Raw genomic sequence first — 143,147 nt, 5'->3', positions numbered from 1 at the left:
CTCCGCGCCCCCTGCTCCCTTCTCGCAGCCGCCTTTTCCGCCATCGCTGCAATCTCGGAGCCGCCACCCCGCGCGGCCACTCTTCGACGAATATGAAACGACGCGCGCGATTCCCTGCCAGGGAATACTTAAATCAATTCTCTTGTGCAAAAAGGGCCGAAGGGGGTTTCGGGCGCGGGAGAGAAAGTCGCAACCGGGGTTTTGCTTCGGGAAAAATGCCGTTGGTATGGGGGAGCGGTAACGGCCGGAATGTAACGCGAGTAACTCGACGAATTTTTCATGAATGAATCGCGCGAACTGTTGCTCCTCCCCCGCGTCTCCAACCTCTGCCGAGTCCCCCGCCCCCCCCCCCCCCCCCGTCCATTCCCCGCCACCCTCCGCCCCCCCCCCCCCCCCCCTCCCCCACCCCCGCCTTCACGGCCGTGCACGAAAATTCGGTTCCCGGCAGCCAATGTTCTGCGGCCCGTTCCCGATTCGACACTGAATTCTTTATGGATATTTGCGGTATCGCGAAATGTTCGATGCATTTTTCGGGGTTCTTGTAATATTAACTTTCGACCCCACGATTGCTCGGCGACCGGCTGAAACGGGGCGCGCGCGCGCGCGTTGTTTCGAGTGTTTTACGGAGGGCCGCGCGGGCGTCGTGTCCCCGGCGTGTGTCATTTGCGGCGACATTCGGCACTTTCGGAATTTCATTCCTTTTTCGAAAGGGTTTTCGATTCGACTAATCGTTTTTTAAGCAGACGTGGATTTTTTAATCTGGACAAGCTCCCCTTATCAGCTTGGCAATAGTTTCCGGCGACTCGACGTTTAAGGGGAATATGTCGTTCGAAGTATCCGAACTGTCTTCGAAATCTGCCATCTTTCTAAAAGAATTTCGAGAACGCAGAATCTACCCCCATTTGTTTCACAATTTTATCTCTAATCTTCAAATACTTTTTACATTATTTGAATTGGTCGATGCTTTCAACTGTGTCAGGTATAGTTTTTCATCTTAAACGTTATAATTTCCAAAGAGCGAGAAGCAATTAAATAATTTATAACCCGATGGAAATTCTCCTCTGGGAAAAAAACACACACGGTGCAACAACTTTTGAATGAACGTTGCTCGAAAGGCATCGAGACAGTTTCGGAAGGGATTTTGAATTTTTTCAAGATTTAGGGCCACTCGAAACCTTGAAGCGACAGCTATGTATCTCCGAGATCTAATTTTTTGCACCCGACGAAAATTTATTTCGGGGACCGTGTCTCCGGTCAAGCAGAAACATTTTCGCGACATGCTTCGGGGTTGGCTTTGTAAGGAGGGAACAAGAAAAACAGAGAAAAGGGAATCAGTCGCACGTAGCAGCGACAATAGCTCTTCTCGCGAGCTGTCTTTGTAGCGAGCGTGAAAAAGGTGCAAGCCGCGTCAGGGTGCTCCCGTTTTTGCCGTCTCTGGATCTAGATCGCCATTCTGATTCAGTTTTGTTCGCTCGGTCGGAGAAGAGATGCGCGTCGCGTACGCAGTAACCTAGTTAATAATTTATTAATTTTTTTTCAGTCGAAATATTCGACGGTTTTCGAGTTGGAAACTGGATCAATATTCCGACAGGATTTCGACCCTTCCCTATGCTCCACGCTTGACAATTGTTCGGAGTTCTAGATCAATTTTCTCTGTTTTACAATTCTCTAGAGCTGGGCGCGCTCTCCTATGTATCTAGTTTCAATCGACGTTCACGCTACTTCGGGCACAAATCAGAATTAAAAGACCGAATGCTCTCCGATATCCCAGGCGCTTCGAGCTTCGAAGACCTCTATATCTGTCGCCACTCTTTTCCCACGACATTCGTACCTAAACATAATTTCTCGTTCGAATGTTCCCGAAGGGAGTGCCGAGGGTGTCGGGCGAACCTGAGAGCGGAATCGGAGCACTCGTGGGCGCTCTATCACCGGTGAACGATAGAGTCTTGCCGCGACTTCGTGCTCGGCCAGAGAAGGTCGCGCAACACAATCAATAACTGTCGTCTGTCGGGCAGAGGCGTAAGTCGTACGTGCTCGTGGACGTTTCCGCGTGCGGCCTGGGTTCGAGAACGCGTGCCAGTTTCCATCGGGAGTGACGGTAACAGCTGTTGCACGTCCATTTCGAAAGCTTTCTCCGTGGAAGCTCCGCGCGCGATGGCACGCCGGCGAAATTGGCGGCGCTGATCGCCGCGTAAACAGAACCTGAAAGCAGTAGATCACTCGATTCCTCTTCGCACCTTTCTAAACACGAAGCCATCGCGGACGCGCTTCGCTCTGGTTCCGCTCCGATTCCGCTCCTATTCCGCCCCGGTTCCGCTTCGCACCGCTCCGCAACACTTCGCAAAGCTACCCCCGGTGGTACGCAGAAATTCGCGGCGACTAGCGGCTGCGCTATCTACACGCGCTACAGGCCCGACTGAAATAGAGCCGTCGATCGATTAGAACTTTTCCGGCACATACGTGACACCCATAAAAACCGTATCTCTTTATCCAAGGGAATTGGATTCGTCCGAGCCGACTTCGTTCCAAAAGCCATTTGCATGTCTCGGCCCTGGGAAAATCGTCGCTGACTTCCCTTCACCGACACCTTAACACCCCGTGTGCAAGATCGGGCTCTGCCACCTCCTCGAATCGATGGATGCAACTACGCGCAAGTGTGCGGTGCATTAATTTTTTAAAACAAAACTATGGGGTAAAAGTTGTTAGACTCGTTGCTTTTCGACTTCCTCCTCAGCTTCGTTCTTCGACTCGTAAAAAAAGAAAGCCAGGGAACATCGAAGCTACCTGAGGCTGTGCGCGGACCTGTGCACTCACATCCCAACTGCGTATAAAAAGCTATAGATAGTCTGTTGAACGTAATCTTGAAACGACTAAATGGGGCTTGTCAGCAGTCCCGAACGAGCATCTCCGGAGGATCCTCAAAGAGCGGTCCCGACGGTCTCCCCCGGTGATTCTTTCTGCGGGCGGGACGATTAATTAAGACTTCCGTTCGAGCGACACGAGCCGTCGGTGTCGTAAAGGCTCGCCTCCGACCTTAAAAGAGACCAGAACTTGTTAGATACGGCGGTTTCCCCACTGGACTGCCTCGTCGCGACGGGTCGGCGACGAAGCGACGAAGCGACGAAGCGACGAATCGACGAACCGGATGCTGTCGTCGCGGCGAGACCGTTTGCTGACGATTCGCAGACACTCTCGGGGAACGGAGGGCCAACTGTTCACGACAGTTGCGACAACAAGGGCACGCGCTGCTACCCGGAAAAGGGCCCCCTGCGAGCTCCGCCGCCTGGGGTCGGATAGTAGTGATAAATCTAGGGGCCAAGTGGTCCTCCACACACTGGGATGTCTTCCTTGAGACGGTAGCCGGCTCGTTAAAAGCCTCGGCTGCTACTCCGTCGGGATCGATAACTGGGGCAAGGGGGTGGACATTTTGTTTGCACAGATGCGCGATCATTTTGGGCAGTCCGATAGTTGGACCGGTCGGTGATAGATTGTCGAGGGTCGGTTGCTGTTTGGAAATTAGGATTTTAATTGGGGCCACGGTCTGGCGGACGGCATGGGTCTTGGAATGTAGCTTCGTCCATGGGGGCGTACATGTTTAATTTTCTAACCCCTGGAAAAACGATGGGTTTGCAATCTCGTACAGAATGGTGTCAGCATCGAAAAACTCCTCGAAAATCACGCATCGTCGTCGGCCATCCTCTCGGAGTAATTTATATACTTCCAACGAAGAAAAGACTCGTCCTCGGAGGCGTGTCCCCAATCATCGCGGGATTACAAGGCGTGCCACCCTCGGGCGACCCGAGGTGTCTAAAAAACCGACGACACGACCGAGAAAAAGAGGAGAGGAAAAAGAAGCGGGGAAAATAATCGCGAGTGAAAGGAAGAATCTTGGAAACCGCGTCGGCGAGAGCTTTCTTTGCGATTCGATTCGATGGTTTTACGATGACTGGCTTTCGTAAACTGGTAACGAAAGGATCGGCCATTGTCCGCGGTGCAGAGTGGTGGCATGAGTAGCGTGATCGGGGGACGCGTCTGGCAAACGGCAGTGTTTGCAGACAAGGCCCCGGTCGGGCCCCCCGTTAGGCCCCCTTCGCATCCTCCGGCCCCCTTTTCTATTTTTTTTTCTTCTTCGACGTTCCCTTCCCTCCTTTCACGTCTCACTCTCACGAGGTCCGGTAGCCGCGCCGTTGACACGCAGGGTGACAACATAAATATAATGTCACGCTCCTGTGCCCGCCAATGCCGGTCCTGCGGCCCTCTCTATCCCGCTTGCTCCCTCTCTCTCTCTTTCTCTCTATCCACCTCCTGGGACCGCTGAAAGGCTCCGAGGGGCCCCATTCAACGGGAGATACATGGACGACGATTTTTATGGGGCACATGAAAAATGAGGTTAGCCAGCCATTTATCGGGAACCCCCTCTCTCTCCTGCGACTTCCTCGGTGACTGTGCCGTGGACGTTCGACGAGAGCCTCTCAATATTTTGGCACTCCATGGGTCAGGCTCTCGTTTCATTGATTCTTGCGCCTTTATTGCCGCATTTCTCGATTTCTTGGATTCTCGGCCCTCCCTCGTCTCGCCTTTCAAGACCTAGATCTTAATATTAGTAGGCTGCATTCTTGGAAGCTGGATCTGATCTAAAGTCATTATTGATGCGAGCCGATATATATATATAGTAACAATTGTTATATTTTGTCTCGTGATTGAAAGTGGTTCTTGGAGAGGGAAAATTTTGTTCCCTAGTACCTCGACCTGAGCGAACAATTCAGTTCCGAAAGTATTCATGTAACAGACGAGACTGTCGTTTAACCGAACGTCTATAACTTTGATAAAAGTATTCGCTGGATTAAAAGTTTCTGCAGCAAAATGTGCAGGAGGACTGAACGCTAAACATTAATTGTTCGTCGCGACAAAGACTGTAATTGAATTAGTCGCGCGTAATGTCGCTCGCTTCAAAGGAGGAACAGTTTCTATTATTCGCGTACCTTCTCGATGGTTCTGCGGGCCCCATGGCCGCAGAGTAATGAAGATGTCTCGTCACGGGTGTCCTCGGTTGCTGCATGGGGCCCCATTGGTCCCGTGGCAGACCACGGGGGGCGAGCGTAAACGATGTCACGGATGTCATTGTGCTCGCGGCAGAACTGATCCCCCGTGGAATCGTCGGTGAAACTTCGATCTCTCGCCGGGTCCTGGTGAAAATAGGCCGGATACATAATTGGGCCTCGGCCATTCAAGCCATTCCCGCGGTACCCCCCACAATGCCCATCGAGTGCTCGATCAAAGGTCCCCCGTGCACAATCACGCGTGTGCGACTGCTGCGCGATGCAAGCAGATCGCACGTGTAAAAATAAGTGGGCAGAACTTGAAACAACAGGAAACTCGAGAAAATTTTCGAGCGCAGTTTCCATTTGGCTTCTTTTGCCGCAAATGCACGAGATTTCCATCTCGCTGAAAGATCCACGGTCGTGCAACAATCCCCCGCGTCTTCGATCGAAAAATCTAGAAGCGTCATCTGCGGGGTTTCCGGTAAATCCGCCGAAAGATCTCGGATTTTTCCGGTAGATCGTATCGAGATCGGTCGGGGGATCGGCAGCAGGTTTACCGTGGCCGTATCGGCGCCACCTGGAATCGCGAAGGCCGGAGATAGGCTACCGTAGCGAAGGGTTAGGGGTTGGGAACGGGTTGAAGGCGACAAGGAGGGTCCGTGGTGCGGTGCCTTGGTGGCCACGGGTGCGGTACAGCTTCCTCCGTAACGAGGGCCAACCTTTATGACCCGTAAAGATACGTGCCGTCCAGTTTGCCACCCCTCGGCTCCCCCGTCCCCCCCATCCCCCCATCCCCCCCGTCCCCGCCGCAGAAGCCATTGCGCCCCGACGGGTCTCGCGCGCGATAGCCATAGCCATACAAGGCTGCCCGTAACGTTCAACTCACGTAGGGACATTTTGGACCCCTTCGAGATGGCAAAATCTCCAACAGAGTCTCTCCATATCCTGCTCGAATCCGGCCAACCCTCTCGATTCAACCCCTCCCGCCCCTATTTCGGACACCCCGGGCCTCGCCGCGGTGCCTCGGGCATCGAGAACTCTCCCGGGGGTAGTTTTATAATGCTGGGCCGTGATTGTGCGTGATTGTTCGAACGCCGGCACCGAGAAAGGATTTTATTCTACTTTCGGGGTCTCATTTAATCCGGCGCGAGGACCTAACCGTATTATCCTGCTCGTTGTTTCCGAGTCGGAAATATTTGTTGCTTAAAAGCTACAAATTTTTGCTACCTTCGAACTTCCATCGCGTTCTATAGATATAGCGCTTGCGAATTGTGAAAGGATGCTTATCAGGATCTCAATCACCGAACTGTCACACTGAACGTGTCCAGTTATTTGGGAATTTTTAATTGGCAGAGATCCTGGCTGGGCGGAACCATGGACGAATTTTCGGGCAAGAGATCCGCGCCTGAATCGCTAATTAGGGAGTCGCGAGCAGCAATCGCGCGTTCTCCAAGTATAGACATTTCCCGACGACTGACAAACAGGCTCCGATAATTTGCTCGACGCTACCAGGCGGAGTAGGGTCCCGTAAAAACGAAGGATCGGCTGCAATCAAGCCCGATGCACCGTTTCCCAGACGGGCATCCATTTCCTCCCGATGCAACCGGGATTTACAGCCGCCTTGCAGCCTGTAATTTCGGTGCCGTGCCCGCGCGGCGCGGCGTTCGAAAGACGGGAACGCGACGACATGTGGAAACAGGGTCAAATGGGGTGAGTTCGGATTGAGAGTGGAAGCACCAGAGCCGCGGCACCCTTTGCGACCAGACCAGTGAACCCTGTCTCCACAAGAGCGGCTAATTTTGATTCGCGACTGCACCCCCTTCGGTCATCTCGATGTTGCTGCTCCTCGTACCAACGCCACCCTTATTTTCCCTTCGCGACGAGGAAAAAATTGATTATGCTTCGCAGTCGGCATTGTCTGCACGCTTCAGCCCCCGCGATCCGATGTTTCCAGCATGCTGATGTTATGGAATTTTTCGCACTAGTGGCAACTGGTTCAAAGTTGTTCTAATTTTCTAGGAATTTGATTTGGAGATCTGGTGGAACTTTAAAAAATTGTTGGATTCATTAATTTGTCAAAGAGATACTCGAATCGAGAAAGTCAAGAAAATTATGGATTGTCGAAGAGAAGAAAAACTCTTCGAAGGAAAAATCGTTGCTCGTCTTTTCCGGAACAAGAGAAAAATACAACACGATTGTACACGATTGCTAGCACGCCAGTCGTTTCCCCTCGTTTTCGTAGCTGTTAGTATTTACGTCGAATATGTATCACGTAATTGATGCGCCGCGGTCCATCGCGCGTTTGTTGCGTACAACAGTTTATTAAATTCCAACATTCATTGCTTTATCTTCCCTTCCGCCCGAGTTGGGTAATCGCTGATTTTTCCCGGCCCCTCTGGATATAGTCGTGCTCCAGCGACATTCCGCAAAATGTTTCTGCCACCGTCGAAACTATGCGATTGTCAATTGGCAAGTTAATCAACGCCTTTGTAAGAAATCGACTGGTTTTAGAAGACAATTTTCGTCGTCCAGCTTCCGAAATATCTATTCCACGAGAGAACACCCACCGAGTCGCAATTATTTGTTATCTTCGCTCGTGCGTTATTTCCAGAGACGCGGGAATAAGTTATTAATTGACTCTCTCGCAATTCCTCGAAATCAGCGTCGCAAGAAATCAGAAATATCCAAGAGAAATATCTCCCTTGGGCATACGTAATCAGACATCGAGAGCGGGAGCAAAAAGTCGCGATCCTCGCGCGGAGTCGATCGACTAATTAGCAAAATAAAACGCATCGTAGCTGGCCGGGGGGGGAGCGGGGGAGAAGGGTGAGGAGGGCGAGGAAGCTCCAGGGCGGCGGAAGTGTCGGAGCGTTAAGTCGAGACGCATTAATTGGAGGATAGGATCGCTCGTCGTCACTTGAAAACCCCGTTTATCTGCGCAACACCGTGCTTCCTGTTGTGCAGAGGCTCGCTCCTTTTTTTCCGGCGTCGCAACAGCCACCCCCGAACCTCCTCCCCTCCCCCCCCCCCCCCCCCCCCGACCGCCCCTCTTAGCGGGTGACGGGAATATTCCAGCATCAAATACATCCGCGCTGTTGTAGGCGCGCACACGCGCGTTCACCGAAACAATCCACCCCCGCAACACGCAACGCGCCGAGCCGCGTCCACCCGCCTCCCCTCCCCCCTCCCCCGGCCCCGCGCGCGCTCTGCCTCTCCACCCTTCCCTCCGCCTCTCCTCGCCGCTCTTCGCCCCCGCAACCCCACCGCCCCCGCCCCCCTCGCCGGACCAACGACACCCTTCGGCGGTGGTGGGTACACGTCGGGGGCGTAGAGGGGCGCGGGAGCGGAGCTATTGAAATTAGCCGGTCGCCGGTTCCCCGGCTAGTGATGGCCGTTCAATTCTCTGTGTCGCGAGTTCAAGTAATTTGCCCGAGGTCTCTGCGTTCAAGTAATTCGAGCGTGGCGAGCGCGCACGCGGGGGATGACTCGAGGAGGGTTGTGGGGGAGGGGGGCAGTGGGGGCTGAACGTCCGGCTCGTTCGCAAATTTTTTTCGGGAATATCGGGCGACCGGTCGGTCGGTCTGTCGGTCGGCCTGTCGGTCGACCGGGCTGATTCTACTCGGTGATTCTCGATGAAGACTCCCCCTCTTTCCCTCCCCTTTCTCTCTCCTCTCGCTCTCTCTCTCTCTCTCTCTCTCTTTCTTCCTCTGTCTCGTTTTTTGCGTTTTTCGGCCCCAGTTTGATAATTGGGCACCGGGGTTCAAACACACTTTCGTTGTATTTTGCGGAGGAGATCGGGTTCGAGCCGACTTTTTTCATCGTCGTTTCGAGGAGCCCGGAATATTCGGTTTTGCCGGGATGATTGCGATCGTTGTCCGGAAAACCGGCGATATTTATTAACGGAGATGTCGCGGATCAGCAAGTTTTTATTTGCTGGCTCGACGAACCGTTTGCGCTGCCGATTTCGATCGGCGTCGGCCGGCCGTGGCTCTTCGGATGCGTTAATCATGCATCGAGAGGAGAACTATTCGCGGCACTTCGATCCGATTCTATAAATTTTCGAAAGTGTTCGAGAGGGAGGGTAGAGACCTTTTCGTATGAGAGGTCATTGCTAAACTTTTTTAGATTAGAGCATCTGGCTACGTTCGCTGGAACAAGCAAATTGACACGGAAACAGTACAAGTCTCATCGAGTCTTCGTTAACTCTTTACACATTATGATTATATAAAATGTTAAGAATCCTTTCGTCGTCTTCGCGGTGTCGACTTTCCGACTTTTCGAAAGGATCGAGGCATTAATCGAGGCGTTGAAACGATCAAGAAAAATCAAAATCAGAAAAATGAATCGAAATCGAATCGACGGGAACAAATCCGGGACGTCAAAAATTGATGTCAAAAGAAGGGTAACAAATTCCGCGATCCGACAAATATTCGTTGATCCAGCCAAACAAATTTCTGGCGGCAGGGAAAAAATCGTTGGATCCGCAGGTAATTGCAGGGATCGAGGCGTGTCGATCCCATCGCTAGGCGATCGGTGGTGTGCGCCGGCGAACGTGCTCGTCGATGGTGGCAGGGATCGGGATCCGGGAGGCTTGCATATATTCACACCGAATTAAGTCACCAATACAGGTCCGGGCCGGCTGGCCACACTCTTTGTGCATCCACGAGCCCTTTCACGCACGCAGTGTCAGCCGGAACGCTGACCAGCTTGCGTCCGCGTGTGCGACCGAGCATCCTGTATATACTACGTGTGTATAAGAACGCCGAGAGGCCGTGCGCCGTGCGCCGTGCAACGTGCACCGTGCTCCGTGCTTCGTGCACCGTGCACCGTGAGGCGCGGAATCGGTGGCCAGGGGATGAGGGAAGGGGCCTGAAAACGGGGTTGGCATGTTTGAATTTGGATGGCGGTGGTCTAGCTTTGGGAGAGGGTTGCGTGTGCGTCGCCACGGTTTACTTTAAACCGTCCATTGTGGTATATTTCCTTTTTGCCCGATGATGTAGCTCGCCCGGCGAAGGGGCGCGCCTCGTTTCGGTCTCGATGATTTTTACCCCGGGATTCCTGCCTATCTGACATCTATCTTACACCCTGTCCCTTTCATATTCTAACGACAGTTTTTTCAAGCTTCCAACACCCCTTCCACGGTATTATATTTCACCTTGTATCATTTATTAACATTATACAGTTACAATCTTGATTACGTGAACATTAAATCGCTAGGTGGCTGGTATCGTACAAGCACTGTACATATATTACGTGTCTTACGTTTTATTTCGTCGACGTAAACTTAGTAGTTATCGACGTAAAATGTTAACCAATAATTAATAATATAAAAGAGCGAAATTAAGGGAACGCATTTCCTACTTCGTCTCGGCGCATGAAAAGCTTGGACGATTCGAGCGTCGAATAATTGTGCAGAGGGCAACGATGCAGTTGTCGGAGCGCGTCGTATACGAGTCAGTTTGGAGAATTCTAGTGAAAAATTCAGCGGAACCTATTGCTCCAATAAAAGTTACACTCTCTGGCGGGCGAACGTTCATTTTCTATGAAATCAGACGAAACAACCGATTTAGTTAATTTCAAGAAGGTTTCCGCATAAATCACTTTTGAAACAATGAACTTTCACCTAGAGCGACCCTCAATATTCTCGATATACTATCTCAGGTTTACGACGCCTCACATTTATTTTCTCCACCTTTTAATTCTCGAGCGAATTACAAGAACGTAGGTATTATTGTAAATCGAGAAAATTTCTCTGCTTTCCCAGAGAAACCTCTTTCTAATGTTACAATAAAATCATTATCGACGATAGAACGGCAAAAGTGCGGGAATCCAAATAGTGTACGAATCACCGAATGCGCCGTGGTCAGGGGTCTCCCGACACCGTACGAAGCACCGCCATTTAAAGAAGAAGCTTTGTCGAGCCCGGAGAAGGGATTGCCGTTTCTATGGAGGGGCTGTTACCTTTAGAGACCATCGGAACGGGGTAACGCCGCACGGTAGTCCAGTTTCTGACCAGTCCGGAGCTACGAATATCGGTCGCCTCGTAAAATCGCTAGTCGAATAGAAAAGTCTGCGGCAGTCTGCTGCAACGCACCCTTCTCCCTTCTCCCAAACTGTAACGGCCCGACGAATTTTCCACCCCGAATCCTTTCCGATTTTTACTAGAGCGTTCTCGGCCAATACTCGCAACGTACCCGACACGATTTTTACAATATCTTGCCGTGCCCGGCTTCGACGTTCTCTTCGTCAGAGCGTCGACCGGCTTCTGGACTCGTTCGATTTTTTATACACCTCGTGTCTTGCGTGTGAGAACAATATTTCCAATTTTTGGAAGCTCTAGAAGCTTGTCAAGATCTGTCAAGGCGTATTAGATGTCAATAGCCGAGCCTTTGGCTCGTGTTCTGATAATTAACTTTATATCGCAAGTGTTTAATCTGCAGTTGCCAGCTGTCATCAGAAATCGAATTAGTATTAGAATAATCCAATAATAAAAGGTCTAAAAGAAGTTTGTCGGAAAATTGAGCAATTTGTCACACTGAAAGATTTATTAGATCGGTCGGGTTTGTTTGTACCGTTGCGGAGCAGAGCTGTATAGGAACTGCGAGGGTGGGGGAGTCGAGGTAATAATAGGCCTATAAAGAGTTGTTTCGTTAATTGGAGGACGGGCCGACCGTCCGAGCAACCCTTCCCTACTCTCTTTCGAACGGTACAGGATCCCAGAAAGCAATTGATCCCTGTAAATTATCCAGATTTCGCGCTCCGAACCAGTTAGACACGCTCGCCATTGTCCATTGTGTAAAACGAGCGCTCATAACGGGTCACGGAAATTTACGATGTCGGCCACACTTCGGGAACTTGTGACGCGCAACTCGTTCAGGCTCAGGTCATCTTCCGCCTCGCTTCTCGACCCTTCGCTCGCAACCGGCTCGCAATATTCTGCCGTTGCAACGCCAAAAACTAGCGCGTCGAACCGAACAATTTTTCCTGAAAATATTTTTGGCAGCTAAAAACAAGGCTGGCGTAAACAAAAAAATTCTCGTTTTTTCGTCTTACAGTGCTCCGGGGGAAAAACATTCGTCCACGGTTTCGTCAAAAATGTTCGGGTTCGAGATTTACGGGTTCCGGTCCCGTAGAATGTTTTCAAACCGAGTAAAAAACAACGGTTTTTCTACGCAACCGGCCATCCAGTGCCGTTTTTCCCGCCCCCGTGAACTGTTTCCTCGCTTCCGGCGAGTCTTCCGCAAAAGCAATTTTTACCGTTTCTTTTTGTCGGTCGTCCTAAGACGAGAGGGGCCGAAGAAAAGTGTTGGTATTTTTAAGGTGAACGTAGCGGTGCTTTATGAATTTATGCGTTTTTTTACCCGGCAACCCCTTCCCGAGAAAACGGTCTCTTGACTTTTAAGGGTTATACGGCCCTTGCGGAGTTATCGGCGGCCATTCTCACACCTTTTTTATTGCCAGACGACGGGCCAGTCTTTCTCGCCCCTTTTGGCCAAATTAACTTTACTGCGACGAAAGGCTTAGCGGTGGAAAAGTCAACCCGTCTGAAATTTTTCTATGGGATTCTCGCCGTTATTTTTTGGCTCTCTATCGTCCCCGTGTACCCTCCTCTCTCTCTCTCTCTATCGGGCCCCGGCGTTTTATGATTTCTCTTTTTCCCGGGGCGAAAGGGTCGAGGCAGTACCGTTTTTTCTCTCCGCCCCCGCCTCGAACGACGGCGCTGCATGTGGGTCACTACGCGCGCGGCCCGTTACACCGACTCCCAAGATTTTTACCGTTTTTTAGCCCCCCTCAGGTACCGGCTGTTTTACCCTATCGTTTTAGGGTTATGGACGATCGATCTGACCCTTGCAAATCACTCGGCACTCTATCCCCGACACACCGTTTCGCCGGACGCGAGCTGTTCGACTCTGCAGCCCTTTTTCCGAAAATTCGGCAAAAGTGTGGCCAGGGTCCGAAATTACATTATGGCTACGTTGTAAATAATTTTTCTTTTCGTACGAACATTATTTTTCTCGGCGACCCTGCAAGCATGGGGTAAATTGTCTTCAAGGGTTGTAATTAAGCGGAGATTTTAATGGTTTTATAGGAATTCATTAAAATTGTCCAAACAAGAGACATTTCCATTCGCTTTTCTCCTATATCCTGTGTCAGTCGCTCCAGGACCTTTTTTTCTTTACAAAAATTTGCAATTTATCGGCAATTATTCCGTTCGGTGGAAGGGGTAGAAAAGAAAGAGGCTTTTGAAAAGAACGTACGACGATTGTTCTTTATTCGAAGTTTCTGCGACAATTGTGAATTTTTCATTTTCTCAGCCAACCGCAATTCCAAACAATTTACGACCGTTTATCGGTTCCTCGTACCTCGCCGCGTCTATTTTCACCTCGAAATAAAATTTCCAGCAATGCGGCGAAACATCGCCAATAAACGGGTCTCCAATTTCCGCTTCCATTACCATAAACTATCAATGATTACGTTACGGGAAAACGGAACGGTGACGGTCACAAAAGAGTCTCCCCGGAGTTTTCTGGAACGTAACGGGAATGTTCTCTTTACGTTTTTCTCAGGTACGCGGGCGGAAAAAAAAAAGGTCGGAATCGCGAGTGTTTTCTCGGGGAGCCATCTGTAACCCAGTTTCGGTTAACAGTGTCTGGCCATTATGGCCGATTTTTATGCTTTTACTGGGACGCCCGGTGTCCGGCGCGGATCGGTGAATGGCGTCTCTCGAAATGGGATCCCAAAAAGCGGGCACCCAAAAAGGCGAGAACCCCAAAAAGCGGGATCCCGTTTCGTGTATTTTTGGATCGGGAACCCGGCGTAACGGTGGTTTGTTTTTAATAACGGTGTCGTATATTTTAATAGGCGCGGTCCACCATTTTTGTAAGGCCAGTCCGACTCTGGCACGACGACCGTCCGTGTTTTACGCGTTTATGCCGGGTCTCAGGGACGTCTTGCACTAATTCGAAACCAAAACAGGGCAGTTTTTTGGCCTAGAGTGGCGAAAAATCTGTAACGATTTTTTCAAGACCCGTAGTAAAGAAATAAACCTAAAAGAGGATCTTGGGCTTTGATTTACTGTTGGAAGAGACCGTTTCCGTTTTGCTCGGAAACCGCCCGTCGCGATGAAACGTAATATTCCAGTGGTAAAACGTGAAGTATTCTACGTAAAAAAAAACGCGTAAAAAACGTAAAAAAAGCTGATATCTATTTTCCATTCGGATCCACAGTTTGACGATTACAAACTTTTTTAGGGATCGATCAGATATTTTCACGTCAGAATATATTACTTTACAACAATGGCAAGATTGAATCTAATCGAATAAAAGTATGATTCGATGCCATTTTTGATACTTCTAGTGTCAAGAGAATTTTTCGAATCGCGATTCGATAAATTCATCGTAGATACCGAAAAAACGTGATTAAAACAATCGAGGAATACAGATACGTGGGAGGAGTTCGGTTTCCAGTTTTCCAACGGTAAACCATCGGAGACAAACGGACGGACGAACTGGTACCGGTTTAATCAATCAATACGGTTTATTAATTACAGACCGGGTGAGTCGAAGTTATTACCTGAGGAGCCTTTGCACCGGGAACTGTGTCGCCAATTTTCCAATATCGCGTTCGACGTCCCGAGTAGGGTGGGGGGATGAAAAAGGCACACGCGATCTCTCGCGCAGCTGCCGTTACGGTACGGGCGCGGCGTCGCGCATTCTAAAGCGCGTATTAGAAGAGATTACTCCTTGATTAGCATCACTGTGACCGGCACGTACCGGTCACCGCCCCCCCGTCGATCTCCATAGATAAAAGCAATATATCCTGGCGGCCTGGGTCCGCCGGTCGTCCAACCGGGAGAGGAGACACTCGGCCCCCATACCGCCGCGACGTCCTATTTCAAAGCGGTAGAATGCTAGAAATGATTCAGGCCGACAGTAAATCAAAACCCACGATCCTCTTTTGGCTTTATTTCTTTACGGCTGCCCTAGAAAAAAATATCGTTCCAGATTCTCCGGCCGCTTGGCCCAAAAAACGCACCGCTTGGCATCTGAAATCGGTCCTCGGAAAAATCCGGAGCTGTTTTTCATTCTCCTAATTCCTCGTTTGTATCATACCTGTGGCAAGAGTTACATCATCTAATTTGTGATATTTATAAAATAAAAGCATCGAATCAAAAAATCATCAAAAGATCTCTAGGTCTAATAGTTTTCGACGAAAAACATCTCCGAATGACCAGACGCGCCTCTGTCCTTCCGTATCCAGCAGAGTCTGTTCCCACGCCCTAGGTCGTCCTCGTCCGCGGATCCATCGCCAGGAAGGAGTAGGTATCGCGAAAGGGTTCCAGGTTAATTTGCCGTCGTCGAAAAAATTCCTGGGCGCCGATTTCCGCGCGGGAGCATTCCTTCGTCGTCGATCGGTGTCCGTGCGACAAAAGCGGGGACGCGCGAGGGTTTCCGGTGAGGGGTGGGTGGCTGATCGTCGAGGAGGGTTTTCAGTCCGCGGGAGCGGTGCGCGAGAAGTGAGAAAACGAGAAAGAGAGGCACTTGTAGGGGTCGGAGGTCGCTCGAATTTCACACGTGGATTAACTCTCCGTCGAGTGGAGTGTACTATAGCTCCTCGTCGAACTTGCTCTCGTTCCTTGCTCGTTTCCACCCCCCTGGACAGCGCGCGCGAGAGGCCTTGCTACACGAATTCCGAGATCCATCCTGTGCAGCCGCTAATGAACGTCCGCGCGGCCTGCGACATAACCACCCCCGGCCACCCCCACGCCGCGCCACGCCGCGCCACGCCGAGCCACGCCGCGCCGCGGCGGCCCTCGATACGGCCCTCGATACGGGTACACGAGCATGCATGACAACGAGCACCTGGACGATGAAGTCCAGGACGCTGTAACGGGGGGATGAAGGGGCGCGATATTCGCGCCAGTGATCGTATTAAATCTCCTTCGACCTGAGTTGCTCGGCCACCCACCCCTCCGGGCCTCTCTGTCCCTGCCACCATGAACCCTCTTCCGGTAACTGCGTCCATCGATCTCGTAACTCGAGCTGACTTCGAATAAAACCGTCGGTCAAGCATTACCGCCGTCACCCCCGCCGTCCCCGCCGTCCCCGACGCGCCCTTCCGGGCCCAAGATCCGCCTGGAATTGTCTACTTCCCCGGCAAACGATGGTCCACCGTGTTAAATCGACACTGTGTACCTCGACGCTTGACGGATCTCTCGTTCGGCTCGGAGCTTCTCTCCTCGGGGCTTGATTTTGCCCAGCCTCGGAATTTCGCGTCGTTCTGACGGAATTCGATAGAGAGAATTAGCAAACGAAAGTGTTGGCCGTTATGCGAGGGCGAGCCGAGGAAATTTTAGAGCGTCCATACCTGCTCCGTCCATACCGGAGTACGAGGAAGCTGATCGTGAATTTGTATTTTTGCCATTTGCGAACTCGAATGATGGATGGAGCATCGTCGAAGTGGATTTATTAGGGTAACGGGACACGCGGCCATTCGTTGGACATTTTTCGGCAAGAAAGCACTAATTTCCCGCTCTCCTCGGAAGCTGTAACGCGTTCCAAGGACTTGCAGCTACTTATGGCTGACAATAGAGCCGACAATGAACACCGTTTCACACCGAGATCCGGCCACCTCCAGCGTTTGGCTCCGGGGGGCTTCCGGCGTTGCCCTAAAACGCGTTATGGACGCCGCATGAATGGCCCTCGCGCGTCGGCCGATCTCGAGTACGCGGTACCATAATCGTGTAGATCCTGTCCGCCCGGAATCCTTTCGGTCGTCGCCGTGGTTTCTCGTCTCGTGACAAATTGCAGGGTACACGCAAGGTAGAAGATTTGTCATACAGATTTACAGCAGTTGAAAGATCCATCGCTTTTCGGTCCCGTTTCATTTATTCTAATTTTTCGTCTATTGGGGTGAATTTGGTTGGCAGAGTAATGGAATTTGCGGACACTGTCGAGTCAAAATTTAAAGTAGACTCTACTATCTATCGTTCGTTGAAGGAGCCAAGAGAAAGGCGAATGCAATCGGAACATGCAAGATCGTTTCACAATAAAACTATAGTCGATAGTTCGTCGTCAGCTTTTCGGTTTTAATATATTCGCTGGAAAGTTGGGGCCGTTTGGCCGGCAACTTTATCGAATAACCATCAGCGAAGTTGATATTTTGCATATTTCGGGATCTGTTAATCTACGTCGGAGAAGAAAGCACTTGGTCGCAGCCTGGCCGGAAACCAGGACACGGATACAGGTTGTAACCGACTGCTCCGCGCCGGTTAGCTTATTGGGAAGCCGATATCTGGCCGCAGGGGGTGGCAGGGTCACGGGTTAGTCTCGTTCGTATCCAAGGGGTTGGAGTATTGGCTTCGGGAGCCGGCGGAATACCGAGGAAAACGAGTTGCGTCGTATAAACGTGTCCCTCTCCCTCCTCGATCCCTCTTTCCCTCTTTCCCCCCTGTTCTCCTTTCGGCTTTCGCGCGCGCGATAAAAGTGTGGGCCGGTTTTTCGCGTGGGATATGGGGTATTGTATCCTTCCAGCCCCGGCTGCTCGTCCTGCGCCCACCCTCCCGGCTATCTCGTTCCACCGTGGCGGGCTCGCGCCCACACCCTTCGATCCATATATTTAAAACAAATGCTATCTGATGCGGCGCCGCTTTGTGGAGGCAAGATGAGACCAAGCTCCATCCCTTCGCCCTCTTTGCTCTTTCCCCGTCCCTCTTTCCGCGTCGCGATGCTCCTTTCCTCCTTTTTCCCCCTGCCGGCTCGTTCGCTCGTTCCTCCTCGTCCACGTCCTCCTCCTCCTCCTCCTCCTCCTCCGCTTTCCCGTCCCTCGCACTCTCGCACCCTCTCGCACCATCCGCCGGCACCCACCCTCGTCCCGCTCTATTCTCTTTCGCCGCGTCGGTGTCGCTGAAGCAGGGGTGCTTCCTGCGCGACCCAAGTGCTTCCTGTACGCTGCATCCGACGGTATCCTGGACACGCTCGAGATACGGTTTCCAGTGCCGCCTCCGGAGAGAAATAGAGGAAGGGGGAAAGAGAGCAAGAGACGAAGAGAGACGAGGAGAGGGAAAGAGAGAGGCCATCGAGAGAGCAACGAGTCACACCACGGATCCGCTCGCTCGCTTCCACTGGACACCGGCTGGCTGTAATTTAATTGATGCCTGGAGAGACGCGATGCTCGGCCACCGGCCTCCACGCCGCTTTTCCTTTTGCTTCTTGGGACTCGACGCTTTTCCGCACCGTCGCCGACAATTTACCGGTGTCGATCGACCGGATCTGCAAGATGCTACGAAATATCCCCTTTTTCTGTTTCGGTCGGTCCCCTTGGATGGCTACATTTCTCCGCTACTTTCGGCATCGCGATTCCCATTGCCGACAACGACGGGAAATGCTCGGTCAATTTTTATTTCATCTGGAAACATTTTTCTCTTTCTTCTCCGCGATTGAGAAATGTTTGACTGCGCCAAAAATCTCATTCGAGAAGTTGCACGAATACGCTTTGATTTCGTATACACGAAAACGACAAGCTATATTGTTCATCCTTTCCTATTTGTTAATACTCGAGTCTGCGTACAATCGAATTTGATATGTAAAAGAGTTCGTTCTCAACAATCGTATCTCGGTGCATCGCTATTCTGATTCCTCGCTGCATAGCAACTGGTGAGAGTAAATTACTCGACTCACGGTATAATACTTTAGTCTTCGCAGGAGCAACTTTCTCTCCGAAACAATTTTCCATTTTGAAACTATCCTGCGTCGAAAGTGTAGGCTATCGAGCCGATTATCTGAGAGGATCCGCAGTCCACCGGAAACAGATCGGCCAGGCTCAATCAAGAAGCGCGACGCTATTGGGAGATCGAAGCTTCGCTCGTCGACGCGATGAGAAGAGACGAGGCGAGGCGAGGCGAGGCGAGGCGAGGCGAGGCGAGGGAGGGCGCGACGTGGCGAGGAGGAAAAAAAATTTTGGTCGTCCCCGAAAAAGTTCGGGGAAGTTTGAGGACCGCTGAGGATTCGTGGGAGCGTAGGTGTCGCGGGTCTATCAGCCAATACACGGGGGTTCTCCTATCTCCGCCAGTAAATCCGGCCGTAAGTTAAACTATTGGGGAATCGAGGCGGTTCTCCCGCCGCTTCCAGCCGCGTACTCGCTTTCCAGTAGGGTCGCCGAAGATCCTCCAGAATCAGGTTTACGTATATCTGCTTGCCTATCATCTCCATCACCATAGATTGCCCATAAAGAACCCCGGCAATCCGTGGTTATACGCGGGGTACGGCGACGTCGACTTTATCCTCCTTTCGATCCTCCGATCGAAACTTCCCTCCGCTTTCTTCCCTTGTATCGACCTACGCCGATGATTCCATTGGTCCATCAACTTCCTTGCTCTCCGTCATTTGCTGCTTCCGCGGGGTCATTTTCCCGCGATTCGTCGCGCCGAATCCTTACGTTCACATTTTTCTATTCCGCCGTTCTGCTGCCGGATATTCAATCTTGATATAATTAAACGGTGAATTTTATTCCACTATGATAAAACCGAGGGACGCGCGGAAGGGCGTACGGTGTGACAGTGCAGCAGAGAGCGCGAGATAATTTTAGCAAACTTTTATTTCGCTCTGAACATAGGAAAATGTTTAATCAAAGGACCACGTTTTCGCTCGACCTTTTTCTTTGAAATGTTTGAATTTATATTAACATGCGCTGCATTCGACGATGTCTAGCTCCGACGTCCGTTTCAGCGAGTTGCGAAACGAGGTCCGGGGTTTGCATAGAAAAATCTATCGACGAAATATTTTCGCCAACTTCCACGTAAAGTAAGATTCGTTCGCGGCATGGATTCAATTTTGGTCATTCAATTTCCAATTTCCAACAAAGCTGGATGGACGGTCCTGCTTTGCTGGTAAAATAGTCGGTCCCGGATCGCGTTAAAGAACATCGCGGGACAACGTTCCATTTGTCAGAGGCATCATTAGGTCAGGCTTCAGTTTTCCAACAACGTTGCGCAGGTACGGGAAGCCAAATGGATCCTGCCACCCCTTTTATCTCCGTAGAATTTGAAATTCGCCCGGAAGCAGCCGACACAGACGGGATTAAAAATTTCCATAAAATAGAAATCGACGCGTCGAAAGGGTCCGATTTTTACGAAATCCCGAGCCATCCGTCATTCGTAATAGAGACGTTCCTCGAGGCGGCTGGGGAGGTTGGCCTTTGCGGGTGTTTATGGAACCAACACTACGCCCCGTCTGTTCCCCTTCTTTACCCATCCTCGGAAAACCTCAATTGTATTCTCTTAGAATCCCAGACCCCGGCGACCGTGCGCCTTTCATCGCGCCGTGGCAGATGGTACCACTTTCGAAAACGTACCTCCGCGAAATCGCCATTTTTCGCAGTCGTGACGTAACAATTGGGCAGTCGCAATTAGGGCGCCTTCATCTTCTTATCAATTAAGCCTCCGCAGAGTTCTTGCTGCGAAAATATTTCCATCATCGATAGTGTATTAGTCGGAGAGTAATTTTTTCAATCTAGCTCTAATAATTCTTTCAATATCTAGCTTTTATTTAAATTAACTACGCAGACTGGGGGAAATCTTATCGAATAAAATTTAAACGCTCTAAATGGACTCTACGTTCCGCGATATTTTTAATTAACACGAAGTGTACGATATAAAACTCTGTCTCAGAAAAATTCACGCGATAAATCCTTCAATGCTATTGTTTTATACAAAGCTCTCCTACCAAAAAGTTTCGCCGAAACAATCGGCTCTCGCCCTTAGGCTTTCGAGCGTAGTATACCGACAAACTAGGACCGTTTACGCGAAACATCGATAGACAATCACCTGTCACAAGGTCGAAACAAGGGAGCAGGAGGAATGGGAGGGCCCGCAGGGTCCTGTGGACCCGGTTAAAGGGCCCCCGTCCATATATTTACTCGTTGAGACCGCGCGCGCGCGCGCGCGCGCGCCCCCATTATCTCGTTTTGCGTTCCTCCACGGTCATCGTCGCAAATTTCAACCATTTATCCGGCAGTTGCCCGACAATGCCGACCGAGGCGAAGAAGCAGAACGAGAGGGAGGGTGGTTGTTGGTAGAAGTCGCGCGACCCGTGGACGGAAGAGAGAGTTTCCCCAAAATTCTCGAGGCTGACAGAGCCCATTCGTTCCGGCTGTAATGCGTTTATGGCAGCGTGTCCGGCAGTCCCGCGCCCGTCACGCTGCCTTCCCCGCGTTACAAGACCCGCTGAACGTGCTAAGGAGACCTAAAGACTTTGTTTTGTGCAACAGGGACCCCCGCAGGAGGGACAGACTCCGGCCGGAGCCCTGCGTCCACGTTCCGTCGATCATCGTCGTTCACTTCGCTTTCCTTCTCTCGACGAGATTCGACGACTCTCGTCCTCCGCTTCCTCTCTTGGAAATTTCGGCGCTGCGAGCCGATTCTCGTTTCAAAAACTTCCGAAAGAAGGAATCGATAGAGATTTCGTGGATAATATTTGAGCGATTTGTTTCAGACAAATCCACGGTTTAATAAGTTTCAACTTTATTAGAACAATCGCTATGCTCCACCAGCATGTCGAAACCCAAAAATAAATCTATCGACGCAAACGCAGCAATGTTTAGTTAGCATAGCCATGCGTGTAAAAGCAAGCTCGATATTTTTGCCGCTCTGCGGCAGCGATTATAGAGATCAGGATACAGTAAATCACAGTTCATTACCCGCAGGGCACCGGAGAGCGAGCCAATAAGGGTAATTCGTCAATAACGTGACGAACCACCCCCCGGATGGCGACGATCAGTTAAAACTCGTCCTCCGGGGTTGCCGTCATTTTTCCCCCGGCCGATCCGAGGAGACAAATTCCAGAGCGACCCCCCGTGAGTTTCGAGGTCGAACTGCGGGGGGTTGGCACCCATAATGAGCCCGATGCTTCTCGAAAGCGTCTCGTCTTCGAACGCCGAGCCGAGCCGAGCCGCCGAGCCGACCCACATCCCCACGCTCCTCGTCTCTGTCTCGCCGTCCCCGTCGTACACGCTGCATCTTCGAAGTCCTCGGGTTCCTCTCGACGCTGCCAGGAACCGATACCCCACGGCGAACGATAACGCTTCCCCCTTTGTTCGACGAATTTGTATTTTTAAGTGTCGACCCACCGTTTGGCAAGCACGAGGTTTCCTCGCGCAGACTCTGAGGTTTCGGACCGGGCACAGCTTCCGACACACGGGAATCCTTCCGGCTGTCGAGCCTGCGGCGATCTCCCCTCTCTCTCTCTCTCCCTTTCTCTCCGTCTCTCCCCCTTGTTCACCCTCTGGTCCTTTCAACTCCGAAACGAGTCGTTCCCCGCAGAGGAGATTCGGTAGCCGAGGATCTTCGGTTACCGAGTCTTGGACGTGTTCGCATGCAACCGAGTTTCGCAAGTATCGCTCTAGGGAATCTGAGACCGCTGCCGGAAGTAATTGAAAATTAGATTAGCGGAATTTGTTAATTGGAAGCGAGCAGGGGTCCCCGTTTTGTTGGGAGCCTGCATCCGTGATATACTTTATCGATTCCCCGAGTCTCGTGTTTGCGATGGAATTAGACGAGCTCCTGGGCGTTGGAATTTTCGAAAGCTGGATTTAAAGAGTTCCGACACCTGTCTATAGGCAAAATCGTTGCAATGTCGTAGCTTTTTTTAAAAAATTCAGAAACTTCGATTAGAAATCAAATTAACGGAATTCCAGACATTGAAGATCTAGAGAAATTAGGAGACAGAATTTTTAGAGAATCCTCGGAATCCATTGGACCTCAAAATTTGTAGTTCCATAGAACTCGAGTGCAACGCGAATCACCTTCCAACGTTATAGTCGGCAGAATTTGACATTCGAACAATTTTTGAAGCTCTAGAATTTCCCGGTTGCACAGAAATCGAGTGCAAAATATTACGAATTGTTTGGATTGTACAACCAGGTGAATCTGGAACGCGAGTGAAATAAAATAATTCTGCACAATTGAATTCTCCGCTGTTGAAAATTCCAATTTCGGAGCTGCAAATAAAGAGGTTCCCGCAGTATCGAGAAATAAAGAGATCGCAGTGGGAATGAGAAATGTCCAGGCCGTAAGGAAGCCACGAAATTCCACGGAGCCGTTTGGAATCCAGGAAGTATCAATTCTTGAGCCGCCGCGGCAGGCGGATTGAATTTACATTTATCTCGACCGAGCCAGGCGAGGACACCAACCGGCGTGTGCGCCACGGTGTACTCGTCTAAAAATATGGAAACCAGAATAGACCCGGCTGCGGCACCGGTGTGGTATCCCAGCGGTGGACGATGTTTAACACGAAAATAACTTGTTGCGATGAAGTGTTACTCCTTCGGCTAACGGAAGCCGCTCCGCGCCGGCTCTATGTTTATCACGAAACAACGAGGCGAAATGCTGGAAACGAGGCGATTTCACGGGAACGAGAACTTGGCCGCGATCTGTTCGACTGGAAAACAATTAAAACTTTCGTCGAGCTGTCGAGAGTATTCTTTGGAATTCGGAGACACGGCAGGAATTTGCAGACTCCGAATTACTTACCAATTGCTGTGGTTGTACGATAGAAACAGCGACTTGCAATTTCCTTCTAAAAGTAACGGAGCTAATCAGGTTGGGCATTAATGCGCGATCTGTCTCATCGAGGCTGGTCGTGTAAAACGCGCCGCGCTTGGTTCGGGGAGAATGAAAAATTTTTAGCCGAAAACAAAGAACTCCTCGGAATCAATTAAGAGCGGAGATTCCGAGGCTCACAATTAATTAACTAACACGGCTGTTAATTACACGGGAGCGTCAATAAGAGCAGGGCGCGACGGTGCGACGGTGCGACGGTGCGATGGTGCAGCGCGGGCGGCGAGTGGAAACAGCTCGGAGCCGGGAATTCTCACCGAAATCCGGCGTCTAAAAAGCGACTTCCCGTTTTGTATGCCGCACAAAACCCGGGTTCCATTCCGGCGTGCACTTCTCGGTGCTCGAAAGCTCCGGGAGTCTCTCTCCCTCGCTCCCTCTCTACCTCTTTCTCTCACCCTGTCTCTCTCCCTCTCTCTCTTTCCCTCTCTCTCTCGCTCGCTCGAACGGTCTCTCTCGGGTCCCGAGTCCGACGCGGGCGTTTCAATATTCCGCCCAGAATGAGCTTCTCTTACGCAACAATTTAGCCAACAATGGTCAGCAGGTCAGCCCCCGGTTGGACCAGGCCACATTCAGTCGAATCTTTCAGTAATTTGTTCGGGTTTTTAGACTCGGCCCGTCCTCGCGTCTCTCTCGGCGCGAGCGTTTCCCGGCTCTGGTCTTCTCTCTCTCGCTTCTGGGGCGGCGTGGCGGAGGCGGCGGCGCACACCACCCGGCCGAAAAATATATATATTTTCGCGCTTGGCTACCGCGCGGACAAAGCTTCGAGACCCGGTTCCGCTTCCTTTCCCATGAAAGCCGTCGACTTCTGTGTAATCAAACGCGACACGCCCCCTTACGTTTCCACCGACGCCACTTTTCCACGGTGCACAGATTAACTCGCCAATGGGAGAATCGGCGAGGCTGCACACGTGCACCGGCCACCGATGCACCTCGCTCGCTCGCTCGCTCGCTCGCTCGCGTATTCGAAACGCGTTAGGGCCACGGCCTGTTGACACATCGTCGTGGCCGCTTTTCTGCGATTCCAGAAACCCGGCCGCCGATTTTTCCTACCGAAAAGGTGGGAACTTTTCGAGATCTTTACGAGCTGATCCGTGATCGATGGACTTGTTTTGGTTTCGAGGTGAGCGACAGTGATGTAGTACGGGGTTGCCGGGCTACCTGCGAATATTAATTGGGTCGGGCTGAGGGTCGAGCAGGCCGATCCGCAGGGGGGTGTACCTCTGCGAAACATTTTTGTTACGGTGCTTGCACATTTTTCCGTCATCGAATGAAAATTTTAATGTTACACCTGTTCGGTTCAGACCGATTAACGGTGCGGCTACCGAACACCGAAGGCGACCACCTTCTGCATTATCCTTGGAAGTAGGCCTCGTTTACCGAAAATATTACACGATTTTGATTACAAAAGGTGTTTATACAATTTCGATCATCGTAAAGTGGAGAGCTAGGAAACCGTAATTCTCACCGGATCGTTAAATTCACAGGAGGCATGGATTTGCGCTTTATTGGTATGCGAAGGGCCCAACGGACACCCTTTCATTCCAATCATTGCCAAGTCAGATTGTTCCAGGCAAGAAAATCCTTCATAATCACCTCGAGTATGCTCGTGCCCCTCGTCCTACTATACGAACCCTCATCTTGCCCATCAACAATTTCCCCCATTTCTGGCCTCGATTACCTATTACCTCGAGCACCGACTAAAATTCATGTCATACTACAGCGATAAAGAGCTAGTCTAAGAAGAGGTATTCTAAGAAGAGGTGCTCCTGGGAAAATAATTTGTGGTTTCTCATCTGTTAATTTTCAAACTGCTATACAAGATACCCGCGAGGGTGAAAAGAAAACATCTAATTTTACAGCCACATCTCTTCTCTAAATTCTATCAAATAAATTCTGATCGAAGATAATATCGTCGATAATTTATTCGCACGATTATATTGCAAAGTCTGGTCGCGATTCTTCGTCGTCCAGCGTTATCAGCCTCGACGTTAGAAATTAAGTGCTCGACCATGGAAACCACCCTCCGTTAAAACAGATTCCACAGCCTCGCCGAGCCTCTCCAAGATCTCGAAAAAATAATGCTCCCCTTTCAGCTACCTATTAAGCCGAGCTCTCTCTCACTCTCACTCCCTCCCTCCCTCTCTCTTTCTGCTACCAACAAACCATGCACCCAGGGCCGATTACCCGTCGCGCAACAAACTAAAATTCCGTGCTCGCGAGGAGCGTGTGATAGAGTACGTCCGTATTCCCGGAAGAGACAGGTGGAACAGGGTGATTCGCGGCTCTCGGGCTCTTTTTTGTCGAGGAGTGGCGTCCAGCGCCGCGAGCAACCGAGAGAGAAAGAAGAGGTGAAAGGGAGAGGGACAGAAAGAGAGAAAGAGAAAGAGAGAGAGAGAATCGAGCAGCGCGTGCACCACACGGCCGGCCGTCCATTTATCTCGCGTTTTGTCGAGCTGCCCGGCACCCAGAATACGGCTTTATTTACCGGGGAGTTTGCGTTTTTCCAGGACGTTGCATCTATCTGGTCGCGGGGCCCGCTCTCTCTGGCCCGCTCCGGTCCGCTTCGGTCCGCTTCGGCCCCGGCCCGCTCGCGCGCCCGCGCGCGCGTTTATTATGCGATCCGGCTCTCTCCAAGCCTCGGACGGTTACACGTCGGTCCAAGGTGTATTGTCGATGAGTTAGGCGCGCGGAGGAGGGGAGGGGAGGGGAGGGGAGGGCGGCGGGAAAACGCGGTGTTTGCCCTCGCGCGCATAAAGCAGATTTCCCGTGATTTATGTCGAGTCACCGTGCGAGAGCCAGCGAACGCCAGAGAACGCCAGCGAACGCCGTCGATCCGAGGTGAAAACGCCTTCGCCCCCGCATTCGTCCATTCATCCCGCGCGGTTTCCACCGAATCCTCTCTCCCTCTCTCTCTCTCTCTCTCTCTCTCTCTCTCTTTCGCTCGCTCCCTTTTCTCGGTCCTCTCTCGGCGCTCATTCATGCCCGGCTGGGAAAAACGCGTCTGCCCTCGGTGAATCGGCCTCTGATACTCCACCGACGCTCTGATACGCCACCTTTCTCCGAGGCACCATGCTGCTGCCGCCACGAGAAAAGTATTCGGACACTTCTCGGCTCTGGTTATTGTTTCGCGCAAGCAACACCAATGGGTACGTTCCTCTCTCGTTACCGGGCATTGTAATTGCAAAACAATTGGCTGTGCAGCTGCGAACTGTCACTCCGGGCGCGTCCTGAAAATTCTGTGTTCTCTGGGAAAATGTTCGAACCGAGTTAGAGACATTTACAATAATTGCGGAGTTGCTGTCAATGAATCCGGAATGATTTAGCACCAAGCTGGGATCGATTTTATATTGGATTATCATAAAAGATGCGAGCTCGGAGCTTTATCGAGTCTTATATTGCCAGAGGATGTTTATTCGATGTTTTCTCCTTCGGACGCTAACTTATTAAACGGTAGATTCGATAGAGCTTCGCCTCGAGTGCCTCATCCTTCTCTGTCGAATCTTTAGTCTGTTACCTCAATTCAGGTATCATGTAACTAACGAAAACGTTTACAGAAACTCGACAGAGTCGCGTGGACAATTCACCGCCATCTGCGCCAAGTTTTACTGCACGGTAAGTGCAATAACGGGTAAATAAACCTCCGTGCCGATCCATTCTGATTTAGTAGGTTCGTAATAAATGTGCAGGGCGTGCCGTCGTTCCGACTGCGGAGAGAATCGCACAGAGGGTGTAAATTGGGAGTAGAAAGTCGGAGACCAAGCAAACGAGTCGGTTCGGTTGTTGTGCCAAGCGAAAAATGGGTAATAACTTTTATCTGGCCCGGAACGAGGATTTGAAAGCTGGAAGGGAGAGGCACGAGCGCCCTACGATGATCTCCTGTGAAAGTTTGTTACCTTTCCGCTTTCCACGCGACTCCAAGGTTGAGGCGGCGTGCTCGACCTTGGCCGGCGTGCCTCCACGCTGGTTACGCATTTATTACACTTACAACTCAATTATGCCGGCGACTGTCGATGGACCGTTAGCGGACCCGGACTCGCAGCGTCCTCCGCTTAGGGTTTACGTCATGAGAAACCTTTTCAGGCTGCACAACAATGTCAACCTTTCTCTATACTTTCATGATCATATATTTTGGAAAATAGTAGTCGCCTCTGGTAATTGCGAAACTTTACCGCCTTGGTCAGCTCCACGGCATTTACCTAAATTCAATTTTTCAGCCGACCAAATCTGTTCCTTCCTTTCGTCGATCTCTCGAAGCCCCTTGGCATTTATTCTTAACGTTAATTTTCTACTCGCACCACGGTAGAACATCTTGTATTTAAGACGAGTTTCTTCGATACTTTATATCAAGCCAAGTTATTTTATTCGTGATAGATCCATCAGTCTTTGGTGAAACAACGATTGGAACATATCTTCCTATTTGTAAATGTTTCAACAAAATTTGGTTTTAGTGGCTTGCGATATTATTTTAAGTTTCGTCAAGAGTAACGATCTAGAGGACAGCCGGGAGAAAGGGTAAGCGATTCGCACAAAGCGTATGAAATTCTTCGGGGTTCCATGGTGTCGGTGGGAGACCGACTGAACGCAAAAGTCTCCTAATTCTCGGTCGGCCGAGTAAAATAGCGCACGGCCACCCTTCGCAGGAGCATTCTCCCACGTAGAGTGGGTGGATCGACAGGTCAGCGCAGGTAGGATCAGGTAATTGAGACGTCTTCGATCCTCGTGGAGGACGCGTTGTCGGGAATCCGGACGACAATCATTCGTAACCTTATACTGTGTCCCCGAGGACAATGCCGTAGCCGCGTATAATGGACAGCATCCTGGTGCGAGAGCAATACCGAGCGGCGTCTCTTCCGGGACATTCATCGAACGATGCGCAAAGTGCGGAGTCCCACGGGATCCGCGTCTATCTGGCCGAATGCTCATCGTTTTGGTCTTTGGTCGGGGGAGGCAAAACCGACGGGAATCTTCGAAAGTTCAGAGGACAGGCTGCGAGAAAGAAAATACGTCCTTTGGAAAATTAGTATCTTTTTGGGGCAGGACCAATTTTCTAAGAATACCTTGCCTATACCATAACAATCAATTCAACTACGTTAGCGTGATTTGAATTGGATAGGGAGAATAATTCGGACAAATATTTCTAGGAAAAATTAATAAAAGGTAGAAACGAATAAATGGAGAATGAATTTTCGAAAGAAGACTCTCCAAAGAATTAAGGCCCACAGGGCAAGAAATGTTTCGGCAACTTCCACGACCCTAATCCCGGAGCATCGCCAAAGTATGTAGTTCGCGAACGAGCAATCGAGATAACCCCAAATTCCTTGGCGAAGTCTTCCCCCGAGGAACTACCCGCAGAACAATGGCTCTCCCCTAGAATAAATAAAAGCTCCGAAAAAGTAGAAAGAGAGGGGGAGAGAGAGAGAGAGCAGTTTAATGACGGCCGGGTACAGCTGTCTAACAAGCATCCCGATGATCCTTCGCGAAATCGTATTCCCTCCTCGCTCACCCATAAAGCCACCCCGTAACACTTCCTCGGGAAAACAGACGGAGAACAATGGCGTCTGGAGTAGTCGGAAAGAATGGAGACGCGATCGCGTCGCTCCCGTTCGCGTTTACGATGTCCGGGAACGGAAAAACTGGCGGAGGAGTTGTGTCGGAAGGAAGGAACGAAAGGCGGAAGGAAGGAAGGATGGAAGGAAAGGAGGGAGGATGCCAGAGCTTGGTTGGGTCTGCCTATGGGAAGCTACGAGGGTTTTAGGTCACTGGGTCTGTCTTTCACGCCATTGTCACCGAGATTGGCGCGAATATTTATGCTTGGTCTGGTATTCGTGCGCTGGATCTTACGTTTCGCACGACACCGCCGTGGAAGAAGGACGGAGAGCGGGAATGGTCAGTCCCCGTCCAGGGGACGAGAGAGAGAGAGAGAGGGAGAGAGAGAGAGAGAGGGAGAGAGAGAGAGAGACGGAGGCAGGAGCGTTCCCGTGTTATAAACCTGCTCACTGTACGGTTCGCAGGAGAGAGAGCTTTCCCTCAGGAAAGATCGTAAAGGAGAAAACAGAGGCCGAGGAAGAGAGTCCAGCAAAGTCGAGTGTCGGCGTGCCTCGTGAAATTTTCGGGGAAACTTTACGACAAAGCGAGCCTCTCTCTCTCCCCCCGTCTGTCTCTGTCCCACCCCTCCGTTTTTCGATCGCTCTTTTGCTCTCCGGTGCTGCTCCCCACTTTTTCTTCGTTCGGGGGGAGGGAGGGAGGGAGGGAGGGAGGGAGGGTGGAGTGACTGCCAGCAAATTTATGGGGAGTCGTACGCTCGGGTTTGTCCGCCGCGTTAGAAAGCTCCCGTAAACTTTTACGGCGCGAGCGCACCTCTTTATTTGCCTCCTTGGAAAATTATATGGCGCGTGGCCTGCTGTCGCGGCCACCGACGACCGCCATTGGGGACCGCCTTGCTGCACGACGCTCGCTCTGTGTTTCTTACGCCGAGACCAAACGAGAAGGATAATTTACACGGACGGAGTTGCAGCAAGGGATAGGAGAACGGGCCCTCGATATTACCGGGCGCGCGACGCAACCGAGCTGTAACAGTTCCTTGGCCAAGGACTTTGACGCAAGATTACCGGGGGAGCACGTTTATTGGCATCATTGTGTCCTTCCGCTGCACCGACGGCTAGGGGTTTCCTAAGCGTGGCTTCGCGATCGTCAGGTAGGGCGGCAAAATCATCGAGCTCCAAAATTATTCATCGGAAGCCTCGGCTGTAATTTTCACCCCCCCCCCCCTTATCTTCGATTACATTATTTTTATTCTAAAATTGGCAGAATTAGCTGAATATGCGGGGGTGGTTTCGAGCTTTACCATGACTAAAAACATGATTGTATTATTGGTTCACACTTTGAGCCATCAGTATATCTCGAGTACATATACGAAAAAATAAACTGAGACGATAAAGAGATAAAACAAGATAAATAAAAAGTGTGGTCTTATAAACGAAAACGAAAGTATAAATAGAAGATCATGCAAGCAGAGTCAGATCTTCTCCTAATAGTTTCTAAATATTGGTAGTATAGGCTCGCTTCGGCAGATGACCATTGCACAAAAGGAGATCGAGAAGAAATCCACTGGCGGAAAGGAAAAAAGGCGTTTCTATGGGCGATTCGAAAAGAGGAAATCCCTTAATCCGATTCCCCGACATCTTCTTCGTCCGCAGAACGCGGCCGCCGGTGGGTTCAGGTATTCGAAACCGAAATCCTAGCCAGCATCCGGCCGGTGGAATTAGACACGCGTGGCCAAACGTTGCCGAACATTGCGATTTACTACGGTGCCGCAATTCTTTCGAGCACTTCGTTTGCCCGACATAACCTGGCAAGGCGTGACAAAAGCGGTCTCGAGTCGCCTAGAAACAGAGTCTTTTTCCCACCTCTCCGCTTCGCCCCGGTTTGCTGGCGAAGCGTGCAGCGGTGTGGAAATCGAGGGAAATCGGAAAGTTTCGTGAACGGGCCGAGCGTCCCTCGAACCGAAGGATTCTGGGCTTTTGGTTAGCCTCCGTGGCCACCGAAGTCGATTCTGCGATCGTCCGAAACGGAAATCCTTTCGGGAACAAAAATCGGGAATTTACCGATGCGATTCAGCTAGTTGAACGTAGCTAATTTTTCTTTTCTTCCAAGACAATTTAATAATTGCGATGAAAGAGAATAAAAGAATGAAAGCGTCCTGCATAAAGGGTTGGGATCAAGCTGCTAACGTCGAATCAAAATTGCGAGCCGAAACGAGTTGTATCTGTTACACGGTCGAGTAAAGCTGCACGCGAAGGGCCTCTCTGTTTTCCGAGGGCCGATGGGCGAAGGGCGCGACTCCGGCACGAAATGGGACGATGAACAATGTGAAAACGGTAATCCCGTTTACCGGGACCGCGAGGCCGCTAACGAGCGACGCAGTTAACGGGCTGTTTATAATTTCCAATTTCTCCGGGGCAGGCTGCGAGCGTAATTGCCGGCACAGACAGAGAGAGAGAGAGAGAGAGAGAGAGAGAGAGAGCGGCGGAATCCGCCGAAAAGCTCGCCTTCCATTTTTCCCGTTCCGGATATCCGCGGCCTGCCAATTACCACCCCCCTCGCGCCACCGATAAATCGTATTATCCACCGCCGAAAATCCGGGCATCTTTGTTTCCAGCACGCGTTGCGCGCTCCGCTCTCGGGTTCGTGGCGGCAAAACGATCGAAACGGCTAAATTAATTCAATTAGAACGGCCTCGCGGATATCGTCCGCCGAGGTGGATGTTCCCGGTTGGCCCTAGGAAGGCCAATTCTCCTTCGCCGATAGGTCGCGAAGGGCCGCTCGTGGGTCGCGAACGCAGGTGCGAGCTCTCCTCGAGGCGAGATACCCTCGTGACCATTTTTTCCCGACCGAGGCGCGTGCATGAGAGAAAACGAGAAAAATTAATCCGGGCTACAACGGACGGTAAATATTTAGGCGCTCTCTCGTGCCAGGCTGGCGGTTCCCTTCATTAGGGGCCCAGCCATTGTCCGGGGTCGGCCGTGTCCGATCCACGGCGCGAATGATAGGATTGCCGCGGCCGCTGCGATTCAATCAATTGGATTCTCGCGCTAATTTAATTTCTCCGCGCGCAATAAAACAATTAGCCGAGGCCGCGCGGGGGGAACGGGGCGGCCGCGCAAAGAAACCGGCCACCCTCCTTTTTCCAACCTTTATTGCGGCCAACAGCCCGGAAATTTGTTTAAGGCTGACCGGAACCTTCCGCGCGCACTCGACTCGGATTTATGGACGGTCTTGCTTGCCACCGGATCCCCTTTTCCTTTGTTTCTCTAAAGCAATTTTTTTGCGAGCGGCCGCTCGGCCAGTTTCGTCGTCGACCCGAGTTCGGGAACTTGCGCGGCGTATAAATATTCTGGGGACATCCGCGGTCATCGATTAATTGGAAAGAACGCGGTTTCGTTCGAAAGGACGATAAATTCGCGAAGTTTCACCCGCGGTTTGAATCTGCAACACCTCCGATTCGTTGAAAAATATTGTTTTCCGCTCGCCCGCGCGGCGATCGACGAACAGCGAAACAAGCACGCGCGAACTTCAAAGTACAAATGCCTGCTTGCAAAAGTTGATGCCGTACAATTTCGGGGGTATTCGCTCCGCGTGTTCCGGTAAGAGAGGGGAAATCGCGTTTTCGAGGGCTGCAATTTTATGGGAAAACTACAATCGGGTCCGGCTTTTGGCTCGGGCCGCGACCGACGGGGGTAAATCACAAATGAAAGCGGGAGCAAAAGCGTAATATCCGAAAATGTTCTAGCACGCGTTACCTTTTCACCGCGATTTAATTTGTCAGCCGGCAATGGCGATCGCAGCAGGAAAGGATCGGATCAAAGTACTCGCGTCGGCGCCCATCCGGTATTATTTAATGGTCGCAGCGGCAAAACTGCTCGGCGAACAAAGACGAGGCTCGCGGGTCGGCTCGGCACGGCTAAACACAAAAGCAGTTCATCTCTCATTCATCCAGCCATCAATCGCATCTCCGATCGGTTCGTGGATGCGGCGCGGGGCCGCGCAGCGCGGCCGATCGGCATCCCTACGAATTTTTCCGCCTTCCACCGCGCGTAAATTTTCAATAAAACACTACCCCCGGCGCGGCGGACTGGCCCCTTCCAACAGGATCAACAAAAGTATCCGACATTAAAGTGCTTCCTCTCAATCTGTTCGGGCGCGTCCGGTCCGTCAACGTCCGTCGGAAACGCGTCGCGCAACCTTTTTTCTTCGGGCATCGAATCGTATCGAATCGGTATCGACGAACGTCTGGCGAGCGTCGATTCCGTCCGATTGAATTGTAGGTCGCCGACGACAACAAAGCGTCCGCTTTGCCGCTTGTTATCCGTAATTAGGGTGGTACCGAGGTAAATAGCCGGCGGGGGTAGGTGGCGAGGAGGGAGGAGCTGTGGAGGAGGTGGGGTGGCAGGAAAGACGGTGGCCGGGGCGGAAGAATAATAAAAAGAAATCGAGGGGAGGTCGGATTCGAGATTCGGAATTGGGGTGGCGATCCCCGGGATGACCGTGGCTCGGAGGTTTTCGAGAATGGCACGGTGGCTCGTAGCTGGAGCACCACATATGGGCACCCAGGAGTATTAGATAATGGTGTTAGCTCTCCCCACGTATATCCAACCGCCCTAGCCTCTGGCTCCGTAGCCCTTAGCACAAAGAACCCCATCTACACAGAGGGTAGAATGCACGCCGCATGCATTATTGCTGGCCCCGTTGCTTGCTGCCCTTTATAGGGCCCCCTCTCCTCCCCTTATCCTCTCTTCATCCACCTCTCTCTCTCCCCCTCTCTCTCTCTCTCTCTCTCGCTCTCTCGCTCTTGATTGTGTTTCAAACTTCAGTCTTAACTTGCCGGTGCATCCTGAATGCAAAGGGCGCCCTCTGTCACCGCCACCGTATTTGCAATCCCTTTTGCCGATAGCCCGACCTGTCGCCGGATTACACTCTTCTTACGGAAGGGACCCCAGAGAGGATATTGGAACACCTATATTGCCTCCTTTCCGAATTTTATCGGCCATTTCGACGCCACCGTACCCTTCAACCCTTTGTACCCTTACTTGGGGACTTCATTTCGCGGACACCGCTCCGCACAGGGCTGTTTGAACTTGCTGCTTCTCCAAAGTGGAGTTTCGGCGTGCTTCTCGGAGAGCTGGTCGATTTTTGACTTTCCGCCGTGCGCTGCCGACATTCTATGTACCTTTTTTGAACTTGCTAGCGAATTTTCCTTTGACATCGATGTTCATGGATCTTTTCGAGACTGAATTATGCATGCGCTTTGTCGCATTACATCAGTCTTCTCTAGGTATAATATTGCTTATAATTTTGTCATCGGAGCCTGAGAAAAAAATTGATCTTCAACTTTGACGAGCCCGCCCCCTCCTTTGCAGCAAACACTTGGAGTCTCGAAGATAATTCCCGCGGAACGCGAAACCGCTTCTCTTTTCTCGAAAAAGGCAGCCGTTCGAGAACGGAAAAACTGCTGGCAGGAGTAGCCGGCGAAACCGCCGGGGGTTACAAAGCTCCATTACCTATCTCAACGCGCATCCTCCCCCGCGAGAAAACCCGCGGCCGGGTATACCGAAGGATCCGTGGAGGCTGGGATCCATATTGATCGGTTTCTGGGATCGCGGGGGCTCGTATTAGCCCCGCAAGAGCCTCGGCGAGGGGTGGCGGCGCGGTTGGAGTAGGTTTCGGCGCGAGAATAGGCCACGGACGGATACCTCTCGCGGTATTAACGTCTACAGAACGGATCAGGAGTTTCGGAAAGGGCTGCTTCGAAGAGGCGAGGCGGCGAGCAGGGGCTCGACGAGGCTCGAAGGGGGTCGGAGAGAGACGGCGGAGGAAAAGAGAGAGAGAGAGAGAGAGAGAGAGAGAGAGCCGAAAGGAGCACGCGGGGAGTTCGGTTGATTTTGAGGGGTTGCTACGGGGGTTGTCGTGGCGTACCCCTGCGGGCTCCCGCTCTCGGCTCCTAGAGGCCAGGGTGGTTTACCCCCGACGACCGTAATACGGCTGCACGAAGGGTGAGAGTGCAGGCGCGGCTGTGTTCGTCCGCCGCGCGCGCACACGGATACCCGAGCCTGTATACGGACACACGCAGCCCGGCTGCGTTGCACGCGCGGCTAGCCGCGTGCTTCGCGCACGGCAAATGATGTTAATGGAAAAAGATTTGTTTTTTCTCTCTTTCTCCAACTCCCGTTGCGGCTCCCACCGCCGGTTTCCACGTCGTTCTCGTTCCGCGTTCGCGTGCTCTCTGCTCGCCGGCCGGTTAATGTATTCGCGGAATTTGTTGCTAAACGGAACCTATGGCCGGCGCTGTTCTCGGGCTTTTCGAAATTCTTCTTTATGACCGGCGAACTCTAATTTTACAAATATGTTCCCGGACGCCGTAAATGCATTAAGATCTGCCTGGTTGTTTCTTTTCCAGCGCTTCGTCCGCGCCCTGGGAATTTATTCGACCCTGCGCGCTCGTCTTCTTATTTTGCGGTACAGACATTTTTCGACGTTCACAGCGCCGACTGTAATTCGTGGATTCTTGACAGAGGGCTCGGCGGCGAAAATGGGTCCCAAAAGTGGCCGGTCATTGGTCGTTAATGATTCCTCCTGATTTGTTGGTGGCCCGCGAGAACGTTAATCTCGCAGGTGCTGCAGGGCTTTTGTTGATTTACGAAACACGAATTATACCGGCACCGGCCACTTTTACCGCGCGGCACGAGCGATTTATAAAGCGCAAATGTTATTTGATTTTAGTATTCCGTCGTAAATAATATCGTGTACCTTTGGCTTTCATAAATAATGTTGTTATTTACGATCCCACGGTGCAATGATCGATCGGTCGAACCCCACCGGAGAAGGGTTAACGCGTAATAATTTACCGCGCATTGTAGAATAATCGATACCTGGGTTGTAAATTGTAATCCGGTGCCGCGGGATCTTTTTCTTGTCGAATAGAAGGGATATTACGAATGTTTGCCGTCGTAAATTTCGCGTGCAGTGTACATACTAGACACAAATGTCGAGCGTCAAGGCGTGCCACTCCGAAAGGGGACCACTGGACCGGGAATAATCGATAAATCTGCCCTCGAAAAGAGAGGCCACCCCCTCCGACCCTTGCTCTAGCTTCGAACGATCTTTCGAATCTGCTCGTGCGTGATTTCGCGGAGGCACGCTTCCGTCCGAGAAATGGGCCAAATCGGATCTCCTCTCGCCGCACACGATCTCGAATACCCCTCCAAAATAATCATAACTTCGTCGGCATTCTACAAATTCGTTTACTCGCAGCCGATCAAAAATAATAAATAAATTTCCCTTCCACCCTGTACAAATTATAATTAATGTTTCCGAGAAACTAGCCCCGTCATTCGTCGCGACAACGGTCTCCAATTGGCATAGGCTGAAACACAGCTGATTAACGACAAGCCCCAGCATCTCTAAGGAGTGCAGCGGCATTCTAATTCCCAGCATGCTACGATATAGGTCAAAATTACCCCTTTGCCGGGAGAGCCAAGGGATGCTTCGCTCGAAGGACGAGCGAATATTCGCGTTCGTTCGTGCTTTCTCGACGCGCTCGCGTTCCCCGGGGGCGGAGGGCGAGGAGGTTGTAATCTACGTGAGAACCTCTGCGGGGTAAGTCTCACCCCATCCAGCCATGTGTGATGGACCTAAATGGATGAGACGCACCCCTGCAGCGGCTGCCGGCCTATCGGCTGTCCATAATTTTTGCTCTGCTATTCCAAAGGGTAATATCTAGAGGGTGGCCAGACAGGGCAGGCGGAGAAGGGGGGAGGGGGAGGAGGAGGAGGGGGAGAGGTGCCTCCGAGAGGGCTAGGTACTAAGTACCCTCCTGCTTCGTGTCGCATTAAAAATGTCGGCGGCTTTTGTTGCGTCTAGACGAAAGTCTCTCTTTGGCCCCCCGGTGGCGCGAAGCCTATTAACTTTTGCCGGCTTTCTTTTGCTTGGGATTCCTTCGCGCCGCGCTTTCAACATCGATTGATCCATTGGTCTCTGTCATTAACGCCTGAACCATGGACCGGGGCTGCATATTAGCTAGCCCTCGGTGCACTCCTATTTTCGAGCCACTCTGTGGTCCTCGCTCGTCTTGGACCGACGCGCTTCGCTCTAGCGTCGCCCCTGCTCGATGCCAATTAAAACATTATTCACGCCATCGTCTATAGTCTTCGGATTCTCTGAGCGATATTCCAGGAAATCCTTTCAATTCCGAGCAAAAAATTAATGCTTCGCGCAAGTTGGTCGCATCAGTAGTTTCTCTAAAATCGATGGAGATGCGGGCAACAATTAAAGAAGTCGTCACGCTTGGAATCCGAGTGCGGCACGAGCCGTGGGGAATGGAAACGGCCGTCCAGAGTGGCCAGGTTGTGCGAAGGAACGCGAGGGAGGAGCGCCGAGCCGCGCCGGTTCTAGAGATATTACGTAGGTTCATTTCGACGTGAATCGATTTGGCAAATTGGTCAATCGCTGAGGGGCCAAAATTTCAGTAGCGGCCGGGAGGATAGGGTAGTAACGGAAAGGTCGAGCGAACTGGTTTCGGGGCTGTAGAGGGAGGCCGGGAGGACGCGAGGGGGGTGGACACGGTGGCGGCAGAGACGGTGTAAGGAAATTGTTCCGACGTGTCCACTTCCTCTCGTCCTGATGAGTTCCGTTCTACCGTTGGGATGGCAGTTGCCGGGATTCCGAAAGAATCGAGCCTTCGACAGCGAACCGGTACGAACTTACCTGCTGCCTCGGTCCATCGGTACCGTCGGCCCATCGGGCTTGGCTTCTCTTTTTACGCGTAATTCCCTTGATTGACAATCTTTTCGAGGCCGCGGGGCTGCCGGGTTTTCGGACGTCGTCGATTTCGTCGCAAAATTGGGGTAACCGTCCGACCAACTTCGGACGATAACGCCTTTTCGGGATAACGGGATAACCTTTTTTACAATTGGTTTATAATTGGTAAACCGTTTGACAATTTTTCGGACGTTGGGCGAACTAGTTTTTTTTTTTTATAGAATAGGCGTATAAAAAGTTGTTCGCATCGCAATCGATTGAGATGATAAAAAGATTAAAAAATTATACTTTTTCGTCTTTTCTATCGCGAGTCGACTGGTATGTTTGTTCAGTCAAAAAGGTTGTTGACCAATCAAGGAGTAAATTAAGTAAATTTCAATACGAGACAATCGTTAAATGCATAACTTTAGAATTATATAATTCGGTAGGACGATGTAATAGGGAAATTATTGGGGTTCGTAGCCCCCGTTGACACAATCGAACTGCAGTTGGTTCAGATGGGCGTCGTAAAAGCCACCCTTTCTGTGAAAGGAAAGACTTAAGCATTCAATAGACCTTGAATGTCGTATGATTAGTCCACTTAAACCCAGTAGGAGGAAAGGTCCTCCAACAAACAATAGAATCGATGATCTATCATAAAGTAATTACGAAGTTAAACTGTAAATGATCAGCATCTTTCCTACACAAAAGTTGGATTCATGAATAAAGCCGTGCAGATGGTAACGCGGTGGAAAGGGTTCGATCCTGAGACCCCTGAAAGGTCGATCGACAGGTCGAGGTACCGGATATAAAAGAATCCTGGATACCGGTGGACTGCAGATTCCGGAGACATCGGTCAAAAGTCGTACATCATCCGCTGGATTCCTCGTCGCGGACTCGGCGGGTGCCGGCGTGCGAGCTAAAAAGCGAAACGAGGCGTCGGCGACAGCATCGCATAGGAGTTCAGACGCCAGCACCGCGACAAATCAACTTCATCGAGCTCACCGACAAGCGACGCCGGCCCTCTCTCGCTTCTTCTCTCACCTCTCTGCTCCTCTCGGCTCGGCTCGGCTCGGCTCGGCTCGAAATGCGGCTGCCGAGGTGCCGAGTAACAAGCGTCTAGGCACGAGCGAGACCCGCTCGACTGGCAGTCAGGCAGGCAGCCTGGCGAGGCAGCTAGCGAGGCAGGCAGGCAGCTGGCTGTGGGTGGGCAGGCGCGACTGCATTAACGGGGCCAGTGTCAGAAGATCAAACAAGATAATTAATCTCGTTAGTCCCGAATCAACCTGCGCTCTCTATTATCGGATTACCATACCGGTTGCCCGGCAATTTGTCAACGCGACGCCCGCGTTCCTCTGCGATTCCTTTGCCCGTTTCGCCGAACGGAATCGCAAAACCTCCGTTTGCCGCGGATTAGCGCGGCCGTTCCAGCGAAACGATATTGCGAATCCAGGCGTCTCTGAACACCGCGGACGTCGGACATCGACCTAAATTCGTACATGTATAATTGCCTGTACTTTAATGTTTTATTAATTGTAGTTGCATGCATCTTCCATCATCGGTTGCCCAAAAAAATTGGAACATAATTTTTTACGAGCTGTCAAGGTTATTTATTTGCGAAAATATTTTCGGGTAACGTGTCATGCGTCTCCATGCGGCCCTATGCGGGGTAGTCGAATTTGTCGCAACGAAGGCAATCGGTTAGCTCGCAATCCTGTTCAGCAATCTTGTCCGCGGCGTTCGTGGAACAGCTCGGTTCGCGGAACGAAGGAAATTGCGGATCGGTCTAAGTCACGAGCTCGCTGGGGAACCCTCGAAAGGGGGTGTGGTCGGGCGCATGCGGGAAAACGATCGGCCGCAATCCCCGCGGAAGCGAGAAACGCGGGAACTGCGGTCGGAAAAGAAATGAACGAACGGCGCAAACAAAACAGACGAAGGAAAAGAACGACGGGGAAACGAAGGACTCGAAGGAGGGGGTTGCATTTTAGCGGATCGAATATTTCGACGTTGCTTAACCGATTTAATTAAATTATTTCAATTTTCGAGGAGAAACGAATTTTTAGTAGAATTCGTCGCGTCTATTTCGTCGGAAATATTTTTGCCTGAGAAAGAAGGAAGAGGCCCAACAGCCCGGCTAAACAATGAATTAACGCACGGTAAAGGCGGGCCTGCTATAAAATGAGGTCATAACAATTTATACAGGCACGGGACCGCAACTTTTACCACCTCATGCAATCGTCACCAACATAGTTTAAATGGTTATGGGGTCAAAATTGCTCTCTTTGACTAGCCTCCGACGGGGTTACCACAAAACCGGGGAAAGGTACGGCTGAGAACCCTATCGTAAAGTCGATGATCAAATTGTCCCCGTAAATGACCAGGAGACAAGACCTTGCGGACCTTTTGCGTCTCTTTGAAGTCATTGCGACGGAGAGTCCCGTGCGCGGGCCGGATGGTCAGGCGGCTGCTTCGCTGCGGAATCGTACGGAGCAAGTCCCAGTGCGGTTTCAAGAGGTACACGAAAAATTGTTGCGGTTTATTGCTTTTTACAACAGCGGTTCCTCCAGGCGGTTCTTTCTTCTTCATCCTTCGTTTTATATTCGACCTTATATCCTAGAATTTTATTCTAATTCTCTGGACGATTAGTTTGCAGTTCGCGTGAAAGAATGTAGCGTGATTAATACTTTTCAAGTGTTGGTACACTTTTCACAATCTCACACCTTGATATAAACGTGTCGAGGGACATTGCCCATTATTCTATTATTGCTAAAGTATTCTCTTTATACAATGACAGGAATATTTCCCAAGGAAAATGGAACAATGGAAAAATTCTTTGAATTGTTAGGAAAGGATGGAGGTAACCTGAGTCCGAGCTTTTAAGATGATTATAAATGAAATGCACGACACGGCGGACGTTTTCCGGAAGTGGCAGGGACAGTCGCGACGCGTTCGCACCGATACGCAAGGAAGAGTAGGGCCAGAGGGTTAGGGGCACGAGCCGCGCGGCTCGCGGCGCGGCGCAGCGCAGCGTCTCTTTAATCCGTGGGCCAGCCGCGGCTGTGTTTCGCGAGCGGATCGATAGCCGATAACGAGGTCGAAGCATTGCGATGCAAAACAGCTCGTTAGGCGTCTCGTGAGCTCCATCTGCTATCGCCCCAAGAAGACACCCCCCTCCTCGGCTCCCACTGGAAACATCTTGAAAGACGCCGGGGCGGAGAATCTTGCTCGGCGGAGATCTTGTCGGCTTATTAAACGAAAATTCCCGCGGTCTCGCTCGAGGAGAGACCCGGCGGCTACTCCAGGACCTCGTGTAATCCTCGACACGTCCCCTGGAAAGGGACGATGAGGGCAATTAGTCGCGCGCGATTCTTCTTACTTCGTCCACTCCTCCACCACTCCCTCCTCCACTTGTTCGTCATTGGCAAGTAGTTCGACGAGCCCCGATTAAAATCGGAGTTCTCCTCCTCTGAATGGGACAGGATTGGTCTCTCCTTGGTACCGTGGCGCATGGTTCCGCGGGTCCGTCCGGCTTTTGATCAGCCGGACCATTGACTCCTTTGGTGGCCATCTTTTCTTGATCTAACGAGCGCCGCCCGGTGTAATTAGGATCATCGTCTCCGTTTGACTGCGGTGACGCCGGCCTCGGGAGATGTATCGAGGTTATCGGTTCTCTCTGAGAGACTCTTCCTTCTTCTACGGTTTGTCGATCCTCGGTTTTGCGGCGATTCTTCGGCCCGCGAGGATAGGAACGGTGCCTTTTTCGCCTGGCAAATCGTTTCCCCTCAATTATACGAGCAATCTATTCTGGAAATTCAGCGACATTTTTACCTCCCTTTCATTTCGCTTCGAGTGGAGTCGTTTTTGCTTATCGGAACGTATTTTTCGACCAGATTCGATCTCCGCGAAACGGAGAACAGAAGTGGAATGTCTATAAATCTGTGATCTCCTAGAAGCTGAAGCGTTAGCTTCGACGCGCAAACGACACGCAGCCTCGGCTCGTTCTTCGACAACGTTTGCACAGCGCAGGTTATTTATTAAACGTTCGAGCGCAGGGATGCAGTAGATCCGGTGCACTCGATCCGTGGAAATCCTGTTCTTATCCAGGCGAGCTTTCCGATCGTGCTGACATTGTCCAGCAGCGAAGAGAGCCCTTTACAGCGGCGTAATCCACGCAACGCGGCCAACGGACGTAAACCCTAGGCTGCCTCACCATCCCCCTCTCTCTCTTCTCCTCTCTCTCTCCCTCTCTCTCTCTATCCCTATCTCTGATTCTCTCTCTGTCTCTCGCGCTCGATCTTTCTCCTCTCGCAGTCTCTCCATCGCGCGTCGAGCAGCCTCTTTCGCATGCGTGGCCGATTGCGGTCGCAGCGTTGTTGGCCAGGTTCACCGGTTGAATCGGAGGCCGAAGGTGCGGGAAGACACACGGGGCCGCGGGGCCGCGGGGCCGGCGGGGTGGTTACTAATTGTCCGAGTCCTTCACCCCGCGAGTGCCCCCTCATCAACGCTGATTGCCTAACTCTAGGACCCTCGAGCTCTGTCCTCACGATCCTGCCACCGGCAGGAGAATCCTCTGGCCGACGCGTCGGACGCCGAACGCCGAACGCCCAGCACGCCCAGCACGCCCAGCACGCCCAGCACGCCGGGTTGCGAAGCGTCGATGCGCACCGGTCCCTCCCGCACGCTCGTTTTCCACTGCGCTACGTTTCTTCCGGTGACTCTGGAATAATCAGAGTCCTTTTTCAAACGGTTTTAGGTACACTTTCTCCTGCTCCCTTCGGTTAGACTCAGTTAATGCGATGGCTGCGCTCAGTCACGCGGAATTATGAACTATTAATACCGAAACGAATGGAAGAATAAACTATGGCGTCAACAGACGAGTCTCAATATTATACAAATAAAAATTAATTGCAAGGATTCCAACGAATAAACTCTAATAATTAATTAATATCTGGATAATCTTTGACAAACGAGTCTTTCAAAATTCCTTTCGCGCGTCTTATTCTACTTCGAAGGCTCAGCGACGATGACTCTAATATTGCTGCCCTGTCTCTGACAGTGATTATGTTCAAAATCATCGTCGCGAATCGAACAGGACATCGCTCGGCGACGCAGCAAATTCGAAGCTTCGTTTCAAGCGTTCCCTATTCTGCCAACTTGACTTTTCGTAGCCGAGCATCGACGGGAAATAAACGACTAACTGCGGAGGAATCGTGAGACCTCCGCGATCGTTATCGCAAGATGTTAAAATAGTATCGCCGCGCGGAAATCCAAAGAATTCTTAACGAGAGCACGACGGAAGTCGGATATACCGTGCCCGAAGCACCGGGGGCCAACAATTCAGCTTCGGTGTCTTCTATTTCGGAGTGCCGATATGTACACGGACGATCCCGGATTTCCTCGGGAATATTCGTTCATACGTCCGATCCATTAGGCGAGCGGCTCGCGGAGGGGTTCGTCAAACATCGGGTCTCTCGCCATCGCGCGCGCCGAGCGCCGAGCGTCGAGCGTCGAGCGCCGAGCGCCGAGCGCATCGCGCGCGCTCGCGGGCGGGGGGTGTTGAAAAATCGCGAGGCGAGGAAGTCCGTCCGACGAAAGTCGATTATTCCGCCGGTGATTCGGGGGCGCTGATTTTTTCCTCTCTTCCGCCGGCTGACTCAATTATTCGTCGCGATTCTTTGGGCAAACATTAGTTAGCGCCGGCTGGCTCGCCCGGCGAGGCAAGCACGGATTGCCTCCGATCGGTTTGGCTCTCGGTTCGTGCGGCGACCCTTCATGGTTGCTTGGTTCCGTTGTCTACTCGTCAACGAACAGGCCCCCGCCGCGACGGGCGGCCGGGGTGTCAACGCGGTTCTCATTTTCGTCCAACGTTCGACGGAAAAACCGGCCCTGTCTCTTGTCTATTTACTCTCTCGGCCTTTTTCTTTTTCTTTTTCTTTTTTTCTGCGCGCGGGTGTACTGTTCTACTCCCTTGCCTCGACGGCGATTTTTGATGTCGCGGTAGTGACAAAGTGCTGGGTTTTTGTCGCTGGCTGATAGCGTTGCACGCGTTTATGGAGTTCCGTGTACAAGACTCGTTTTACGCTACTCCCGCAAGTTCAAAAATTCTCGCGAATCACAGAATTCATTTAACCCGTGGAATAAACCTTGGAGAGTCTAAACTTTTACGGATCGATCCAGTTTACAGGAGGATTGAGCACTGCGCAAAGGGTAGGCAAAGGAAGCAAGATTCGTTCGATACTACCAGTTCGTTTCGTTACACGATTATTTCTAGAAAGAAGTCGATTTTCATCAACGCAACTGTCGGAGCAGACGCTAACAAAGCCGAACCAGGAGGCTTCGCGCTACGTTGGAAAATTCTCAAACTGTTTAACCCTAAAATCACGGTGAAATCGCGAAGCCGGAGTCTCGCTTCATAATTCACGCGACCAATCATGGCTCGACATTGTACAATTTAAGACCGGTCAATAGTCGATCAGTTGACCGAAAGTTCCTCCTATCGGACTTAATAAAAAATCGAATAGCTATGGATTCCGCCGATCTGTTCGGCGGCCCACGTGGAAAAAAAACACAGAGAAAGAGAAAGAGAGAACAGGACGAGCGCAGCATTCACCGAAACCCCGTTCCTTTTAATATTCATCCCGTTCCCCGATGCATTCGTTATCAGGCCCGATAAGCCCGTCCCCCGGAATGTGTCTGGTTTTCTTCGACGGCCTCGCGTCAAGAATTGTATTTGGTCGGCGGCCGGGTGGCGCGGGGGTTGGTCCGGGGGTGTTCCGAGGGCGGCGAGAATTGAGTTATAGGACGTCACGGGGATTAACTGTCCTCGACTTCGACGAGCGCGCGCGGCTTGACAAACACGTCCGGGCCGATTGCAGCCGAAAGGCGAGGCGAGACGAGGCGAAACGCCACAGAGAGACAAGCGAGAGAGCGAGAGAGGGTGAGAGGGTGAGAGGGAGAGGGGGATAGAGGCTCGGGCTGGAGCGCAACACAGCAGGAAAAAACAAAGAAGAAACGCGCGCAACAAAAATCGAATAAAACAAAATAACAAAAAAAAAAAAAAAAAGTAGAAGAGGACTCGAGAGCGACGCGAATGGAATCCCTTGTCCTAGGTTATGTTTCACAGTGACATAGTGGCGGGCCGGTGTGCAGGCTTCGACTATCGTAACACGATATCCGCTGGAAGCGTCGAATTTGAGGCATTCCTCGTCGCGTTCGCCTGCCGGAAATCACCGGTAGTCGAAATTTCGTGTCGCGAATGATTACCCGTCGAAACGCAGCACAGTAAAAAAAAAAAGAGAACGGAGAAACAGCGGCGAGCCATTACGGAGGGGAAAAAAAAGGAGATCTCGGAGCGACGCGACGGCCGGTTCTTCTTGCCGAAGACGCGAAACGATCGCGGAGGGAGATGAAAGAAACGGGATCGTTCCGAGGGGAATCGAGCGTCGGATGAGGATGAGAGACACTGTCGTTCCGCTGGCCTATCGGTACTAATACAGATCTCACGCACTCCCCTCAATATAAACCATTCTCCACCCTTGCGCCCGCCGTATGGGAACCCGGTACGCACACGCGGCAACCTCGAACGACCGCGGCGGAACGACCATTCAGATTTAAATCGCGGCCGGAGGAGAGACAGAGATCGGGACACGGCCGTAGAACAAAATATGGATCCCCCTTGCACCGGCACGAAGCGTTTCAATCTCTTTCACGGCCGATGCCAGCGCGTGCAAGACTCCGCGTCGGATCCGGGGCCGTCGTTCACCGGGCACGTTGATATGCCCACACCCGGCTCGAGCCCAAGGTGAATCCCGTGACCGAGATTGCGGCCGGAAGAATCGTTAATAACTACCGGTGCCTTGGGAACGTGCTAGATTCTCGATGGAAGTCTCGCTTCGTCGAAGAAACTTCAAACGCCGTCGTTCTCCGATTTCATTTAAATGGTACTTGCTGAAGAATTTCAATAGAATTGTAAACTGCACCTACAAAATAAATTATTTTCTGGCGAATAGAGAAAGACTGACTCGATTTCGTCTGCTTTAAAAAATGATTTATTTTTTGAAGAGTACAAGAGTAACGATGAGAAATTAGGCGAGGAAGTAGTACCATCGTCGACGCAGAAACGTCGAGATAGGTTTGAATAGTTTGTTGATGTTGGGTTGGAAAGAAGAAGATCGTGATTTAAATGTCGCATAGTTTCCGAATTTATTCTCCTGACTCCGCCCGTCTATAATACCATCTTTTACATTAAATTAGATCTCTGGCTTATAAATAATATCAATATCTCTGTCTTTTGGTCTCTCTCACATGCGCTCCGTTCCATACAGCCGTCGACACAGTCGCACTTCGACACACGCACACGCACACACACACAGACACGCGCGTGCGATATTTATACATATAATATAATAATCTCTGTCTACATTATTGTCCACGAACTATCTACACGTATATACAAACTGCCTTATATACAATAATAATACTATAGTATTCTCAACTTATTCACACGTCTCACGCGTCGTAAGTGACATTACCTCGAAACCGTTCCACGGTCACCGTTTTAAATAGAAGTCAACGATACAATCTCTGTAATGCAGCTTCAATCGTAAGAAGAATACAGTCTTCGTAAAACCGAAGAACCGACCCGTCGTCGCCGGCGAACTCCTCCGTTAACCGAACCCGTGAACCACAGAGAGAACTTTTTTTCCCCGTCGATCGAAACCGAACTCGATCGAGATCGAATCTCTGCCCGCGAAAAGATCGCCGTGGATCGAGGTCCGCTCGATGAAACAGGACTTTGTTTCCGCCGCCGACGACGTCTTCTAAGTAATCACTAGCCTTCCAGCGGGAATCCTCCGAGAGTTCTACTACAGAGAGAGAGAGCCTCTCTACAGCTTGGTCCGAGCCTAGTAGGGCCTCCAGACAGGTTTGACAGGTGGCGGCGAGGCGATCTTCGTCGGCGATGGACTCCTCTTTGGCGACAGTTTCTGGGAGATCAGGGTCCTGGGCGCCTTCAGCTCGTTCCTGATGCCGTCCGTCGGCTTCTTGGAAGCGGCGGTCTCCGGGAAGGTCGCCGAGGTGGTGATCGCCGACGGCGGGGCCGGCAGCGTGTTCAACCTGATCGGAACGAACGCGCTGCGGACTTCCTCGGCGGCCGACTCGCTTCCCGAATCGCTCGGACTCCTCGGCGGCGTCCTGGACGGGCTGTTGGGGATCGGAGGTTGCGAGATGGCCGTGGTGGTCGTCTTCGACAGCATCGACACGTACTCTGTCGTGTACTTCGAGTGGTCGAACGGGTACGCCGGTAACACCGTTGGCGAGAAATACGGCAGGTACAGATCGGACGACGACATTGGGATGGATCCTGCGGAGAACGAGCAAAACAGTCGATCAGATTCTGAGAGCAGAAGTTGGCGAGGGTGTGCAAGGGAGAGAGATAGAGAGAGAGAGAGAGAAGAGAGAGAGAGAGAGAGGAAGATCCCGGCCGAGAAGGGAGCTAAGTCGTATTGTTGCGTAAGGGGAGGATGGGGGCCGAAGGGGTCCGTTGTGGGAAAAGGGAGCCCCGGCTCACCCCTCGGTCCAGCCACGGGGGTATGAATCATCGGCAAGCGTCGCGGACGAACGGCGAAATCGATAACAAGCGGACTACTCTCGTGAACGCGTGTCCTCTCTTCCGTGGCCCTTTTTTCTTCGCTGGGAAGAGAAAGAGCGCCGACTATACGCGCGTATTGTTCGAGTTTGATTGATTGCAGCTGCGAGGCAGCCGGGGCAAAGGGACGCGCCGATTAGGAGCACTTTCGGCTATGATCGCGCGAACATCTAGCCGTTTCGACTACACTCTGTCGCAACCGAATAAAAAGTTCTACTTACATTTTCCGGATAATAAAAATGAACTATTCTCGGTCATTTCGATTCGAAAGAATGCGCAAACGCTACTTTGAAATCAGATACAAATTTCAGACATAATCAGAATAATCAAAGCAAACAAAGTTGAGTCGTTTTGTTACCAAACTCGCCGTTCTTTCGGTTTAATCAATTTAACGCGGCACCGAACTATGACTCGAAGGCTAACAATGGAGGGAAGGAGGAGGAGGAGGAGGAGGATCGTAATGCTCGAATGCTCGAACTTACCTTCGACGAATGCAGGATGAGGCATGTTACACGCGTGTCCGAGAAACGTGAAGCCCATCAGCGGGTTCAGTCTTGGCTCGATACCCCAACCAGGGAATCCGTGTCCGTAATCTGTAAGCAGAAAGAACATCCTCGGTTAGATCGAAGCTACGGGCTCAAAATAAGTTCGAGGGGCGCGCGATTCCTTCGACTCTATAAATAAAGATTCCGCGGTTCTATCGTCCGACTCCGACAGCCTTGGCGAACTTTTCTAGCCGCCCCCGAAACGCTAGCCGGGTCGATGTCGGAATTTTCAGCGGAGTTTTCCTGCCGAGAGATCCGGAATTTCCTGCGGGGAAATCCGACGTATCGAGGCAGGGTGCCGGCGGGATTCGCGGGTCCTCCGGCAGCCAGTAAAAAGAAAAAGGAATCGCGGCAGCGGCATCGCAGACTAAACGGCCGTTTCGGTCTCGATGGCCTAACGAAGCCGAAGTATAGAGCGGCGAATGGCGCGGGCAAAAAGGCAAGAGAAGGGAAGGCATGGCAAGGCAAGGCAAGGCGACCGGTGCCCCCGTAAAACGCGGATTAACGACGCTCTCCGCGATCTCTGTTTACACGACCGCCTCGGCTACGGTCCACATGCTACCGCCATATGCGCCGCGATAAACAAACGCATAAACGCGGCTCCTTTGCAGACGAGCTTGATGGCCGGGCACCACGGCGTGCCACCCGCGACTTCGACTCTTTCTTCCGAGAGAAAACGCCGCCCCCGCGTTAAAAACGTGCACACGCGTTCGCCTCCGCGGCGACCAATCCGGGACACGCGCGCGACTTCCTCGTGAAAATAAACCCGGCCGCGACCAGAGAAAGGAGAGACGGGCCGCCGACACCTTGAAACCATGCCAAACCTTTGCCGGATACGCGCGCGTGCGAAACCCTGGCCTCTTGCACCGTGTAAGTGCGAAATGTACGCGGCCGCGGCCAGGCGAACGCGCGCGCGCGCTCCAACTACCCCTCTTGCGTACCCCTCCGCGTGCACGTGTAAACGACTCGGAGCCGCGGCGGTCGCGGTTTGAGGTCCACCGGATTATTAAACGAGGATGCGAACGCTTGCGGACACCGTCTGCGACTTGCCGGCCACCCCCGCGAACCCCCCGCCCCTCCGCTACGCCCAGATTTTCTCTGTCGCGAATTTCGCCGACAGGATTCCGCGATTACGCGACGTCGACCCTGTTGCTGCGTTTTCGCGAAAAGCTTTCGTTGCGGTTCGATTTGAAACTTTGCAGGGGCCGTGATTCTCGAGACAAATGTTTTCAAAAATTATTCAGACTCTAGACGTCGGTTGATTTTGTCGCATTTCTCGAGGGACGACTGCTATTGTACGAGAGATTTTTCCAAGCTCGAAAAATCGAGACTCTATAATTCTGGCTTGGGTGCTCTTCGGATACTCGACTCTGTAATAATGAAATCACGCGCTAGGCAAATTTTTACCCATGAATCTGCATCAATGCTTCTGGACATTCTGTCAAAACTATAACTCAACGGAGCTTCAAAAGCTCGAGATCCGCTAATAGATCTCGGATAGTCGAGTCTCCGCATCGGAGTTCCCAAGCTGGCGGTATCCGGGAAAGTTTCTCGGAAGATCGAAACTTACTCGACTTGGATCGTGGTTCCCTGGGCCCGTCTACGGTGACCTTGATGGCCTTGGTGTAGGTGGCGACTTGAAATGGTACCGTGCTGATTTGGATGGTCAGGGAGAACGATTTTCCTGTAACACATAAAAAGATCCTACGATTAATTCCATGGACCTTTTGGTACGATCGATGAAGATCATTCGATATCGATCCCATGGATCGGACACTGACCTCTCCCACTTCGACCGACGAATCGGAGATCGTTGAACTTGGCGACCTGGTTCTTCATGATCGCGGTACAGTTTCTGAGCTCGCCGCAACAATTTTCATCGTTGCCGGCTCTGATCGTGACCAAGGTGCCGTCGCTGACCTCGTCGAGGACTACGACCGTGAATGCCACGGGCAGCGACTTGTTCGATCTCCAGTGCGATGGTAACGCGCTGCAGAGGATCGCGGGACTTCCGGTCCTCACGAGGTCGCAATGAACCTGCAGTGCCTCTCTGATCGCGTTGTAACTGTCCATGCCTAGGGGACCTTCCGGTAGATGCATCCTTCCGTGAACTCTCCTTCGGTTGATCGAAATTCGAATCAACTGGGAAAGTGTGTGCGTGTGTGTGTGTGTGCGTCCGGTGAGTATCGGTAATCCTAAAGAGCACTCAAGGTATCCTCTGGTGCACTGGACGCAGCCCGCGGGAGGCGAACTTCCTCTCGATCACTGATACCGATACACTGGTTTATCGCGGTAGTGTCGGTCTGTCGTGTAACCAAACAAATAAATAAACACCCGGGTGACACGAGTGTTTTGACGGGAGTCTCGGTAGACGCCTCTCGCTCGAAGATCGTGGAACGCGTGCTATGCAGCTGGCCCTCTCACTGGCTACGAAAAAGAAAACGGTGGGCAGTCGGGAAACTCGTGTATACCGTACCGACGCGCACTCGATGCCGGCTGAGCGGATTCTAGTTTTTCGCGGCCGCAGCCGCAGCTATTTAGAGGGGATTTTTCTCCCCTCCAATTTTTCCGGAGCCCCACCCAGGCCAGGCGCGTCGACCAATGAGGACGGCGGTCGTGTTGTGGCCTCCGCGGCTCGCCGCCTTCGCCCCTAACCAGGCTTAGGGGGTGCCTTGCGAAAGGGGCTGCCAGCTTGCTGCCTCTCTAGCCAAGGGTGGCTTCGCCTCCGCTCTTCCTTATCATCTTCCCTCTCTCGTCACGCGACTCTGTCTCCGACTCGCTCGCGCCACCAGTCTAGCGATCCCTTCCCAACATCGGCCTCTCTCTCTCTCTCTCTCCCTCTCTCTCTCTCTCTCTCTTTCTCTCACCCTCTCCCTCCCCCCTCGCTGTCTCTCACTCTCTTTCTCTCTCTCGCTCGCTCGCGCTCCCCCGTCACTCTTTCGCACTCTCGCCCTGCCATCGCTCGTTCACCGTTTTGCTCTCTGCCATCCGGCTTCTGCCCTCTTCGTCGCGCGCCCGGCGCATCGCGAGACCGTTTCGGTTGCAATCCTCGCGTCTCCTTCCGATCAACGCCCCGGTCCTTTCTCCATTTCTTGCCGGGCTATTCGGCTACCTGGCACAGCCACGCTTACGGACATTTTCACGCGCACGTGTTCCGTCCGCCATCCAACCCCCACCCCGAGAAACGTACACGCTCCTGCGGCCCCACGCGTTTCTTCACCTCAGCGCGATCACCGAGACCGAGAGCACCACGGACACGGCTCCGAGGATCCTTGCGCTCAAGACGTTCCTTTGTCCTTTTCCACGATTTTTTTTTTTATAGGATCTCGGAATTTCTCGAGGCAGCTGGTCCGATGATTTTCTAGGGATCGTTGTTGGTTGGTTTTCACGTTTCGTGCACTTTTTCAGCACTCTGTATCCTGATCATTGATTTTTGTAAACGGCCAGAGTTTACTGGGTTTGCTAGAATTTTTGTTTGCAAACGGAACGTTGGATGTTCGAGGAGTATCGTGTTTTTTCGTTTATGTTCGGATCAGTTTGCTGTAGACAGTTGCTAACTCCATAATGACTTCGGAATTTAATATACGTAGGAAATTTCTACCCATTTGCTGCCTAAATAATTGTTGACCCTAGGAAGCATCCCTACATAATTTTTTAAGGCATTGACAAAATGGGAATTGCAGGCCTGCTAAATTGCAGTGAATCCTGGGACGTTCATTGACCGTCCCTTAAGTACTAGTCGAAGAAGTCGTTGCCCAGGTACGTGGCCTATGTCGTCGCCCTTGCTACCTGGGGCGACGAGCTTTAATGGCACGATTATTCCGTTTCAAGTAGTTGCTTTTCTGCGGATAATCAAATTATTTTCTTTGTTCGAGGCTTTTTTCTCTTGTTTGTAAATCGACGTAATCATTCCGACTTGATCGAACACGAGAATTAATCTTCACACTTTGAAAGAGATCGTATACCTGTAAACTATACCGAAGAAAAACATTTTATGATTCTTTCTATTGTTCGGTTTTTTAATCTGTAATTATACGGTTGATCGGAAGAGTTTTATTCGGTTAGTTTCTGCTAGGATTGTGATTATGGGTAATAATCGATCCGAGGGCTCGGGTCCGACTTTACGGCGATTGAAACGTCTTAATTGTACTCGGTCGTACAAAGGGCACATCGATCAACGCTTTCGATTAATTCGGATTATACTGCGGTTAACGCCTAGCCAACACTTTGACGAATTTATTAAGTGCGACGGATTTGCTCGGTGTAAATCGTCCTGTCACACAATATTTGAACAGGCATTGACGCGAGTCCCTCATAGGGGATCCTCCTCCTGGAACTCCGGCTAACGAGGACCTCCCTTGACATCATCGAATCCCTGGAACATCATTATCCTCGCCCCTCCGTCCCAGAAACGCTGATGCCGGCGACACGAAAATAATGAATCTGGCTCCGTGAAGAAAAAAAAATTAATTGCGTCGCAAAAATGATTTCTCCATGGAGAATCTGTTCGGCGGGAAAGTTGTTCGTCTAGAACCGTATTTTCCGGAACGTCGACGCTGTCGAGAGACTTCGATTCTCGGTTAAATTTTGCCACGATCTTTTCACCGTTCCATAAAAGAGAGTTTCCAGCAATTCTCCAAATTGACGCACGACATAGTTCCGAAATCGGTTCGGAAAATCATGTAATTCGACGGAGTGATTCCGAGTGACCCCAATAAACATTGCGGCCCCTGGCCACTAACCCTTACCTTTCGGCAACAGGCTTTCTAATCGGTTAGAAGGTAGGCTGGTCGGACAACGAGCCTCCGGAAATCGGTCGCTCTCGTCCCCGTAAAATTAATAAACCCTTCCCGTGGCCGAATTTCATCGCGTAAAAAAGGTCGAAGGATACGGACTAACGACACTGGAGCGTCGTAGCCAATAAAAGGGAAAAAGATCGGTGGGACCGCGTCCTACGAGTGCGGGCGTTTCGGAAGACGTGCCCCGCGTCCGGAGAAAGTGTCGCGTGGTCGGCCGGTTGCGTTAATGGACGGCATAATTTATTACGTTATGAGGACCGGGCGACCAGCTGGGCCCAATATTTGGACAGGAATCAATGCCCCCGGCCACCGCGGGGGGGGCCGTCGTATTCCTAGTTGGCGAACGGCGGAGAGGAGAGGGAGAGGGAGAGACACAGGGTCGAACCGGTCAGGAGCCGAGGTGGAGGAACGCGCTGAGATTTATTAGGGAGTGCCGAGGCTCATTTCACCGATTTTCGCGCAAAAGAGACGCGCAAATTCAGCCCTTCATGGCGAGGAGGGGGGGAGGGAAATTCGGAAGGACAGGTCGTAAAGGTCCGCGCCGGCCGTGCACGAAATTCGCATCGATCTTGACGGAATCCCAACCCTTTGACTTTCTGGGTCAGCGTGTCGTTCACGGGAGCTTTCCTGCGAGATTTACAACGAAATTGCACTCGCACACTTTGCCACCCCTCTCCCACCTCCCCTTTCGCTGGCGCGGCACCGCTGCAAAAGAGAAAGGGTTTAACGAGGCCGGATTAAATTTCCGGATCGCGCGATTTCTCCGCCGGTGCGCGCCGTATTTTTATTTTCATTTTGCTGCCGCTCCGCCTCTGCAGCTTCCGGAGCTATGTGTTCCGTCGCTGCTCGATTTTTTTTCACCGGACGATCGACCGTCTTCGACGGCCTCCCTCCGCGTTCGTCGCCTAATCGCAATACGGCTTGCTACACGATTTATTCGTCGCACCGTTTAATTCCTTTTTGCTCGCCGCTCGCGAGAAAAGTTGAAGCGCGGCGTTATCTCTGTCTCTTACGTGAACGCTTTGGGCGAGTGGCGAATTAATTTCTCGGCTCCGACACCTCTTAAGAATGAAACACGATACTCTTAGACCTATTCGACCATTTTTTTTTCCCCCCATTAAACTGCACGGCACAAGGGAGGCACGAAGCGGAGAGACCTGTGCAATGCTTTCTTCTCGCCGGATCGTCGCAGATGTTGCGACGAGGAATCCTAGGAAAAATCGCCGGAGGATGCTCCGGGAAGGAGGGAAAAAAATGGGGTTAATCTGGTGATAATCCGTGGGGTGGACGCGCACAAGAAACAACCCCGTCGAAGAAAACGTGGCCCGAAGGACCCTCGGGACTCCGTGAAAGCGGCAAAATTGGGCAAACCCTCCACGTAATTTTACCTAGAAATTAGCCTGCGGACCTTTGAGCGGCTACCGACCGGGGTGATCGACTGTAAAAGTTTCGAAACTGGGCCTTTATGGATCGTGGCCTCTATTCCGGGCCGACGCGACGCTACGCGACGCGACGCGCGACGGAGAGCCTGCCGAGGACGTTCTTTTTCCATAAAAATTAGTTCCTGGTATCAATTTAGTCCCGCCGATTGGAGCTAATGCAATAACGCCCTAACGTATTCACCTGCGCGCTCCTAAGTGCAAGAGGATCCCTCGGCGGATAATACCATTTGGTCGTTGTTGCTCCTCGAAGCTCCTCAATCGTTTCTAAAAATTATAGCGACCTGGACAGATTTTAAATTTTAAATTCAATCATACTTTATAGACTCGAGTTGCTTCTGCTTTTTCAAGAGATATTTTTAATCGATCCAGCGCTTGCATCATTGTTACTCCAACGTTTCGCGAAATTTTCGGAGGATCCGTTCGAGTTCAAAATCGAGGCGCGACGACGCGACGCGACGCGACGCGACGGGCCGCAACAGGAAGCGCAATTAATTAGCGAGAGGTGGCAGGCGCGGGGCGAAGACAACGGGGGTGGCGGCGTTTCGCGTAACGAGCCGGTGCAGAGGACTAATTTCTTAAAACGTCCCGGAGCACGTCGGAGCTTCCGTTTCCTCGCCAGTGCCCAGCAAAAGGCAGTTTTTTAATAAAGCCTAGTGCCTGGCCCTGGACAAAGACAATGGACTCGTGTATGCATGAACGACGACGCCACGGTTAGGCGAGTATGGAAACAGGAACAAAGAGATAGAGAGAGAAAGGGTGGGAGTGAGAGAGAGAGAGAGAGAGAGAGAGAGAGAGAGAGACAAGCGGAAGAAAGACACGAAAGATTGTAAACGTCGAGCAAGAAGATGACACGCTCCGGCGACTCGTCGTCACGCGACGTCAAGCCGTCGTCGACGTTCGGTCACGTCGAAACTTGTTTGACTACGTCGCAAGTCGTTTGACTACGTCGAAGGTCGTTTTCAATTCCGAGTGCGTCGATCGTACGAGAGCTGAAGTGTCCGTCACTCGTTAGACGGAAACACGGAAGTTGGATTAACTTTGCGTTGCGTAAAATTACACAAAGGGGACACCGGGGCGAGACGTGGTTCGAGTAAAAGGCTGGATTACGACTGTCGTCGACGAAGTTTAGTTTAAATGGTACTTTGAGCCGAGGCCCCTGCTGCACGCTGGACTTTTTTCCCCGCGTCTGAAAGCTCGGCCACTGGGGGCCGCGCGTCTGTTCTTCGACGCTCCACGCGGTTTTGCCAGTTATTAACTTCCTCTTCGCAACGGCAGGCTGTTGCTTTCGAGGACTCCTGCCGCCGTAACTCGCGCACGCCGTTAAACCTCTCGCCGTGAAACAGGGCCTCCTTTTCCACAAATGCTTTTGCAGTCGACGCACTCGATTTACAGGTATTCATATTTTCTCCGAGCATTTCATCGCAGATGTTCGCGGACGGTTTAAAAAATGACCTGATTATGATCCATTAAATATACTATTTATTCGAATTTATAAGACGCTAGGGGATCATACAGGATCCAATTCTCTGAGGAATATATTCTTCGCGCTCTAAAATATCATCACCCGCGAAGGGTTGAAATTGTAGGTGTTTGGAATCATTTTGAGGCAAGAGAAGGAAACGGAATCGTTGCTCGAAGTAATTTGTGAAGCAGGAACCTGCAACGGGTGCAGCAGAAGTCTGACCAGCCCGAAACTTGTTGCTCTTCGGGAGCCGGGGTGCGATTAAAGGTTCCCGGCGCGATCAGCCGGTCAAGTATCCAGGAAGGCGCGACTCCGTCGGAGTTTCGGTAGGTGGATAGAACGCGAGGGTGGTCTCCGTGTGTCGCCGACGTCGGCGGCCGGGGAACGATGCACGAAAAGGGTTGACGCGGAGCAGAGCGAGGGGCGCGAGGTGGGCGAGCAAGCACGGGGCACAGAAGTTAACACGGGAGCGTGCATTGTGTGCGGTGAGCGAGCCGGAAGCGTCGCCATACTGCGTATCGCCCCGCGTCGCTTTTGTTTCCGTTCTCGTTGCCCCGATCGTTTTCTGCTCCCACCTGTGTGTGCCACCCAACCCCCCCTCGTCTCTCTCTCCTACGGCTGCCTACGCCCCCTTTTGTTTCGCCGCCTCGCGCCTCGTCTCTTTCGCGGGGATCCCTCTCTCGTCGGAGGAACAAGCTTCCACCGGCAAGTTTGTCGGCCGATAAAGGGAACCGGTGTACCCTTGCTCGCCCTTTCATACACACACACACCCACGACGCCCACCCACCCTCGTCACACCCTCGGGAATCTCTTCTCTGTTCTGTCGTCGCCCGATCATTCGCGATGCAGCCTGCTCCTCGATAAGGTTCCTTATAGTCGGAGCTGCTGTCACAAAAATAACTCGCAACGAACACTTTTACTCGATTTAATAAACCGTTCTCATTCCATTCTTATTAATCCCACGCTGCAGATATTAAAAATTAATGTCAACGGGTCTCGAAGGAACGAGGCATTAGTAACCATAGCATAGTTCAATATTCAATGCGTGCATGTTCTTTGAAATATTATTTCCTGTAGAAAACAGAGAAATGAAATTCGAAAAAATCTCGAGAGCCTGGACCTTGGGGGGACGAGGGTTGTCGTCGTCGTCGTCGGGCAGCTCGCCATCGCGTGACACGATCCCGCCGGCAAAGAAGAGAGAAGAGAGAAGGAAATGTCCGAAGGAACGGATGGACCCGGCGTCTGGATCGAAGCTGTACATATGGGTGTGAAACGGGGTAGTAGGTACACAGCATCCCCGTCCCCCGGTGCCCCCCCCCCCCCCCCCCCCCCCCCCCTTCGTGTACACTGGCGGGTTTAGATTTAGTGTAGGTGTAGGCGAGGCGCGTGCTGGCGCGGGGTTGCACGAGCCCGGGGAGCGCGTTCGCGTCCGCGTCGCGTTCCCGTTCGCGCTGGCGTTCGCGCTGCCGTTCGAGAGGGGTGCGTCCCGAACACGTGACGCCTGATTCATACACAGACTGCTACGGAATCAATTTGTAATCTTGACTCGAATTAAGGACGACAGAGGGGTGATCGGCGAGGTGGCGGGGGCGCGGGGGGGTTCTAGCCCGGTCCATGTCGGATAGAAGGGGCGCGCGGAAGGTGGCGGAGGAGGACGGAGGAGGACGGAGGAGGACGGAGGAGAGGGTGGTCGGGATACGTTTATTGGGAAGCGAGCCTGGCATTTGGTCCGAGAATGTGGCACGGCTACACTGGAATCTGAACCGCCTCGCGCGCTGAGAGCATTATAGTCCTGGTTGTAGGTTATTAGGTGCGTTGGCTAATAGGCATCGATATCGGGTATTAATGGCAGGTAACCAGACGGTGATAATGGGTATCAAAGGGCGGTGTTTCAGCGCGACGCGGGGAATAGTAATAGCGGCTTTTACCTTGTTATTTAATCAATCGCCGTCGTACCTCCGCCTACTCGCGCTTTTTCCTGCCGTCGTAATGGCCGGCCCCGGCTGAAATGGAGGCAACAACGCGGCCCTATCCCGGCGCGTCGCGCCCGCGTCGGCGGGAACATTTTTGGCTAATCGGGGAACACGGTTTGTAATTAGCCCCGGAATAGAGAGCGCGCGCGACGACGCGACCCGACGCGACGACCAAACTATCGGCTAAATTGGCCGGCCAGCAAGATTTTAGACCCTGCGAAAGAATCGGTGATTGCATTCCCGCCGCCCATTAAGCGGTTTAATCCATTTTCCAGCTAATTCTGGGCCTCACAATTTTGGTCCCAGGGTACACACATTTTTCCATTGTTTTTCCACTCGATCGCCAGTCGGCTGCCCATTTATTCGCACCGCAGAATTTTCTGCGTCTCGTTTTTCAATACTTTACCGAATTTCGGGGGTTGGTTTCCTCGATTACATTTCTTTTTAAGTCGCACAGATATTTCCACCTAATTCCAACGTGGCGAGACGTGGGAAATTGAACTTTTACGATGAAATGTCGAATACGTGGAGCGATGCAACGAAAATAACCGACGCTATCGAATAAATTATTGAAATCGTTGCGAAACAAAATGGAGAAGGACGGAAGACGTGGGTGGGTGTATATCGGGCTTATGAGAGAGCAGGAATTTTCCTGACGGAAACCTCGGCGGGTCAATCCCGAGGAAACCGTGTGTTTTTGAGATCCGCTCGTAGCACCGGGCACGTCGCATGATCGATGCCCGGAGGCCATTATTACTTGCAGCCCCTTACGTAGTATTGTATTGTTACGGACCCCATACGGGGCGGCCGCGTGGGGTGGAAAGGCAACAGAAGAACGATGCGTGTGGAAAATCGACGCTACGTGACAAATCGTAATTGAACAATTTCAGTTTGACGCGCGCCACGATTGGACAGCCTCAAGCTCGGATCTTGGATCGCGTCGATCGAGCCGCCAACTTATCGTCCCTTGGGGAATAGGGTTCGCGCGAACTGCTCCGCAGGTGTGTTCTTTTAGGGTTGTTAATCTCCGGCGAATGATCGATAGAATTTAATTAATTGAACGGGGAGATACCCCTGAAAGACAGCGTCGTGGTTGTAAGCGTCGCCTAATAATTGTTAGGCATGAATTTTCGTGGTACTTGGATAGGTTACAATATTTTCTGGAAATAATTTTCTTCGTCCCCGATAATTTTCTTCGTTGCCTTTGCATTTGAGATAGACGAGAGGCGATCGAATGATTTTTCGCTCCGCGAAATAGCATTTCTCTGTTTAGTGCTCTGGGTTAATGCGAACGGCGACCGATTCGCATCCAATTCGGCTAGAGAAGACCCCCCTCCTCGTTTTCAGAAGTCTCGGGAATCGCCCTGGGGTGTGATCATGTGCTACGAATTCGAGCGACGCGTTTACCGGGCGTAGTCGCCCACCGGCCTCCTCGCCCAAGATGGCTACCGGAAATTGCTCGGTGACCTTACTTAGGACTTAGCTGCGGGACTTAAGGGAGCCGAGAAGAGAAGAGTGGCCGAAGGGTTACCGTGGCGTCGGCGTCGGCGTCGGCATCGGCGAAGGCGATAGAAGGAAAGGGCCATTAATGAGGTAATAGTACAGGGGAATCCGAGTCTGTTTCATCCGAGCTTGATGAGGCGTCCCGAATTACATTGTCTTCGACGGTCATTTCGTTATGGGGTGGCTTCTAATGTTCGCCGGAAGCGTGAACAGCGGTTGTACGACGGTTTGCGTCGTTGCCTTGTGATTTAGAGCCGTGGGGAAGATTTTTGACGTCGCGCGACTGTTCGAATTAAAATTAGAGCCCGCGCCGGCGTCGATATATCCAGCCGCGTTCCTTTATCGGAACATTTAGAACCGCCGACACTCTTTGTCGACTGAATTTATTCGACAAAAGTCCGGTAAAAAGTCGGGTAATTAGCGGAACCGGACTTGAAATATTTCAAATAGAATCCTCCGATTTTCGCGCATTCTCACCATAATTTATAAATTAATATATCCGCGAGTGGACCATTAATTACACGGTGGTTCGATCTTTCGACTATAATCCAGAAGAATGGTCGGCGATCGTTTCTCTCGGGCGCGTTAACTAGAAAAATGGGTCGCGGAAGGAGGAACGAAACACGAGTGATAGAATTAATCGAATGCCGTGGGAAATATTAATTAATTACATTGATCCGGCGAAACGAGCCCGGCCGAGGCAATCGCTGCTCGAAAGACACCGGGGAAAAAGAGAGCGAGATCGCGATCATCGAGAATGAAGGAGGGCGGCGCGCCGGAGCGATAGGTCGATTCGGAGCGGGGGAGAAGCGATAAAAATTCGCGATCGAACAGGGTGTGTGTGTGTGTGTGTGCGCGCGGCTGGAGCTGCTTTTCGCAAAAAGTAATGACGGCAGCGACGATAATAATCCGTTTAATTGGCGCACCGACCAAATCCAGGCACAATGGGATTAATTTGAACCAACAGCACTGTTCGCAGCGGCGACCGTCCCTCTCCACCACGCATGATTTATTTTATTAGAGTAGCTGCGCTTCAATCAAACAAGCCGGCCATCATTAGAATCGTAAAATGCATCCCTGAAACGATGCGCCGAGCGCGAGACACTAATGAGATACGGATTAGCGGTTGTGGATTCAGTTGCGAAAAGAATTTAAAAAAGATGACGAGGAATGCCTATCTATGAAAAAAAGACTCGAGATCATGGTCCAACATGGTCGGCCAAAAGGATCCAAGCACCTCGGTCGTCAAAGCGAACATTCCGCGCGATACCCCTGCGGTCGAATCAAACTTTTTATTGCGCAAAACGAGCATTTAAATTTGCGTCGCTTCGATCCCGACGCTAAAGGTATCTTTATTCGCATTGTATCGCGTCGCGAGGAAAATTCACTGCACGCCGTGCAGATTGTATTTTCCATATTTTATTCGGTCGATTTCTAATCCTAATATCGAGTGAAGGAAACGAATCTCTATGTCTGTGTTACCAATATTATAGTGGAAAGTTAATAGATTAGATATAGAGTAGTTAATAGATCAGTCGAAACTTTTTTAAAATTTTGAAAGAAAAAATCATCGGTCTCGTAATTATTGACTCTATCGGTCAGCCGCAAAAGCTTGATTCTACGCGATGATCGAGGCTCAACGATCAGTGTAGCCCACCGCAAAAATGAGATTCGTTCCAAGACCGAATCGGGCGATTGTCAGCGCGTTTCCAGCGGCGTTCGAACGAGCGCCGGAGTCGTTACGCGGTGAAACGTTCCGAAAAATTTTCAATCGAGTGCCCACGAGTGCGTGGCCTCTGCCACGCATCTGCTCCTCTTCTTTTTGCCCGGCCGGATAATTCATCCCCCGATATACAGGACGATTCATCCCCGGTCTGCGCGACCTATACGATTAACACGTCAAAAAGCACAAAGACCGCGTCTAGGTATGTCATGGGAATAATATTTTTTTTCTCTTCTTTATCCACCTCTCTCCCTCTCTCTCTCTCCCTCTCTCTCTCCCGTGTCGTTCTATTGGAGACGCGCGACCCCTCTCTGGTTATGTTTGCACACACAAACGTTTATCTGCGGGGCACCATGAAGCACCACCCCATGCTGCCGGCAAGAAAAAAACCGTACAAGTTTTTCGTGCCGCAAGATAGAGACTCGGCAAATGTTTGCCGCTCCTCTTCACCGAACCGGGGAGGAAGGCACGGGTGTCCTCTTTTCACTCGTCGCTTTCCACTTTCGGTAATCCTTTCGACGATTTTTGTCATCCTTTCTCGACGATCAATATTTTTTTTACCCGCGTCTCTCTTTGAAGCGTGCACGGGGTGGAAGGGAGGGGGGGACAGATAGGTTTGCCGAGAGATTAGGATGTTGTGCGGAGGCAAGAATCCGTGGACCGAATGTTTGCGCCCCCGTTTCGGCTCCTCGGCGAGCGTCGATGCTCGAGGAATTGGATTTCGTGAAAGGGTGGTATTTATTAACAGGACCATGAAGTGCTCGCAGACGTTTAAGAATCCCCCTTCTTTTCACGGGCTTCTGTTCCCGTTCGGTTTCGAATAAAATGGATGGTTCGCGAAAGAGGATCGCGATCGCCTAAGCTGCAACAGCCGATCGATATTAGTCGGCTGGCGCTCAATTATAAATCGAGCAAGTCTACGGACTCGGAGCTTCCACGGAGGCTGCGAATCGCCATGAAATATGCAACGATCTTAGAGGGTTAGTTTCGATCCGCACGGGGAGACGAGCGTTAAAATGGAATTAACACTTGCGCGGGATTAGCGGCCTGGGGAATCCGGCGAAGCATACCCGATGCTTTCCCTGTCTTCGATAATCATTAAACAATCGTTGGGAAACTATTTTCAGCCGTTGCAGACTAACAGAGCGCGAACATCTTCCGCTGTCTCAAAGTTGATTTGCAAATCTGGCTGCTTGAATCTATATCTCTGCCGTTTCCTCTCCATATCCAAAGTCTAAACGAATAAATATATCGTACACTTTTTGGTTCGAAAAATTTAGAAAAATTAAAGGTTTATTGCTGCGATATTTTTATTCGCTTTGTTCGCCGCGACGATGAAACGCTGCTGCGCAGAGGCGGTTGATACGCAGCCGAACAGAGAGAAACCTCAGAGACCAAACAATCCGCCCTCGGCAAACATTTTCGAGGACGGCGCCGGGGCGAACAATTACCCGCTTAATTACCCGTCGTCCTGCGATTGTCCCGGTGACGTCTCCCATTCATTAAAATCGTCTGAGACACCGTTCGCGGGCCATCCAGCTCGCTGCTAAAGCAACCCTTTCATCGACTCTTTATCAAAGTGCTCCCCGACAAAGTGTTCCTCCCTTTCGGGGGGAGGATTCGCGCCGCTGCGCGCCGGAGGGCGAGCCGGGAACAAAAACGCGCGTCGAAGCGAAACCGATCGCCTCGACAAACAAATCCCCCCCCCCCCCTGGCGAGGATTATCTTCTCCCCGGGAACAGAAATCGGATCGAGGGGGCGAAATTACGAGCGATCAGGTGCGCCAGAAACGGTGATCCGAAAGCCAGAGAGTTCTTGGAGGATTTTCCAGGTACGGAGTGGAACCGTCGCTCGGAGTCGTAGCTCCTCGGGGCTAGGATCTAGCCTTTCGAGCCGAACCCTCCAAGGTTTGACCAACCTGAGCCATCTGTCGTTTAGAGGGTGAACCAAGAGCGACCGTGTGTGTGTGCGGCTCCGCCTGGACCTGTGTACTACGCGTACGTATGTGTACACGCGAGGCTGGAGGGGCGCGAGCCGTTCTGAAGATGCACGGGGGGTTGAAAGCCTCGCTCGAGAGACTCGCGATGAAATGAACCGGCGGCCTCGGTCTCTCTTGTTGCGTGATTTATTCCTGCGTTTTGCGTTATTTATGGCCCCGCTTGGACGCGCCCGCTTGATTAACGGTGCAAAAAGAAACGCTCATGCGAATCGAAGGAGGATTTAGCTTGCTAATTGGGGGACCCTTGATGCGCGGAACGCAACGGAACTAGGGATAAAAATGAAATCGAAATCCCACGGTCCCTGTAATCGTATCGTAAATGTTGAATTTACTAGTTCGAGGATTTTCCTCGATTATTTTCTCGTAACCGGAATAAGGAAGAAAATCGTTCCGCTGTTTAAACGATTCCTTATTATACAAATAAATTGTATAAGAATTCATAGTTAAGTAGTTAAGTAATTCTGTAGGAAACGAAGAAGAACGCGCGTTCAGGTTGTTTTCGAAGAGAGTTGACAGCGTTCCGTGCTCGATCGGGGGGATCCGACAGCCGCCGGAATGATCGAGACGAGACGGCTACTTCAAAGTCGCGGGTCGCCGTTGCGGAACCGAAAGCACTCGAAATCCCCAAACATCTGTCAGGTATCACTCCCCCCGTTGTGGCAGTGTCCGCGTTAAATCAGGTGAACGATTCGCAACAATGCCGTAAGGCCGGGGCCACCACTCCGGGTCCGCTGTGGAGTGCTGTCCGAGTGCAGGATCGCGGAAGTCTTCGGCTTTCTTCTCTCCCGCCGGTTCCCCGACGTGTGTCGTCTCGCTCCTCCTCGATCTGGCTCGTTTGCGAGGAAAGAAAAAAATGTTTTCCCGTGGGGAATGCATTATTCAAGGGAGAGAGGATCCTTGGGAGCTCTGCGATCCCGATGTCAGCGCGAGCTTCTGTGTCTTTGACTGCGATCGGCGAGGGATTGTCAGCGCGTAGACGCTTCAGAGAGCGCGCTGCGTTTGAATAATGGAGCCGGCGGATGAGTAGACGGGTCTTTAAGCGAAATTCGATTTTCCTGCGGAATCGGGAACGTAGCAGCGAGGATTCCTTCGTTTTCTGTTTCACAAACGTTGCAACGTCTTTGTTCTCCACGTGTTCGCGCAGGAGACTTGGTTCTCCCGAGCTTAAGGGATTCAGAATCAAGCAGAGTTTGATGGGTTAAATGTCCTATTTTGTGGAAAATCGAAATTTGTATCACCGTACCAGAAACGGTTCTTTGAAAATGAAAATTCCTTTGGTGCTCCGACTATACGAATCAGAGGTCTGATGGAAACATATTTGGCCGCTTAATGATTTCGCTCTGATTTGCAGGCAGGAGCGGGAAGGGCTGTTTCGAGAGATCGCAGACCGAGTTTCGCTCAGCGTTATCGCTACGTGACTCGCTGCCCCGGTTCTTGATGTCCACGTCGCGGTTTCCCAGTCAGCTGTCTACGGTCTCGCGAACTATGCGGTTCCAGTGTCTGCTGTTCCACTTTCGGTTTCGTTGCGTCGAGAACGAGCTCGCCCCAGAGAAAAGATATGGGATATTTCTATTCGTCTCTTGTTTCTTGGAAACGTTCGGACGCCTAACGGGTAAGAAACTTTTCCGCAGCTTTTAATTGGCTTCTTAAAAAGATCGAAAGGTCTTCTCGCGTTTCACTGATTTTTCTATAAAAATATTTCGTCCTCTATAAAAAAGAAACATTTGATCACGCATTTGGTATTTCTCGTAGACTTCGTCGAAATTGTGTATAAGAATATTAATGGATTGGCTCCGCGAAACAGTTGCACGATTCGAAGGAACTCGATAGCCGAAAAGCTAATCACGATGCGCGGCGAACAAAGCTTGTACGGTCTCTGTTTCGGAAAACCTGTTACTCGGCAGAACAAAAAGCCGGGACAGCGGTCCGAGACATATCGATCTGGTCGGGCGGCTCAGGAAATTTCATTTGCAAGGATCCATTGATATCGACGAAAGGATATCAGGCCGGCGGGGGTGGTGGAAGGCCCTAATTGGTAGTCACGGGCCGTAGCTAGCTATCGGCATTCACGTAGAACGGGAACGGCCGCGTAAACCGGTAATTCCATTGCGTATGAATCGCGAACGCCTGGTCCGGATGCACCGCCGGTCCGTTGCAACTGCATCCGCGCGTCTCGCTTGAACCGGTCCCCTCTCTCTCTCTCTCTCTCTCTCGCTCTCTCTTTCTCTCGCTCGCCTCTCCTCTCCTCTCTCGCCGGCTCTCCTCCGCTCTTCTCCCGCGCCCACGAGCCTCTATCCAGGAAAGTTATATCGAGTAATCAGCGGGGCATTGTTTTACGAGCCGGTGAATCGGAACGACGATTGAAACGGCGATCTCGATGATGGCCGGCCGGACTAATCTGCCGGGAAGAGGCGAATCGGTCGAGCATTTTTCGCGCGACCACCGGACCGCCGTTCCAGAAGTGGCTGGCCACCGGCCAAATCGTCGAAAACTTTCGCTGGAAAATTCTGCCCGGGACCTTGTTTGAAAAATATTTCATAGGGGCGCGCCTACCCCTCTCTCTCTCTCTCTTTCTCCTTCTCTCTCCTCCATCGTTCTCTCTGCGTCCCACTTTCTCTCTCGCTCTCTCGCTCTCTCCGGCCACCATCGCCGTTAGGTTGACTTTTTCGTCACCGGGCGACCGGGCGACTGAAACACCTTCAACAGGTGGTGTTTAAGTTTCTGGAATTTAATAAGCCCGGCTGAATGGAACGCGAGCCACGCCGCTGGATCTACTGTCGCCTTTTTTGCCGGACGCGGGCTGCATAGTTGCAGGATTTGTTCCGCTCGGGGACGAACTATTGTTCCGCTTGTTTAATTACGGATTTTTCCGACGCCTTCGACGGCTGCGTCTTTTCCCGAACAAAGATGTTGCTCGAGTTCTCCATTTCTTTTAAAACCCTCCGAATCCTTCGACAACGACTACATCGATTTCGGTCAAAGTATTTTACTACAATTATAGGTTCGTTCTTCTTTAACGATTACCACTGTAAATAATTTTTTTCCTCGATTGAATTGATAAACCAGCGACTAGGCGAAAGACAGCAGAGACTTATTCACGAACTGGTGCAGCGAGCTTGCCTCCCCCTCGAAAAATACCGCGTTCCGGGGGTGGAATTGCGGTCTGAAAACCGCCCGAAAGACACCGCCCGCTCGATCGGGACCAGAGTCACAAAACCGAGAGCCGCGTCGCTTGTTTTCCACCGGCGACGCGTCCGGTGCCGCGAGGGTGTGGGGGGTGGGGGGTGGGGGAAAAAACGTAATTACAGGACACGCGGTGTTGCAATTGCGGGGTGGCGCGATGACTTTTTTATCAATTCGCACCGCAGGCTCGCGCGACTTGCAGAAACCGGAGCGAACGGCCGGGGAGCCGAAGGGAATCGATCGATAATTCTGTTTCGGTTACAGACAATTACGACTGATTCGACCGCTAATCAACGGCACGACGGCCCCGGCTGTCTGGCCAACGATCCGACAAATATCCTCAAAGTGATCCGACGACACGGCTGTCCTAGCACGATTCCCCGCCCATGCAACCCTCTCCTCTCTCTCTCTCTCTCGCTCGCTCTCTCGATCGCTCTCCTTCTCTCTCCTACGAGCGCACTCTGCGCGCGTAAATATCGACGCGGACCCGGCTAGGCCAATAAACAAATGGAGCCGTAAAGTAAAATGAAACAAAATAATTCCGCGCCTGTTGACTGTTGCGTGACGGGCAAACCACCGTCGCGCCGGTCCTCTGGTTTTATTATTTCTTCGAGCCTGGTTAACGCAGTCATTTCTGACCGGCATTTCATATCTTTGTCACACGAACGATGGCTAGCTTCAATCCAGAATTTTCTGTAACGTAGACAATGATTGCTGGTCGGCGAGAACGTTCAACAAATTTTCGAGAGTCAAACTTTGACTTGTATAGATTAAATAATCCGAAAAAATATATAAACTAAATTTAACCGGCAGGATACACGGTCAACGAAAAAATCATTTTTTTACATAGACATACCTATTTCTATGAAATTAATTTTGTAATAGAGGCATCTTTTAATTCATGGGAATAGAATAAAAATTGGAATAATTTGTAGATTACGTAATTTGTTTGAAAAAGATCGGAAGGGTGGAAGCAGAGGTTGCTACATACAGGCTGCTGGAAAAAAGTATTCCCAGCAGATCAATGCCGAAATTAGCAGGACGCGGCTCTCAAAGGGTGCCCCGCGTACCCCATTTATTTCGCTCAAATATTATTACTAAAGTTACGAGAGGGGTGGCTTTTACCCCCGGAGCCTCGGCGAACCTCGGTGGCTGATTCACGAATTCCGAGGGTTCAATTAAAAACTAAAGTCCCCGGAAAAAGAGCGCGGATTGTCATCCGGGCTGCGTAAACCGCAAAACGCCACCTCGAAACTTCTCGACGAGGGGCGGCTCTTCCGCGGACGATAAATCCCGTCGGTCCACGGGGGCTTGAAAACTCCGCGACAAAGCTCGGGAATTAACTCCGCTCAGTCTCTGCTTTAACCTTGAGACGCTTAAACCTTTTAGAAGCCGAGGAGCTTACCGCGAGAAGAATCCGATCTCAGAAACGTCGCGCAGCAATTTTTCAATTGTTTCTTCGTTGAATTATTTTGAACTCTCAAGAATTGAAAGTGACGCGTATTTTTCACTTCTGCGGCGATTCGACAAAAATCGGTTTAATTAATTATTTCCAAACCTTGGGAAATGTCAAGACTCCTCGATTCGGGGGCGACTGCTTTTGGAAAGACCTGTCACCGATTTCTTTGCCACCGTGGCGATTCGACAGGAATCGGTTGACACATATTAGGTTAAACGGCGAGACGGGTTGTTACAAAGGTGTCTCGGGATCGCCCTAGGGTGAATCGCGCAGGGTCGGGTCCAGTGCCACGACGGGAAGAAAGCCATCCCCCCCCCCCCACCCCCCACCCCGGTTCTCGGCAGGCCCGACAATTCATTTAGCATCGGTCCGTGGAAACTTTATAATCACCCTGTACAGAGTCGCGGGGAGGCATCGCGAGGGTAGTTGGTGCCCGGAGGGTCGGTCGAGGGTTCGGCGGGGTCCGCGGGGGTGGCCGGCGGAGGGTGGCGGACTGGTCAGACCGGGGCGGTGGGGACGGACACATATACCTACCCGTGTTAGCAACCCCATTGATCTGGCGGTGGACGCGGCAAAAACGAGCTCGAATAGAGGAAGGGTTGGGGGTTGGCGAACCGTGGCTGATGGCGAGGCAGGGGTGCGAGGAGGTGGAGGTGGAGTCGGAGGATGAGGAGAGCAGCGGTGAGGAGAGGCGAGGCGGGGCGAGGGGGCCGTAGGGTGAGCACCAGGAGGGATGGGTGAGATGGGTGGTCGAGAGTGGGTGGCGGTTGAAAATTTGCGGAGTGCCGAGCTGCACTGGCAGTAACCTCTCCTCCTCTCTCTCTCTCTCTCTCTCTCTCTCTTTCGGACGCGGCTCGGTCCTCTTCATCCCCTAATGTCTTTGTCTCTCTCGCTCGCTCGCTCGCTCCGTCTCGGTCTCTCTGCCTCGGCGCGGCGCGGCGCGGCGGCCGAAGCGCGCCAGCTCTCTCTCCCGTGTTCCTCTTTATCTCTTTATATCTGGCCGCGTCACCCCGTCTCTCTCTCTCTCTCCGTTTCTCTCGCACTCGCTCTCTCTGCTTCTCTCTCTCGCTCCGGAGTCGGAGCCGATGCTTTCGTTAGTGGTAGCCGGTGCGGCGGATCGGTGTGCCGCGTTACGGGTAACTATACCCGTCCGCGTCCGCACACACGCGGCCGGGCCCACCCACACACGGACCGAGGCCCGCCCGAGGCTTGCCGGTAACGGTGCGGAGTGGCAACGGTGAAAACGCGGCCTACCCATTCGTCCTGTCGAGATTCGGTCGGTTTGTTGGCCCCGCGATATATGGATGGATTCTGCCAGCCTGTACTCTTGCGCTCTCTCTCCCTCTCTCTCTCTCCCTCCCTCTCTCTCTCTCTCTCTCTCTCGCTTTTTCGCTCTCTCTCTCTGCCCATCCACGCATACAGCAGCCGTGGCACGCACACGCAGACACACGCGCCAAGAACACACGCGGGCAAACCGTGCGCTGCACGCTCGCTGCCTCTGTCTCTTCTCTTCGCTCGTGTCCGCCGCGATACCAGCTTGGAGAGACTATCTATTTCACTGGGTTAGCGTTACGCTCTGCGGGGGTGTGCGCCCGCCATCTCCGAGGGGACGGGCGCGCCACCGTTCTCCCCCCGGTGTTTCACCTGCTAAATGTCAGGAAGTGAGAACCCGCCGGCCGACGGACACTACCGGTTAATGGATCCAGCCGGACGACGGACCTCGATCACCGCGGATTTCGGACCCCGATTCCTGGACCCCGGCCAACCGACCGTTTTTATCCGAATTCCGCGCGCGTAATTTGTTCACCCTTCGAATCGTTTATTAATGCGACCGGCTTCGATCAACGCTGATCGCAGATTTTTGCTGTTCGCGCGACGGGGATTCGATTCATTTTTACGCTTTAACTGGCAGCGATTGCTCTCTAATGCCTGGTTAAATCGCGGATTTTTTTAACGCAGCCGACAATCGTAAACTAACAATACGACGCGATTCGCCGAGGGGCAATTCGGTCGGTCGTCTCTTCCTCGTTTCTTTGGATTCGAAAATGCTGGGAACGGGTCTCCCGGCAAATTCTGGAGAAATTTCCATCGCAGGTAATTAAATGAAACAGAAAATGAGAAAAATGTTATCCCGTCGTTTTACTTTCAATGCGTTACAATTATTAAAAGCAGCGCGGTGCCTGCGAGCGATGCAGCACATTTTTACTTTGCTGAAACTTTCTCAATTTATTAACAACTCGACCGCTGACGTTTATGCACTTCTGTGCCCGCGCGAAACCCGCGAAGAAGAACAAATAACGAAACAGCGAAATTAAATTAAATACAGATTTCACTTTCGTAGCGTTAACACAGGGAACAAACTTTCATCGGAGCAACCTCTTACCTGTTAGTAATTTAACTGTCACGTTACAAATTTTTTCATTTGCGTTTATTAAAGTCGCGAAGGCACGTTCACGGCGAACGAAACCATTTTATTATCAACCAATATAAGCATCTGTCTTTGAAAATTCTAAAAGAAAAAAGAAATTGTTGCGTTGCTCGAACGCGGAGGGTTCATCGAACGTTCGAGCAGCGAACAATTTCACCGGGGCAATTTGGTCGGATTGATCAGTTTTTCAGCAGAAGTTTTCCCTTTATTCGCGGCACGGATGAAGTATCAGACACTTGTTGCTAAGGAAGCGATGACAATTCGGAGGGACAAGAACGCTACCAAAATATCCGCCTCGCCGAGAGCACGCCATTTCCTACTCGTCCGGGAAAGCGTTTCGCTGTAAATAGCGCGGGGGGCCGCGAGGCGGGTCGGCGTCACAGGGAATTCTTAAAAAATATATATCTCGAATTTCCGTGTGCCGGGTCGGGGCCGGTGGCGACCGGTGGCGGCCGGCGTTCGCGCCGAATCACGAAGCGAAGGTTGTCAACCCCCTTTCGATTAAATCCGGCGACACCGCCCGTTCTTTGTGCGACAATTAAACACAGCGAAACTTGTATGCACGCGTGCATTTTAACCAGGAAATGTTAATTTCCTCTCGTTACGCGTATATTTTCGCCTAACGAGCTGCAGCGCGACGACCGAAAAGGAACACGCGTGAATTTTTAATCGTTCATCAAAAAATTCCCCGTTCTGTCCGGTCTCGCAGTCTAATTAAAATTTCCCGTCGTGTCTTCCGCGCGACTCGGAAATAATTTGCAGCCCGGATCGTTTGAAAAAAACGCGCTCCTTATCGTTCGTTTATTACAATAGCGATTCTTCCCTCGGAACGATTATTTCTGTTCGTTCCCGTGTTTTCGCGACCGCCCTGTGGCTCCTCTCGTTTAGGGGAAATTATTTCTCCTGCAGGAATGCGTCATGCTGGGACGATATTAGGTGAAATTCTTTTTGACGACACTTTTGGAATGCCAGGCGATGTATCTATTCGTCGGGGAACTTTTGTGTGCAGGCTGACATTTTGTACAGGCTGAAAGTTCAATTAGCACGTTTGCACTAATTGCTGTAGCTTCGAGTGTCCCTTAAAGAATTTTTTGATTCGTCTAATAACAATATTGCGCGATATAGACAGTCATTCTATAGAAAATGTTGAGTTCAATAATGCCTCTCTCCGCTTCCGAATCTTTTGTAGATTCGAATGTGTGCTATCAAATGTATCACCTCGTTTCTGCGTTATTCTGTTGGTATCTCGTGGTCTCGACGGTGCCTCTTATTTGCCAAAGGATTGATCCACAGGCCCGTTGTAGCAGGATTCGCGAGAGACGCGCGTAGGCTCGAAGTAAAATCGAATCGGCCCTTCATTATCGCTCAATTTCATCCACGTAAATGCGGTGGAGCACACAGGATGAGGGCGGCCGCGCCGTTGGTTCGGGGGCGGAAGGGGGTCGGTCGGTCGTCGGCGGTGGTACGCGAAGGAAAATCAGCCGGATTGAAAAACTGATGGAATCGGCTGTGTCCAGAGTTCTGTGTGTCGGTGGGACAGATAAAACGCGCGAGAAAGAGCGTCGAAAAGACGGACAGAGAGATCATCGGTCGGTCGGTGCTCCAATGCCAGAGAGAAAAAGAGAAAAAGAGAAAAAGCGAGAGAGAGGGAGAGGGAGAGAGAGAGAGAGAGAGAGCAAGGACACGAGCTCGCTCGGTCGTATTATAAAAATCCACAAAATAACCGACGCGGTGGCCATTAGCGATGCTCTTTTAACCCTCGCCATTCAGCCTCGCCCTCGTGATGCGTGTAAATTTTCCAGCGGCGGTCGCTCTCTGGCTACATTTTTCGTCGAGTGCCACTGTGTGTATTGCGGACCCCTGGCCACCCTCTGCCCCTCGGGCAGCCGCGCGCACACCCCTCGCCCATCCGACCAGCCCCCCTCGAATCACCCTCCCGGTGGTAATCCGACTGGCTAGCCACTCGCGCCAACAAATACCCTCACCTTCGGCCACCCACTGCCACCACTACCGCCTCCCCACGTCCGGTCACCCCCTCGGACCCACCACCAACGCGACTCTCTCCACGCTCCACGCTGCCGAATAACCAACCCTCTCTCCCTCTCTCTCTCTCTCTCTCTCTCTCTCTCTTTCTCTTTCTCTCCGCGAACTGTCTCTCTCTCCCTCTCGATCACTGCTTCTCTCTCGATCCCTCTTTTTCTCTTTCACTCTCTCTTACTCTCTCTCTCTCTCTCTCTGTCAATTTCAACCCTCTCCCTCCTTCTTTCCCGATCTCTGTCCATCGCTCTCGCTCCCGCTCGCTTTAACCGCTCGTACTCCGCTCCACACTCTCGGCCAGCAGCACACCGTGGACGCGACTCATCCCACCGTGACCCAACCCGCGGTACACTCTCTGGTGAACCACCCCCGACACCCCGAACACCGCGAAATGCGCGGCGTTGGCCTCGTACACGGGCCACCACACGTCGACGGGAAAATTTTTCACGGCTACTTCCGCCTCTCCAGAGGAGAACCAGCGCCGCTAGATCGACCGGGATCCCGCGATCCGACGATTCACTACCCTCGTCCTCCACAGTCACCGCCGCCCCGGCGAACCACCCCGCCCCTCGGCGGCCACCGAACGACCACCCACCCCTCGCGACCGGGACACGATTTTCGTCGTAACCTGTCTGACGTTGTTTGTTCGACGTCGTGTATACTGTTTGATGCTTTTTTCTCTCTCTCCCTCCGCCGTTCTCCCTTCCCTCCCCCACCCTCTCTCTCTTTCTCTTTCTCTTCCTCTTTCTATCTTTTGTCCTTTCCCTTTTGCACTTTCTCGCTCCGGTGAATGTATTCTACGGTTTCTTTTTTTTTTTTTTGTTGCTGCTCCGGGTTCGCGGGGGTTGGTTTTTTCTTTTTTTTGCTGGTTTCCTGGGGGGGGGGGGGGGGGGCGGAGGAACGAGGTAGGAGAGGTCGAAGTAATGAAGGAATTTGATGGAGGTTTTCGGGAGTTTGGGGGGCGGTTTGAGGCGGCTCGGACTTGTTGGTTCCAGAGGGCGCTGGAAATTGTGATCCACTAGGCATTTCCATCCCTTAAAGATTCAGCCATCCTCGAATTTCGAGGAATTAAAAATTCGGACACGTCGCGAAGCTATTTGAAACCAATAACTTAAAATTATTACCATAATTGTTCCGTTTCCCACGAACGTGTTCCACCCTTAAGTATTCCATGCTTGCTGCTCGACGCGCTTAAAAACTTGGACGTACAGAGACGAACGTCCCAGCTAAAAAAAATGCAGGCGAAAATTTCGTCGGCTCCCGCGGCCGGCTGCTAATCATGTTCATCCCTCAAGGAACCGCACCCCCGTTAAACAACCAAACACTGTGTCTCGCGACACGGACGCGACCATAATGGGTTAAAGTCCATCGACGTGGTTGGCTACGTGATGGGTGCGAGCATTAACTAAAAACCGAACCGAGTGGTTCGCTCGGCGAGCCCACGATGGAACGGCGCGGCGGCCTGCACTGAGGGGAGGGGAGGGGTGGGTTGGCGTGTGGGCGGCTAAAGGGGGTGGCTGATGCCAGAGGACCGTGACAGGTACCGCGCGTTGGACCTCGCTTTAACGTACAAACCGAGCGGAGTGTGTACGCGTACATGAGACCGAACGCGCTCTGTTCGACGCTGGAAAATGCCAATCCGCGTTCATCATGCCCCTCGCGGGGCCATCAATGATAGTCTGCCATAATTTCGCAGCGCGGCAGAGCCCTTAATTACGCTCATCTTTCTCGGGCGGGGACCGTCTCCTTTCACCCACGTATTATCTCGTTTCGACACGGTTTCTTCGCCGCGATTTTCGTCGCCGCGTTTCACCGCGGTCCTGCAACGATCGGGCGGGGTTGTTCACCCCTTGCTCGACCCACGAATTTTCGATTGTTCGGGTCCCGTGATTTTTTTACAACCAAATGGAAACATTTCCAGGGATGCGAACAGCGCGATGGCTTTCGAAATTTCTCCTGGGGAATTAATTGCTCGAGGAGAGTAATGTCAGGTTCGCGCATTGGAAATTATTAGTATATCTGTAGATGGTTGTATCGTCGCGAGGGTAAATAAATTGTCGAGGTCCGTATTAAAAATTTTCTGTCATCTATTTATGTTGTACCGAATAAAGGCTATTTAGAGGATTCGCCAATCGAGAGGAAGAATCAGTCGGAAGCACCCTATCTAATTTCCTCGAACGATTTCGGTGTTCGCCCAGAGCCGGATTTGCCGCGGTTCGGTTATTTAAGTCGCGTGTTCGAGTAATTATTTCGCGCGGTGGTGTTTTAACGCGCGGACGACGGAAGTGGGAGTGGGTTTATAACGAAGCATAAATAAAAATGATGCGGTCCGGTCCGATTAATCGACAACAAGCCGGGCGACAGGGCCATAAATATAGGACACGCGGCCGGCCGGATCATTCGCAGCCCCCGCGCCGGATAATTGGTTTTTTGTTTTCGTTCTAGTCCCGACCGAAATTAAAGTTTCATCTTGCTAAAGCGCAAAGCCGACGTCAGCGGCGGCGGCGGCGGCTGCAGTGGCGGCGGCCAGAATTAGAGATGAATAGCGAGTGACAGGGCAACTCGTTTACCAACGATAACACATTGCGGCGACGAGTTGGTTCGTTGGCGCCTGTATCACGGTTTACGTTTTGGTGGTCTTTACGGGCTCCATATCACACGGCTGTTTGTCTTCCCCGTATCTCCGACCGGTCGCGGCAGCTCGCCGGAAAATTCTCGACTGGCGAAGGAACAGCTTAGGACCGATCGATCTACGACGGCTGCCCCCAAATCCTCCTTTCCCATTTTCTGCAAATCAGGTGACCGTTCTGAGATCGTTTATTAACCCTTCCGATCTTAGCGGGGCAGATCTGGTCGGCAGGAGGACGATACAGTTGCTATGTTATTTTTTACTAATTTACATAACATCTCGAATTCTATACTACTACTTTCGAACGGTGATAATGGCGATTAGATAATGCTGATTAATTTTTCATAATTCCTATTATACAGAACAAATGTACTAGTACGGTGGATACACTGATCTCTGATACAGACAAAGTGATCTTTACGCGCTTTAATTAATGAAGCAATTTGATACCCCTGTACTCGCAAAGGAAGTGAAAGCACTCTGTCTAAAATTTATAAACCGGAACAGGAGAACAGCAATTATTTATCAGACTAGTTCCATGTTACTGGGTGGAGTGGAATATTCCTTGAAAAATGCGTGGGTTGCTTAATCCCGTTGGCAAGAGTCCTGGAACAGTGACGGCCGGCTGCTCGAGTATCGTTCACGCTAATTTCCCCCGATTCCACTTTTATTTTCGTGCAAGTTGCAAGTGAAAGAGAAAGAGAGCGGGGCAGAGAGAGAGAGAGAGAGAGAGAGAGAGAGAGAGAGACTCAAAGAAAATGGAGGTAATTGATGTCGGTGGGGGCCCGGGCACGGTTCTCACGGCGAACGACAGTTGCTATCGGAAAGGCAACAAACTGCTGGGACCCCGGGCATTTCGTATATCGCCGCGCGCGCTCGGCCAACCGGTTAACCGGCAATTAGCCGATCTCGCTCGTAAATGTAAATTAGCGCCGGCCGGCCGAATCGGTGACCGAAAAAAGAGTAAATTATCGCGGGGCGGAGGCAGGTGAGCCGGATGCCCCTCCGGTGAAACGCGCGGCCGAGTAAACGCCGCCGTTCCGCTCGTTCCCGTCGCCATACTTCCCTCCGATTCCCTGAAACTACTTTTCGACCGATCGCTGACAGCCTCGACGACCTACTCCTTCTACAAACTGTACCCAACCGAGGCCTGGTCGTCGTCGAATCATTTTACTTTATTTATTCATCTATTCTATTCCATAAGAATCGAGATTTTTTTCGAAACTATAGTATACTATCGTCTTTAAAATATATACTCTTATAACTAAAATTGTTGTGTTTAGGACCAGGCAATTTTTTTTATGGAACACAGAGGATACAGCAACTATTGTTTCTTCAAAATATATAAAACTACCAAAGCGCCAGATATAATTCCACGCTTAAGCATTAAATAGGTGTCTGTTTAATTTTCGAAGCCACCATCGATGAAAGAAAATTCGAGTCGGTTTCAAGTATAAAAGTTTGCGCTTTAATCGTCGGATCTCCGGCGATCAGGAAACTCGAGGATTAAATGTTTTTGTCCCGGATTGATTGGACGATTAATTGGGATTTATCGATGAAGACGGGGGGGTTAGGATTCCCGACTTTTTAGTCATAGGGCGAGACAATTTGCTGTCTCGAGCGAATGAAGGTGGACGATTCTATCGGTTCCCGTCGTTCTTCTCCCTTAATCTCGAGCCTCTCCGCACAGGCGAATCGCCGAGCTGACGGTACAGATTCCGAGGCGCTGATAGGCTTCCGGACTTCCGGTGCTGACCCGTCTTCCGCGTCTGTGTTCCCGCGGGCCCCCCCTTTCGAGGAGAAAAATCGTTAATGTGGCTCTGGGTGCCAAAGACACATCTACGATTAACCGTTTCTCACTCGACGACCGCTGTAACGAGACGATTCACGTTCGACCGTCGTCTACTAGCAATTAAGCTCGCAATTACACGGCTGAAACTTTATCCCTTTATTTTTATAGCTCGACCGAGAATCCTATACTTTATTGCATTTTCAACAGCTTTGGAATTTGTAGAAATTTCAAATAAAATAAATCAGTCCACTTCTCAATTATTATCGAAAGCAATATGTAGCATTCGATATAAATTTTCCTTTATTAGAAAATTTAATTTGCCCTAGAAATTGTTTATCAGATTTTCTAAAGTCAAGGATCCGCAAGCGACGATCCAGATCGAAATTTCTAGAATCCGTGAGGATGGTAGTCTCTGGCTGCCTCGCGCTGTTTCTGGTTACCCGTCGGCCTTATGTCGCTACCTCGTGGCCGTTTAATAATTCCCGGCAACGGGAGCGTTGGGTGGCAGCTGCGTAGTGAGATGCCGTTCTTAATTAGCGCACGTCTTGAACGTCAGCCCTGCACAAAGGGGGCTGAAGTTTCCAGGGTCAGGACACAGGCCGGGGTCACAGGAATTCGAACAGGTGCGTTGCCTTCGGTTCGGGATTAATTACGGTTTGATTCGACGTCTTCTAATCACCCTTTGGCCGGCCACTGTCGATCCACTTGAAAGTCTCTCTCTCTCTCTCTCTCTCTCTCTCTCTCTCTCTCTCTCTCTTCGCGGCAATAATTAACTGGCCGAGTGCAAAAGATCCACGCCGGGGATTCCACGAACTTTGGGAGCAACTTTGGGAGACGTGCGAGTTTGCCGTGGAGCTCGCCGAACATTTGGGAACACTCTGATAGTCGATTGACAAGATGTTCGAGCTTTGATTCATTCGCTCGAGCCTTTTAAATATTACAAATTCAATCGAAATTACGATCCGGGAAATATGACCGCGTGGTAATGACTTTCGAGAATCGAGTGCTTTTAATAAAGCGGTCCGGCTGTAGGTGTCAATGACGCGTCGCAATTAATCGTCGATGCCGGGGAAAGGCTGAAATCTGGACGTCGAGTTGGTGGTTGTCGAAAAAGCGAGAGGATCGTCTGCATGCAGTCTGCTGGCGCGTAACGGAGGACAAGGATTGAAGGAAAAAGGCGAGAGAGGAGAGACGGGTGGAGAGAGAGAGAGAGATGCGAGGAGAGCTAGGCGGTGGCGTCCGGAGATCAGAAAGCAATTAGAGCGTCCAACGCGATCATGGCAGCGCGGAGTGCTTCAGCCGCGTCAACACCGCCGGGGACGGTGCAAATTGTAGCCGGTGCCCCGGCGAAAAATATGATACCCATCAAGCCACCGCGACGTTTTTATCGTCGGTGAAAAAATGTGCTGGCCGCGCGTGTTCGCGCGGCCACATCTCCGTTTTGCTCCGGTCCGACCAACTTTTCCTAGGTCTCGTTTTTCGTCGCGCGCGCGCGCGCGCTCGCACGCTCGTCACACCGCCGCCGCGACTTCGTCACCGTTAACCGTCACCGAAAAAGGCGAGCGCCAGGCATGCCCCAAAATAACAATCCGGAAGGAAACAGCGGGAGAAACAAGAACGGAACGAGACAACAAGCGCCTGGCCAAGAAATAAATCAAAATCAAGCGAAAAGGAACTAGATCATTGCGACAGATCTGTCGAACGAATAAGATCGCAAGAACAATGGGAGTGGGAGAGCGAGCAGTAGAGAGACGACGACAGCGAATGCCAAGCAGATGCAAGAACAATTCAGAGATCGAACAAAGAAGAAGGGGAAGGAACCGCAAGCAGGAGGGCACACGGGGGTAGGGTAGGCCGACAAGGGAACGAGGCGAAAAAGGTGGAAAAGGTGGAAAAGGCGAAAAACCGAAAAAGCAAGAACGCGGTTCCAAAGAGCGAGATGTGTCGGGAGTTGGCAAAGGGGGGTGAGGATGGATCGGCGAACAAGGAATAAAGAAAAAGGAGGAGGCAAGGGGTTGAGCCGGCGAACAAGAGAGCGAAAGAGAGAACCGGCTTGACGTCACACACTGGTAACGGCGCTTTATCGAACTCTCATTACCACCGGCGCAGGGTGGAGGCGGTGGTGTACGGGGGTGGCAGCAGGGGGGTAGGTTTGGCGGAGAGTGTGTTTTTCGGCCTCGTGTGGTCGGCCGCCACTCCCTCGTTGCACACCAACGTTCCCACCCCCTTTCCTCTCGCGTCCTTCCGCCCTTCGCTAGCCTTCCGCCCCGCTGCCGTCGCCCGTCCCCTGCTGCACCCCCGTAACCCTTTTCAGCCCCCGCGGGCCCCCTCGTCGCGTAAACTACCCCGCGCTCTCTTCCACGCCGCCCCACACACGACCGCTGGACGCAATAATAAACAACCGCCGGTCGCTATGGCGACGCGTCCATCGCGCGCGAACAAAACACTGCGCCCTCTCGCTCTCGCTCGCGCTCGCGCCTTCGCCCTCGCCCTCGCTCTCGCTCTCGTTACTGCTCGCCCGCCCGCCGCTCTCCGCTTCGCTCCAACCGCTCGAACCAACCCCCCCGCGCTTCGGCGTACCCCCTGCTCGCGCGCGCACCCCACCGTTTCCGCGCTCTCTTTCCAACGGGGGATCGTCGTTCTTTCTCTGCGCGCTACCTCGGCTGCCCCGGTCATTTCTTCTCTTTCTACCTTCACCTGTGCGTACACCGCGCGCTCCCCTCGACAACTATTCGGCCCCCTCGCCCTCCTCCCGCCACACCACCGCGGCTCGTCCTCCCTCGTCCTCTCTCCTCCTCCCTCCTCCTCCTCCTCCTCCTCCCACTGGAGTGGGTACGTTCTCTCGGCTCGTTTCGCCGTCTCTCTTCCGACGCGTTCTCCGCTGGTCGACGGGTTTGTCGCTCGCGCTGTTACATGCGTGCATGAGCCGAACGACAAACCGGTCCTGGAATTACATTAAAACAGTACCATTCGGGTGGTTAAGGTTTTGCGGGATGTTTGACCCCTCCCCCTCCGGTGACCCGCGATTTTTTCGGGCTCACCGCCGTGATCGACTGCGATCCAGAGATCGAGGGGAATCGGCGGGTCCTCGGCTCTGCCGCTGGATTCGGCAGCGTTCGCGGTTGCGGCACGAATTAGGGGCTGGAACCATCTGGAAGACCGAGAAGAGACTTGATTTTTCTCAGGAAATGTTTCACCGAGGTGTTCTTCTCGCTGTCGCTTCGCCAAGAAATCTGAAAGCCGTCGGGTCTCGAATTATTTCTGGATGCAGGTCGATGGTAGGCGATAAACGAGTACAGTCACGCGGTCCGTCACCGGGCTGCGTCTCCAGGGTGATGTTTACGAACGGACGAATTTCGTTCGGGGCTGATTTCGCGCAACAATTGCAGCCGGTCGTCCGGCCGGTCAGGGGTTTGCTCTAGAAAAATTTATTAGCATTTCATTTTAATATTGACGTCGCGAGTCCGGAGCGTCCTCGCGCGGTGCCCGTTTCGTCGAGCATTCTTTGCTAGCCGGGGCGTTAAAAAATGATTGGGAGGGAATAATTCAGCGCGTGCACGCGGTCACGTTCCCGTGTAATGAGCGATATCATTTCAGCCGGGACTTAAATTCGCCCGGCAATCTCGTGAAAGAAATATGATTGGAAATTAAAGCTCCGTTAACTCGGCCCTCCCCGGGGAGGATATCGTCGGATGACGAACGATTAATAATTACAGGTAGAACCGCGATATCGGCGCATAATTATTAAAACATCGTCCGTTGATTACGGAGGACACGGCGCCGTAACGCGGCCGTCCGTAATGGCGCGTGTCGAAAAAGGGGCTGCGCACCCCCGTCGGCCGGGCTGATAAAAGTGCATCCGTGTCGCCATCTCTGTGCGGAGCAGCGAACAGCGCTGACGTTTTCTACGGGTCCGGCTCGAAAGAGCGCTGAAATATAAATTCTTTTATTTAAGCCACCTGTGCGCAAAAATTCTCAACTGTTTCGCTTCCATGTCCATCCTATCCGCCTCCAGCGTCCACTCGTCACCGTCGTTGACCCACTAACTGGCCCACAGTTGACGCTTCTTCTTCTACAAATTATCCGCCAATCATTTCTCCGTTTTTAAATTTATTATTCGAACGATGGTACATCAATCCATATAAATTAATGTAATTTTACTTCGATACGACTCGTGTTAATCCACCTACGTTTTCCTTGAATTTACCTTCTATGAAGAAAAAATTTAATTATCAACAGAGTGGAGGTTTTATCATAGTTCTGATAAAATATCGAGGATGTATAAATCTAAATTATGGATAATTTTGGAATCTCCGAATAGAATTAGAAAGTTGCATAGTAGGACCTCCATCGAAGAATATTCTGTCAAATATATTTTACTCAGTTTTCCAGTGAACTAGTATCGACGAGTTGATAAAATTTTAAGATTTATTGCCAGATCGGAATAACCAACGTAAGAGTAATTATCACAAATGTCGCCAGCCAATATGATATTAATGTCGAGGAGACGTCGAGGAAAATTAACCGGGCGTAGAAATTGTTCCAAGGAAGCAACTCGAGCGAGCTCGTAGACAGCTCTCGGTCGTTTTTTGTTCCGCGTGTAAAACGCAGCCAGGCGTCTTTAACGATTCACCGTCTTCTTTGAAGCAGTCGCGATGGCCGGCGCGGCGTCTGCGAGCATTCCGCGCTTACTTTTAGTCGCCGGTAGGATCCATCTTCCTCCGACACGTGGTCGCTTCACCTACATCCTTTCCCTCGCACCCCCCCCCGGCCGCTGGAGGCCACCGCCCCCCCCGCCGCCCCTCCCCCCCCCCCCCCCCCCCCCCCGTGAAACCGCAGCCGCCCTCCGCCCCCCCCCCGCCCCTCGGTGCGCCCTTTCGCCCACGGTCCTCGCTACTAACCGTTCAGGAAATGTTTATTCTGGCCTCCGACCGGGGGTATTCCAAAGGATTTTTGGATTTCGTCCGTGCCCGCAATTTGGAAGTCAACGACCCCTCGGGCTGGCCGCCCGCGGAACTTTGTCTCGTCGAGAGACGAAAGTCGAATTATTCCTCCGTGGACGCCTATCGCCAATTATTTCCGTCACCGATCATTTCCGAGTCGATCCTCGTTCTCGCGAAAAGACGTCCACGTACTTTCTGGAATTTTCACGCTATAGTGGCCAACCTTTTATTCATCACAATTTTTTGGAACTTTAAAACATCCTCTAAATCGTCTACTGAAATTAAAGTAAATATAGGCAGCAGGTTTTTGATTTCGAGTTTTTATTCGAAGTGGAATAGACTCGTCGTGGCCAGACAGAATTTTAGAATAGGTCGGTCCTAGTCAGGCGTACGAGTTTTATTTGAAATAGTTACACGGGCAGCAGATATTCTGGAAATTTATTTGACCACTCTTTTAGACGAGCCTCCAGAGAATGAATTTATTTCTTGCCTGAATTAAAAAGTTAGAATATATTAGGCAGTGAATGTGTTGAGGAATTGAATTTAGCACGAAGAAACAGCGACACGTTCGCGGATGAAGCTGTAGAAGAGCGCGTTGAACAGGTGAAAAATGGTGGCACGTCTTCGGAGATCTTATTGTTAGCCGGAGTCGGGGAGAGAGAAGAACGAGGATGCGCCGGTGGGCTGGCCAGGCCACAGCGCCGCCCCTCGGCTCTCGACTTACTTTTGCCATCTTGCCTCCGATTCTGCGGTTAGCCCCACTTCGACCAGAAACCAGGGAAGCCGCTTGTAGTCCTCGGTCGCAAACCGGCCCGGCGGATCGACTGTTCCGAATCGCGCGACCACCGGAAATCATTTTTCAAAAAACCCCTTCCACCTTCTCATCTTCTCCTCCTGCAACAACAAACGACTAAGAAATTTGCCAACACATTTCAAAGAAAGTAACAGTGTAGAATAGAACGAAGACCATGGTCGGTATTTTATTGCCAGCATTTATTCGCGCCTCGTCGAATTAAATTCAATTTGGACCGCGTCGAATTTATTCGCGTGTCGCGCGATTATTTAAAACGCGTTAAACGAAGGTGTCCGCATAAAAATGCTAGCAACCGATATTTCTAGCGATCGAGGGTTTATGCTTGGAGAGTTTTTTAATGGAAATTCAGTGGGCAGAGTTGTCGGGAAAAAAAATCTAGACGAACAGCCGCAAAGGCCAGCGCGGGGAATTGAAAGAGAAATTCTTAATACATTTCGGCCGGTTGGATGGGATCGATTATTCGGTTCACGTGATATTTATTTATCGCGCGTGGAATATAATTCGGATAATGGGTCGGCCGATGAGCTGCTGAAGCAGACAAACGCCCGCCGCATTGAACTACTGGCATGGAACGGTATTCTGTTGTTTTTTTCTTCTTTTCATCGGATGCGCAGGAATTAACGCGGTTTCGCTCTCTCTGTGTCTCCAGTGGAACGCGGCGCTCGCCGAAACGATTGATCAACATTTTCGTGCGCCCGATTCTTTCGCGCGCGTCTGCAATATTAATATGTTCGCCGTGCGGCCAGGAAAAATCATTCGATGCGCGTTCGCTGCTGTCATTAATGTTACAAACACTGTAATTCCGACTCGAAATTCGCTCCTGCGCCGCGCACACCGTTCCACGTTTAACGTTCTCGATTTCGGTCGTCGATGGGAGACGATCCTAGGTGAAATTCAGCGACGAAATATTTGCTCATAGTTTCCTATTATTTTTTTGAAGCAAGAAAACTTTCAAATAGATATGTTATATACAGTCAGTCGGTTGAAAATTCTGCAAGTCGAAATTTATTCGGGAAATCACCTCGCGGAGCGACCCCTAATTCTCCTCAGCCCCCGCTAAAAAGAAAAAGAAAAAGAAAAAGAAAAGGAAAAGGAAAAAGAAAAAGAAAAAGAAAAGGGAGGCAAAGGGAAAAAATCGGTCTTACGGGACGAATCAGCAAGAATCTAGGTTGGCGGGCTTTCGCCGTGAAAAAAGGAAAACGCGGGACGAAATTGTGGGCGCGGGGAGGGCGTCGGGGGTCGGCCGGTTGGCGGGCTCACGGCCATAATAATAATTTTTACAAGCCCGCGTGTAATCAAGGCTGCGTGTTACACATGTTCCGTCGGTGGCCGCCCCTCCCCGGCCTCTCTCTCGTGCTCGCCCCGTCGTGGTCGTTGTAGGGGCGAATAGGGCACGTGGTAGGGGTGGTTCGCCGCGGGAAGGGGGCGCAGAGCGGCCGCGGAGGGGAGCGAGTTCCAGTTCCAGTGGGGCGGTCGCGCTCGTTAGAGGGAAACCGCCGTTCGCGGGACAGAGACGGGGGTGGTCCTCGGTTCGCGAGGGGGTCGCGGGTGCCGGTCGAACAGAGCGAGGACCGGAGGGGCGGGGGGCGGGGGGCGGGTGGGGTACGGGGGCGGTGTGTAGTGTTCACGCGGCACGGTTGCTGGCGGTGCTGTGCTCTGGCTGTCCCGTTGTTGCTGCTTCTGCTTCTGCTTCTCTGCTTCTGCACCTACTCGTGGCCGTGCTCGTGCCCCGGTACCGTTCTCCTCGCGTATCGCGGCGGTCCAATCGAGCGTGCCGACGAACGAACGAGCGAACGAACGAGCGAACCGGTTCGGTCCCATCGAAGCACGCGCGCGCTGTCCGCACACGAGCGTTGCGTACGCGCTCGACACGACTTTTTCCTCTCTTCCATTTTTGCGATCGGCCGGCGCGGTACGCTCCGCACCGCGCGACGCGCTCGAACGAGGGTGACCCCGGTGGCACGACGAGCGACACGTGCTCTCGTCGGCCGTCTCTTGTTGCTGTTGCTGTTGCCGTTGCCGTTGCCGTTGCCGTTGCTGTTCCGTTCGACGTTGTTGTGCCACTCGGATACGCGAGAGAGAGAAAGAGAGCTGCCCACGGATCCCCGCGGCCGATCGACGCTGTTTTACCATGGTCCGCGCGGTCTCGATCCACGGATCGAGCGACTGAGAGACTCGAGGACGGTCCCCTGCTGCCGTGCGATCGGCCACGAGGGGTTGTCGCAGGGCACACTGTCTGCTTGGATTGATCGTACACTGCCGCTCGATTTCGGGAGGGATATGTGAATTTTGTGATCAGGATCTCTTGGTTTGTCGAGGTATGGAATTCTCTGTGGAATCGTTTAGAGTTCGATGATTGCACGCGAGTCATTCGTTCGAGTAATTCCCATCGAGATCGTTCTGTCGAGGCTTGTCGAGAAGAACGCTACAGATTCTAAGACGTTGCACGATTATCAGTGGGTACGGTAAAGACCGAGTGCGTCAATCAATGTGTTTGAAATTTAGGAAGTCGTGTTTGAAATTTCTATTGAACCGAAATTAAATAGAAGCTGGCAGCTATAATAATTCATCAGTGGAGACGTGGTAGGAGCAAAGTAGCGTGTTTAAACGAACATGGTTCATAGCATAAGGCAAAATTCTAGAATCGTTGAATTAGCATTTTACCTATGAAAACATCTACGCAATTCCTAAAAACAGCAGCCTCGTTGATCGAAAAATCTGCCTGACATTTACCTCTGAAATCTGAAAATCCCGAGTCGTTTGTTTAACAGCAAGGTGTACCTGAATTTCGAAAAAGGTACGAGACGCCGTTCTCGAATTTTTCCGAGCAGAATCGACGGAGGGAAGAGAGCAGGATAATTCGCGAAGCGGCCGCGCTAGTGCAAGGGGAATGAGACTGTCGGTGGTCAGACAAGCCGATTCCGCGGCCCGCCGCGTTTTCTTCCCCCCCGTCGCTCGTCCCTGGTGTTTTCCGTGTGTCGTTTGCGAGGCGGTCGTCGGTCTGGTTCCGCCGCGATAATCGATCCCCGCGGAATGCGGTTTTTCGATGAATCGAGGCTGTGGCGCGTGATCGCGTTCCGCTTTGGTCCGCTGGCTTTGGTCGGCGGCGGCGGCGGACCGGGCCGGTCGGGCCGAACCGGACTGGGTTTCCTTCAACGACACGTGTTTCGGATTGCGTTTCCATTAGCCTCGTTATTATGCCCACGGTCGGCTCCCGATCCACGGGCTGTTTGTACGATCGCGCCGGCTCGCCTAGATATTTCGAACGGTTTAACGCGCGCGGTCCGGCCTGCGAGCGCGCCCGTGGAAAAGAACGCGGCACGTGTTCCACAGGTTGATCTCGCGGATCAAAGCGAAACGCGGCCGGGGGATCGATCGATCGCCGTGGACCGTTTCGACGGAGCGGTAACGGGAAACGGTGAATGGGGAAACGAGACCTGTTTTCGAATCCAGGCTGTATTAAATTCAATTAAATTACGACGCCGTGTCCTGCGACCGCCGTTGAATATTATTCTCCGTTTACGGTTACGGTTACGATTCTCCGGTTCGGAGGGGGGCCGGGATCGTTCGTTATCGGCCCGCGAGTCATTTCGAATGTTTACGCGGATAATGACCGCGCGGCGAGAATTTTCCGCGACCGGAGTTTTCCGGCGTCGTCTCCTGTTGCCCGGGCTTTTAAATATCGGTATGCGATCGACGCGGGAAAAATGGGGACGGGAGCTCTCGACTCGAGCGAGGAGCGGTTTACCGAGGTCATGATGCTCATTAAAAACTGATTCTCGCTAATGAAGCACGGACACGGACCCCGAGCCCCGAGCCCCGAGCCCCGCCCCCCGGGCGCCGATCATTAATCGATGCCGAAACCATTAATTAGTGTCACTCGCCCCCTTGTCGCGGCCCTGTGTTTTCCGTCGATCGAGCGATCCTCATTCACTGGGAAATCGATGTAATCGTCCCGCCCGTTGTCACCCGCTGCTCATCAAATACTAACTATTCCCTGTGTCGCTCCGACGCTCCACTGTTTTTTAGCCCTGCAAATGTAACGCGCGCTGTTTGTTTCGAATAATCGTCGACGTCGTCGCCGATAATATCGCTCCTCGTCCTCCGCTATTTTCTGAATTGCCCAAGGGGCTCTCGGCGAGGCTCGCGACGCGCGAACGTTTGCGATTAGGCCGCGGGGCAGCCGTCCGCGTGGCTATAGGCGTGGGCGGTCCCGAAAAGAAATCGAGCGGGGAATATTCCGCGGTTCGGCGTTCGCGCGGTGATCGGAGCGTGACGAGCGGTAATTGAATGTAGGTATGGCATTTGCATTGACAAGCTCCAGCAGAGATAATTCGAATCTCGTCGAATGCAACGGTCCACACGGGCGTTAGGTCGTTTGTCAATACGACGACGGCCGTCCAGTTTCCACGTTTCGAGCGTATCGCTGTTTGTCACCGTCTCGTCGACGATCGTTCGCCGCTGAATACCGGTACTTCTGCTGCCCCCACGATTCATTCCGCGGACCTCGTTGCTGTTATTCAAATAAGCGACAGATTGGAGGGGCGCCGCGCCGCGCCGCACCGCTCCACACGCCGCGCCGCGCCGCGGCGCCAAACCCACTGTTTCCTGCGTTTTCGTTTGCGTTTCGCTGACCCAACGTCGACCGACGTCACCGTACCAACTCCCCTCCCCCCGCCGCCGTTTTATTCTTAAATTCCGAATTGCCGTCCGACCATTTCCGACCGCTCCGCAAACCCACCGAGCGATGATTCTCGTACGCGGATTAGACCGATTCGTTGCCAACGTTCCACCGAAAAATATGCAAACTTCCCCTCGCGGTTCTCAAGACCCAGGAAACCTGAATTTTCCAATCAGGCGGATCAGTCCAGCTACTCCCATTTTCATAATAGCTCTGGAGATCGAGCTGCATCGATTCTTCCGTGAAACGATGCCCGCACCGATTGGGAAACGAATAGAATTGCACGTAGCGAGAACACAGTGTCCGCCGTGTCTCTGACGCGTTCGTAAATCTGTTTGCCGAACGCGTAGGCGAGCAAAGTCAACGAGATCTCCACGGCCTGTTCCCATCGGCATACGATCGGTCGATTAAATCGGAATCGCGTTGATTGCCGGGCGAGCAAAGTGCTCGTCGAGTGTCCCGGGGATCGCGCGATCTTCCCAGCGTGGCGTTCCGGTCCGGTCCGGTCCGGTTTCCTTCCAAGTGTTCTCTCTCGATTCTTTCGTTCGGGTGCGGCGATTCAAGCCCGCCGCGACTAGCCGGTTGTACACCGGCACGGCACACGCTACAATGGAGCTTCACTTTCGAAAATCAAACAAGAGAGAGAGCCGATTCCGGCGCATCCTCGCAGCTGCACTGTTTGTACGAACGTGCAAACAATGGAACTACCCATTTCCTGTGCGAATATATCCTGACGATAGCCGACCGGTCGCGGACTTGCCGGCGGGCAAACACGCTAGATGACGCGGGGATTTCTGAACCGAAGATCGATACAACGATCTTCTATATTTCTTGCCCGGGAGCGTTTCGTAGTTCAACTTTCGGCGAACGGTTAAACGCGATTTTATCCGCGGTGCTATTTTGCTTTTCCTCCCACCGCTTTGTTTAGAAGAATAATGGAGCGTCTTGATGTCGCTTGAATAATTCAATGTTGGAGGGAATGATATAATCGGAGGATTATTTGATTTCGTTAGACTGTACTCTGGATCCACTGGTCAACGAATTCTCCGAGTTATTATTTAATCAAGTTGTCCAGCTATTGTTCGATTAAGGGGGAGCAGCTCTAATTTATCCCGTGCAAGAATCACCGAGACTTGCCTTGGGAATTATTTTTTACAAAATGATCCGCGCGATCGAAAAATCTGGATAAAGATCAGCGGCGTGGATGTACGGAGTTCGTAGTAAAATATTCGATCTGAAATTGGCTTCGCAGGTGAAACGATTCGTTGCGCATCGATCCCACCGTGTAATCGGCGAACAACGATCGAGCCCGCCGGCCCCTTCCCCCCCCATGGATCGCAGCCGCGGCGCCCCATGGTCGATCGGTTCGGTCAAACAGTCGTCGGCAGCAAACATCGCGGACAATGCCGGCCGGTGGCGTCTCCTCATTAACTTTCGGCGCGGTGGTAGGCGGTAGGCGGTAGGCGGCAGTCGGCAGCCGGCAGCCGGCAGGCGGTAGGCGGCTAATTAAACATAACGGCACTCGTTACGAGTCGTAGGCCCGCGGAGTTTCGGGGGTCGGCGCGCGAGGCTCGTCCAAGTCGAAGGAAAAAACTGCCGCCCCGGTGAATCGCGTTCGATAGATCGATCGAACCGAAACCCTCCCACCCGTTGGACGCACGCGAGCTACACCGCAAAAGGGTCGACCCGATGGGGATGCGGGGAGAGCGAGAGAGAGCGAGGGAGAGAGAGAGAGGGAGAGAGAGAAGGCGAAAGATAGAGAGCGAAGGATGGAGAGAGGGGGAGAGGGTTAGGGGTCCGGTGGGAGATAAAGCGATAAAGAGCAACGGTGGCGAGAGAGAAAGAGGGCCACAAGCCAGCCGAGAATGAGGGACGAAAAGAGAGACGATCCGACCCGGCCCGGCCGAAGAGACGAGGAGAGCAAGACACCGTGCTGAAGAGAGACCGCTGCCGAGAGAAAGGAGTGGGGTGTCGGCGGGGTGTGAGAGGAACCAGGAAAGGGGAAAGGGATGCTGCGTGTGTTGGCATGGACCAGTGCGTCAACGGCTGTTGCCTCACACGAACCGCCGAAATTATAGTTAGTGGCCCCCAACGGGTACACCGAGATACGGCTGCGACTACCAAAACACGCCAGTCCCGCACTGTCTACCGGAAAGTGATTCCTCCGGCCTCCCCGTCGACTTCCCAGCGTTTTCGCATTTCGTATTTCGCATTTGTCGGAATCAGTGTCCCGCGTCGTCCTCGATCTCTGGCCCCCTTCTTTTTTCCTCTCTCTCTTCTCGTCCGGTGAATCGGCGGCGAACGATTGATTCCGTTGGTGAACGATGATGAACACGCAACGCGGGACACCGTGTAATCTACCGCAGCTCTAGATCCCGATGCTGACGGAGGGATCCGCTTTGTTCCGCAACGTGGATTGTTTATTCCAGTGCGTGGTTCGAGTAGAGTTGCCGGAGACAGTGGTTCTGTTCGTAGATTGTGGTCAGTGAAGACAGTGCCGTTCGTTGATAGTCCGTCGGTGGACGCAGTGAGTGTGTCCCGGCAGGGTGAAGATCGCAGGTGGAATGATTGATCGGTGATCGGACTCGGGTTTTCATTGGCGTGCGAGCTACGCGGTAACCAGGACAGTTTTGCTAGCTAATTGATCCCGGCGTGGGCCCGATGAATTCGGAGAACGTGCCTCCGGGGAGTGTGTTGTGAGACCAAACGACCGATCGCGATTTCCGGGAAAACGGAAACGGCGGGCTGCGTGCGTTTCCTCCGGAAGTGCGGACACGGCTCCAGCCCGGTAAGAGATTTGAATGCGAAGTTAGGCGGGAATCTTAGCTGTCGCGCGACGTTCCGCGTTCTTTCCGAGTGCCGAGGGTCCCTTCCGCGTTCTCTTTGTCGTCTGTCTTCTGCCATTACTCGGATAAGCGAGCTCCCTCGATGGCTCGCGTGATTCGATCGACCTCGGAGGATCCAGATTGCTAGATTTTAGATTTTAGACCAGAGATTCGTCTGTTCAAATTACCCTTTCATTCTCGCCAACTACGGAAAGTCGACATTAATATTCTCCCACGGAAATTGCCAGTTTCAAGTGCTTGTAACTTCGTCACTGTCAATCTCCGAAGATTGTCTCTCGATAGACGATCGTTCGTTTCTTGAATCCATCTCTGGCTTTGCTAATACATTGCTTCTTCAACGCCTTAATCTATGACCAATTTTTACGCCTGAGAAGAATTTTCTCCCTCGCTAATTCAAATTACCCATCCAATGTGCGGTGCAATGATCTGTTTTATTTGCAATACAAAGGTAGAAGGTTCCAGTCCTCGTAACACGCTCCGCATCAGCGTTTGAAAGCTGGTAGAAAAGGTAGACACAAGTTCGGACTGCGATGCTTGACAAGTGCCATTTTACTAAATCGCATTTGCTCGATTCTAACACTCATCGACCGTCAGTTTCACGAGTCTATATTATAACGCGTCTGCACGTTTCAAGTTCAAATTCCTCCTCGATTCCGTATCCCAAGTGTAGGGCCTTCTTAATCGTCTGCTCAATCAATGTACGCATCAAGCAGACGATTCGGTTTCGAGGCATTCTTGAAACTACATGTAACAAGGATGATGAGCCTAATCCACCCTATGATCAGCCTAAACACAGTTCCCTTCCAAAGGTATTCGTCGAGTCACACGACACAGAATCGCGTTTGCCATCACCCTACCACCCGATCTTCCTTGGTGTGTTGCAAAGACGATTGCAAGCGATGATCGTCGATCCACAGCAGCTCGACAAATTTCCATAGATTCTGTCGTTTATTGTCTGGCCGATTCGATGAAGGAAATAATAGCGCTGTCGTCTCCGAATTGCGAGTACGCTGTGTCGCATTTAATTCCGCGCATAGTCGAGCAAGTAATAGGTTCGAAGGAGCACGATGGTCAGCCATTTCTGGCGGCGTTGGGGTTCGCCGATCGTTTTCTTTCGGCATCGCGTGGAGTTGCTCCTGCTGCCGTGTGCCCCCGGCATTGACAGGACAACGTGGCAGCGTACCACGTGCAGTTTGACACGCGGTTGTACGTGCGTAGGGGCTGGGTATCCGTGGCGGTGGTCCGTGTGGGGGTTGCCTGCCGGCGGGAGTTCTTTTTCCCCTATTTTTTCCGTCCCCACCACGTCGGCGTGTCGGCCGGTCCAACCCCTCCTGGAACACCACCTGGATCCGGTGTGTCAGCCCCGGTGACGTGCGCAAAAATTACTGAATGAACGGTGACGTCACGGGGCCGGCCGCGTGAAAAGTGTGCGAGAGCGAAGCGGCCTGTTCCCGTCCGCCGTGTCAACCGATCCTCTCTCCCTCTTCCTCTTCCTCTTCCTCTTCCTCTTCCTCGCTACCCTTCGTCGCGGCCTCACTCCAATCTCTCTCTCTCTCTCTCTCTCTCTCTCGTCTCTCCGGCCTTCCCAGCCTCCCCGGTCTCTCTTGACTCTCCTGTCTCTCCTGCCTCTCGTGCCTCTCCGGCGGCGATCAAGCGACGTTCCGTGGCTGTCGCGTCGCCACCGGGCACCGTAGATTCGGTTAAAGGCCCCCCGGGACCGGATAAAGGCTACCCCCGTTAAATGGATTAAGGGGCCGAGAAAGGGTTGCCGGTCCGAGGAGACCTGCCACCGTCGCCTCGTGTCCCGTCGCTGCCGCGAACCGACCCTTCCCAAGACGACGCCAATCAATTTTTCCCATCATCTATTTGCTTTGTCTCTCGATCTCCTACGATCTTACGATGATGATAATGGCCCGAATGATCCACTGGGAATTGCTCTTATCGATTGTTGCCATGGGTATTACGATCCTTTGATTATCTCTAAAACTCTTCCGCGATTTAATTCGAATACGAAGGATCAAACAGGGGATGTTGAATCGACAGTCGACGCGTTAATTGCCATCTATCTAAATCGTCCACGCAATCGTGGACAATCATTTATATCCCCATCCAACGAAGAGGGAATTTTGCTGCTCGCAGATCGCAGCGAGGGTCATTCACCGATCAGCCGCCTAATCGATTGGAATTCCGATGCGATCCTGCCTGGCGAATTCGTTGAACGAGCGCTCCTTCGACTGCGAGGCTCCTCCAGGCGACATTTAACCAGGGGCGGACGCAGAAGAGGACTCGAGGAGCCGGACTCGGTGAAGCGGTGAAGGTCGAAGATCGGCGAGGACTCCGCCGTCGGCTAGCAGGATGCCAGGCGGGACCGCCTGACCCAGGACGGTCCGGATCTACTGCGGATACTCTGTAAAGTCGGTGGAAGCGAGTGTGAACCGAATGGAAGGATGTATCTTCCGGCGTTCTGACTGCCTATGGATATATTCGGCCGTTGCAACGGCGGCGGTGGCGGAAGCACGGTATCCGGAAGCGGCGCTGCCTCGGTGAGGGGGTCCAGCAACGAGTCCAGCTGTGGAACGGCTAGCACTGCCAGCGAGAGCGGTGGATCCAGCGGTAGGATGCAGTTGACAGGAGCCTCGGCTCCTGGCACTGCCGCCTCCCCGGAGTCGGGCGTTTCGCCTTTGACCGATGCATACACCAAGATGACCAACGACATCCTGGCGGAGAGGACGCTGGGCGACTTTGTCAGCGAGCATCCTGGGGAGCTGGTCAGAACAGGTGCGAACGGGACCTCTCTTTCGGAATCTTTCACGCGACAATCTTCGCGGCGTCTCTGGCAAACGTGTCTTAGACAATTTTTATTTTCCATAAAGATCCGCAGACTAATCGGTACATTCTGTGCTTGAACATTATTGGGCTTGGAGGATCTGTAAAGGTTTAAGGACAATTGCTTCTGTGACAGGGTCGCCCCACCTGGTTTGCAGCGTTCTACCAGCCCATTGGAGGTCCAACAAGACCCTTCCAGTGGCATTCAAAGTCGTGGCTCTGGGCGAGGTCGGCGATGGCACTCTGGTGACTGTTCGTGCTGGTAACGACGAGAACTGTTGTGCCGAGCTAAGAAACTCGACCGCCCTTATGAAGAATCAGGTGGCCAAGTTCAACGATCTTAGGTTCGTCGGGAGAAGCGGCAGAGGTGAGTCTCTCGCTCCTCAAATATCCGCGCCTCCGTGCCCTTTGTCAAAAACTTTCTCGCTCAAGCAGAGCCCTTCAATATTTTCCGTTCCTGCTACTTTGCACGGAAACCCATTGTTGATCGCGGCTCGAGAGAATTCTCGGTCTCGGGCGGCGATTATTTAAATTTGAACCTGTTACAATAGAAATTCGTTTCGAGACCGGAAGAACGGAGAACGGGGAAACCCGCGGTAAAAATCCCGCTCTCGCAGACGCGCGGGCGCGCGAGAGAGAAAATTTCCGATTCAACTCCTCGAGTCTCGGGGTAGCTCTAATATTTACCATGTTCATCCTCTCGGTACCGCAACGAAGTTGCGAAACTCCCGGAAACTTCGGCGTCGACTTCCAAAATTGGTGTCCCGAATTTTCCGCGGAAACGACATAATCGCGTTCCCCGGTCGGCTTCGCCTGTGGTTCATTCATGAAACTCGGAACTCGTTGATCCCCGTTGACAAGAAGCCCGCCGAAGAAAATGCTGAAGAGGGTGGATTCCGGTGGCTCGGCAAGTCCCCGTCAAAGAATTCTCGGGGCGTAGTAAGGGTAGGTCGTGGACGTCTTGAGACACCCTCGTTTTTCGCTCCTTCGGGAAAACTGTTCTTCCGGGGTAGGCGGGGGGATGGGGGCTGGGGGCTGGGGGCTGGGGGTTGGGGAATTGGACGTTTCGCAGGGGTTTGCCGGGACGCGTTGATTGGTGTGCGAGCGGATTCGAGGAGACGTCGCTCCGCGCCGCGTCGGCATCTTCGGGGTGGGGTGGGTAATGGCTTTTATTTGTCCGCACCACCGCCGAAGCAACCTCCTCTTTACTTTCCTTCTTCGGTGTCTCGCTTTCGGCACCGGAAAACGACGCGGACTGGGTCGAAGATGCCGACGCCCCTGGAAACGGGGCCGGCGGATATTAATTGAGGTTTCGGCTGGCTTTTAATTAACGTTATTACCGCCCGCCGTTTTCTCCGGCCGCGTTTTCCGGCCTGCCGCGCGATCCGCGACCCACTTTTAACGCTGTTTATCTCATCGATCTGCGAAACGCTTTCATCCCCTCGCTAAAAACACCGAACATTATATTTTTATTATTTGCAACGGTAAACGATGAAATTTTTAACACTGCAAACGTTCAACCAAAATTAAAATTTTATAGAAAAATTACAAATTTCGAAACATTGTCGACTCGTTCGGCTTTTTAATCTGCCGAATAAAACAGTTTAAAAGAGCCGTCTCCGTCGATCACGTTTAAGGAATTCGTGGACAACCGGCAGCTGTCGGCTTGAATATTGTATTCAGAGTTCGAATTCGCGCCGGCGAACACGGATTGCAAAATAGGGCGTTCGGAAATCACGGAATAGCTGAATTTTCTACTCCCCGCCCCCCCGCGGAGGGTGAATTCGGGCGGCCGGGGGTGTTCATGGAAGCGCGTCAGTCATTTGTCTGGGATTAGCTCTCAATTGTTTTCGTCGAGCGCGGAATTAACATAAGCTAGGATGAAGAATGTAAGAGAAGTGTCTCTCGTCAGGATTCCTGCGACTCCTCTCCCCGGGCTCTTTGAATATTCCCTGGGAACCGATGCGCGCCAAACTCTAGCGAATCCTTAATGATCCCGCCGTTTGTCGACCGACGACGGGGACATTCCTCTGTATGCACGTGACTGAGGGGGCTGGATCCTGCTTCGTGTAAAAGGCTCTCTCGGTTATCCTTCAGCCCCCTCCGACAAAAATTCGGCGTTCACCGAAACGAAAATCCAGACGAAGATTCTTCGTATTCTCCTATTTTTCCAAAAATTCGTTCGTTAATTTTTTAATGACACCAACTGCTTTCGTAGAAATTCTCAAACAGGAATTTATTTGTCAGGAATTCTTTTTATAAATTGTATCGAATAATTCGAATAGAAAATGGAATCAAGTATCCTCGATCATTGCCTGGAAGTATGGTAGACGGCGGGGACTAGATTTTTGCGTGGAAACCGCGGGAGCAAAGTTTCTAATGAAGGAAATCCAGCTGGAAATTCCCAATAATTCGAGCAATAAATTTTTAATCGACAAACCGCCGCGAGAGCATTCCGCGCGGCCATTATTGCAGACGAACGTCAATCTGGCGACGTTGATTCGAACGTTGCGTCGAATCGGTTCGAATAAACTTGGCCCGGGGAACGATGATCCCGCCGACTCGATACCAATAAAATGGGAGACCGATGAACGTTAGGGGGCTCCCGTCGATATACTATGCCGAGGAGAGAGGAGTGGGGGGGAAGTGGAAAGGACATCGCCGCTGGTCGAATCGAGACGGAAGAATATGAAGAACATTAAGGGGACAAATTGAATTGGCACCGGGTGCGATTGGAAAGAGAGACAGCGGGCGGAAGTGCATTGAGATCGATTTCCTGATAATGCTCGTTAGCATACGATTCTCCGGGAAAATGTGGAGCGAACGCGCGCGCGACGCTGCATACACGCAACGGGACAACGTGCAACGGTGTGCAACGGCGGCGGTGCGCAGGGGGGCCTCTAGGCTGTCCAGGCCGTTGTCGAGCCAATTAATTAATTTCAATTTTCCCCAAACGAATCGCAAATGCGCTATTGTACTCTGATAACGAATTGATTATGGTCAGGATGAACTGCCGGCAGCGACAACCGACCACCTTTTCCTCCTACTCGAAAATCAACGTCACCCGGGTTTCACACTGCGAACATTCAGCCGTGGCCCCTCCCCTTTGTCGCGCCTCGGCAAAAAATAATTGCCGGCGAACGAACGCTGTTTAATTGCCTGTAAATATTCACCGTCGATCGCGGAATTAATCGCGACGATTCGCTGATTTACTCTGCTGTTTGCGTTCGCCCCACCTCGTCCGAAAGCCTCGTCTTCCAGGGGACATTATCTTCGCGCGCGATGCCTTCGAAGAACATCAAATTATTTTCCCCAAATTGTTGCATCCTTTTAGCATTTTGTGCGACGCTTTCTTGCTGAAGCTGAGTTTCTTAGAATCGAAATTCGGAGAAGCTTGCGGAGAAGGTGCAAGAACGAACGGCGCCGCGTGAAAACCGCGACTTTCCGCGGTAACCACTTAAAAGTGTTCAGGGTTCGGGGAAAACCCGAGCGCGTTAGTCGGGAAGCTTTGTAATATCGATGATAAGCTATGGCCCGGTTCCTGCACGTTCGGCTGTAATGCCAGCTCCATCACTGGGAAGTCTACCCCCGGAGGTATCGTATCGTTTCCACCCCTTCAACCCTAAGCCCTATAACGAGATAGATCATTTGAGCGCTTACAGTTTCAGCCGAGAGCAGACGGGTATCCTTCAACTTTGCTCTCGCGAATAAACCTATCTCGTCTCTGGCTACGGGATCGCTTAACGTGCTGAAACAATCCCCGTTCTCCTGCGCTTCAGCAGGCTCGCGCAACCGATCGCAGTTTTAGCTTGCCGCGATCCGGCTGTCGCGTTAATATCCACACGAATTTCCCTAGCTGGAAAATCGGGCTAGAAATTTCGTTTCCCGTGTTAATCTGCTTTCGAGGATTCTCCGTCGAATTCTTCTCAGAATCCACCTTCGGATCGGCTCGTTCGCGCCAGTCCGTCGGCGACGGTTAGCGAGAGATCGAGGCACCCTGTACGACATCGGATCTCGGAGCCATAGAAAACTCGTCGCTCAGAAAATCGAAGATAGCGAGGGGGGGTGGAGCCGATGGTGGCGAGGTTGGGGATGAAATAGTCGGACTTTTAATGGTTCCACGGCGACTGGCACCGAGGGTGATACTTACGTGTACCCACCTAACTGTGCAACCACGAACTCCCGCAATTGGTGAAAAGGTTTGCCAGACCAGGAGGATGCCGTGACTTGCAGCAAACTGACGGGATCCCCCTGCTGGAAAACGAGAAGCTCGCGTGGTGAACCGCCGTGTGGCCACGCTCGACACTCGCCATTATTCCCCCGGTGCTTTCTCTTCTCCTTTTCATTCTTTCTTTATTTCTTCCCGTCGGCCCCGTCAATCTCGACGTCGAAGGCGCCGGGAACTTGGCCTCTGACAGCTTCCTGGGTCTGCCCGGTCCTTTTCCCTTCGAATATTCGCGTGGCATAAAAATGCCCTCGTCAAGTTTCAGAACCCTCTACTCCACCGTTCGAATCTTGGAAACCTGATTCCAATATTCTGAAACTTTTCAAACGCTAATTTTACATCGTGGGAATATTTCGTGTCGTAAACTCCGCCCCTAGACAAACGATTCCGCCAAACGACAATCGATTCGACGCGACGGCAGAAATCATGCGAGCGCCACGACCACGAAAACAAATCCATTTTTAGAATCCTTCGTACGATCGGGGAGGACGAGAAAGTGGAAGCCACGCGATCGGTGATCCGCCAAGGGGGTGAGAAACGATTGGGGGTGAGAAAAAGAGTGAAATAGGGTGCACGTGGAGTTGCGGTGAACCTCTGCGTGTGCAACTACTGTGTTCTACGTGACGTTGTATTTTTTTACGCAACATTGTTCTCGATTTCACGGGGGCGCCCATTGTAACGTCCCTCCTTTCACCGCGCCACACGATGTCCCCCGCCAACCGATGCGTGCCTCGTTGAATTTATTACGCCCTCGAGAAATTATCTAAAAAATTTCTCGTTTAATTTCTTGAAGTATTAAAAAGAAAAAGTGAAAGCATTCTATTCGCTATTTTTGTTAACAGGCATAGAATTTGTTGTTGACGCGAGTCTTAATTATCCAGAAAAATTGTTCACCGAGCAAATTGAAATAATTTTAGCCGAATCATTATCGCGGTACGAATGAAAGCCTCGAGTCCACCGCAGATTTGCCGCGCGTCAATAATACCCGTCGGAAAAAGCGGCCCGCTGAAAATAACGTTGCGCAAGAGGTCGAAAAGCGTCGGCGGCCGGAGCCATCGAGCCGCGCCGCGCCGCGCCGGCAGAAGATTCCATTAAATTGATTCGCCGCAAAGTTTCCCCGACAATCCATAATCACAGCGCGCCGCATAAAATCCCGAACAAACCCTCCAGTTTCGAGTATAATTACGGAAGGGTTGTTTTTCGGGGTGACGCGCGTTTAATAGGCTTTTTAACATAACTGAGCGCGCGCGCCGACCCGCTCGGCCCGCTCTGCCCGCTCGGCCCGCTCGGCCCGCTCGGCCCACTCGGCTCGGTCGCGTCGGCTGCCCGCCGTCACCATCGACGACGCCCTCGATACATTACCGACGGTTAATTCGGTTACCGCCGAGTTTCAGCCGGCTAACCACGTTTGCGAACTTCCGGCGCCGTTTCAATCGTCCCGCCCGCGAATCGACGATGATCCCGCGGAGAAAAAGTTTCGCCCGAAACCAGCCGAAACGTGTGTTCGCGCAATGATCGCGGCGGCCTTTATCTGTTCCAGGGAAGAGCTTCACTCTGACGATCACCGTGTCCACCACGCCCCCGCAGGTCGCCACCTACACCAAGGCCATCAAGGTGACCGTCGACGGGCCGCGGGAACCGCGATCCAAGACCAGTGAGTATCACTGTAAGCATTACTGTTCTTATTCATTTCTTTATATCCTAGCTCGCTTAGAATGTAAGCGCCGCCCATCGATTTCGCTTTAGACGTTCGCTTCGATCGATACCGGACAGGATATTTTTCACACGGAATTCCCGATGGATTAATCTCGCTTTCGAGAATGCTTGATGAAATCGTTTATAATATTTCAAAAAGATCGTCGATTTTATGGACGCAAAGGGTTCAGAAGAATGCTGTCCCCGGGTCGCAAAAGGATCAGACCGGGGCCCGATCGGCGGAATTGCGCGGCAGCAGGAAGCATCGAAAGCCGCAACTTCGAAATGGCTTGGCGCGGCGCGGCGGGCGTGCGGTTCCCGCCGGTCGGCCGTTACCTAGCCGGCTAAGTTTCGCGCAATTGCCATTATTTATAACCGCGGCCGGCCGCCATAACATTGATAAAGAGCTGCGGCGTTTAGCCGCGGAGATATTGTTCGGGCCGCGCGTCGGCGACGCCTACACCACCAAGTTTCCGCCCGGCGCGCGTCTCGGCCGCGAGGCTCCGCTAACCTGTGTTCTCCAAGGCTACGCCATTGCCGCCGAGACATACAATTACCGAGACTCTGGTTATTTGGTGGGTCGCACAGCCGACGTTGTCGACGCGGCTGCAGGTTCTCCGCGCGAACCACCTTCGCGAGAAACGGAGAGAGGGAGAGAGAGAGAGAGGGTGGTGTCCCCGATAACCTCTCCCGGTTACGTAAGCCGCGCGCGCGGCGAAGGCATTGTGCTCGCGGCAAGCGAAATTTCCCGCCCTCCGCGCCCCCCTGCCTGTTTGTAAATCTTGTTCCGGACGTGGCGGAGGGATTGAGCGATCGAAACTTGCCTGATACTGGGGGTATCGCAGCCGGCACCGATTCGCATGCAGGGCATCGATACGACGTGTCGCAGAAAATTGATACGACGATAAAAGATATCTTCATTCCAGAGGACGCTGATTAGGCTTTCTTCTCTTCTCCTACGCGCACGCGAAGCCTATTACACTACAGCCGCGATTCCATCTTCAAAAGCAGCGCTCCGAGGCTTAGAGCGAAGGAGTCCTAATATTAGGTGCTCTGTTCTAATTTTTTACGATGATTCAGACCCTATTTAGCCGGGTCCGACGTCACCGGCGTCGCAAGCTAGACTGCGCGGCGCGGCGCGTTACATCTCCTATGAAAACAAACCATTTCCCCGGAAGGAAAGGATATCCAACGCGAGCCAGAAGGGAAGCGGCGCCGGATAAAAGGGCAGGGAGTCGTGGGTGGTCGATCGGCGTTTCTTTAAACCGACCGCTTCCTCCTCTTTGACACGTTCCCTAATTTTATTGCGCTCGCATCCTCTGGGAATGCTCTCCTGGCGCGCAATCAACGCGTTATTTCGTGCTATTCGGGGATCTTTCTGCTCGCCCGTCGAACGCTGTCGTGAAAAATTAGGATGGATGCCATCGAAAACGACAAAACAGCTTCAATGCGTCCGTATCAGTTTCTAGAGTTTCGGATAAAATTGATCCAATTCCTCCGATGACGAATCAATTGCTCCTCGGGGTAATCTCGTGTTAAAAATTGTTCTTTTTGTACTTGGTCGAAGCCTAATCGAGATTTAGTATAGCAAAACATTTCTGACCGAGCTCGGCTCGAATCGTACGAACGGCACGGTGTTTCCGCGAGAGAACGTGCGAGACTCTCGAGATCAATCTATCCTCCTGAGGAGACTAACGACCGGCAAATTTTTAGGCGCCAACGTAGTAAGTGGCTCGGACCTTCTGAGTCGTTACTCCCTTATCGATTTCATTGGACAACCCCTTTTCGCGGGCAGGGCGACTGCCAGGGAATTTCTCGAGAGTTAGCAGCTGCCGGCGACAGCTCCTCATTTCGTTCCGTCGCGTCGCGTCGCCTCGCGTCGCCCTCGAAATCGACCCTTCGCCGAGGCCTAGACTTCGCTTTGCTCTCGAAGCTTTTCCGGCGAAGAGGATCTCGCCAATGGTCGAGCGTCGAGCAACACCGATATCTCTCTCTCTCTTTCTCTACTTCCGGCGGAAAGACGGACTTATCCGGGCTCCGGGATCCTCTCCCGATCAATTTCCTTAGGCCCGCGTCCTCTGCGGCGGCCACCTTTGGCTACGAGGGTAGAATCCGTAATGAATTGCTTGTTTAATTAATTACGACCCTCGAGCGGCGCCCTTCCAGTTTTCTAGGCCCAGTTCGACGCCGCTCCTGGGTCTGATTTATCGCCTGCCGGATGATACAGAGCTCTCTCTCTCTCTCTCGCTTCGAACAATCTTTCCTGTTGCATTTGCTGTGAAACACTGTGAATATACCTAATCTAGACTAGGGCTATAGTTTTCCAAATATTTTACAGTCTCGAGAAGAGTAGGACGATGTCAGAGCTCCTTAAAGAATTCCGAGCGACTTCTTTGGTAAACGGGCGGATGAAATCTGTTCCGAATATTGCATAAGATATGTGCAATTTGTAGGTAAAATGGTGGTAAAATAGCATCAGCGATTCGACGCCTTCGTTCGCAAGAGCCGGCTCGAATCCGCGGATCGATCAGCAGCGACCTTTGACGTAAGGAAGCCGAACGCGAATTTCTTCTGGGTCTGGCCGCGGAACGAACGAATCGGCGGTCGTTTAACGGAGATCTCGTTAGCCCCGAGTACTGCCGGTCTGTATTCCATCGTCGCGCCCCCATTGTGTCCCCAGGATCGAGGCAGCGTACCCTATTCAGCAAACCGGCGGGAATTTCGGGTTGCCGAGTTAGAATTAGGGCTTCGATTGGATTATCAGGAACGGCGGGGGTCTGCCAGGACTCCTGCCTGTCTCCCTCTCTCTCTCCCCCCACCCTCTCTCTCTCGCTCTCTCTCAGTCTCTGCGTGTCTCTCTGTCTCCGGTCCCTCCTGGCTTTGGTCTCCAGTGCCTTCCGTGGCAGTGTTGGTTCGTAGATTTCGACGGTTCAGGAAGAGGGTTGGAGGGAAGCTTCAGTCCGCCACCTACGTATGGGGACGGACTCTCTCTCTGGCCTAACCTAACCTAACTCGGCCGCTCTGGGGTGACCGGTCAGAGCAGCAGAGCCTCGTCAGATAGGACGGTCGCCTGTTGGGACGTCTTTAATTGGGTTGGCGACACCGTACCCGGCAAATAAAATGAATCGGTGCGCCTCTACGTGTCTCTTCGACGGTCCCTCCCTCGTGCCCGACGTTTAGTTTCACCCGTTCGAGCCTCCTGCCACCTTGTCCGCTGCCCGTTCTCCGTCCTCCGTCCTCCGTCCTCCGTCCTCTGGCCACTGGCTGCGACGCGACGCGACGCGACGGGTCGACGCCGCCCGGGGAAATGAAAGTACTCGATACCTAAACCCGAACTCCCGATACCGACACCGACACCGGCCGAACCCGCCCCTGGCGAATTTACGGCGAATTTTTAAGGGATCCGGATCCTCGCAGCCTCGCCGATTGACGGACACGGCGCGATTGCGATCGGTGCCACGGGTGTCCTCGGGAGCTCTCCGATCTCGACGCGAGCCAATCTTTGGGCCGCCCGTTCGCCTGGGAATACCCATCTCTGTTTCGTTCGATTCGATCCGCTTCTGTGAGCGATCGAGCGCCCATTTTTGCAATCGGGTAATCGGCCAAACAGTTTACAGAGACTATTGTTAAATCGAGTTAGAGTACCAGGAAATACGTCGATCTTATCGCCATTGTTCTTCGCGAATGCGCGTGTTCTATGAAACAGGTCGGCCGAACTAAATCTCGACTGCGAGGTTTCAAAGGCCCTGGCTGACCCAGCAAAGCGAGCCGGAGCATTAAAGTTTCGAAGCGAAGTTACGCGAGGATCGTTTGGCATCCATCGCTGCCTTCGATAGTTTAACGAAGACTGACGATTTATAGCAACTCGAAAGTGAGATCACGGGCTCGGGATCATTTATTTTGCGGCAGACGTTGGGGGTATTTTTATGGATCGCAGGGGCGTTTTGCAACAAGGTCCGAGCGACGATAGGCTTCTCATCGAGAGAAGTCGGATCATAGACGATTGTTGCGGGAACCGTAAGTCCAGTGGACAGGCGCACGGTTGATCGCAGTGTTGTCTCTTTTAGGGCAGCAGCAGCAATTCCATGCGTTCGCGTTTGCCTCGCAGAGGGGTGGTCCGTTTTTCGCCTCGCCGTTGGTGGACCCTCTGCAACCCTTGCCGAATCCCCTACAGCCGCTGCCGAGTCCGCTGCAACCACGAGACCCGTTGTCATCGTTCAGGCACGCGATGCCCGGCAACTGTCAGAGTGAGTATATGCGATCGCCTTATCTGCATGACGAATGTTGAGCCCGCGCGAGGACCGACGATCTACGAAACTACGCCGCGAACTGTACCTTTGTCTTCCCTTTGCTTTCCGGTAAAGTCCTTTTTAAATTCCTCGGAGACTGGATAAGGAATTTTCTGTGGTAGTGCGTAATTCTCGCAGAGCTCGATAGACGAAATAGATTCTCATTGGATGATGGATTTCCAGCGACGCAATCGTGATAATCGAGTTTTCTAAAATTGACTTTGGACCGGCTTAATTGGAATTTGTTTTTTGGAAGAGGCGCGGGCTGGCCCTATCCGTTTTCAAAATTAAATTCATTGCTGATATCGTAAGAAGAGCTACCCCGGAAGCTGGGAATATTTCCAAGCGCAGACACCGCTGGCCTCCGTTGGATACAGGCAAAGCTTTCGGTGTAGGCTTGCGAGCTAGCTTCTCGACTCCAGAGGCGGAAACCGCAAGCCTGTTCAAAGCTAGATTAAATATTATATTAAAGGGGAAGGGGTGTGGGGGTTGCCAGGGGAGCGGCGAGCACGTCGGGGGCGGCTCGTCGTTTCGGCGTGGTAACTCTCGGCTCCCGGCTCCCGGCTCTCTGTACGTCTGCAGCCGGATCCGCGAATTTCCACGCGGAACGTCGCGTTCACGTCGCTCCTCCGTCTGCGTCCCCTCACCCCGGCCTTTTTTTCCGAACGGCCGGAACCTCATCCGCAGAAATTGCAGTTTCTTCCGAAAACGTGGAATAACCGCGACACGAAATTTTTCGCGCGAAGGATTATTATCTTGCCGCGGAAGAACCCTTCCCGCTGGAAAATATTTCGCCGGCGAGTCGATTTAATGAGTCGCCTTCTGACCTGAACGCGATAACGCGGAAAATTCCCCGATAAAGTATCAAGCACGCCGGGTATTTCCTTTATTAACTTTTTTCCCCACATCGGACATCGATAATTCGCGTCCGCAGCCCTCGATACAACGTAACTGTTCATCCACGGACGTCTTCTCCCCGTATATATACCCTAATATATTAGGGCTACCGATTAACTTCGATTCCCGGCCGAATCGTGGAATCCTTGCGCGGACAGGGCCGGTTCTTCCGTCGGAACGAATAGCCTCGAACGGACACCGTCGATCTCGATGTATCGTTTAACGCGTTATCAATCGGTTTCCCGCGAGAATCTATACACAATGTAGCGGCCGGATTCCAAAGTCTGCCAGCAGATATAAAACCGCTTCGATAGAAAAAAGAACATCCCTCGAATTCGATTATTCGAAATTAGCCCGTCAAACTGTGCGCGAATATTTTTTTATCACGTCCACGTATCGAACGGGCCGATATCAATTAATTCGATAAGAGAGATGCTGGTAATAATGGTGTTTCAAAAATCTATACACCGAATTCCAAAATCTAACAAAAAATCCTAGTTTAATAAAATGAAGAAACTCGAAATTTCCGTCGAAGGAAAAAGCGTGCACCTTTCAATTAATTTCGGAACAGCGTCGATCTCGCTGATTGGGGCAGCTCTGGCGAATTAATCTTAAAAGTGGAATCAGTCCGGAGGCTCCTTGCGCGACGATCCAGCCGGGGCAGCCTGTCGAAAATTGAACGAACGACCTGAATGCATGCTAGGTTGCAGTATTTAGGGTTAGGCTATCGTCACGGGGAACCCCGGTGGCGCTGGTCGAGGCTAGCTCGGTTATTTGAGTTGGCCAGAGCCACGCGGGGATGACCAACCCTTTGATCTCGACGCAGCCTCCCTCCGTTTTCTGTCCGGCTGCGCCCCCCCTCCCTCCCTCCCCCCCTCCTCCTCCCGCCCCTCGCAAACCGTGTCCGACCTTTCTGCCCTCAGCCCCGTAACTCATTGGAAAATCTATCGGGGATGCTGCCTATACGCCGCAAAAATAAATCCAACCCCCGTGAGGGGGGGACGCAAAAGAACCGGCTCGTGGATGTACATACTCGCAAAGTGATTCAGATCGACGAATAACGCGGACCGACTACCTTTTCCACTTATATTTAGTCGCCACCATCGAAATCGTTCCGCATTTATCCTGACCAGGATGCGTTCCCATCGCATACCTCCATTTATTTAACAATAACGCAGGCTTCGAATCCACGCAAGTTTGCCGATCAACATTTTTATTACGTGGAATATCAAAGCATGTCTCTTATTTCGTTCCCTTTACTTTCCAATCATTTTAATGCTGCATATGTTCTCCCTATAACCCTTCGTACAGCGGACCATTTTCGGACCAATTTTAAAATTTGTTTATCACGATATTTCTTGCAGACTCATTACCCTTTCTGTTGCTTCCAATGCGATTAAACCTCTCCACCTCACGCGAGTGGAAATTGACGCAACCGTCGCTTTGCAATTATTTTTACCAGATCTTGCCAATCGTTATTGCTGACCGAGCTTCTCGATAACTGTTTTTCTCCGCGGCTACGAATAATTAGCGTTGCTAGACGCTCCGAATAATTGGTCCGACGACCAAGTGTGCAGTGGGCGGGGAATAAATAACCGAGGCACGCGATACTGTGATACACGAACGAGCCCGATCTCTTCAGACATGTCCCAGTTCGGTCTGACTGCGAGCAATTCATGGGGATACGGAAGCACGGCTGGTTACGCTGGTTATCTTCCCGGGCCTTTGTCGTCGTGCGCGGCACAGGCGTCGTTCCCACCCCCGCCGCCGCCTCCGCCGCCACCGCCGCCGCCGTCGTCCTCGTTGGCGTCTTTCGCGGGCACCGCATCCATGAACACGCCGACGGCGCCCGATTCGACAGCGGGCTCCACCGTTACTTCCGCCACCGGTGCGGGATCCACGGCGCAGCAGGATGCGTTCTCAGCGGTGTCTTCCCGTAAGTCTCATCACTTTCGTCGTTCCATCCCTGTAATTGGTTCGTTAGACGGCCGCGGGCCGCGGGATATCCGTTTCAACTTCGTCCTGCTCTGGCCGATCCCCCATACCTTGGTCTCGTAACCCACGAAATCAGATTTTTCTTATAAAATGGTTTTTAGATTTGCAAAACAATTCTACTTATTTTTTCATTATTTTTCTACCTAGGGAACATGTAATCACCTGCAAAAATAAATGAAGTCGATAGTAAGTCCATAGTAAGTCGAATGTTTATTGCAAAATACGGGTGAAGCGGTTGCAAAATTGTCGATTAAATGTGGGTAGGTGGTAGAGGCTAGCACCCTCTGGCCAGTCGCTTTTGTTTCACGTCGCTATCGCAAACCGTTCCCGAGATACGAGCGTCGAAAGATCGCATTTAAAATACATAGGGATGGGGATGAATGGGGCTCGGACTCTTGGAAATGCGTACGCTAGACGGTAATAGTAAAAACTGTGACGTAGCGTCTGTCACTGACCCGCGCACGTGGCGGGAGGTTGGGTGTCAGGTCAGTGCGGGCAAGTGCGAGAGAGAGGTCCGAGTGCGCGACAAGGACGGAGATGAAAGAAATATGAAAAATTATGACGTTCTTTGCACGACGATATCTCGGCAACTGCGAGTCGCAGCGACGTGGAACCAACGGCATCTTTTAGAGGAGGCTTCAAAGAATCCAACAACGTTCGTTTAATTAAAAACATCTTTGTAATTACCGAGAAATAATTGTTTTAACTTTTGCTAATTTTAATTCGTATTTTCATCTTCGAAATGTTAGCATTTAAAATTAACATTGCTTCTGGGAATATTTTCTTACGGACCATAGCTATTTATAACATACTTGGTAATTATTTATATCGATATTAATTATAAAAACAGCTGGGATTGCGAGTGGACACAGTATTAATGAGTTTAACGTGATAGCATTTAAATTGGTCGGATGATTAGAAGTGGATACACGAGGACGCGCGATGAAATAAAAAAATAGTACAATATTCTGTGAAGTCTCGGCTATAAAATGCATTGATGAAAGAGTTTCTGTGCCTCTCCGCATCGGCAACAGATTATTCACGACATCGATTTCTAAATACCTGAAAACGAAAGGTATTTTTGTTTGTTGCGTACGCAGTAGTGCCAGACTCGACGACGACGGGTCAGTCGGACCCGCTGGACCCGCTGAGCAGCCTGATGTCCGGCACGACCACCCAGAGGTACCAGGACTACGTGTCCCCTCGGTCGTTGTCGACGGACTCGAGCACCACGGAGAGTCCTGTGCACGAGGAGCAGGGTTTCGGTCAGAACTACGGCAACTACTTCCCGACGCCCGGCGTCCTGCCCAGCATCCTCTACTCGCAGCTGTACGGTAACCAGTTCCAGAACTCGGAGAGCCCGGAGCAGAGAGCGGTGGCGGACAGCTGCAGCGTGAGACAGGAGGAGGTCAGGCCGGACAACAACGTCTGGAGGCCCTACTGATACCAAGAGGCTGGGATTTCGTCGAGCGAGCCCCATCTGTAGGGTATCCTAGGTTCGAATTGACGTTCTTATCATCGATCGGCAACACTGTGATTTTGTGGGGACGCGTTGGCTCGAACCACCGGGCGCAAAACTAGCTATTAGTGGGCATTACGAAACGATAGACCGACAGCAGCAGACAGAGACACGCAAAACAAACACACGCAAACACAGGGGAAGGGAGGAGAAGAGATAGAGATAGAGGGAGAGGGAGAAAGAGAAGGAGATACACGCGACGACACATATAAAAACGAACACAACAAAGTCTGGTGGGCGTTCGAAAAGCGTAAAGCCGGTCGACGACGATCCTTTTTTTTCCACTGGTTGTGTCTCAACGAATCTTCTAGACCGGGCTGAATTTGTAATTAAGTGCGCGTGAGATAGAGTGCGAGAGCGAGAGAAAATGGGCGAACGGGTGCTGACAATGAGTGCAATACGGTGTGAGTGAACAGGCGTACACCGCGACCCCCGTGATGGTGACGATGATGATGATGTATATAACACTGTACATAGATAGAGCATTGTCGTTTCATCGAGTCATTCATCACTGTCGACGGACTACGTGAAGTCGAGTGAACTGGTGCGTCGGCTGGCTCTCGGCTGGCTGGACGAGGCCTTGAGAGCTGCGCCCGGCATCTGCGGACGAGCTTTGTGATCTAATCGTTCTTCCCGTTTGTTGAATAATTGCTAAGGGATTGTTCGTTTATCGGTCGCGACAATTCGGCAAGCTGTTGGGGAAACTTTACTTTACGGTGGACGGTCTGCCAAGAAATATGCCGCAATCTTTTTCAGTCGGTGCTTCGACGTTTCGTCTGCCAGTATTCCAATTGATATTTTCATTGAGACTGCTTTGAATTTTCCGGGATTTCTTTGACTCATCATTGATCCGAACTGGCAGCTTTTAGAGCGACGATTTGCAAAATCGGGCTTTGAATAAAATTCTAGCTGGGTAAAAACGGGGCTAGCAGTTCCCGGAGCTCGAGCAGCCAACCGCGAACCGCCGCACGCACTTTCTACTCCTTGCGATTATGTTTTCATAGTATAAAGCGATCGATTTGACTGCGGGCTCGTGCAATAATCGTCCGAGCGTGGTTCGCCTCGCGACTCTCGCGGACACGAAGCGCGGAGAAAAATTACTCGATGCGAGGTTGGGCGACGGTGGGCCAGGCTCGGGCCGAGTCGACGATCGGGACGATCGGGAGGATGGCGTCGACTCTCTGGTGCGCGACGAAGGAGGAGATGCTTCTTGCGATTCAACGAAGACAAATTCCGCGGCGCCGCGGAACGCTTTCACATCGAAATTTCCCGTGGAATACGAAAATACCGAAAACAAGCCGAAAAAACCGAAGCTCGTGGGCCACGGCGTCCGACCGAAAGGCCGTGGCTCGTTCAACGCGTCGACGACGATTTATTCGTTTTTTTTCCTGCCCCTGTCACCCCCTCGGTCGCGTCGACGACGAACACTCCGCATTTTTCCCCCCCAAGAATGATTTCCGATATACATATCTACCAACCTATTGTTATCGTAGTTTTTGACCGAGTCGAAATAAAAGTGTATTTCAAAATATGATCGACGACGTGTCGCTGTTTCTCGTCGCTCCACTCGCACCGGTTCCACTTTTTCCCATTTTTTTTCTTTTTTTTTTGTTCCATCGATTACTTTCGCCTATTCCCCGCCGTTTAATTCCTCTTTGTGCCCGTTCGATGTCGCGACGATTATTTTCGGCTATTACCGAAGCATTTTCTTCGATCCGTTATTTTTATTTTCGCCTTCGTTTCGTTAATTTGCTTGTTTCTTCTACCTGTTCTAGGTTCACCCACGATGGCTTCCGTAAGTCAGTAAGTCAGCGTTTCACGTTAGTATCCGTATTTTATTTCTCGTTGGATTTTCCTTTATCTCCTTCGCTACTAATTTCCTCCCCGACGTTTTCTTTCTCCCCCAGCTTTTCCGTTCTCTCAGGAAGCCAGGGCGTTTTTTTTAGTTCTCGAACTGAAATTTCAAAGACAAGGGTACACGTAAAGTGTGCTGCAAAGTTCCGTTTTCGAACGAAGGCAGCCCGAGGTACGAGGCGTCCGAGCGTCCAGTATTTTCCAGCTGTACAAAACGAAGAGACCGAGCGTCCAGACGTGTTTTTTAAGAGCGTCACCGTCGAAAGTCCTGCGAGCAAAGGGTTAATCGCTTTACGCTTCTTCGTAGTTCAAACTTCGGTCCCCCCACCGTGGACAGCGGCGTGGAACAAGGGTCGACGATAGCCCGCCCGGCCGGGGCGGCGACGGCCGCTGCAAAAAAATACATAAGATCGGTCTTCTTAATGACGTTTCCATCAGGTAAAGGGTTACACAGGTAACGAGACGAATCTCTACAAAGCTGTTCCCCCCAAAAGCCGCTGCTCCGCGCCGCTCCGCCCTGCTCCGCACCGCTCCGCACCGCTCCCCGCTAGCCTCCCGGTTCCTCGCCCAACGGAGCCGCGTGTATGTAAATTCGCAAAAGATTTAATTAAACGTAGACCCCGGGAGAAGACTCTCCTCTCTCTGGCAGGTTGCTTCGGGCTCGAGCCGCGCCTTGCGCGGATCCGTTAACGAATACACGTCCCGAATTTAGCGTTTCGGAGCGGTCGCCCGGAATATTAGCGATCCTCGTGATTAAATTTTAAAGCGCCGCCAGCGCCCTGCCGGTGACGAATCGTTCGCGAATCGCGACATCCGTCGAACTGAATCGAAACTTTCCGCTCAGGAAAGTTCAGCCATTCGATCAGAAACGTTCCAATCGATCCTCGCGAATTCATCGATGCGAATCTCCGCGTTTCTAAATCATAATTAATATTACAAATCCTATAAATACTTCGCAAATGGCAAGGAAACGGCAAACCCTTTGCGTCGCAACGAATTCGACCGCGTCCCGACATTCCAAGCAGCATCCAGACATCCCTCGTTTCCCGTTCGAAGAACTCCGAAACACTGGCCAAAATTCCGACGCGCTTGCCACGGAAAACCGCCCCCACACCTCCCAAAAATCCGTCCACGATCCGCCGCACGGCTCGCGGAATACTTTCATCCCCTCCGGCTGTATCCCGGCACGGTCGGCCGTCGGCTGTCGGCCGCCGGGCACCCTCGGGCTTGTCCGTCGACGGCGCGACGCCGGCGGCACGGCCACTAAAAAAAAAGAGCGCGTTTTTGCCGCGTGTCGCGCGCAAACCGGCCGCAGAGAGCGGTGTTTATCGGTGTTTCGCGAAGGCAGTAGCCTGATGGACATCACGGTGGCTCGGAACGGCGCGCGGGCTCGTCGTTTATACGCGGTGCCAGCATAATGGAGCAGAGTGGAGCGGAGCACGGATAATGGAGTATGAAGAATAGCGTGTGCGGTGAACGTCGGGGGATAGTCTCCTACGCGACCCCTCCCGCCCCCGGCTTTTCATCCCTCCCTAAACCGTCGTTCCGAGGGCTTTTCTCTCACTCGTTCCACCGCGCCGATCCATTCTTCTTCCCTCTCTGCGGTGTCTCTCCGCCGGAGGGAGAGCGTCGGAGGGAGTGGCGGAGAGAGGAGAGCGTAGTGAGTGAGAGAGAGAGAGAGAGAGAGAGAGAGAGAGAGAGAGAGGGAGGGAGAGACAGAGAGGGTTCGGTTGCGAGGACTCGTTGCGCGAACGAGGGACACGGCTCGTTGGCTCGACCAGTTGCCCATACCGATTTATTGTTCTGCAGTCGAGCCGCATTACCAATTGCCGGTAAATTCAGCCGTGTCAGCCGGCCGGCACCGCGGTCGCGATTTTTCTTGGGCTTCCGTGCCCTTTTCTTCCGCGAGAGAAGAACGCTCCCCGCGCGGGGCCCGCGTCACGCCCACGCGGAACAATATGCATTTCAATCGGGCGCCGTACCTGCCCGGCTTATTGTTCCAGTCCCCGCGAGAAAAAGCGCGCTTCCTGCCGTGGATAATGCGCGCTGGGAGCGTGTCCTGGGACAAAGGACCGATCGCCGGGATTATTGTTCGGGATCGTCGTTGCAGTAAGTATTTCTTCCAGAACCTCTTCCTCTGCTCGCTTCCACAGCGAATTCTTTTTTGCGACACCCAAGGAAATTATTTCGTGTTCACTAAAAATATTTTAAACAGTTTTTCGAATACCGTGGCTTCTACGAAAATGATTTCCTGGTGTTGGATAAACCGGCACAGAAATATCGTGGACGCGGACGTGCTCTATAGGGTAACTCACGGCTCCACGGGAAAGCAGAAGTGAGGAAATCGCACTCGTTGAAAGCCTACTTGAAACGGAAACCCTCTTCACCGAATTCCGCGTGGCGCGGCGCGGCGCGGCGCGGCGGTTCGCGAGTCGACGAATGTCTAACCAGATTGGACGCGGCGGCCGGCGGGGCGCGCGGGGTGTAAAAACGCGAACGAAAAATGCCCCAGAGCCCCACATACCGCTCGGATCGAACGCAACACGCGCGAACAACCCTCTTTCCCTCTTGTGCACCTTTTCCACGCATAGAGCGCACGTGGCGTTCACCGTAAACGCTCGTCCGGCTTTGGGTAGGGTCGAAGGGTGGCACGAAGGGTGGTCCAGCGAGAGGACGAGGGGGAGAGAGAGAAAGGGAGAGGGAGAGAGAGAGAGAGAGAGAGAGATCGAAGGGTTGAGTTGGTCGTTACACGCACCGGTCACTGCCACCCCCGTGGCTATCGCCGGCACAGCCCCCCATGCAAAATCACCCTTTGTCCCGGTCTCGATGGGAAATTACTTTTTGTCCGTCGATTACGGGGTGAATTTTCGGACAACGAGACCCGATCATTTCGAACGAGATACGGCTCTGGTTCGAGATATTCGCCGGGAAGGGATCGGCTCGGCTTCGTTACCGCCGCTTTCCGAATAAATCGCGCCGGCCAAGTAACGGTAACTCGATAATGGCTCGCTTTGAAATTCCACCTACTTTTTATTCGCTCGGTCGTTTTAATCGCGTCGCTTCTTCGGCTCGCCCTCTGTTTCCTGCGCTCCCATAAGCGCCGCGGAAGTTCATTTAGGCTTACGACAATGTTCGAGGTGGCGGAACAGTCTTAGTTTACTTTATTCCACATTCAATATTTTTTCTCAGATATCTGAGAACTCGAGGCGCGTGGGTTTCACCGGTGCCAAAACGATGGGGAATTAAAAAAAGGACCTTGCCAGTTTAGAAAAATCGAGACCAAAGCTCGAACAAATTTCGACACCCTAAAGTTCGTTTTCACATTAAATAATTCCCGTCTCCCACAAACCGTAAGATGCTTCGAAATGATATATCTTTGCAACCCTGCCGTGAATAATACATGCGAGTATAATTTTCGGGGGACGGAACGCGAGGCGGAAGGCTTGATCCCTTAAACAGGGAATTTCCACCCCGGAAAAATCAGCCCCGGCATCTCGTACGAGCCGAAAGGGTTGGCGGTTGGTTTCGGGAAGCGCCGTGACGGTTCGCGGATCGCATGAGGACGGCCAGAAATAAGTAAGACTTGACGAAGTGTGCCCGGGGGGCTGGAGCCCTTGATTACCAAGATCTTCATCTACATGCTAAACATCGTTTCTCAGCTCCGTCTTGAATACTCTTGTAGTTACGTATGTATCTAGATTCGCAGTCTGCACAGCCGTATCCATCCCCTTGCCCCTGCCGGTCCTCACCGCCCGACTACCGCGCCGCCACCCTCTCTGTCTTCCAACGAGTTCCAACCCTCTTCAGTCTTCCTGCTGCCCTGCGGAACACGTTCACGTACCATCTATATGATGTTTGCTTAGATTAAATTAACCGACCGTGAGCCCATCCTTTGTTCTTCGTACTGTCGGCCCATCCCGGAACACCCACGCCCGCGAGGGAGCCTGGAAAGGAGGGCTGGCGGAACTCGGGGAAAAATCGTCGTCCCTCGAGGGAAGGCTCTTTTTTTTTTCTCGCTCCGGTCCTCGCGTTTTCAATGCGATTTTTCTTTGACGGCTACTTCCCTGTGACTCTTGGCAGCCGTAGAACCCCCATAAATTGTGGCGAAGTAATTTTATCGCTCTCTACAGTTTAAATATTGGACCAGGTGCTTCGACCTGGATAACCAGCGGGAAGTGTAGACCATGGGAAAGTAGGTTTCTGTTCCTGGGAACACGTATCCTCGATTTGATGAAATTTTTACTGAAATTCCTGGAAGGTTTGCGAAGAAGTTTTTGGTTGGAGCGTGTATCGGGTTTGAAAGTTGAACTTCGGGTGGTCTTCGAAGGGTCGAGGAAGAGGAGAGTCGGAAGACGAAAGGTGGTGGTTTTCTTCGGCGACGGCGCCACCGTTCTTAGTGGCGACCCGGAGTACTAGCGTTTTCTTAAAAGGAGGCGCCACTTCTTTAAGAAAGCCGTCTTATTCTTTTCCTGTCTTACCGACCCGCTCTTTCCATTTCTTTGTTACTTTTTCGTCGGCCCCAGTGACAGACGAACGGTAACTGAACCATACTCCGCTTTGTTTTTTTATCGAACGTAACTCCTTCTCGGTTTCTGTGCCGCAATTTTTCCTCTTACCGCGGAACGTTCAAATGACATTTAGAATCGAAGCAGGCACTTTTTAAAATACTAAAAATTTGGGAATATTCTGCTAAGGGAGGATTAAAGTAGCGTTTTTTGTGTAAAAAATTATTTGAGAATTTAATTTGAGCAGCGTTGGGAAAATGTAAATTCTTAGCTAATTCTTAGCTCGTTTCGACCCGTTCTTTACCGACTCCTTCGCGAGCTGCCTTACCACGGGGGTGGAGTCGACTTTCTTAGGGACGGCGTGAAGAAAGAGGGTGAGTCTTCTTAAATGTCTTTGCCGCCTTCCTCGCTCGAGGGCGACACTGGTATCTCGTTTTGAAAAAGAACGAAAGTGTCATCTGCCCTCAACTTTTCCCATTCCGTCGAACTTGTCGCCAGCAAAAACCACCCTTTGGAAAACAATCCCTTTAAACCCCATCGTCTCCACTATTCTACGCTGTAAATAAATCTGCAAACATTTTCAGTGCATGCTCGCTGTTTTAAGAAAAAAAAAAAAATAATATGAAGAAAACGAAGCGATTGACTGGACAATAATTTTTAAAAATATCCTACACGCGTTCGCGAACGCGTCTTCGCGACGCTTAGCCTGCTCGAGGGTCGCCCGCTCCTTATCAGGAAATATAAGGAGGACGTTTTTACGTGAAATTTGCATCCGAAACGAGCAGGTAAAGTACACGGAGATTTCGCGAAGGGCGGCCACTCGAGAGTTTCCCTCGCTCGGCTTCAAAAGTGCTCCCAATTATTTTCCTCCACCCCCGTGCTTGATTTCTCCTCCCCGTCCTTGGATTGATGTTCAATTTTTTATTTCCCATTGGCTATGCAAATACGAAAAGAAGATTTGCTGCGACGTAAAGGGTCGGGTGTATCCGGCAGCGGGGAGAAATTAATTTCGCTCGTCATCTTCGATGCCTCTCGAACTATCTATCCCCGATGTCGGTAACATTATTCCCCGAGCCACGCCGGGAAATTCCAAGCGAAAGCTGTGCCATATTTTCTTTGATCGCGCCGGCAACGCTGTTAAACCGAATGATAATCCGATGCATCTTTCATCAGCGCCTCCATAAAAGATCGGAAATCTAATTAATCTCCATACGGCGAACACAGCTACCCTCTCAGCCCGCGAACAAAGGGGCTCGAAGGAAGTGCAGCGAACGTTCGTCATCTTAATTTCTCCGTGAAACAGTTCCGCGAAGCTTCTCCATTCGAACGAGAAGAAATAGTGTGTCGATGATAGGAACAGGATAAGAGGCCCTGAAAAATTGTGTCGATCGATCCGCGATCCTATTAATCGGTGTGCGAGGAACAGAGGCGGACAAAGAAGCTGTCGCATGAAACGGGACCCTCGGCTCGGCCACTTGATCCGAAGATTTTGGGGCACGGTGCTCCTCGGCAGAGGCGGCTGCGAGGCAAAGTTGCCGAAGAACATGGTCAAACCCGATGGCGAAATATGCGGAGCGGACCTAAAACAGTACAGAGAGAGATCTCGGAGTATCTTGGCCGGGTCTCGCCGGTAGCTAGGCAACCCACCCCCGGCCCACCGCCTCCTTCTCCTCACTTTTCCTCACCCTCTGCTCTAACCCCTTGCCATCCTTTCCTCCTCGAGCAGCAGCAGCAGCAGCGGCAGCAGGCTTTCTCCTCCGTCTCCGCCGCCAGCAGCAGCGGCAGCGGCAGCGGCAGCAGCAGCGGCAGCACCACCACCACCACCTCGACCACCGACCCTCTTTCAAAATCCCTCCTCCCACGGAGCGTTCTCTCTCCTCATCCCCCGCGACAACCTCGTCACACACCACCCGGCCACCCCTTTCGCCTGTTCTCTCACCGCGGGTGCGCGGGATCCCCCAGCCGCTGCCGCAACGGCCACGCTGGGGTACCTCAGAACCCACCCCAGACCCCCGTTCACCCGCCAGCAGCTCGCCCACCTCTCCGAGGTGCCAAGACTCATGAGAACTCACCCAGAAAAATTCGAGTCGAACCGAGAACCGACGACAGCCGGACCCGCCTCCGCTCTGCCTCTGCTTCTACCTCTACCTCTACTTCTGCCTCTACTTCTGCCTCTCTGCCTCTCCGCCTCTCCGCCTCTCTGCCTCTCTTCCAAGAGACCTTCTCTCCGCGATGTCCCGCTGGAATTCCTCTTTCCTCACAGCCGGTCGACGACTTCCGCTGAACCGAACCCAACCGGCTCCCCGAAACCTACGCCCCTGTGCTAGGAGACTTCCGTGCGGTTTCCAAGATTCTTCTGCCGACAGATTCCTCGCTCCCGAAACCATCGCGTCTTTCGATTCCGATTTTATTCGGGCTCGCAGCTTTCAGAGATCGCAGCACTCGAAATGCTCGGCTCCTTCGCTTTCTTCGCAAGAAAGCTGGTACTTTGATAATTTTCTAAAACATTTCTATCTATCGTGTGTACTTGGAAAAATATTTGTGGGTTGACTATTACGTCTTAGTGTACGCTGGATTAATCTACTTGGCCAACCGCAAACCAACCTGTTCTACTTGTATCTCCGCAAGTTGACCACATCTACTTGGCTCCATATGGACTGTCCTAATCTACTTGTCCTATCGTGGCTCGAGCCAATCAATTTGTCCGACCAGGCATCGCTAATTTGACAGACAGATTTCCTATTTTCCCTGGCTGAATGTAGAACATGCCTAGGTCTCTGCAATTTTATTTGTCTGATCGAGGACTGTTCAATTCTACTCGTATAACCAGAGTTCTTTAAATTCGTACACGTATTTTCTCGTTTTGGAGTTTCCAATTTATTTGTCTGATAACAGGCTATCCTATTTCCACTTATCAGTTCACCTGTTCTTTTCGCCTGATCATCCTGTGTCCTCTTTTTACCACTCATTGACTCGAAACCAATTTGCCTCTGCTTCTGCAGCATTGAAAATGTTTTCTACCCTATTAATAAAATTGTTAGTAATCGTTCAACTGCGAGTCAGCCTATCAAAAGCTTTTCACGTGTCTCTAAGTGCTAGGAAACAGCTTCGAAAATAGTCTCGTGAATGGGTGATGGTACACAGGTGAGACCAACCCGCCGACCTATGGGGTAGCCCGCGACGACCCTGAAAATCTTGACACCCTTCGCAGCACCATTTTGTTTTGCGGTCGGGATGCGCGGTGCGTGCGTTCTGCGAGGCGGTTCTGCGCATCGTCTTGCGGTTGGTTTGTGGTCCTGGGGGTGGCTAGGCCCGATCATTGGCCGCGGGGGTGTCGGGGATGGTTTTTGGGGGTGTGGTGGCACCTTGCGGTTTGCGGGCTGATCTGCCATCAGCAGGGGGCGGCCCTCTTATCGACCTTCCATTGGCTCACCCCTGGCGGAGCCCCTCTTCGGCGAAGATTCGCCCGCGAAGAAGAAGTCGACGAAGACGTCACCAGACTTTCAACCCTTAAATCTCTCGCGAGCGGTCCCCTTCGAAGACGCGCGCGAGTCTCGGTGACGTCGTCGTCCTCGTCGTCCTCGTCGTCCTCGTCGCCGTCACCGTCGCCGCGTTTACGATTATAACTTCAACAGCGACGCCCGTTCGGCAACTAATTACGTCGGGCGCGTAATGAAATCCCGTCGGACACTCGAAGGGGTTGGAATCTGGAACGCGGCTCGCGCCGAGACGCGAACAATTATTAATTTTCATACGTTCTACCGGCCCTGGTTAATGAAATTGTTTGTTACCGTGGACGCTTTGTTGGATAATCGTACAGTTTCGGTTAACGGGATATATCGCACGCAGAATTTTTGATGACTTTAATCAAGCGATCCACAATTTATTGCGTCGGTCGCGCGACCCACAATTTCGAGGCCGCGTTTTGGATTTTTAATTGTCACCTGCGGTTCGTCATCTCCCACTCTTTACGCGGCGTCGTGGCCGCGATTAATATTACGGGGAAACGCTTTCGTTTATCTTGATTTTTTCCTTGCCGCTTCTATGGAAAACTATGTCTTGCGGGCGCGCGAACAGTGGTTTAATTGCGGCGATTAAATTGCGGCAAATTTAAATTGTCGTCCGAATTAAAAGTTCGCTTCCCGGGCTGATATTAATGTTTCTCGCAAATAGGAACAACGCCGCGGCACTAGCGTCGAAATATTATAAACAAGAAAACCGACGCGAGACTTAAAAAACAAAATCGCTCTATACGATATCCGGCGCGCGCCATGCTCAGAAACAACCCTCGCCAGGGGGGAAGCTACTCCCGACGTTTAATTACGCGTCCCTCCGTAAACCAGGCGAAGGTTCCCTTTCATTAAGGCAATAATTTTAATAATTTTTATCTTTCCGTATAATCTGCCTAATTAAAATTACGCTTTGATCGCGCCGCGCCTGGCTACCCTCCTTAAAGCCGCATCCCGACGGCATTTCGAGACGCGGCTGAATTTATGCCCGCGACTACTACTGCTCCCGTGAATCTCGCATCCCTGCTCCATAACGTATCCATTTCACTCCTCTATTTTAATATGTAATAAGCGCCGAGGGACTCCCGTCTGCGCGCCCCGCTACTGTACTTGACATTTCCTGCTACAATTCGAAATCGCGCGCCTCTACGATTTCAGCGGCACTGTTCGATGCAATTTCAATTTTGCAAAATAGATATATCGACCAGCAGCTTTGCAAAATACGAGCTCTTATAGTTTGATAAATCAGAGTCGAAATGCCCAACGATGTTGGGGCAGCGTCCGTCGGACCTAGACAAAAGTTTTTAGACGGCCGATATCGATCGCGATATTCCATACACTTTGTCTAATTAATTATCCCCGATCGACCGGTTAATCGTATTCCGGGGGAGGGGGGGGGGGGGGGGGGGCAAAGGAAGACGTTCCCGGGCGAACGGCAAAGGCCCTCAATCCGTAAAATAGAATTCGCCGGAAGAATCCTCCGTTTGAAACTCCGTGGAAAGCGGCGGAAAAGAGCATCGCATCAGCCTCGACTGTGGATGATGGGGCGGAGGAGGAGGAGGGGGGGCGCGCGGGGATGGCGGGACGTCTTTCGGAATGTTCGAGTTCCGCGTTATCGGCGCATTCGTCTAACGCTTCTCATTTTACCCAACACTTTTCAAAAGTTCCCGTTCCCCTCTTCCTGCCCTTCTTTCTTCCTCCTTTCCGCCTACTCTTTCTCTCCCTCTCCCTCTCTCTCTCTCTCTCTCTCTCTCTCGCGCGCGCGCGCTTTTCCTATCCCGCTCTTTTTCACCTCTATCCATCTCTATCTATCCATCTCTCTAGACTCGTTTCCTCGGCTCTTTTCGCAGTCGGTGCAAAGAGATCCAAAGGGCTGGGGGTTGTTTCGTTGGCGAGCGGAGAGCAAGAGATAGCGGAAGAAACGCGAGCGCAAGAGAGCGTGAGAGTGAACGGCGGCGAGAGGAGGAGAGAACGAGGGAGACGGGAAGAGGCTCGTATTCAAATGTTGATGAAATTGACCAGACGCGCTTTGATCTGGCCTCTTCAAATATTCGCCGAAAGATTGAAGTGAACATCTGAGGAGAGTGAAAATTATCTTGGTCAGCGTCCGGGGGGGAAAAAGCGGAAGTCTGCACTTCGCCACCCTCGACGATACCCAAATATCCACCGGTGATTATGGTTCCCGTCGGCGCTCTGGCTTTTCGGCGGCGATGCAGCCCGCCGTGTGCTACTCCTTTCGCCAATCTGCTGCTCGCGTTGCGCTGCAAAATCATCTCCGCCTCTGCGAATGGACTTCGATAATAAATACGTATTGTTTTTTCAAGAGACGCTGCTCCGATCCTACGGCCATCACAGATTTCTTTCCAATAAACCATTCCGCGAAACAACAGCTACACGGGGGTGAGAAAGAGCCGGCCGCGTGGCTCCGTGTCGCTCGCAGGATCAAAGCGGCAGCGAGGAATCAATTTTTAAGAAAGAAGATGTCGAGCGGATGTTGTCGAGTCTGTTCGCGCGCCGGGGGTTGACTGGCGGGGCCCCCACACCCCTCCGACAGCTCGCCCTTTATTCGCCGAGCTTTTCTACAGGCCGTGGAAGCCGCGCGAAGGGTGGTTTTGATTTATGGAAACCGGCCGGCAGATTTACGAATATCAAATTCACGTTTAAGAGGGTCGATGTTCCACGGGGTGTGAGGGGGTGGTAGTGGCGGGGCGCGACGGGTGCCGAGGGTTGCACGGTGTGCCGCCCTCATGTGTGCACATTACCGGCTCGCCCGGCGGCCGACTATCGCGCGCGAATTATAACTCGCGCCAAGAAGCCGCGCGCGTCTTCTCGCTGCGGAATTGCCGACGGCGCGACTCATTCGGCGAATCCAAACCGAATATCTAATTAGACGAGGCTCGCCGCGTGCGCCAATGAAAACTTGGACGGTTCTTGTTCTGTCTTTATTAGCGGCCTCGCGCGACTCCGTCGCGTTGTCAGTCATTTCCGGATCGATCGGGCCCGCGCGGCTAATGAGTCGAGAGATTAATTGCGTTCCTGCGGGGATTTTGATAGATTGCCGGAAACATCGGCCGGCCGACGTCTTCCAGAAAATATGCTCGCCGCTGTTACTCGACTCGATGTTCTGTTCTTGTTAACTCGTTCTCCTTTTTCAACCCTTTTAATCCGCCAACCCAATATATATTGCAATTTGCTAGGCCGCGATTGTTGGTTGCGGCGATTAGGTTTAACGTCGCGGAAGGAGGTGGCGCCAAGGGGGGCGGCAGCAGCAGGTTTCCTTCGCGTTTTCGCCGGCGGATAGTTTTCAAGGAATCACACCATATTTTCCCCGGAAGGATCGCGAGCAGCAGGATTCGAGCGAAGGAAAACCGGAGGGAAGCATATTCGCGGACCCTCGGGTTTAATATTTAAAAGCGCATCTGAAATATGTCGATTCTGGCACATAAACACGGGGTTGGCTCCGAGGTCCGGGTTGCCGCCGGTGCCGCGGGGGTGTCCCGGATGATTTATCCGCCACGTTACTTCCTGACCCGCGAGGTTTACCGTCCCCGGAATTTGCATTCTCGTTGGAAGAGCCTTCCGTCGCCACCGAGTCCCCCAAGAGGGTGGTTGGCGTCCTCTCGACGTCGTCAGACTTCTTTCTAATAACCCAAAGCCAATTTAATCTGCGCAGATATCGGGACGACATCCTTTCTTTTCTTGCGATAGTCGCGCTTCTCTTGCGCCGATCATCCAGAGAATAAATTCGGCAACGCTCGGCAGCCAATTTATTTGCCAAGATTTCGACCATTCCACTCGATTGCTAGAATCTTTCTCATTCCCGGGGTGACAAGCGATATGCGTCTGGGTCGTCGCTGATTTGTTCCGCTTGGACAACAACTGACTATGATATTAGATGGCAGAAACGGCATAAATTCAAATCCTGGAACCGCAAAGTTTTCTCGAGATCCGAGGAAGATGCTGGGTCGTCGTCGATGGCGCGTGCATCGCGAGGCTGTGGCTCTGCGTCGAGCACGTGTCCAGATGCGGCGGAAAGACGAGCAAAAGGAAGAGGACGATCCCGGAAGCGATCGAACGGTTATTAAATAACGCTGGCCAAGGAAGAGGCCGGCGGGTAGTAGCGGCTGCGTCGTCGGCAATAGCAGCGGAGGGGTGGTTTTTCGGCAAAATACCTCGCACGATACCGTGCATTCTTGGCGTGGGAGTCACCGCCGCGGCCTTAATTAAAAATCCAACGAGCCCCCAAAAATGAGCCCCTGGATTCGTGCGAGAGAAAAAATCCGTGAGCCAGCGTGTACGCGATGGGAAGAGCAAGATAGGAAGTTCGAGAGAGTGAGAAAGGGAGCGAAAGAGAGAGGGAGAGAGATGGTCGGCACGTAAACCCGGCGGAAAGGGAGGACGGTAGTCGGCCTGGGCGTAGAGTTAAGGGTTGCAGGGTGGGCAGGTCGTACGTCGAGGCAGACCGCATTCTTTCGTTTAATTCCCGCGAATTTATAGAAGCGAGAGACGACAAACCGTGCCGCAATACTCCCCGTTGTACGGCCTTTTCCGTGTTCTCCCGTTGCAGACGCACCCTTAAAAAGTATTGCCATTCGGGAGCCCCCGCGCCGGAGGGGTGTAATTGGATTCGACGCCGTCGTAGATGGGTACGCGCCTTTATTGCGCTCTCCTCGCCTGCACCTCGATGACCTTACCACCGGCGGTGTTCGGAGTCGGGAAATGTTACGGGGTCGATCGGGAGCATCGATTTTTCCGTTTCCCAACACCTCCGACGCAAAATCTCCGCCGTCGCTTCCTCGAAGACGGCCCCAAACTGTTTTCTATTCGATCCTCCCGACGCTTAAAAAACAATTACCTTCCCCAAACTACCCTTTTACAAAACAGTGTATACAGCGGATGGCAGGAATAGTTGCTGCTTTCGATTCGAGAAGAAAATAGGGGTAGGTGCCCTGTTGAATGCAAGTTGATTTTGTCTATTGTACAAGCTTCGATTTACTACTGATCCAAATTACTTCAAAATTAATCTGGAATTAATGAGTCAGCCAATTTTATTTATGCAGAACTGTCGACGTTTTGAGAAACTTTAATCCCAAGAATTAATTGGAAGTTAAAGGGACGCTATTTTCGACGCGACGAAAAATGAGCCCGACAGAGGGGTGGGTCGATCGCTGATCGAACAGGAAATCTTCGACTGGCGTTGTCAGTTCTGTTTAGTCTCGCAGGGAAGGAGGCGGGGGTGCGAACAACCCCCGACGACGAGGGTAACCGAGCAAGTAGATCGGTCGGGAGGCGGTGGCTGCTCCGAAATAATTAAACCGGCGCAAGTTTTTACGACAAGGTGTTCATTACGGTGGGTAATTAAGACGCCCCTTAACTAGACCCGCTAACCACCCCCGTGGGGTGGTAAACCAACTTCTCCGGCATCGGGGGAAGCCCTCGCGGCGTCTTGGAAGGTGGAACCGCCGCGCCCGATCCAGACGGGGGGAGAGAGGGGGGGCGATGAAAGAAGGAAAAGTTTTCCCGTTTTTAGAAGCCGGACGGACTATTATCGGTGATTATGTTAGCCCCGGGGAGGGATCCCCCGGCGAATCGTTTTAATGCCCGACCCCCTCCTCCCCCCTTCCCCTTCCTCGCGCACGAGCACCCACTTTTTCGGATTTTTAAACCCGGATAAATCGCCGCGCGGCGCGCGACGTTTCCGCGCGAGGGTCCGCGGCGCACCAATTGCACCCTTTCCACGCCAGCTGACAAAATGAAAGAAACAAATGGCGGGGGATCGTTCACGGGACTCCGATTGCTCGTTTCCGCGAGAAACTTTTACAATCCTCCACCTTGAAACTTTCTGTCAATATCGCATCGGAAAAATAAATACGAAATATTAATCTGACCGAGGATATTAAAATAAACTGTTATACAATCGGCTCAGAGTTATTTATAAACCGTTTACAAATAAGGGACGAACAATGTCTCTTCTACGTAAAAAGGCTCGCGTCGTAAAAGCGAACGAAAGACGTAGAGTTTACGAGACACGGTTGGAAATAATAAACGTGGAAAATCTAGAGAAAATGAAACGTCCTATGGAAACGTGTCTACTGTGAAAAGAAGCACGTGGGAGATTAGAAAGGGAATAAAAATATGGAAGAAACGACACTGGCGTGTCGATTGTCCTCTTTCGTCGACTCATGTTTTCTGATTTGCAAAAGAACTTGGTGCAACCGCCCGACAAAACGGCTTTCTTAAGATAACCGTTCGCGTTCGAAGAACAGCGTCGCAGAGTATTGCGAGGCGGACGTTTCCTAAGTATGTGATAGGTATTAGCGAGGATTCAAATATCGGGTAAGTCCTTCCTAAGCTGTGCCCCTGCCTAGGGAATTACTTTGGCCCTGCGCCCGCATTAATAAGTGACCGTCCCCGACAAACAGTGTGATCCCTTGATTTCAAGACTGGGTCCAGGATCCGGCGTGTTAGCATTAAACTTTACTGCACATCGCAGTCCTTTTAATCTGGGATTAAGCGTAACGCTTCATCAGAGAAGTAGCTTCCTCGTAATGCTCGAATCCAGTTGCTTCGACGAGTCATCCGTCCCTTTAACCACACGCCACTAATGGACAACCTTAAATAAATAACCGTGCAACTACTGCTCGGACCGCTCCGGCGCCTCGTCCGCGTTATTTTTCGGGATATTTCGTCATCGGGCATCTTCTCGAAATATACTTTGCTCATATTTTTGGGACATTTGAAGATCGTAGGGTTGGGAGAGGTTGAAAATTTTCCTTGAAAAGTTACAGAAGGTATCGAGTATCAATTAATTGCTTTCCGGCTGCAACAGCTTCCTGATACCTTCTCTAGTTAGCTTCTTCGAAAGATAAGTAACGGAAACGCTGTAAAGACTGGTTCCCAAGCGTGCCAACGCGCTCACCGAAGAAGCCCTTAATCTTCCACGGGCCAAAAAGATAAACTTCGAAACAATAGTTTACGCCGCTCGTAAATCTGCCACAGGCAACCCGATGATGTTCACGGATCCGCGCCCCTTCTCTTATCGAGGGGCCGAGGAGAGAGAGAACAGGCTTCTCTTTTGCTAGCGACTCGCGTGCACTTTGGCTTATTAAGGGCTGATTCACCCTTGCCACCGTCTCCTACCGATAAACCTCATCCTACCCGCTGTCCCACAACCGCCGTACATCACTGACGCTGCCCTCGGGGAATGAGTTATGCCTCCCTGAACCGTACGGCCCTGCTTTCTAGCCAGCCGCACGGAATCCTTCGTGGCTACTGTCAGCACCCGAATGCGTGGCGTACTCGATCAACACCCATGGATCCGCATCTGGTCGGCGGGGACACGGAAAGTTTAACAATTTCTGCAAAGGGATTCGATTCGACTTCTCTGCGACAGCGAGTCTCCAGTCGAATCAAAATTCTCCTACTATAATCGCGTTAATGGAAAAATTACGTTTGTCTGCATCGTATTAATAAGCAGGTAGATTATTAGCCCTTTTAATGGACTCACCTTTTATGTACTTGTCCGCAACGACTGGGTTAATCTAAAAGTCTTATTAATTTTTTTAGCCGTATGTGCCGGCCTAATCTACTTGTCTGGCCACACACGTGGACGCAATACTGCTGATCTGGCCGTGTATGTCGACCAAATCTACGTGTCGCCATATTTGGCGACCCAACCTACTTGCCACCATATTTACCGACCTAATCTACTTGTCTGGCTATACACGCCGACACAATCTACTTGTCTGACCATAGCCCTGATTTGTTTGGCCGTAAACCACGCGCGCGCCACTTGTTCGGCGCCAAGCGACTCATACTTTACCTGTCCGACCACGGGCGACAGTTCTATTCTACTTTTCTACACCGCGGCGCAATTTCCAAGCATCGATGCTGCCCCACCCCTATTGTGATTGGGATGCACACGCAGAGACCGGGGCAAAGTCAAAGAATCGAGTTTACACGAATTACCCCGGCCGTACAGCGCGGCTCGCGTAAAAACAGTCGCCGGGAACAATGGCGTAGTCAGATTTCACGGCGCGCGGCGTCTCTACGGGGATAACAATGGCGCGGGCGCGCGGGCGCGCGCGCGCGCTATCGCGACAACTGTAACCATGGTCCACGGTGCAGCAGAAGGTATAGAGAACAAAGCCCGGGTCATCCTCGAACCCTTCTTCGTCGCCGGTAAAGAATGCAGCAACGAAACGGGGAACGCGGAGACACCGACCACCGCCATCACGATGGGGTAAATTCCATGTGGCAGAATTATGGCCCTCGGAGGTGCCGCTGGAGAGACGGAAAGGGAGCATCTCCACCTCTTCTCCGATTCTCTCTCCTTTCTCTCTTTAGATCGTTCGTTTATTTTTGTGTTTGCATCGAGAGTGTCCCGTCGTAAAAAAGAAAGACCACCCACGGACAAGACAAAGAGAGAGAGAGAGAGAGAGAGAGGAGGGGGAGAGCGATCGCGGGGAGGAAGGCGACTCGAAGAAGGGGGGAGGGTGGAGGCTCCGTTCCTCCAGTCTCGTTTAAAAGTGATAAATGCGCAGCTGGGAATATGACTGAGAAAAATAACATCGAAGGGTTGGAGAGAGCGGCGGCGGCGGCAACGGCGGCGGCGGCGGCGGAGTCGTCGATTGGGGCTCGAGGAATCGAAAAACTAATATCCGCCCCCGGAGGCCGTTTGTTTCGTATTGTTTCGGACGCTCGGCACCCTGGCGGTTGTCTTTGGCGTGATTGAGTGTCGCCATTCTTCATGGGTTTGCGCGCTTTCTTTTTCACCGACTTCCGAACACGCTGATCACTGGAACCCGGATCGCGTAACGATGGCCCACCGTCTGGGCGCTAAGGGATCCAGCCGCCGGCCCTCTCTCTCTCTCTCTCTCTCTGTCTCTCTCTCTCTCTCTCGCGCGCGGGCGGACCTGCAATCTGAAAGGGTGGAAGACGTCTGGATCTTGCGTTTTCGAACAGCTCGCGATAATGATTCCAGATCCAGTCGACTGCGATCGCGAGGAAAATGATCGCAGGATGGGGAGAGGATTCGTTTGGGGAAATCTACAAGGATGGGATTGTCTTCGAAACCCTTCCGATGGTTTGTTTCGAACGGAGGTGCAAATGGGGTAGGAAGAATTTTATAGCGCAAAAATAATGAGCGTAAAACGGTGCGACGATGCAGATTTATTGTTCGAGAGGGCTAAAAGATTGCCGATGAGTTTCTGCATACGGGAAAGAAGATAATGGGCCGCAGAAATGGACACAGAACACGTAATCCGTAATAATAGGGGCAGGTCTTCGCGATATCTCGAGATTTACTGCTGGGAATCCGATCAGTGTGTCGATCCTGTTTGTTTAGGTCCTGGAAAGGCTGACGAAGACCCTTATCCACGCAATTTATAATTAACATTCGCACTGTATCGGGCTCTTCTAAAATTCCTCAAACTATGCGATCTCGTATCAAGAAATTATGCCATCTAATTTATTTTTTCGATAATTCACAAACCTTCAAAATAGTTCTATCTAGAGCAGGGAAAGCGACTTCCTCCAAAAATGTTCGATAGCCCGTCGAAATATGGGGGTGGGAACGGGGGCCAGAGGGCGTTGTCACGGTGCATAAGCACGACACTTTGTTCTGCAAGGCGGCTAATGACAATTTAAATGCATGGAATTAACGTAGCCGAGAGCGGGGAAACGTGTCTGCCGGGTGGCAGGGTGGCACGCGAGACCCAAATAATATCGTTTCATCCCCTATGGGACAGGCGCGTCGATTCGGCTAACTAGAAACTTGCCCCGAGACTCGACCGCGAGGGTTCACCGACAAAAAATCACGAGCTGCCGGCGGATCGACACCCGCGCTGATTTTTTTCCACCCGCCGATCGACAACCGACGGCCCGGTGTCGTTTTCGAAACGGAGGTTGATTCAAAAATCACCTGATAGTCGGAGACCGACGGTATACGTGTTCGCGTAGAAATGACAGCCGACGATTCGCCGGAATAAAAATCACCGACGAAAATCATCCGAGCTGTAAAAATATTTTGAAAGGACCGTTCGCAATTTCTACACACTTTCCAAATATCCTACATTATATTAATTGATTTACAATTACAATAATTTAATTTTATTTAATTAATATTGCAATACCTTTAGCCCAGATCATATTCTACTTATTTTACTAAATAGAGTCTATATTATTTTCTATACTCTTTATTGCTACTGTAGTATGTTCGCCTGACCATAGAAAGTCACATTCTACTTGCTTTAATACCTACGGTAAACATCGAGACTTATTAGACGATAAATCGCGAATAATATGAAGCGATCGAAGGGCTCATTAAATACGGGAGAAGTTTCCCCGACGGTGAAAATCCCATGGTGGAATTTCATGGTGTAAAAGTCTCTTGTTCGGTTGATCATTCGACCACCATTCTTCCGGAGGGCGCAACTTTTAATTCGATGAATTTCGCGGCGATAGGCAGGCAGCGATCGGAACACGCCGGCAGGGCGAGAACGACATAGGGGGATAGGCGGGAGATGAAACGAAACGAGAGACGAAACGCAACGGAAACGGCTGCGTAACCGAATTTAGCGATTTTTAATTCCCGGCTACCCCGGCTGCCAGCCTCCAGTCAATACTACAAGGGGCGAATCACCCTAAATCGCTAATAAGGCTTCGCAAACCTCTGTACATCCCACCGACAGGGATTCCCGCGCCTGGTTCTCATTCCGAATGGTAATCCGGACAGATCTGATCGGTCGCCTCGTGAACAACCTCCCCTTGCTACACGACTCGTTCAAGACATTTCATCGACACCTCCCATTTGTCGCTTGTTAACCATGCCGCGACAAAAACTAAACAATAATTATCGTGAAAAGGAGGAAAAATTCCAACGCGCGAAATAAATATCCATTCGTTAAACAACTTGGTTAATTTCTGTTCGGAGTTGTCGTTGCCCCGGGGGCAAAGAAAAGATCGCTCGAATTATTTCATCTCTGGTCCGTTCTTGGGACAAAAAGAGGTACAGTTTGAAAAGGGTTAATTTTGCTCCGCGATTCTTTAAACAGCTGGCGGGTTTCTTCCATGGAAGCGGAAATTTTGTTCCCGCATTAGACCGGAAACGAAGAGCGGGCGAGAGAGGGATTTCGTTTCAAGTGCTGGTCGGCCCCGGCTGATACCCCGGGCATCGGCCGAACAAATCTTCGTGCATCAACGTGCACGGGGAAATGGATACGCATCGGTCGTAATTCGTGGCCGCAGAAGTGCAGCGCAATTAATTTTCTCGCTGCAACCCGGATCCGCAGTCTTTCCGCGTTTCGGCGGTCGGTCCGGCGCAAGGCCGGCCTTTAATCTCAAAGCGTCGGTTGCTGCCTGCATCGCGGAACGAAACGTTGATTCTTGCTAGAAATATTCGACCGTTCGAGGATCCTCCGGGTATCTCTGGCACGAGAGCGAAGGATTTCCGACGGTCAAAGCGACGCGCGCACTAGCGATCAACGGTGTATCGCGTGCTGCTACTCTCGAATCATCGAGAACGTTCAAACGCTGCGAACCGTGGAAAATATTTGAAAAATTATAGCAACGCCGGAGGAATAGTTTCGGCGTCGCGGGGCAATTTCGTAGCACGGAAATTCGAGGAAAGTTTACGAGAAATCCGCGTCCCGGAGAATATGAAAAATATTCGCGACAACAAGAATAGGCGAGAAAAGCGAGACGTTTTACGCAACCGGGGGGTGAACCCGTGTTTTGTGAAATAAAATTCGCGTCCGCGGATGAATAGAGGCGACTCTCGCTTCGATAAAGGTTCGAAATCAATGCGAACGTCGGGGAAACGGCTTATCCCGACGTGAAATCAATCGAAGGTATAAATAGAAGCTGAATAATTTAACAAACTGATTATACAATCAACGTCCGTCTGTGATTCAATAAGTCGGAGAACCACTGGGTATTGATGCTCGATCAGGCAGCCCCTGGAGGTTTAATTAAATACAAGCCCCAACCCCCCGTTAGCGTAGCCTCGCCTCCACCGCCTGTAAAACGAGCGATATTTTTCACGAAAACCACCTCCACTGCCGGTGATCTCATATCCGGCACCGGCATCGCGAGTCCGACGACCGAACCCGATCAAATTATTAAGTCCTGCCCTGGTCTTCTTGACCGAATATTCTGCCCTGCGAAAAATTGCGAACGCTACGCTCGCAGTATTCGACGAATCGTATTCCCAGCGACGAATCGTCGATTCACTTTCTCTGTCAAAATAGCCGGAAATTTAATTTCTCTCTGTCTAGATAATTTTGAATCGTACCAGTCTACAACAAAGGGTGTATTTCTAATTTCATAGAGACGTATTAGATTGGAGAGAATTTTCACGAATCGATGATTCCAGCCACATTGTTACCGCATCGTTGTTACTTGATCGTGGTTCTTTAGGTACGCGAGCACGCGATATTCGGACATACGCCGTGCTCCGTTACGAAGGAGAATATATAAACTTGCAGGAAATATTAATTGGTATGTCCATGATTTCTCGAACAATGCTGGCGCACCGTTTCGGCCGCGAATTGTTGCGAATGTATCCTATGAATCCAGCGATATTAGTTGCTTTACTTTGGTTTCGGCTCGGACTCGGTAGTAGGAAGTTACAGTTTCGGGAGGCCGATCGCCGGCCAGATTCGCGATCCTTTCGTCACCGATGCTGCGATGCTGCGATGCTGCGATGCTGCGGGGGGGTGGTGAGGGCGTGATCCCAAATTAAGCTGATCGCGTCACGATACGATCCTGTCGTACCTATGGGCGCGTGACGTTGGCAGCAATGTTGCTGGGGGATATGACAGGCGCGCATGGCACGGAGCGTTGCAACACCCCCCGCGTCAAGAATTCATGCAGCCCCCGATGGGGGACCATAATTAACCGAATACCGATACTCACCGGCTTACCCGACTCCATCTGCGACATACGCCGCGTACACGTATATACACGCACGCGTGCGTCAGTGTATATAGATATGCGGCTGGTCGCGTAATTCTGCGTGCACCTGTTCGCGCGCTAGGTATGCACCTGAAACGGCCGACCGACCGAAAAATCCCGGTCCTCTGCTACTGCCACCAGATATGCAACACTCCGAATTCTTCGATCGCCCAAGAATTCACCCGAGGCATCGTCGTCAACCCCATCGATATTAACTGTCTCTTTATTATAATCCGTAAGCCGATCATCAACGTTCCAGCCAATCGGTGTCCGATATTTCATTTTATTTCTTCCTCGACTATTTTATTTGCAACAAATCTGAAGCCGTTCGTTTAAAGAATATTCTGGCGCGTCACAGATTTACAAATAGACTGGTGACGCAATAAGAGTACTTTTATTTCTTGTTCAATTCTGACAAAAGTCGCACGAGCTTGTAATAATAATATATTCTGAATATTCTGAACTATGAAGTATCATGTCTTGTACGATTTGAACTTATTGCTTGAAAATTCAAGTTACCCTCTCTCTATCTCTCATTTCGTCAGAGGCATATCCGTGACGTATCATAGCCAGCTTATTCCACTAGCGAGAGTCCTCCCAGTGATTTTTCCATTAGCTCTCCGGCCTAGGCGGGCAAAAGATGGTTTCCCACGGCCGTCGGCCGCGGGATTTCCCGCAGGCGGACGTAAAATCACGCAGACACCTGTCGACAGGCCGACACCAGGCGGAACCAGGTGGAGCGTGGGCTTCCGATCCTGTCAGAGACATCTCAATAATGCCCCGATAGGGTCGCGGCTAAGGCCTCGGCGCGGCGAGTGTCGTCGTCCTTCGACTGCGACTATCTGTTCGCTATCTCGGCAATCGCGAGTTAGAGAGCGAGAACGCGCGCGGGGGTTGGGCGAGAGCTGCGAGAAGAGAGACGCGCGAGAGAAAGGTGGCTAGATAGAGGCGAGGAGGCGAGGAGGCGAGGCGCGGCGCGGCGGAGTGGGCAACGAGGCGAGGCGAGGCGATGCGAGCCGAGGGAAGTGCTCTCTCGCGCGCGAAAGACAAGGAAGCCGAGCGAGAGAAGGCTCGAGGAGCAAGGGGCGAGTCGAGGAGCAAAGGGGGGGTGAGTCGAGGGTGGCTGTACGTCGATAGAGCGGCGCGCCACGGAGGCCAAGATACGACACCGCCGCCACCGCCGGCACCGCCAGCACCGCCAGCATCGCCGGCAGACCCGGAGAGGAGCGGGGCTTTTCTCCGTCTCGCCCTGCACTCTCCTCTCCGGCCGCTCGCTTCTCGCTCTCCCTCTCTCTCTCTCTCTCTCTCTCTCGCTCTCTCTCGCCTGCGACGCGAACGGCAGCGGAGGGTCTCGGGGAACACGGGAACCGTCGAGGCCGGGGGGAGGGGTCTCGGGGAAACGGGAAAGGCGGCAGCGGCGGTAGGAACCCGGAGGATGAGGAACCGCTCCTCGTTCCTTTCGAAGCTGCCGCAAGGAGCGCGACAGAGACCCGGGGACCCGGTCCGCGGTCTCCTTTCCGCCTTGCTCGGCTGCTTCTTTTTTGTAGCGAGGCAGATGTTACACACACCGGGCGACGCGCCCCATGCCCCCGGCCCTGCTGCCTCGATCCGACCCGACCGACCCGACCCGACCCGCCAGACGGAATTTTTAATCGGCGCCTAGGCGAACCGGTCGACTAAGACACTTTGCTGCCTCGAGCTCCGGAGGACGATGCTCCTTTGGAATGTTTATCCCGGACCTGTTGGTCTTATTCCACAGCATACTATGTCGCCCGGTATTAGAATAGATATAGGTCTCCTTAGCGTGGGATGGCTCACGCTACTCGACCATTCAATTTTAATTCAATAGCGCGACACGCTTGAATTTTAGAAAAGTTTTCAGCAGGTTGGCGCGACAGTCGATCGGACGCGTTAAATCCGGCTCTCCGTAGTTCGCAATTTGTCTTGGCTCCGAAAGATAGTTTGGAGGATCGGCGAGCCATTGTGCGGAGGACACCGTTCAGCCGGGGGCTGAAATCAGAGGCCAACAATCGAGAGCGATGCGGAATTGGTGAATGGAAACGCGGCTGGATGAGATGTATTATCGTGAAAACGCGTTATTGAGATCTCTATGGGTGAATTAGCTTCCCTCAACAGTTTGCGATGCACGGGACGTCTGTGTACGTTCCCGAACATCGGGGATTTCCTGTAGGTTAGTTTGACACGACGGGAAAATAGGTATCGCGGAATCCTGGATCCGAGGAGGACTGCTGCCGGCTGTCACGATCCACCGCGTTTAGACGACTTTATGGGCCACCAATAATTACATTCTACCGGTCGCAACTCTGTTTAATTCGCTCATCTTCCCATTTAGGTCATCGGAACTTCCCGAGCTGTACAGTCTTATTAACCGGAGGCACCTCCGCCGAGTTCACGTGAAGTTTACTGCAGTTTGACGCGATCACACCCACCGTCTGATTAATCGTGCCTCGCCAAATAATATCTTGATGATCGCTTCGCCATCAAAACTCGCGGAACGAAATCGTTCGAATTCGATGATATTTGATCTGTTTGAACTGCGTCGAACGACTCTGCTCCATGGTGTCTTCGAAATCGATGACACGCGTAACGCGGGAACCACGGCGCGAACGCGCAGTTTTAACTATAATAGTTTGCGGAGAAAGTCATCCGACCCCGAATCGCCGGAATAAAATCCTCGGACGTCGGGGGGGCTGAGAGTCAAGTCAGGCTCTCGAAATTCCCTGCGCACACAGTTCGGGATCCTGTTAATCTTGTTGAAACCTCATCAAACGGTGTTGAACAGGCCCGCGATATTTTTGCCGGGGGGACAGGAGGTCCGAGGGCATCCGCAAGGATCACGAGCGCTGGTCAGGTAGTACTCGCGCGATGTACTTGGGGAATACGCGCGGCCCTAAATCAGGGCTGATATCCTCGAAACAATTCGACCCTCGGAGGATGGTGTCCGGCGGCTGCCGCTGGCCTGGCCGGGTAGCACGGAAGAAGATTTAATTAAGCCGGGACCGATTTATCTCTCTGACAGCTAACCCCGTCCTTTCCACCCTGTCTTCCTCTCCTCTTTCGAATCCTCGACCCCTCGGCGAGAGCCCGATGCCGCCCTCCGCGACACGTTCTAGGTGCCCGGACTTACTCGGAACCAGGGACACGCCGCCGGAGGTGGAAACCCTTTCGAGTCGAACCTCGACAAAACCCGTAGGTGTTGCTTCCATCCGCATACCCTTTTATTGATACCCTAACCGGTCCCGGATGACGATAAAACGATCGATAAACCGATATTTCGGACGCCGCGCGGCTACCTTGCTCGACGCTCGATGCTCTCGTTTCGTTTCGTTTCGTTTCGTTTCGTTTCGTTCCGTTTCGTTTCGTTTCCCGCCGCGGCGGGGAGCGAGAGTTTGTGAAATTCGAGGGGATGTTTGGTCTGCTGCCTTTTTAGAGCCGCGCGCGCTCCGAGCTGCGCCAGGTGTAAACACAGAATTTGTCGGTGGCGGACAGAGTTTAGCAAGTCAGAAAACGGCGGGACGCGTTTAGAAAATCCTGCGGTTCTCCTCCATCTCCTTCTCCACCTACGCCGTTTCCTTTTTTCCATCGAGTTCTGCCGCCGCGGCGCTTTCCGCCGAATAATTCCTGCATTATCATTCTCGAGCATAACGTCCTCCGGGTATCAACACCGAAACCAATTCCATTTTACCGTAGCCGATCGTTCGTCAATTTTTCAAATATCTTTCGCGGTAGCTGCGCGGACTGTACATTTTTTTCAACAATTATCTCGGACCGATGGCGATCCCTGGAAGCACTTCAGTGGGTAAATGAACCTTCACAGGAACCATTCTCTAAGCGACTGCAGTCCTGCCGTGGCAAAGAGGGCCGGTTATTTTTTTCTTTGAAATATCTCGCATTAATTCCTACACGATAAAATGGAGGAACGGTTTGCCTCCGGCAAAAAGGGGTGGAAGTACTACAGATCGATCACGATCGTTGATCTTTACTAGCGGCGGTTACCGGCACCTATGGGTCCCCCCGTCCTTCGAACCGTCTCTCCTCGTTTCTCTCCTGAGGACCGGTGGCACCCTCCAGCAATTATTAATTAACGCTCCCCTCTCAAGGCATTAACGCGGCTAAGAGCAACCCCCTTTGCATCTCCGCCGCCCCTGTCGGCCTCCTCCAACCCCTTGCCACCGGCTCAAAGCGACACGAAGTAACGATACACCTTGGCTACACGGGAACGACGAACGACGAACGACGAACGACGACGGCGCGGCGCGGCAGTGGAGAACGTCCGACCCCCGGGACTTTGTTCCACAAAGAGACGGACCGCGTCACCCACGCAACACTCTGCTAAGACGCGTGAACTTATTACCTGTCGGCCGAGAACCTCGGACCCATCGTGCTCGCCCACTCGGCAAACGAGCGAAACTTCCGTATCAGTCCGCGTCGCCGACACGGTTCACTCGAGCTACTGAATTTTTTCGGAAAATTACCTCGGCTCTACTCGACCATATTTTATCGGCCATTTTTATTTCGTTTCTCCTCGGTCTTTTAACCACTTCCGTTGCAAATAAAAATTCTAACCTTTTTTTCCTTGGGGCAGAAATGAAAATTATTCACCGTAAGGATTCTCTTCGTTTTAAATTGACAGGTAGCATCCCCAGCGGTGCAACAGCGCTCCGAAATAAATTTCAGCTATTAGGTACGACCGGAAAGGAGCCACGAAACTTGTCCACGAGTGCCTGTAATTTTTCGATGGTTGATAGATAATGCAGGAGCTCGGCAAGTCGCCGGGTGGAGGGGCGAAGTTCCGCGGACAGGAAGGCGAATCGTGGGTGTCGCGCGCGCGACACAAGGATATCGTCCTGGTCGAGTGTAGGGTGGTCGGGATCCCGGTGTGGTGGTCCGCGTACCGGGATAAGGATTTATAGTTTAATATCTCGGCCGGCTGGGTCGTCGTCACATTTTCAACCCCCGAGAGAAACTATACACGCGGAGCTCCGCCACCCTCCGAGCCCCGGCCACCCCTTTTACGGATCCTCCTAGGCCCCGAGACACACGCACACACAGGCTGCCGTCGCTTCCGGCGCCCGGCGCGCGGCGCGGCTGCCGTGTGTCTCCACTCTGGTCGAGCCAGCGTCGAGGATTACCGAGTCAGGGATTCCGTGGAAGATTTGTTTCGGTTTGATGGGGCCGTTTAGACGTGTAAACGCGCTCGTTAGATTGGAAACGCGTGCTACGGATCGATCAAGGCGGCCGATCTCTAACGTTCCTCCGGAGACGAACCATCCCGCACTTGGGGATGGAGGAAAAACGAATGGACGGCTCGGGGACACGGTTTATTGGAGGCTCCGGTGCTCGAATGCTCGAATGCTGCGATCCCACCCGGCACGTGGCCGAACACCGGAAACAATGTGGCGGAAGTGACGGCTGATGGGAGCGGCCAGACCACTCGCTGATCGGGAGCAGCTTCTGAAATTGCTGACACTACCCTCTGCAAATAATTATTGAAATTTCGGAACTCTTGGGAAGATGGCGCAGAAAATGGAAATTGAGAAGAGATGCTCTGGATTGATCCTTGGCCTTGTCACACATTTTTTACCATCTTCCAAAGTTCATTTTTATCATAATTCATTCGATCAAATCCAAGTCTTTCCAGCCTTGGTTTTGTTAATGAAATTTCTGGAGTTGTTCTTCGAGCAACTTGACGTGTCAATTTCAATTTCAAATTTATCTCAACATCCTCAAAAGAGAAGATTGCACAACCTGTAGCAATAAAAGGTAGGACGAACCGAATCAACGAAATTGTCGAGCCAGGTTTAATCGTGTGCACTCGGGTAGGAAGTTTTTGGACGTTTCTTCGAATAACAATGTTGCAGCGTTCCCCCCCAATGTTTGAATTTTCCCCGTCCGTGTAATTGAATCGTTTAATGTGTCTCGTATTTCTGGCCGGTCCTCTAAACGTTAGCCGACAGCGGTCGTTTAATATGAGTTTCCAATTAATCCCGGAACCGACGAACAAGAAAGAAAGTCCGGGGCCACCGAGCGAGAGGCCGTATGCGGCGTATATTCGTGCACGTCCCCGATTAAAAGTTTCCTCGTGGCGGTCGACCGCTCGTGGATCGAACCAGGCCTCCCCGCGACACTTTCAAATTCACCGGATAAAAATTCCCTCGCGGAATTAATTGAGCTCGTAAACAATTTGTCCGACCAGATGTTTCTTTTTTCAACTTCCGCACGGGACAGCGATGCGAAAAATTTCCAATCGTTCCATATATACGATCCAGCGATCAGCTGGCTATCAATCTCGCGATTTCCGAACGATGTAATAATTATCCAGGTGAAAAATTATTCCTGATATATAATAATACTTCCTAATAATATATTGTAATTTTATGGCAAAGAGGAAGGTACAATCTGTTTAAAAATTCTTAGAATATTCCACCCCTGAAATAAATTTCCTAAGTACCATCATATTTGACGAATTGTTTCGCAAAATTCACAGAAATCTGCGTACGCCAGACAATTAATAGAACGTACTAGTGCAACCTCGAAAATCGATTCGAATTACGGCGCCGTTTAAAGGCAATGATTTTCGGATTCCAATAAAACTGCAAACGTAATTCTCCAGTTCGGAGGCAGCGGTATTCCGAAATTTAATTGAAAAGACCCGAGGAACATTCGCCGGAATCATAATCGTGTCTGGTTCGCGTAAGAACGTTCTTCCAGGCAGTCGCAAGACGGCCAGAGTCATAATAAAAATTTATCGCCGGTCCTGGACACTTTTAGTAGACACCGTAGACAGTAATTTCATTCGACGTAACGTTCCATCTGACGAGGTGGAAGAAAAGGCTTGTTCCTCGGGCGCAGGGAACGCGCGAACCCCTAAATCAAGCAAACAGCCCCCGAAAAACAGGGGAGGGAGAGGTCGCGCAGTTACGCAGCCGGTCGGTCATTTGCGGTCCCGGAAATGTCCAGGATTGCGATGTCGCGATTCTTCGGCCTCTCCGCCGCCCGCTTCTCATATTTATCAACGGAACTTTCAAAGTTATGGATCCACACCGAACCCTCGAATTTTCGTCCCCCTCCCACAAAATTTAGAGCTTTTACTATGGTTAAATATTGTTCAAAACATCCCGAGAATTATTCTTTTTATATTTAAAAAATTCAATGTGGCGAGGATCGACGACAAAAATTATTAAGTGATTCTTCAAACTTGTATCGATTTTTATTTGTAATTTGAAAAATCGAGAGAGATTCTATTTTTGTTCTGGAAATCTTTTAGGGCCGATCAAATCGCGCGAGACCGAAGAATAGTGATTCATAGCCGGTGTAGAAGGATTTCACTGAGCGGGTAAAATCGTAACGAGCAAGGAGCTCAGCGCGGTGTATCCTTAAAACGAAACCAGCGCACGTATTCGACTAATCATACCGCCATTTCCTTTAATATCCGCAGATGCCCGCCCTACACCGAGAACCGTCCTGCGGCACTCTTGCGAGTCTTAGGGACTTCCGGTGAGATTATACCGTCGACGAGAGCCTCGCATCCGCCGCCTAAATGTTTCAACTCCTACGCTCGCCGGGGGGAAGGGGGGCAGAGGGGCGGGGAAAAGTCTGCGTCGATAGAAATCCGGACGAAAATGTGTTCCGCGTTTCACCGGCGATCCACCGTTTTAAACCGTGGCTACTTATTAAACTAATTTATTTAGCCATTCAAATATCTCGACCGTGCCCCCCGTGTAATTAAGGGGCTGAACATTTTATGAGGGTCGAACGCGGGGACATAAATAACCCTTCAATTTGCAGACGCAACTTTTCTCGGAATTCCCATGTCACCGAAAAGTCCCCGACTCTCCCTCTCTCTCTCTCTCTCTCTCTCTCTCTCTTTTTCTCTCTCTCTCTCTCTTTCTCTCTCGACAATTTGGCCGTCGCACTAAAAGAATCAGAAATTTCAAAAATTAAACCATTCGGTTTATGCAAATTAAAATTGAATAATTACATAGTAAATATTCGTAAAATCGAATTTTCAAACGAACAATTGGATCGGAAAAGTTATTTACGATTACCCCTTTGAGTGTCGAGAAAAATGTCTGATTTCTGATTGAAACTGCGAAATTTAATTTCGACGAAACGAGAGACCGAAGGCCAGCGATTTCGAGTGTCGTTAACGGCGGCCCGATATATTTTTTCCGAGGACGATTCATTCATCGAGCCCCGATCCCATCGAACGAAAAGCGATTCGGAAAAGGGTTCAGGCCCCGAAGCTTCCTTGTGGACATTTTCATTTAAATGTGCCCCGTGTACATCGTGCACCCTTTCGATCCACCCTATATTGGCCAAATCTCTCGCAGCACACGCACGTCATTAGTGCGGGCTCGGACTATCGATACCTAGCCTATGCCGGCCGCTAGTGCGTGGGATCGTGTTAACCGAATAAAAAGCCTATTGCTCCGAAATGCCGGAAATAATGTTCGTGACGAAACGGTCGGTCCGTGAATTCCGGGATGCGGAATCATCTCCCTCCGGGGCAGGTGTGAAAATCGAACGTCTCTCGCTCGCGCAGAGATTCCCCCGATTCGAAAAATGAAGAACATCACGATCGGCTTGGCTCCAACATTTTCCTGGAAAATCGTTTCCCTCCCCCCCGAAACCGCCGCGACTTCGTTTAATATAATCAACGAAAAGCTGCGGACAGATTTTTGTAGAATCCCGAGGATGTATAAATCGTTGCCGGTGAAATTACTGCAGATCGATTTATCTATTGAAAAATTCTCGGCGATTAAGCCTTCGAGAAATCTGAATTTAAAAATTAGTGTTCCCTCTGTCTAGAGAAATATTTTACGAATATTACGATACCTTGCGACACAAATTATGCAAAAATCTTCTGACGGATGCAGCGAGGGTACGTGACATTAAATAAATATAAAATATTTGTCGAAGCTTCCAGTTTCTTCTATCTTCTATCAATTTGAATTCAGATAGCAATTTTTAATAACGTCCAATCGCCGATCTAGTTAAAAGTCTCTATTGGAGCGCGAACTGGAAGATTGTCAAAGTGGCAATGATTCGATTTCGATTGGCTGGCCAGGCCAGGTAGCCGTACCGTCGTACAAACATTTCGGTTATTTACATACGGATAAGTTTCCCGCGCTGCCCTCCCCACTCCTATGGTTTGTCTTATAATATTAATAAGGGTAGTTTCCGCCCTGGCGTGCTGCGGAATCGTGGAAGGGGTCTGGCAAGAGCTATGCCCGCTATGTCCGGCAAGGGTGGTATGTTGTAGATAGTCCTCGGCGTAGCCCCCTGAGGGATGAAGTCTGGACCTTGTTAGAACTAGAATGCTAATTTATTAGGGCGCGTCGGGGAACGGGAAATGCTCGTGCCGGCGATTTTCGGATGCTTCTTCGAAAGAAACTCCGTCGGATTCTCACTCCCCGCACGATAATTATCAAATTTCATCCGACTGCCGACACGCCCCTCCGATACGGGCTTGTAAACACTAAGTGAAATAGAGAGAGAGAGAGAGAGAGAGATGTGTATCTGAGATCAAACGAGATCGAACCTAACTCTGCGGACTTCGATGACTTCCGCAAGACCGACGAAGCAATCGCAGAACAATTAAAGAAATATTCGTGCTGGATGTTCAAACTTTGTCGAACACATTCAATGTTTGAAATCGGAATTCGAGAGTGCTCCATGGTGAAAGTAAGTGCCAAGGGTGGCACAGCGTCGCGCCGAGATCGTAACAAACTCCGTGGTACTTTCAAACCGTCTCAAACCTAAGAGCGAATAAAACAGGGGCGGGCTACTGATAGAAGATTCTCTAACGAGCAAAAACGAGTGCGCGCCAGACGCGCGGGCAGTCCTCGCGCAATCACAAGAGTGAGAGAGAGAGAGAGAGAGAGACCGGCGACGAGAAGGTGTGCAGTTGAGCGCGGAGGAGGGCGGGTTTGAAAGAAAAAGAGTAAGAAGCCGCGATCGATGCTGATGGCCCAGGATATCGGAAGTTATACTTTTAATAAAGAGGTATCCGGCTAGCCGACACTAGTATCCACCGGCATCAGCAGCCTCAGCATCGCCAACACCGATTCCCCGAGCTTGGACCGAGCAAGAGGGTTGTCGGGGTGTTCGGGCGACGGGGGCGGCAGGGGGGGTGGCGCACAGAGGAGTTGGGGTGGGATGCGCGAGCGCCACACGTGTCTTGAGGGTGGTAATTACGCGGCATCTGCAGCCAGCCCACACCACCCTGCCGTCCGCCAGTTCTGCCTCCACCTCCGACTTACTCCGCAACCTTAGGTGGGCTGGTGGGTGGATTTGGGAGGGGGTTAGGGATGAGGCAAAGGGGTGGCGAGGGATGGGTGGCCACAGTATTGATTTTGTCCAAGACAGCCGACGCCGCCGCCGCCGCCGCCGACGCCGCGGCCAACCAGACCCACCTCTGGTGGTACCCACTCGGCTACAACACCAATCCCCACCCCCACATTCCACCCTGACTGCTCTCCGTCTTCCTTTCGCTAATGTTCTTTCTCGGCTCCCTGCTCGTCGCCCTCTCCGCGAGCCGAGCCGAGCCGTCTCTGTTTGACTTAGTGTATGCACTGCCGGTGCGTGTGTACGTCTATACGCCGACCCACCCACCCCCGACCACCTCCGACCACCTCCGACCCCCTCCGACCCCCGTGTTCACACTGGCTCCCGGATAAGATGCCTGCCGAGCATCCTTCCACGAGATCTTTTATCTGCGCCGTGTCACACCTGGCCACCGCGTCGATTCTTTCGTTCGTCTCTCACCTACTTGGATTCATCTACAGGATACAGGATCGTTCTTTTTGTCGAGACAGTTTCGTTTCGGTAGAGTTTAATCGCGGCACGTGGTTTGTTCGAGCTTAGAAATTCATAATAATTTACCGAATGTCGGTCGGAAGTATTGGAAGGCTTCGACATTCCAAAGTTTCATTATATACATAGAGCGATTTATGCTTCAGATCTTCGTATAAATTCTTCTAACAAAAATTTTATGTTATCGAAGCTAAAAATCCTTTTTCAATTTAAAATCCTATTCTATAATTTTCAAGTTAAATCCTAGGTGTTCTAGTTTATAGAAACTGGAAATACCTAATATATGCCTGCATATTCTATAGCCGCTGTTCAGGATATCGATATTAATCGCGCCCCACGGATTTGACCAGTTTGCCAGGCATTTGTACGCGATCGACTCCCGAGCAGATGGAAAAAGGCGAGCAGCCTGGAAGGGAGGGGAACGGAAACTGACGAATGTCTTCAGAATTCACGTCCCCTCCGCCCTGGGTCCAAGTAACGATAGTTTAGAAACTTGACGATGGCTGGGCGACGGGGCAGCGTGAGAGCCACGGCATCTGGCCGGTAGTTAAAATGCATGTAGTCCTCCGAGAGAGTCTCGTATTCAAATACAGGATCAGTCCTTCTTCGACCTCTCCGTAACTGATCCCGATCCCGATCTCGATCCCGTGTGCCTCAGGAAAAGAACTTTTCGTCTTGTTGGGAGGGTTCCAGGATTCGCCGCCTCGCCTTGGATTTTCCCACACGAGGCCAGGCTGCTGCTATCCTCGTAACCCGTCCCCCAGTCGCCCGATCCTTGGCCCGCACCTTCCGGAGAGAACGTTGAATCCGAAAATTGGAATTAACCGTGTCTCCAAAATTTGCTCGCGCCCGGGATCCGCTTCGAAAATTCGGTCGGACGAAAATGACGCGCTTCGCCCGCACGGAAACCTTCGGAAACATTCCTCCCAACTGGAATGAAACGAAAACCGATTTAATTGGAATTTCTAAGAAAATGCGAGAAAGCGGTGTTGCGTTTCGATCGATAGATACTTCGAGCCTTGAGAAATTTCTGCCTTTTCATTATTTAAGATTGCAACGCGATACCCGGATCGACGTTGCATTAATCGTTCGGTTGTTTTCGGCGGATCAGGGGATCGCCGGATGGATCGCCGTCGCAATTTCTGTTGATAATTGGTAGCTCGGAACGGACGTAGCCGGGACGTTCCGTTAGCCGCGCGAATCGTGGAAACGGAGAATTTATCGTTGCCAGCAGAGAAGGCTCCGGCCGTTCGCGAATGGCCGGACACGCATAGAACGAGCCTCGAAAAAGGGGAAATGAAGAAAAGCGCCCGATGTCTGTTTCGCCGGGCCGTTTTTATCGGCAATTCCGACTTTATCCCATCCGGCCTGGCCTGGCCTGGCCGCGCCCCTCTCCTTACCATTCGATATTGTATTCATAGCCAGCGCTAAGAGACAGAGATATCGGAGTGATTCACGAGCGCGGAACCGACGGAATTCATATTAGGAGAAAAATGTCACGGGCTCCCCCTGCTTCGGTCGCGCGCCAACCCTCCAGAACTAACTGCTCCGATGCCCGTTGCTGGACATCGTTCCCGCTCGTGTCCCCCGGCTACATAGATTTCCGCGATATCGGCCCGTATCGATTGTCCACTCTTCCAGGAACACCGAATAACAAATAGAAAGTCTCGAACGGCTGTCCCCGCTCAGAGAGATATTCTACAAGATTTTTCGGGGAAGTCTTTCCTCTTAAGTCTAGTAGCACGAACCAGCCATTGGTCGGACAAGTTGAACTCGACGAAGCCTTTACAGCGAGCTAAGACACCGCGTTTTTAAATATTCGTTGCCCCTTCTGTACCGTATTCGGTGCTGGACGAGTCGCGAAAGTAGTATAAGTCGACCGCTGTAGTCGGACAGAGAAATGAAAATTAGAATTAAACGCGGATTAGTTTCGGACTTCCGGGCATTACGCTGGACACAGTGCGACGTCACAAAGGGATGCAGCAGCCGATGGTGATGCTGAACAAAGTCACCGATTGAATTAAACAAGGGGATGCGGCTCGGGGCCGGGGGGAGGTGGGGAGGGCCGTGAAGGGGGTGCGGCGAAGGTGCACAGAGGGTAAACGCGAGCCACCGTTTCCGCGAGGCAGACGAAATACAAATGTCTCCCGGGGCTTTCAGTCACATCGAGTTGTTGTTACGCCGAGGAG

General features: G+C 51.8%; 2 protein-coding genes across 4 annotated transcripts; one reads left to right on the top strand and one right to left on the bottom strand.

Annotated features, from left to right (window-relative positions):
• Positions 1–46,848: 46,848 nt before the first annotated feature.
• Positions 46,849–50,238, bottom strand: LOC144468904 (uncharacterized). Its single transcript, XM_078178707.1, has 4 exons — positions 49,920–50,238; positions 49,709–49,822; positions 48,076–48,186; positions 46,849–47,308 (listed from the first exon to the last, which is right to left on the bottom strand). The coding sequence occupies exons 1-4, from the start codon at positions 50,236–50,238 to the stop codon at positions 46,851–46,853; spliced, it is 1,002 nt and encodes a 333-aa protein (XP_078034833.1). The 3' UTR covers positions 46,849–46,850.
• A 14,340-nt stretch (positions 50,239–64,578) lies between these two features.
• On the top strand, positions 64,579–108,781 carry LOC144468673 (uncharacterized). 3 transcript variants are annotated; one of them, XM_078178304.1, is made up of 7 exons: positions 64,579–64,651; positions 91,991–92,629; positions 92,814–93,044; positions 98,443–98,556; positions 102,650–102,844; positions 105,426–105,719; positions 106,879–108,781. In XM_078178304.1, the coding sequence occupies exons 2-7, from the start codon at positions 92,326–92,328 to the stop codon at positions 107,220–107,222; spliced, it is 1,482 nt and encodes a 493-aa protein (XP_078034430.1). In that variant the 5' UTR covers positions 64,579–64,651; positions 91,991–92,325; the 3' UTR covers positions 107,223–108,781. The 3 variants fall into 3 exon arrangements, with proteins under 3 accessions (XP_078034430.1, XP_078034428.1, XP_078034431.1); XM_078178302.1 differs by lacking the exon at positions 64,579–64,651 and adding an exon at positions 89,676–89,793; XM_078178305.1 differs by lacking the exon at positions 64,579–64,651 and adding an exon at positions 89,676–89,793 and having other exon boundaries at positions 98,443–98,568; positions 102,665–102,844.
• The last annotated feature ends 34,366 nt before the right edge of the window (positions 108,782–143,147 follow it).

This window comes from Augochlora pura, chromosome 4, assembly GCF_028453695.1.
Source record: "Augochlora pura isolate Apur16 chromosome 4, APUR_v2.2.1, whole genome shotgun sequence".
Classification (NCBI taxonomy): domain Eukaryota; kingdom Metazoa; phylum Arthropoda; class Insecta; order Hymenoptera; family Halictidae; genus Augochlora; species Augochlora pura.
This window is presented reverse-complemented; position numbering and strand designations above follow the sequence as displayed.

What these genes read in the sequence shown, in the direction of transcription:
- LOC144468673 (XM_078178304.1), top strand. Translation starts at nt 92,326, where the DNA reads ATGGATATATTCGGCCGTTGCAACGGCGGCGGTGGCGGAAGCACGGTA. An exon ending in GGAACCGCGATCCAAGACCA is followed by an intron (nt 98,557 to 102,649) that starts GTGAGTATCACT and finishes GGTTGATCGCAG; the next exon opens with TGTTGTCTCTTTTAGGGCAG. An exon ending in GATGCCCGGCAACTGTCAGA is followed by an intron (nt 102,845 to 105,425) that starts GTGAGTATATGC and finishes CGATCTCTTCAG; the next exon opens with ACATGTCCCAGTTCGGTCTG.
- LOC144468904 (XM_078178707.1), bottom strand. Translation starts at nt 50,238, where the DNA reads ATGCATCTACCGGAAGGTCCCCTAGGCATGGACAGTTACAACGCGATC. An exon ending in CGTCGGTCGAAGTGGGAGAG is followed by an intron (nt 49,823 to 49,919) that starts GTCAGTGTCCGA and finishes TATGTGTTACAG; the next exon opens with GAAAATCGTTCTCCCTGACC. An exon ending in GGAACCACGATCCAAGTCGA is followed by an intron (nt 48,187 to 49,708) that starts GTAAGTTTCGAT and finishes TTCTGCTTACAG; the next exon opens with ATTACGGACACGGATTCCCT.